The following is a 125,854-nucleotide window of genomic DNA, read 5'->3' as shown; positions in this document are numbered from 1 at the left end:
ACTGGAGTTGAGAAGAATGAGAGGGGATCTCACAGAAACATGTAAACTTCTGACGGGATTGGACAGGTTAGATGCGGGAAGAATGTTCCCAATGTTGGGGAAGTCCAGAACCAGGGGTCACAGTCCAAGGATAAGGGGTAGGCCATTTATGTCTGAGATGAGGAGAAACTTCTTCACTCAGAGAGTTGTTAACCTGTGGAGTTGTTGAGGCCAGTTCATTGGATATATTCAAGAGGGAGTTAGATATGGCCCTTACGGCTAAAGAAATCAGGGGGGTATGGAGAGAAAGCAGGAAAGGGGTACTGAGGGAATGATCAGACATGATCTTATTGAATGGTGGTGCAGGCTCGATAGGGCAGAATGGCCTGCTCCTGCACCTATTTTATATGTTTCTCTCTCTGTCTCCCTCTCTCTCTCTCGCTCTCTCTTTCATTCTCCATGTCTCTCTCCCTCTTTGTACCTCTGTCCCTTTCTCTCTCTCGCTCTCTGTCAGTCTCTCTGTCTCCCTCTCTCCGTCTTGCTCCCTAACTCTCTCCCTCGCTCCCAATTTCTATCCATCGATCTCTCTTTCACTTTTTCCTCTGTCTCTGCTACTATCCATTTCCGATCTCTCTCTTTCTTTATCTTTTCTGCCAACACGCTCTCTCTATCCCTAATTCTCTCGCTGCTTCTCCCTGTCCACCTCTCTTTTTCTCTCTCCCTGTCTCTCATTCCCATTCTGAGGTTTCCTTGATTTAAAAGTACCCTGACATATTGCAGTCTGACTGTTTAAACCCACGGCTAGAAATCACATTTCTGGGACATTTTTGATTTGCTAACCATCCAATTGTGGGTTGGAATGTGTTGGGTAAATCTAGTTTCTCCATCTGAAAGCGTTGAGTGTTTCAGATTGATCAGTATCTGGGATCAAAGTCTGATTCAGACAATGCTGCATTGTGGAACGGTGGGATATCTTCACAGGGCAGGAAATGGAGAAGCACGTTTTGTTGGTTTGAATAAGGTGTAAATTCGATTGTGTCGCCCCCTCACAGATGCACAGGATTGAAGCTGTTTACCATCAATGCCCTGAAAGAATGAAATGGTTCAACATGGTGTGACTGACTTCAAACACTTCAAACACACGAAGGGCCCAGAGATTGCGACCAACACACAAAGCCCCGAGCCCAGACAGGCAAACCAGGTTTGTTCACAGATCACCCAGACACGTGTCCTGGTGTAAAATGGTCACCACGCATCTCATGTAAAATTGCTGCTCAATCTCACCCAAACTAATCCCACTTCCCCGCTCTCTCCCCATAGTCCTGTATCAATCCCAAACTAATCCCACTGCCCCGCTCTCTCCCCATAGTCCTGTATCAAATCCAAACTAATCCCACTGCCCCGCTCTCTCCCCATAGTCCTGTATCAATCCCCAAACTAATCCCACTGCTCCACTCACTCCCCATAGTCCTGTATCAATCCGCACACTAATCCCACCGCCCCAGTCTCTCCCCATAGACCTGCATGAATCATGAAACTAATCCCACTGCTCCGCTCTCTCCCCATAGCCCTGTATCAATCCCCAAACTAATCTCACTGCCCCACTCTCTCCTCATAGCCCTGAATCAATCGCCAAACTAATCCCACCGCCCCAGTCTCTCCCCATAGTCCTGCATCAATCCCCAAACTAATCCCACTGCCCCGCTCTCTCCCCATAGCCCTGTTTCAATCCCCAAACTAATCCCACTGCCCCGCTCTCTCCCCATAGCCGTGTATCAATCCCCAAAGTAATCCCACTGCCCCAGTCTTTCCCCACAGCCCTGTATGAATCCCCAAACTAATCCCACTGCCCCGCTCTCTCCCGATAGCCCGATATCAATCCCCAAACTAATCCTACTGCCCCGCTCTCTCCCCATAGCCCTGTATCAATCCCCAAACGAATCCCACTGCCCCGCTCTCTCACCACAGTGCTGTGTCAATTCCAAAACTAATCCCCCAGACATGCTCTCTCCCCATCGTCCTATATCAATCCCCAAACTAATCCCACTGCCCCGCTCTCTCCCCATAGCCCTGTATCAATCCCAAGACTAATCCCAGAGCCCCGCTCTCTCTCCATAGCCCTGTATCAATCCCCAAACTAATCCCACTGCCCCACTCTCTCCCCATAGCCCTGCATCAATCCCCAAACTAATCCCACTGCCTTGCTCTCTCCTCATAGCCCTGAATTAAACCGAGAATCTATACAGAGAGAGACACACACGCACTCACTCTGTCGCTCTCTATCTCTCTGTTTCTCTCTCTCTGTCTCCAGCTCTCTGTCTCTCTCCTTTACTGTCACTCTCGACCTCTCTGTCTCTCTCTCTCTATGTCTCTCACTCTCTGTCTCGCTCTCTGTCTATCTCTCTCTCTGTCTCTCTCTCCCTCTCTCTGTCTGTCTCTCTCTCTGTGTCTGTCTCTCTCTCTCTGTCTTTCTGCCTCTTTGTCTCTCTCTCTCTCGCTCTCCCTCTATCTGTCTCTCTCGCTCTCTGTGTCGATCTCTATCTCTCTTTCTTTGTCTATCTGTCTCTTTTCTCTCTCTCTCTCTCTCTCTCTCTCTCTCTGCCTCTATATCTGTCTTTCCCTCTGTCTCTCTCTCTCTCTGTCTCACTCGCTCTGTCTCTCACTCTCTCTCTGTCTGTCTCTGCCTCACTTTCTTGTCCTCTGTCTCTCTCTCTCTATCTGTCACTCTCTCTCACTCTGTCTCTCTCTCTGTCCCTTTCTCTCTGAGTCTCCCGCTCTAGCTCTCTCTCTCTGCCGATCTCTGTCTCTCTCTCTCTCCATCACTCTATCTCTCTGTTTCTCTCTCTGTATCTCTCTATAAGTTTGCCTCTCTCTCTCTCTCTCGCTCTCTCTGTCTCTCTGTTTCCCTCTCTCTGAGTCTCTCTCTCTGCCTCTCTCTATCTGTCTGCCTCACTCTCCCTCTCGCTCTGTATATTTTGTGTCTCTCTCTCTGACTCTCTCTCTCTCCATCTTGCTCTGTATCTCTCTATCTTTCTCTCTCTCTCTGTCTCTGTCTCTCTCTTTCTCTCTTTGTTTCTCTGTCTAACTGTGTCTCTGTTTATTTCTCTCTCTCTGACTCTCACTCTCAGTCTCTCCCTGTCTTTCTCACTCTCTCGCTCTCTCTCTCTCTGGCTCTATCTGTCTCTCTCCCTCTGACTCTTTCTCTATGTCTCTCTCTTTCTCTCCCTCTCTATTTCTGTCACTCTCACTGTCTTGTCTCTCTCTCTCTCTCTCTCTCTCTCTATGACTATCTTCTCTCTCTCTCTCTGTCTGTCTCTCCCTCTCTCTTTCTCTGTAGCACATTTCCTGGTGTAAAATGGTCACCACACATCTCATGTAAAATGGCTGCACACACGCACGCATGCACGCGCACACACTCTCTCTGTCTCGCTCTCACACTTTCTCTGTGTCCCTCTGTATGTCTGTCTCCCTCGCTGTCTCTCTTTCTCGCTCGCTCTCTCTCTCTTTCTCTCTCTCTGTCTCTCTCTCTCTTGCTTTGTCTATCTGTGTCTCTGTTTTTCTCTATCTGTATTTCCCTCTCTCTCTCTCTCTCTCTATCGCTCTCTCTGTCTCTATTTATTCTCTAACGCAGAGAGATGTTGATGCCAGTTCATTGGATATATTCAAAAGGCAGTCGGATATGTCCCTTACACCCAAAGGGATCAAGGGGTATGGAGCGAATGCAGGAAAGGGGTACTGAGGGAATGATCAGACATGATCTTATTGAATGGTGGTGCAGGCTCGAAGGGCAAAATGGCCTACTCCAGCACCTAATTTCTATGTTTCTACCTTTCTATGTCTATCTGTCTCTCTCTGTTTTACTCTCTCTCTGAATCTCTCTCTCAGATTTATTCGCTCTCTCTGTCTGTCTTTCATTCTCTCTTTCCCTCTGTCTCTCTCTATCTGTCTCTCTCTCTGTCACTCTCTCTATGTCTCTCTCTCTCTCCTCTGCCTCTCTATATATCTCTGTCTCTCTATCTCTCTATCTCTCTCTCTCAGTCTCTCTCTGTCTCCCACCCTCTCTCTCTCTCGCTCTCTCTTTCAGTCTCCCTGTCTCTCTCTCCTATCTCTGCCCCTCTCTCTCTCTCGCTCTCTGTCTCCCTCTCTCCGTCTTGCTCCCTCACTCTCTCCCTCGCTCCCAATTTCTATCTCTCCATCTATCTGTTTCACTTTTTCCTCTGTCTTTGCTGCTGTCCATTTGCGATCTCTTTCTTTCTCTTTTCTGCCAACACGCTCTCTCTATCCCTAATTCTCTCAATGCTTCTCCCTGTCCACCTCTCTTTTTTTATCTCCCTGTGACTCATTCCATTCTGATGTTTCCTTGATTGAAAAGTACCCTGACATATTGCAGTCTGGCTGTTTAAACCCACAGCAAAAAATCACATTTCTGGGACATTTTTGATTTGCTAACCATACAATTGTGGTTTGGAATGTGTGGGGTAAATCTGGTTTCTCCATCTGAAAGCTTTGAATGTTTCAGATTGACCAGTATATGGGATCAAAGGCTGATTCAGACAATGTTGCATTGTGGAACAGTGTGATATCTTCGCAGGGCAGGAAATGGAGAAGTAAGTCTTGTTGGTTTGAATAAGCTGTAAATTCGTTTGTGTCGCCCCCTCACAGATACACAGGATTGAAGCTGTTTACCATCAATGCCCTGAAAGAAGGAAATGCTTCAACAAGGTGTGACTGACTTCAAACTCTTCAAACATATTAAGGACCCAGAGACTGGGACCAATACACAAATCCCCGAGCCCAGACAGGCAAACCAGGTTTGTTCACAGATCATCCAGACACGTGTCCTGGTGTAAAATGGTCACTACGCATCTCATGTAAAATGGCTGCTCAATTTCTCCCAAAATAATCCCACTGCCCCGCGCTCTCCCCATAGTCCTGCATCAATCCCCAAAGTAATCCCACTGCCCCGCTCTCTCCCCATAGTCCTGTATCAATCCCCAAACCAATCCCACTGCCCCGCTCTCGGTCCATAGCCCTGTATCAATCCCCAAACTAAACCCACTGTCCCGCTCTCTCCCCATAGTCCTGTATAAATCCCCAAACTAATCCCACTGCCCCGCTCTCTCCCCACAGCCCTGTATCAATCCCCAAACTAATTCCACTGCCCCGCTCTCTCCCCATAGCCCTGTATCAATCCCCAAACTAATCCCACTGCCCCATTCTCTCCCCATAGCACTGTATCAATCCCAAAATTAATCCCACTGCCCCGCTCTCTCCCCATAGCCCTGCATTAATCCCAAACTAATCCCACTGCCCCGGTGTCTCCCCATAGCCCTGTATCAATCCTCAAACTAATCCCACTCCACCGCTCTCTCCCCATAGCCCTGTATCAATCCACAAACTAATCCCACTGCTCCGCTCTCTCCCCATAGCCCTGTATCAATCCCAGAATCTTTTCAGAGAGAGAGAGATACACACACACTCATTCTGTCACTCTCTACCTCTCTCTCTCTATGTCTCCCACTCTCTGTCTCGCTCTCTGTCTTTCTGCCTATCTCTCTCTCTCACTCTCCCTCTATCTGTCTCTCTCGCTCCCTGTGTCTATCTCCTCTCTCTCTCTTTGTCTATCTGTCTCTTTTTTATCTCTCTCTCTCTCTGCCTCTATATCTGTCTTTCCCTCTGTCTCTCCCTCTCTCTGTCTCACTCGCTCTGTCTCTCACTCTCTATCTGTCTGTCTCTGCCTCACTCTCTTACCCTCTGTCTCTCTCTCTCCATCACTCTCTCTCTATTGCTCTCTCTATCTCTCTGTCTCTCTGTTTCTCTCTATAAGTTTGTCTTTCGCTCTCTCTCTCTGTCCCCGTCTCTCTGAGTCTCTCGCTCTATCTCTCTCTACCTGTCTGTCGATATATCTCTCTCGCTCTGTATTTTTTGTGACTCTCTCTCTGACTCTCTCTCTCTCTCCAACTCGCTCTGTATCTCTCTCTCTTTCTCTCTCTCTCTGTCACTCTCGCTCTCTCTTTGTTTCTCTTTGTCTCTCTCCCTGTTTCTGCCTTGCTCTATCCCACTCTATCGCTCTCTCTATCTGTCTCTCTCTTTTTCTCTCTCTCTGACTCTCACTATCAGTCTCTACCTGTCTTTCTTTCTCTCTCTCTCTCTCTCTCTCTCTGTCTCTATCTGTCTCTCTCCCTCTGTCTCTTTCTCCATGTCTCCATCTCTCTCTCTCTGTGCCTCTCTCCCTCTCGATTTCTGTCACTCTCACTCTCTTGTCTCTCTCTCTCTCTCTTCTCACTCTCTCTCTCTCTCTCCTCTCTCTCTCTCTCTCTCTCTCTCTCTCTCCCGTTCTCTGTAACACGTGTCCTGGTGTAAAATGGTCACCACATCTCTCATGTAAAATGGCTGCTCAATCTCACCCAAACTAATCCCACTGCCCCGCTCTCTCCCCATAGCCCTGTATCAAACCCAGAATCTATACAGAAAGAGGGAAAGAGTAGGAACACACACACTCTCTCTCTCTCTCGCTTTCTGTCTCTCTCTCTCTATGTCCCTCACTCTTTGTCTCGCTCTCTGTCTCTCTCTATGTCTGTCTCTTTCCTCTCTCTCTCCCTCTCTGTTTCTCTCTCACTCTATGTCACTCTCCCTCCCTCTCTGTCTTTCCCATTCTCTATCTTTCCCTCTCTCTGTCTGTCTCTCTCTCCCTCTCTCGGCCTGTATTATCCGTGACCTCACAATAACTTGACCCCGCGCGGATAGGGTCAGGAGCAGAGGTCAGAGGTTGGAGTTAGAAAATGTAATACAAATGACACATTGTAAATCCCAGTGAGACTGTAAATATACCGATACAAATATAAAATGTGAGAAGACTTTAATAAAAAGTAAACACCGACAGCAGATCCATCCCCGCCCTTTCACCTCACTGCCCCGCTCCTTTGTATTAAAAACCAGCAATAAGTTATGCTCTGAAAGTGAATACATTGCTCAGGTATCAGCACCACGCACTATTGGTGGTGGGAAATATACTATCTATCTCTCTTCACAGAGACACGGAGTTTGTAAAACTTCGCTTTAAAGAGCTGAATGTTCATATTTCCTCCGTGCGGGCTGTAAACCTGGAGCCGATCCGCTCACACCCGAGTTGTGGGAGGTAAGAGTGAGAATTCACCCCAGAATGTTTAACCTTCCCTTGTAGCCCATTGTAGACCACTGACAGCCAGGATATGGGGATGGTGAGCTGGGCAAAGGTCAGTAAAGTTTTGCAGTACAATATCACCAGCTGCTGATGTACATCAGTACTGCAGTAATACCAACATTGGAGAAACATTCGCTTCATTTCACAATTCAGGCAAGGTCTTTCTTCAGAACTGAGTCATAATTGGATCAGAGAGAAGATAAAAGAAACAGGGGCCTGGAAAGCTGACACTAAATCCCCTCACCTTTCAGAATACAAAACTCACTCAGAGAATTGTGAACCTGCGGAATTCTCTGCCTGACTCCAATGACTGAGTGAATCCCTTCCCACACTCAGAGAGGTGAACGGTCCCTCCCCAGTGTGAACTCGCTGGTGTATCAGCAGGTGGGATAACTGAGTGAATCCCTTCCCACAATCACAGAGGTGAACAGTCTCTCCCCAGTGTGAACTCGCTGGTGTATCAGCAGGTGGGATAACTGAGTGAATCCCTTCCCACAATCACAGAGGTGAACAGTCTCTCCCCAGTGTGAACTCACTGGTGTATCAGCAGGTGGGATAACTGAGTGAATCCCTTCCCACATTCAGAGAGATGAACGGCCTCTCCCCAGTGTGAACGCGCTGGTGTATCAGCAGGTGGGATAACTGACTGAATCCCTTCCCACAATCACAGAGGTGAACGGTCTCTCCCCAGTGTGAACTCACTGGTGCATCAGCAGGTGGGATAACTGAGTGAATCCCTTCCCACACTCAGAGAGGTGAACGGCCTCTCCCCAGTGTGAACTCGCCGATGTGTTACCAGCTGGGACGGGTAGTTGAAACATTTCCCACAATCTCCACATTTACAGGGTTTTTCTCCAGTGTGACTGAGCTTGTGTCTCTCCAGGTTGGATGATCGGCTGAATCCTTGCCCACACATACAGCACGTGTATAGTTTCTCCCCGCTGTGAACAGTGTTTTTTGCTTCGATGGTCAAAGGCCGAAGATATTCAGGTCTCGGTGTATCGTGTGACTCCATCAGATCTGAATTTGAAGTTTGGATCGAGTCACTGGTCGACAAATCCTCCCCATTTAATACCCTGTAAAGTGAACTTCTGTAACCTAAAGTGAAAGAAGAACATTAGAACAAAAACGATAGGAGCAGGAGTAGGCCATACGGCCCCTGGAGCCTGCTCCACCATTCAATAAGATCGTGACTGATCTGATCATGGACTCAGCTCCACTTCGCTGCCCGCTCCCCATAAACCTTTACTCCCAGAATCGGTCCAAAATCTGTCTATCCCCGCTTTAAATATATTCAATGTCCCGTCTTCCACAACTCTCTGGGACAGAGAATTCCACATATTTATAACCCTCAAGAGAAGAAATTCCTCCTCATCTCCGTTTTAAATGGGCGACTCCTTACTCTGAAACTATGCCCCCTGGTTTTAGTTTCCCCTATGAGTGGGAACATCCTCTCTGCATCCACCTTGTCAAGCCCCCTCAGTAACTTTTATGTTTCAATAAGATCACCTCATTCTTCTTAACTCCAATGTGTAGAGGCCCAAACTACTCAAACCTTTCTTCATAAGACAAACCCCTCACCTCAGGAATCAACCTCGTGAACCTTCTGTGAACTGCCTCCAATGCAAGTATAATCTTCATTAAATAAAAGACCAAAACTGAACGCAGTACTGCAGGTATGGCCTCATCAATACCCTGTACAGTTGTAGCAGGACTTCTCTGCTTTTATACTCTATCCCTTTTGCAATCCCAACTTTTCCAATCTATCCAGGTAACTGAAGTTCCTCATGAATGGAATCTTTCTCGTAAATCTTTTCGGCACCCTCTACAACGCCTTCATAATCTTCCTAAACTGCGTTGCCCACAGCTGGGCCTGGATCACTGGACCCTGAGGCTGGTCCCTCACATACTGAGCCTCACATTCACACACACTTCAGCTGGGTCTGGATCACTGGACCCTGAGGCTGGTCCCTCACACACTGAGCCTCACATTCACACAAACTTCAGCTGGGTCTGGATCACTTGACCCTGAGGCTGGTCCCTCACACACTGAACCCTTACATTCACACAAACTTCAGCTGGGTCTGGATCACTGGACCCTGAGACTGGTCCCTCACACACTGAGCCTCACATTCAAACAAACTTCAGCTGGGTCTGGATTACTGGACCCTAAGACTGGTCCCTCACACACTGACCCTCACATTCACACACACTTCAGCTGGGTCTGGATCACGGACCCTGAGCCTGGTTCCTCACACACTGCGTCTCACATTCACACACACATCAGCTGGGTCTGGATCACTGGACCCTGAGACTGGTCCCTCAAACACTGAGCCTCACATTCTCACAAACCTCAGCTGGGTCTGGATCACTGGACCCTGAGGCTGGTCCCTCACACACTGAGCCTCACATTCACACAAACTTCAGCTGGGTCTGGATCACTTGACCCTGAGGCTGGTCCCTCACACACTGAACCCTTACATTCACACACACTTCAGCTGGGTCTGGATCACTGGACCCTGAGACTGGTCCCTCACACACTGAGCCTCACATTCAAACAAACTTCAGCTGGGTCTGGATTACTGGACTCTGAGACTGGTCCCTCACACACTGAGCCTCACATCCACACACACTTCAGCTGGGTCTAGATCACTGGACCCTGAGGCTGGTCCCTCACACGCTGAACCCTCACATTCACACACACTTCAGCTGGGTCTGGATCACGGACCCTGAGCCTGGTTCCTCAGACACTGCGTCTCACATTCACACACACATCAGCTGGGTCTGGATCACTGGACCCTGAGGCTGGTCCCTCACACACTGAGCCTCACATTCACACACACTTCAGCTGGGTCTGGATCACTGGACCCTGAGACTGGTCCCTCACACAGTGATACTCACATTCACACACACATCAGCTGGGTCTGGATCACTGGACCCTGAGACTGGTCCCTCACACACTGAGCCACACATTCACACACACTTCAGCTGGGTCTGGATCACTGGACCCTGAGGCTGGTCCCTCATACACTGAGCCTCACAGTCACACACACTTCAGCTGGGTCTGGATCAGTGGACCCTGAGGCTGGTCCCTCACACACTGAGCCTCACATTCACACACACTTCTGCTGGGTCTGGATCACTGGTCCCTGTTCCTGGATATGCAGCGAATGAGTTAGGACAATGGCGGGGTTTTCCTGCAGAAAGTGAGCTTCAGTATGTTTTCGGTGAACTAGAGCTCGATGAAAGCGACACTATTTTGCTGCTCACAAGGTTAGAATCACATTGCTGTCACAGTGCCCAATCTGACCTGCGGTCACAGATATCTGACAGCAGGCAATGGCCACCTGGGTCATTTCTTCCTGAGAAGAGTCTGCAGATGTCCACACACCGTGCTAGTGGTTCTCATTGCCAGTGGTGTTGTTACTCTGCAAACACCATTGTACATAGACAGTGGGAAAGGGGCCTCGTGCTGGAAACACCACAGTTCACAGACACCAGGACAATGGACTCACGTCCGCAATCAACATCACTTAATTTCCAATAAATTCCACAGAGCCGCAGGTGATGGAGAATCTGTTCGTGAACTGGAGAATGTAAAATTTCAAAGACAATACATGCTGATTGATATAATGATCTGTTTATTATTCTCCAGGCATTTCCACACACAAAAAACCAACACAGTTATCATTCACTTCCTGACTGGGATAACCCACGTGTTCTGATGTTCATCCGGCAATGAACATTCCATGGTCACAACATCCTAAACCTCAATGCTGGGACTTGTGTCTCTTTGTGTCCAGGAGCATGATTTCATCCAATTAAACCGCCACCGCTGTTATAACCCACTGTCTACATAATGTTCTTCTACCTTGTTCACAGACACTTACATAGGAAACCGCAGGTATTGTCAGATATTGCCCAGTGTTATGTCTGAAGAAGCCTGGGCCTGAGTTGTAGCCTGCTGAGGTTCAGGTAAAATATAACTCAGGGTACGATATGTGATGTAATGCAGATCTAATGTTGGGAATTGCTCTGAACTTTTCTTTCCTGAACTAAATTAAATATTATTCTCAGAGGATACTTCAACCCATTTTTCAGCTCATCTCTGAATTTAGTCTGGGTTACTGCATAAATACACGTATTTGTACAGCAACTCAAAAGCAGCAGCATGTAGCTGGTATAGTCTGCAATATACATCGGGTCATTGTAACCTGTAGAATAATAGTGGTTTGTAATTCGCATTAATAAGAAAAATATCACATACGCCATCCAGAGCAGTATGAAGTTAGCGGATATAGCGAAGAGTAAGGTGATGGATTTTCTTCGCTTCTCCATCTCCGGATCATTGTGATTCACATCATTCCTGCTGCCCCTCAGCCTCCTGCGGACTCTGCTGGCCGCCAAAATGTATCCTACAGTCAGAGCATTGAGCAGCAGTATCAGGAATATTGGGAGCAGTGGTGTAAAACAGCGGTGAATCCAGCTAAATGCTACCCAAGCAGTTACAGTGTAATACTCGAGTTTTGCATTACACAACCAGGATACATTGTCGATTGTATAGTAGGGTTCATATATAAAGAACCAGGGGATGTTTTTTATACAGAACACCAGGCACACGGTTCCTATAACCAAGGATGCAGTTTTCTCAGTGCAATATTTAGTCCTCAGCTTCTGGCAACAAATGGTAACAAAACGATCGAAAGTGAAAGCGATTGTTAACCAGACAGAAATATCGGTGACTGCACGCATAAGCGCTGCACGGAAAGAACACACAGGCGTGATGTACAGGAAGGTAGTTGGGAAAAAATAATCATTAATCCGAAACAGTATCACATCAGTGACAATGACCAGTAGATCCGCCGCTGCCATGGTCACCAGGTAGCGAGTGATACATCTGGAAAGACCGCACTTTCCCCGGGACAGGATTACAATCGTCACCACATTAGCTGTAAAAGGGAAACACACAGGAACAGGGAATCAGCCGTCAGGTTACAGCAAGGGAGTCAGTTACACAGGATTTGGTGTGAAATGTACTTTACTGCAGGATCTGGGGACTGGAACTGAACTCTTTACCGCTGCTAGAATTGTGTAACTGAACAGGATTTTAACATACAATTGCAATGTTAAATATCTGTGACTGTTGTGTACAAACGCGAAAATAAACGACTTCACAAAGTTTATTTAAGATGCAAATAGACTCTGGAAATTTCCTCGGAGCTGTTACCCTTCTGCCACTGCAACTTCTTAAAAAGTGGGGTAGAAATCCACCGGAGATCCGAGTAAACTACTGGCCATTTAAATGTATGAATAAATGGACAGTGTGAGAATGAGTTATGGATAATTGCGAAAAGTAGCAGTTCAGTGACGGAAGAAGAAATGAACAGAAAACGAATTGAAAATAAGTCATGAATGGTCAATTCTAAATTGGGAGATGGTTGAGGAGCGGTGAGAATGACGCCTGTTGAAAGGCCGTGAATGCTAAAGGGGAACAAACGAGGCTGAGATAAAGTGCGGGGTTTGGGTCCGTGGGCAGGAAAGGGGAGCGGATACAAGGTATTGGTACGAAATTGCTCAGAGTTCTCATGTAGTTTTCGCATACTGGAGGCAATGAGTAAAGACCTTTGGAGAAACTACTGTCAAACACCACGATAATAGGGAAGTTGTTATTTTTGAACTCAACCAAGTTGCAACAGTTACGTTTATAATCCACAAGATAAACATTTAATCTGATCAACTGACTTTTGGCCGAAAGTCGCAGGTCTTTACATTGGGGTCTTGTACAGTGCAACCCCCATCTGGACAAACTCTAACAATAACCACAAGGGGGATAAGTTCAGATGTGATCATGAACAAAGAATCTTATCTTACACCTTCTTCTGTAATTCTAGGAAAAATATACATTGCACAGTACACAATGGCACAAGGGGCATAATCTTCACCTCGCTTTTGACGACTCTAATAATGCAGCAAACTTCAGAGGGAGTTGTGGGTGGCGATCTCTAGACCGAAGCAAAGATACAGTACAAGTGACAATAGAGCCTGCAGTCCAGCCCAGGAGATACCTGCCGAGATTCAGTTTCAGAAAGGCTCCGTGGTAAGGTCTTAGCTCTGAATTGGCAGAATCCATCTTTAATATTAATCTGGCACATAGCAACATGGAGAATCTGTCTCTCTGGTGAGAAAGACTAGCGGGAAGTACATCCCAGCGGATGTGGGACATTATATGTACCTGAGCTTCCAGCGCAATCTATCAACAATGTAAGATATGCTCAGAAGTGTTTGATTCGGATTCCTTTGGTGTGCAGGATAGTGCGACATATAGCAGTTGTTCCAACTTGATATACGTAATGAGCTCCACGTGTTCATTTGTAAAGAAATAGAGACAGGCAGAGAGCGAGAGAGAGATTATATATACAAAAGAAACATCGGCACTGAAAAGATATCCTGAGCAAGATAAGTCGACTGGTGCAGAAATAATTAACTGCATTCTCATTCAACTGTTTTTAGACAATATAGTCTTAGCTGGAAATTTAATCACATGGGTATGTATGATTAATATAGTTAAGTATGAGTGTGTGGTATGTGGGGTGGGGGGGGCGTGTGGTTACCATGGATACAGAAGTATAATGGAAATCTACAGAGAAAAATGGACAAAGTAACTCTGAATCAAACACAAGAAATGGGCCGTCCTGTGCTGTTTACAAGACGGAGATGGGCCTCCTTGAACCGCTGCAGTCCGTGTGGTGACGGTGCTCCACAGAGTTGTTAACTGGTGAGTTGCATGAAGTAATGGCGAAGATATGAGGAGATAATATTTCAGATTGGGCTTTGCAAATGGCCAAATCAGTGAGTAATTTATGTATCTGACGTAAAGAGCCTCATAAAAGTTGCTAAAATCATGTCCCCTGTTCAGTATTTGTCAAATCACTTAATTAATTCAACAATTGTAACATTATTACAAAAACAACAATAATTCCTAATTATATAGCGCCTTTATAAAACTTCCCGAGGCGCTTCACAGGAGTGTTATAAGATAAAACAAATAAATTTTGCACCGAGCCACATAAGAATAAATTACGACCGATGACCAAAAGTTTGGTCAGAGGGAGGTTATAAGCACTGTCTTCCAGGAACAAAGGGAGGTTTAGAGGCGGTGAGGATTTAGGAAGGCTGTTCCAGAGCTCAGGGCTCGGACAGCTGAAGGCACGGCCACCAATGGTTGAGCAGTTATAATCAGGGATGCACAAGAGGGTAGAATTTGAGGAGCGCAGACATATTGGGTGGTTGCGATGGTAAAGCAGATTACAGAGATAGGGAGGGACGAGGCCATGGAGGGATTTGTACACAGAATGAGAATTTTGGAATCGAGGTATTGTTGAACCGGGATCAATGTAGCTCAGCGAGCACAGGTGGGATCTCGTGCGAGATTGGACATGCACTGGCGAGTTTTGAATGACCTCAAGTTTACATAGGGTGGAATGTAGCATGTCACCCAGGAGTATGTTGGAGCTGTGTAAACTAAAGGTAATTAAGGCATGGATGGAGGTTTCAGCAGCAGAGGAACTGAGGCAGGGGCGGAGACGGACAATGTTATGGAGGTGGAAACAGGTGGATTTAGTTATGCTGCAGATATATGGCCAGATGATTATTTCCAGTTCTAATAGGATAGCGAGATTGCGAACTGTCTGGCTCAGTCACAGACAGAAGCACGGGAGAGGAATCGAGTCGTTGGTTAGTGAACACAGTTTGTGGCGGGACCCAAAGAAAATGTCATCGATATTCCCAATATTGGACAACATTTCTGCTCATAATGTACTGAATGTCGGACAAGCAGTCTGCCAATTTAGAGACATTGGAGGCCTCGAGAGAAGTGGGGTGAGGTAGAGCTAGGTATCAGCAGCCTACATGTGGAAACTGAAGCTGTGTTTTCGGATGATGTCGGCATATAATGGAGAACAGGAGGGGGCCAATGATAAATTCCCGGGGAACACGATATGCAACGATTTATCGTGAGAATAGAATCGAATACAATTGATTTTCTGGCTACGATTAGGGAGATATGGATGGAACCAGGCAGGTGCACTCCCACCCATTTGGAGAGGCATTGGTGGAAAATGGAGTACTGAACAATATCAAAGGCTGGGACTGGTCGAGAATGATGTGGAGGGAATGTTTATCTTTGGCAATGTCACAAAGGATGTCATTTGTGACTTTGATAAGAGCAGTTTCGGTAGTCTGGCATGGTGGATACCAGACTGAAGAGATTCAAATATGGATTTCCGGGAGGCGACAACATGTTCAAGGACTTTGGAGTGGAAATTAAGGTTGGAGAGGGGGCTGTAGCTTTCAAGCCCAGTGTGGTGAAGCGTTGTTTTTTGAGGAGAGGGGTGATAACGATAGATTTGAAGGAGAGGAGAGGACCTGGGCTGAGAGCACCATTAACAATGTCCGCGAACACGGGAGCCAGAAAAGGAAGTTGGCTGGTCAGCAGCTTGGTGGGAATAGGGTCAAGATCAATTGAGCAGGAAGTGGGTCTCATGGATAAGATGAGCATGGAGAGGTCAAGAGGGGCAGATCAGGGAGAGACTTGAGAGAGATGGGACTTCATGGATAGGGCATGCTGGAAACTTAGAGGACGTTTGACACGTAGCGCTCGAGGAAGGAAGAGAAGTGGCAGAGGCAGCTGATTGGGTGGTCTCAATCTTTGAGACAAATAATTCCATGATCTACTCACACTTGTTGTTGAAGGTGAATGTGGTGGAGACTGGTTTCTACAACTTCGTAACATACCTTGTAATGTAACTAAATGTATATATATGCTGCAGCAATGTCCACAAAAACAACATCTGGTTGGTAAAGTTGGCTAAGATTTGCGTTATTCGTAAAAACTGCCATGGGAAAGTCATACGAATGTCAGACTAGATTTTCGACAGGGTATTAAACCCAAAAACTTCTGATTCAGATGGGAGCCCCGGCTGTTACATTTAAAGGCCAGGTAGATAAGTTCCCCAGAGCATGCAAAGAGGAGAACATTAGCGAGGTGTTCCTGACGCTGCCAACGATTAACTGAAACAATTGCACACTCCAAAGACATCCCTCTGTGATAATACTGCGCTCATTCTCACTTAGAACCGCATTACTCCGAGACATTCCATGTAAAACAATGTTAGATTTTGAGTTGGAGATTGAAAAATATTGTAATATCAATAAACATCTCGCAAAGTCTGGAGGAAATGGAGGAGAGATATTCTCGGAATTACCGATAGTGACCCAAATCTGACAAATAATCATCTCAGGACCGACAGAGCAATGACCAGGCCCTCCAGCTAACACAGCGAGACACGGATATATGCAATCGGTAACCTGTTAAAATGAGTGCTAGAAACTCTATGGGCTGCAATAATATCATCGGACATGTGTTCGTGTAGAACTTTCAGATACACGGAAATTGGACCTGTGATTACCGGAAATCTCATTGGAGAAATGACGTCTCTGGCGCTTGACATATCGGAACGCAGGATTAGATCATTCTTCCCCACACGCCTTTTCCACCATTCCAGTAGTCCATGGGTGATCGGCACAGTAACTCCAATTACCGTCTTGGTTCAATACTCCTTGATACCCTGACCTTAACAAATTTATCGATCAGATTCTGCAAATTGACAATTGACCATTAATTGACAGGCTTTTGGGAGAACGAGTGCAAGATTTCGACTAAACTTTGTGTGAGAAGGTGTTTAGTGATTTCACTCCTAAATGGCCGAGCTCCAATTTTCGGATAATGCCTTCTGGTTTAGATTAAACCGCCATCGGAAACAGTTTCTGTGCCTCTACACGATCGAACACCTTTATCTATTTAAATAGCTCGGTTATATCACGTTTCACCCTTCTCAACACAATGGAATACAAGGCAAGGTTATGAAACCTTTTCTCATATTTGAATACTTTAAATCGTGGTATCAGTCTGGTTAACTTGTGCAGAAAACCGTCGAAGGCCAATTCATCTATCCTGCGATATGCTGCCCAAAACTGAAAGTATATATTCCAAATGAGATCTGACCAAATCTCTGTACAGCGAGAACAGCACTTTCTCAGTTGTAAATATCTTCCCCCTTGTGATAAAAGCCAAAATTCGCTCAACATTTATCCCTATTCTGTGGTTCCTTCCGTGCAACCAACTATCGATCCAAGTCGTAAGATTACCGCTAATTACGTGGGTTCGCATTTTTACGAATAATGACTGAAAAACATTATCAAAGCAGGGACTTAACTGACAATGTAATACAATTTGAGACGATGGGAAGAGACATTCCAATGCACCGAGTACTGATCATATTTATTGTTAAAATTACCTCAGCTGACACAATATTGAATGGAAATAACAATTTGGCGCTTTTGCTTCACAAACTAAGCACGTTACCGGGAGCACCAATTACCACGCCGAGAACTGGAACACGGCAAATTGTAATACAATAAATCAAACTGTATTGATCTCTGAGAAATGATGGGGACTCTTGGTGCGGCACATGTTACAACGGACCATGTGAGCTGATATAATGAGAGATACTCTTAATAATACAGGGGCGAATCTTGCAGTCGGAGCATTAGGCTGCATTGACGCTGAGATTTGTGAGAGTCAGCGGGACAGTGAGACAGCTCACCTCAATCTGTACTCATTGAGTAACCTCTTCAAACAGAGTCTGCAGAGTGTTAAAAACAACAGCCGTATTATTGGACTTTAATGCTGATCATATTTCTTCAAACACAAACATGCAAGGCAATGTATTAGTACAGGGTGGTGGGAACTCAGGAGACATAGTGTGAGATTTAAGTTTCCCAACTGAAGTGGGAATGTTAGTCAGTGGTACAATGGATGATAATACAAACTGGTTCGATACCCTGGGCTCTGCCACATAACCTGTAAATGTGAGGTAGAGGAATGTAATACAGACACAGATTACAGGGCGATATGACAGATGTGTTTAAAATTATTGACAGGATGGAAGAAGGTAGATGGAAGCAGACTGATTCCAGTAGATGTGTATTGCAGAACGAGGCGCTGTAGAAACTAGATGAAATAGAAGACAATGGATAAGAGAGAAGAGAGAGTGGGAGAAGTTTTTTATACTGGGATTGGGGAGGCGGTGGAGTTCAGTTACATGGATAGAGGTTGAGGCAGAAACGGTGTCAGAATTCAAAGTAGATTGGGTCCGTGGCTAGAGGAAGAGGCGCTAAAGGGATATGGAGACCGGGTGGGTAAATGTGACTAGACATTCCTCTATCTCTCAGTATCTGAAGCGAAATTAAAGTGAATGTGTGTGGATCACCGAGCGGACAGTTTTACTGAGGGTACAGTCGATGTTCTATCACCCTGCAAGCGTTTGGTCTGAACAATAAATGTGTCCGATTAGTATAAAGGGACCATGACCCGGCATGGAGACGGTGCTTTGGTTAAAATGCAGGTATTGAATCTAAAACGGGTTTTTAAATGTGGACAAACCCAGGACAGCTGCATAGAGCGCCGCTGCCTTGTTTCAATCGCGCTCTCACAGCACGGATTGCCGGTCTGACCTGTACCGCTGCAGGAATGGATGTGACAGAAACCAGCTGCCTCCCAGCGGCTGAAGGCAGAACAATCTCCGCTGGGAGGGTGAAGGCGAGTCTGCGAACAGGCTGGTCACCGGTCAGTGGAGAAGATGTGGGAGAGAGTCTGTGTTGCTGCATGGAGCACAATCCCACACTCGGCATGGATTGTGATCAACAGGAATAATATCCGGCACTTTGCTGGAACCAGACCGAGAACAGCGGGTAGATTGTGATTAACGGGACTGAACAAATCCTGGTCTTGACTATCCGAATTCCCAGGTATATATCCATGATCGGCTGTCATTGTCTATCTCCACAGCGGGAGTCAATGGAGCATTTTACATCAAGCTGAGTGTTGAGTAAAATATAATCTGTCAGATATTACCGAGTATTACGGGAAAGGAGCGCAGGCATGGAAAAACGGAATTAAAATAATCCATTGAATCACTCATTACACGATTCTCAGATAAAACGGAACCAGTTTGAAAGACATTACAGGGGGAAAATAATTGCGGGTTTTATGGGGGTTAAAGAAAATTGAAAGTCACCAAATGATCAGTCAATGAACAAGGTTGAGCGAGAAATATTGTCACTGAATTTCTGCATCTGAATTGAATTGTGAAGGATCGTTTCAAAAAGGCAATTCGTGAGATGGGAGCTAAAGCAGTTAATCCCAAATTTATTCACAATTTTAGTAACGGAATTTAATCACTTACCGGGGATTCCAATGGCTGCTATAATCGGATAGTAAATCATTACTGCCTGTAGAATTGGTGGTAACACGGAAAATGGATAGGCAATGTACGGAACTCTCATTCTGTCTGAGAAATGATGATGACTATTGGCACTGGAAACAGAGATCCATCGAATTGTGAGAATAGAGCTAAAGAGAAAACATCATTTATAATTGTGGGACATTTCTCGTGGGACCATGAAAGATCAGGTGCATTGATATTACTTCCAGTCATTTGGCAGCGGGTCAACTCCCTTCACAGTAATGTTGTGCTACACTGATTATATCCAAAATAATAATACAATGTTTGACGTGAAACTGACCAAATCCCTGGCCTAATATATTGCTCACATTTCTAACTAACAATATACAGAAAGCCGGGCTCTGCCAGCATGGCCGCATCTTAAACACAAACAGCTTCAGTTTTCCTCCTGTTATGTGACGCGGTTCATTCCTGTCGATGCACGAAGTGATTTCCCCGAATTCCCAATCAAATTTCAAATTTTACCCCACTCCCGGTGTTTGACAATCATCCCTTTCAATCTCGAAGTTGATGCTTGCAATTGAATGGGCAATGTATATCTTTAGAACGGATGAATTCGGGATTTGCACCAACACCTAGAATAAAAGTAATCTAAAAACTAGGGTAGAAAAATGTAAGCATAGAAAAGGGCTCGAAATAAGCTTCGTTTCACTCCAATTAACATTTTCAAACGTTAGAGATGATGTTGAAACCGTTTCCAGAGGGCTAACTGTGACAAGGGAGCTGTACAGTATTAGAATAGCTTCTCACACGTGAGAAGGAGAATCTCTCTGCGTATCTACCTCCCCATGGATTTTGTGGGCTGCAGTGGGGATTCACGACGCTGCTCTATTCATTATCTTCTAGTATTATCCATTGCCGTAGTTTCACTTTGATATGTTCTGTGATATTATAGAGGCTGAGGAATGCAGGGACAGGACTCGGCCATTTCGTCGCTCGGACATGCTCCACCGTTCAATTACTCCCCAACTCAATATTTCCCGCATTTACAGAAACACTTGAATTTACATAGCGTCTTTCACAACCAACGGATGTCGCAAATGGCTTTACAGCCAATTACATAATTTTTGACTTTTCGTCACTGTAGTTTTGTAGCAAATGCTGCGTGTAATTTGTACACAGCCGGGTCACATAAACAGCAATGTTGCAATAACAAGATCATCTCCGTTCTTCAAGAATTTGATTGCGGGATAAATATAGGTTTGTGCAGCTGGATAACTCCCCTGCTCTTTTTAGAAATGGTGCCATAGGACCGCTACGCCCTCCTCGGAGAACATGACACTCATCTGAAAGATGGCACCGCCGACAGTGCAACATTCCCTCTATATTTCACTGGATTTTCAGCCCAGATATGTGTGAGGAAATGTCTGGAGTGGGAGTTTCTTGCTCCAGTCTGCACTATTTACTGCAGCACTACTTATCACAGGCACATTTGTGAAATAACATTCCATTATATGTTAAATCTGGATTGGATATGTATTTTTTGAATCTCCTTTGCATTAGCCAGAGATGTACTTAATGACTACGAACTGATTGTCCACCTTTCTTATAAACTTATAAATGCGTTTAGATTCAACGTACCACATGCATTTTTGAAATAGACCTTTTTTTTTTTTTATATGTTCATCCTTTTCATGTTAATCGAACACGTATACAATAGTCCTAAAGTCTAAAATGTGTCAAGCTATGAAAAACTGAGAAAAAGAAGCATTCTGATTTCATGCAATTAATACAATGTGAGAATCAACTAACTGGTCTTGAGACGACATAAGGCACTGTCTTTACAATTGGTTCTTGGAAGTACGAAGCCTGAGACAGGATAATATTTGTAGAATAGGAGATCACATGTTCGAAAGTTGCTGGTTAAGGCCTTGAGAAAAAGCAAGACCCAGATAAAATGGAAGAACAACCGTCTTCCCCTCTTGTAGGCCGATAATTGTTCAGCCGTAAATATACGGCATCTTGAGCACTCGTCAATCACCCCTTGTCCATCAAAGTTATGGATATGGTGAGGGACGGCTCTTTTTTCCTTCGACTGAAATAAACTCGACGCCCTATTGGCCATCCCACCATTTGGAAAGATCCCAATTTTGGTACCTGTGTAAATATTGACTCATCGTACCGCCTGGAAAAATAGTATAAAAGGGCCACTTATGAGAGTTAGGCTGTAGAGTACTAGGAGCAAGGAATGTCCCTGGAGAGGGACCAGGCAGTAGTGGCCCACGCGAGGAGGATCCGAATCCAAACAGACAAGATAAGGGCCAATGAACATAGAATAGCCCAAGATGCTTGATTCCAAGGCAAAAGCCAGCGAACAGAGAACACCTCGAGTGGGATGAGTCGAACCCATGGGCCAATGAACAGAAGATACTCCAGGCGGGGTGAGGTGGAAGAGAACCTTGGTGCGTTGGACTGTTTCTTTCAGAGTCCTTTCAAAAGGAAACTAAGATTTACAGAAAGGCAGCACGGGTAATATCATTGTCTTTCTATACTGTAAACTACTGATAAATGCTCACCTTTGTGTAATACATAATAAAATAACATTGTGCCATATTGAAATCACGTCAAACAATTGGGAAAGCATGCAGAAACCCTAGCAAAATCTGGTGTGAACAAACGGTGGTGTTCATTTGGGTTTAAAAAACATTCGAAGGCTGACCCATTTTGCTGGTACATCGTTCTAGGAAGGACAACCATTGGGGAGTGCAGGGATATTTGTACACATGCCTGTTTTCATAATGACGCAGAATTTCTGACTGTAAAACTGACATACAGATTGCCTTAGAGAAACACTTGGGTAAGTTGAGTGGGACGGATTTACTCAAGGCGATTTTGTCCTGTAATTATAAAGCTAATTTGCAGCGGTTCATCCAAAAGAAGGTGCATGACAATGCAATCAGATTGGAAAAGAGCAGATCGTGGTTCGGATTAGCTGCATTCGTTTGCAAGAAATGAGTGACCAGCTAATCATTGATCTAGAAAACAGCTGGGCCTGGAAAAATTGCAATTCCTTGAAGTGGACAAGTAACTTAGCCAAACAATGCAGACTTTCAAGGCACACCTCATAAGGGCTCAGGACCTGTTATGTATTCTGCAGCACCTGCAAACTCAGGTGTATGTATCAGCTGTACTCGCAGTCGGATCACGAGTGATGAATGATAGATATACAGAATTAGAAAACGAGTTTGAAGTTTGGACCCAAAAGTTGGAAGAAGCGATAAGAACTTTATTGGGAAATAATGATCAAACCAGCGAGGGAGGCTGATCATACCCAATGTGAACATACGGCCTACGAGCTGTGGGACAAATTGGGACCCCGGAATGTGGTGATTTCATCAGTTACAATGTTTCAGGGTATAATCCGATATAAACTAGGGTGGAACTGGTTGGAAGGACAAGTTATCCCTCATTATTACACGGACAGAAGCAAAGACAGAAAGAGAAAGAAAAAATCAATGGAAAAAGTGATCCATCCGTGGCTAACTAAGCAAGTTAAGCATAGCATTACATTGAAATATGCTTATAATCGTGCGAAGAATGGTCGTAAGCCTGCGGATTGCGAGAATTTCAGAAACCAGCAAAGAATGACACACAAATTGATAAAATGTGGAAAAATATAATATGAGAGAAAACTAGCAAGAAATATAAAGACAGATTGTAATAGCTTCTGCGAGAATGTAAAAAGGAACAGAGTAGCACAAGTGATCTTTGGTCCTTAGAGGCTGAGACAGGAGAAAACATTCTGAGGTATAAGGAAATGGCAGAAACGGTAAACAACTATTTTGTACTAGTCTTCACATTTGAATACACAAAAAGCAGACCAAAAATTTTGGGGAAACAAGGGTCTAATGAGGGCGAGGAACTTAATACAATGAATAGAAGTAGAAAAAGTTCAAGGCAATGAATAGGACGAAAGCCGACAACCCCAATACATCTGACGGGCTACATGTTGGTTTATAAAAGGGCTGGATGCAGAGATAATGGATGCATTGGGTTTGATCTTCCAAAATTCAGTAGATTACTGATGCTGTTCTGGGATGGAATTGAGCAAATATAACACTGCTACTCAAGAAAGGTAGGGGAGAGAAAATAGAGACCTACTGGCCAGTTAGACTGATATCAATGTTGGGGGAAAATGCTGGAATCCATTGTTGAACAAGTTGAATCAGGACACGTAGAAAATCATATCACGCAGAGCAAATCTGGTTTTATGAAAGGGAAATCGTTTTGACAAATTTATTATAATGCTTTTAGGATGTAACGAGCAACATTTCTAAAGGGGAGCCGAAGGATCCAGAAGGCATTCCAAAAAATGCCAAATAGACAGTTATTGCACAAGATAAGGGCTCAGGTATTGCGGTAATATATCAGCATGGATAAAGGTTTTCTTAATGGAAAGGAACAAAGAATACGATTAATTTAATCTTTTTCAGGTTAGTAGCTGGTAACGAGTGTGGACCCTCAATGATCAGGGCTGCGGACTCAGCTATTTACAAACTATATTAAATCAGATGAACTCGGCTCTGTGTTTCATTGGACAACCTAAACCCGTGCTTGGTTCCGGCCAATAATTGATCAATATATCTTCATTTCTGCATGTATGCGTTCACCTCCATTGGGATAAGCATACATTCAGCGTCAATCTGCACTTCAAAGTGAAACATACTCTGCCCTGAATATGAGTGCGTCCTGTTTCTCTGGCGCCGAAAAGATGTGAGAAGGTGGCTTTTGAATTAGTCCCTTGGCTGCCGAATTCAAACCGTACAGGAAATCAATCCGGGGTGGGCAAGCTGCATTGTCTGATTAAAAGGCGTTCACACCCTATATTTCAGGCATGTTATAGTCTTCTGGCCTCAACATTCGGTTCAACGTACCGGATCATAATCACCACTCCCATTGTCTGGTAATGGTTCTGCTGTTATCACTAACACCTTCTCTGGACCATTCTTTGTTACTTTATTGCCCGCTTACCACCCACGTTGCCTTTTCGCATTGTGCCATTTATTATTTAATGACTCCTAAGCTGCACTTTATCTCAGACATTCCCTTTTGTCCCTCCTCGCTGCCTATTTTTTTCCAGGTGCTATTTTTGTAGAAAAAATCTGTAAACTTTAAATTTTTCCTGAAATATCGGAATGATCATCTGACTGAACGTGAACCAGGGATCTTCGTCCACAGAATCTGCCCGATCTGCTGAGTTTTATACTATTCTCTGTATTTGTTCATTCTGTTTCCGTATCCCTTTTAAGGTGATGCCCTGATCGCCGGGGTCATTCTCTGTCTCTCTAAAATTGTGTGCTATCAGTCCCGGTTCATTCTCTGTCTGTTTAAAAGGGATGTGCTGTCTGTCACTGATTTCAATTTCAAATTTCAAAAACTGCCTTTGGAGGGTGCAGGAATTTTAGTTTGTTTGTGTTTGTGGAAGCGAGTGAGTGCGTGCAAACATGCTGCGCGATCTTACTGTGCATTTCATGTCATGTGAGAAAAAATGTTTTACATGCAACTTGAAGCCATACTGATTCGAGGACTGCCTGACAGGAGAAGAAACTGCTGTTGGATTTTGCTATTCCATATCTGAAAGAAGGCAAATTACATAAGGGAGAAACATAGCGATTTTAGCGAAGCTTGCGTATGGGCTGTGTGACATGATGACCTCCTTCCCCCTTATTTTCAAATACAAATGCAAAGTGACGGGGAGCGAGAGATGGAGAGAGAGACAGAGAGGGAGCGAGAGACGGAGAGAGAGAGGGGAAGTGACAGACGGAGAGAGAGAGGGAGTGCGAGACAGAGAGAGAGAGAGAGAGAGGGGGAGCGAGAGACGCAGAGAGAGAGGGAGAGTGAGAGACAGAGCGAGAGAGGGGCAGCAAGAGGCGGAGAGAGGGAGCGAGAGAGGGGGAGCGAGAGAGGTGTAGTGAGAGACGGAGAGAGAGGGGTGTGTGAGAGACGGAGAGAACGAGGGGGAGCGTGAGATGGAGAGAGAAAGCAGGGGAGCGAGAGATGGAAAGAGAGAGATGGAGAGGGGAAGTGAGAGACGGAGAGGGGGAGTGAGGGACGGAGAGGGGGAGTGAGAGACGGAGAGGGGGAGTGATAGATAGAGAGGTGGAGTGAGCGACGGAGAGGGGGAGTGAGCGATGGAGAGGGGGAGTGAGAGACGGAGAGGGGAAGTGAGAGATGGAGAGGTGGAGTGAGAGACGGAGAAGAGAATGAGAGACGGAGAGGGGGAGTGAGAGACGGATAGGGTGAGTGAGAGACCGAGAGAGCAAGAGTGAGCGGGGGAGCGAGAAACGAAGAGAGAAGGGGGGAGCGAGAGACGGAGAGAGAGGGGGGGAGCGAGAGACGGAGAGAGAGCGAGAGATAGAGAGAGAGAGTGAGAGCGAGAGACGGAGAGAGGAAGCCGGAAAGAGAGAGCGGGGGAACGAGAGACGGAGAGAGAGATTAGGTGAGGGTTGGAGCGAGAGACGGAGGGAGAGAGGGGGAGCTAGAGAAGGAGAGGGAGAGAGAGGGAGCGAGAGACGGCGAGTGAGAGGGGGAGCGAGAGACGGAGAGACAGAGGGTGAGCGAGAGAAGGAGAGAGAGAGGGGTAGCGAGAGGCGGTGAGAGGGGGAGTGAGAGACAGAGGGAGAGAGAGAGGGAGCGAGAGACTGGGAGAGAGAGAGAGAGGGAGCGAGAGACGGAGAGAGCGAGAGAGGGGGAGCGAGAGAAGGAGAGAGAGAGAGAGGGGAGCGAGAGATGGAGAGAGAGAGTGGGGTAGCGAGAGACGGAGAGAGAGAGAGAGAGGGGGAGCGAGAGACGGAGAGAGAGGGAGCGAGAGATGGAGAGAGCGAGAGAGGGGGATTGAGCGCCGGAGAGAGAGGGGGGGAGCGAGAGACGGAGAGAGAGCGAGAGATAGAGAGAGAGAGTGAGAGCGAGAGACGGAGAGAGGAAGCCGGAAAGAGAGAGCGGGGGAACGAGAGACGGAGAGAGAGATCAGGTGAGGGGGGGAGCGAGAGACGGAGGGAGAGAGGGGGAGCTAGAGACGGAGAGGGAGAGAGAGGGAGCGAGAGACGGCGAGTGAGAGGGGGAGCGAGAGACGGAGAGACAGAGGGTGAGCGAGAGAAGGAGAGAGAGAGGGGTACCGAGAGGCGGTGAGAGGGGGAGTGAGAGACAGAGGGAGAGAGAGAGGGAGCGAGAGACTGGGAGAGAGAGAGAGAGGGAGCGAGAGACGGAGAGAGCGAGAGAGGGGGAGCGAGAGAAGGAGATAGAGAGAGAGGGGGAGCGAGAGATGGAGAGAGAGAGTGGGGTAGCGAGAGACGGAGAGAGAGAGAGAGAGGGGGAGCGAGAGATGGAGAGAGAGGGAGCGAGAGATGGAGAGAGCGAGAGAGGGGGATTGAGTGCCGGAGAGAGAGAGGGGGAGTGAGAGACGGAGAGAGAGAGGGGGAGCGAGAGACGGAGAGAGAGGGGGTAGAGAGAGGGGGAGGGAAAGGAGGAGAGAGAGAGAGAGAGAGACAGAGAGAGCGAGAGACGGAGAGAGAGAGAGAGGGAGCAAGAGACTTTGAGAGAGGGAGCGAGAGACGGAGAGTGAGGGGGAGCGAGAGACAGAGAGAGAGAGAGAGGGGCAGCGAGAGACGGAGAGTGAGAGATGGAGTGAGAGAGGGGGTGAGAGAGAAGGGGAGCGAGGGATGGAGATAGAGCGGGTGCGAGAGACGCAGAGTGCGAGAGAGGGGAAGCGAGACACGGAGAGAGAGGGGGAGCGAGAGACAGAGATAGAGAGAGAGCGAGAGACACAGAAAGAGAGGGGGAGCAAGAGACGGAGAGTGAGAGAGTGGTAGCGAGAGACAGAGAGAGAGAGAGAGGGGGTGCGAGAGAGAGAGAGAGAGACGTGGAGAGAGAGGGGGAGCGAGAGACGGAGAGTGAGAGAGGGGAGCAAGACACAGAGAGAGGGGGGAGCGAGAGATGGAGAGAGTTGGGGGAGCGAGAGACGGGGAGAGAGTGGCGGAGAGAGAGAGAGGTGGGAGAGAGAGAGAGAGAGAGACGGTGAGAGTGAAGGGGGAGCAAGAGACGGAGAGAGAGAGAGGGTGAGCAAGAGACCGTGAGATGGGAAGCGAGAGACAGAGATTGAGAGATGGAGAGAGAGAGGGCTTGCGAGAGACGGAGAGAGAGAGGGGCAGCGAGAGACAGAGAGAGAGAGACGTGGAGAGAGAGGGTGGGAGCGAGAGACGGGGGGACCGAGAGAGGTGGTGAGAGAGAGAGAGGGGCAATGAGAGACAGGGAGCGAGAGATGGAGGGAGAGAAGGGGAGCGAGAGATGGAGAGACGGAGAGAGAGAGAGGGAGCGAGAGATGGAGAGAGCGAGGGGGATTGAAAGACGGAGAGGGGAAGTGAGAGACGGGGAGAGAGAGAGGGGGAGTGATAGATGCCGAGAGAGAGGGAGAGAGAATGGAGAGAGAGATAGCGTGAGCGAGAGACGGAGAGTGAGGGGGAAGCGAGAAACGGAGAGAGAGAGGCGGAGTGAGAGATGGAGAGGGTAAGTGAGAGATGGGAAAAGAGAGGGGGGAGCGAGAGTGGGGGAGCGAGAGGGGGAGTGAGAGAGGGAGAGAGAGAGGGAGAGAGAGAGGGAGAGAGAGAGGGAGAGAGAGAGTGAGAGAGAGGAGGCGAGAAAGGGGGAGAGAGAGAGGGAGAGAGAGAGGAAGAGAGAGAGCGCGAGCGAGAGACGGAGATTGAGGGGGAAGCGAGAGTCGGAGAGAGAGAGCGAGAGACGCAGATGGAGAGGGGGAGCGAGAGACAGAGAGAGAGAGAGGGAGAGCGAGTGATGGAGAGAGAGAGCCAGAAAGGGAGAGCAGGGGAACGTGAGACGTAGAGAGAGAGTGGGTGAGAGAGGAGGGAGCGAGAGACGGAGAGAGAGAAGGGGAGCGAGTTAGGGAGCGAGAGATGGAGAGAAAGATGGGTAGAGTGAGAGAGGCAGCAAGAGACGGAGAGAGTGAGGGTGGGCGAGAGACGCAGAGAGAAGGGATTGCGAGAGACGGAGAGAGAGGGGGAGCGAGAGACGGAGACAGAGAGCGGGGTATTTTGAGACAGAGATAGAGAGAGGGGTAGCGAGAGATGGAGAGAGAGGTGGTGCGAGAGACGGAGAGAGAGAGAGGGGGTGCGAGAGACGGAGAGAGAGGGGGGGAGCGAGAGACGGTGAGAGAGGCGGAGAGCTAGAGAGGGGGGAGCGGGAGATGGAGAGAGGGAGAGAGGAGGAGCCAGAGATGGAGAGAGAGACCGGGAACGAGAGATGGAGAGAGAGAGGGGGAACGAGAGACGGAGAGAGAGAGAGGGAGCGCGAGACGGAGAGAGGGAGTGGGAGCGAGAGACGGAGAGAGAGAGAGGAGTTGCGAGAGATGGAGAGAGAGAGAGGGAGCGCGAGACGGAGAGAAAAAGTGGGAGCGAGAGACGGAGACAGAGAGAGGAGTTGCGAGAGACGGAGATGGAGAGAGGGAGTGGGAGCGAGAGATGGAGAGAGAGAGATGAGTTGCGAGAGACGGAGAGAGAGAGGAGTTGTGAGAGACAAAGAGAGAGGGGGAGCAAGAGATAGAGAGAAATGTAGGGAGCGAAAGACGGAGAGAGAGTGTGACGGAGAGAGAGAGAGGGGTTGCGAGAGATGGAGAGAGAGAGGGGGAGCGAGAGACGGAGAGATAGAGCGAGAGAAGCAGAGGGAGAGGGGGAGTGAGAGACGGAGAAAGAGAGAGGGGGAGCGAGAGACGAAGAGAGAGAAGGGGAGCGAGAGACAGAGATGGGGGGAGCGAGAGACGGATAGAGAGAGAGAGAGAGAGGGGTAGCGAGAGACGGAGACAGAGAGGGGGAGAGAGAGACAGAGAGAGGGGGAGCGAGAGACGGAGAGTGAGAAAGAGGCAGCAAGAGATGGAGAAAGAGGGGGGTGCGAGTGATGGAGAGAGCGAACGAGAGCGAGAGACGGAGAGAGTGAGAGGGGGAGCGAGAGATGGAGAGTGAGAGGGGGAGCGAGAGACGGAGAGAGAGAGCGAGAGACGCAGATGGAGAGGGGGAGCGCGAGACGTAGAGAGAGAGCCGGAAAGAGAGAGCGGGGAACGAGAGACGGAGAGAGAGAGTGGGTGAGAGAGGGGAGAGCGAGAGACGGAGAGAGAGGAGGGGAGCGAGGGACGGAGAGAGAGAGAGGGAGCGAGAGATGGAGAGAGAGAGGTGTAGGGAGAGAGGGGGAGCTAGAGACGGAGAGAGAGAGGGAGCGACAGACGGAGAGTGAGAGGCGGAGCGAGAGATGGAGAGAGAGAGGGTGAGTGAGAAGGGGGCAAGAGTCAGAGAGAGAGAGAGGCGTAGCGAGAGACGGTGAAGAGGGGGAGCGAGAGACGGAGAGAGAGAGGGGGAGCGAGAGACGGAGAGAGAGGGAGCGAGAGACTGGGAGAGAGAGAGAGAATGAGCGAGAGACACAGAGGGAGTGAGAGATGGAGAGTGAGAGGCGGAGCGAGAGATGGACAGTGAGAGGGTGAGTGAGAGGGGGAGCAAGAAACAGAGAGAGAGAGAGGGGCAGCGAGAGACGGTGAGAGGGGGAGCGAGAGACGGAGAGAGAGAGGGGGAGCGAGAAACTGGGAGAGAGAGAGAGAAGGAGCGAGAGACACAGAGGGAGTGAGAGATGGAGAGTGAGAGATGGAGAGTGAGAGATGGAGAGTGAGAGATGGCGAGTGAGAGATGGAGAGTGAGATAGCGGGGGAGAGAGAGTGGGGAAGCGAGTGACGGAGCGAGAGAGGGGGGCAAGAGACGGGATGAGGGAGCGAGAGATGGGGTTAGAGCGAGTGAGGGGGGGCGAAGGAGGGAGAGGGGAAGCGAGAGACGGAGACAGAGAGAGAGAGGGGGAGCGAGTGACAGTGAGAGAGAGTTGTAGTGAGAGATGGAGAGAGAGGGGGTGCGAGAGACGGAGAGAACGAGGGGGAGCGAGAGATGGATAGAGAGAGAGATAGTGTGCGGGAGAGAGAGAGAGAGAGAGGGAGCGAGAGAGGGGAAGCGAGAGAGCGGAAGCGACAGACGGAGAGAGAGAGGGGGAGTGAGAGAGCGGGTGCAAGAGACGGAGTGAGGTGGGTGCGAGAGATGGAGAGAGAGAGTAAGCGACAGAGAGAGAGAGGGGGAGCGAGAGAAAGAGAGAGAGAGATTAGATGAGAGAGGGGGGAACGAGAGAAGGAGAGAGAGAGAGAGAGGGAGCGAGAGATGGAGGGAGAGAGGGGGAGCTAGAGACGGAGAGAGAGAGAGAGAGAGAGGGAGCGAAGACGGAGAGTGAGAGGGGAAGCGAGAGACGGAGAGAGAGAGGGGGAGCGAGAGATGGAGAGAGAGGGGTAGCGAGAGACAGAGGTAGAGAGAGGGAGCGAGAGACTGGGAGAGAGAGAGAGTGAGCGAGAGATGGAGAGATGGAGTGAGCGAGAGAGGGGGAGCGAGAGAGGGGGAGCGCGAGACGGACAGAGAGACGGGGAGCGAGAGACGGAGAGAGAGAGAGGGAGGGAAAGGAGGAGAGAGAGAGAGAGCGAGAGAAGGAGAGAGAGAGAGAGGGTGCGAGAGACGGTGAGAGAGGGGGAGCGATATACGGGGAGAGAGAGGGAGAGCGAGATACGGAGAGAGAGAGGGGGAGCGAGATACAGAGAGAGAGAGAGGGAGAGAGAGTGGGAACGAGAGACGGAGAGAGAGAGAGAGAGAGGGAGGGCGAGAGACGGAGAGAGAGAGAGAAAGAGAGGGGGCGCGAGAGACGGAGAGAGGGAGAGAGTGAGTGGGGGATCGAGAGACAGAGAGAGAGGGGGGAGTTAGAGACCGAGAGAGTGATGAAGAGAATGAGCGAGAGAGAGAGGGGGAGTGAGAGATGGAGAGAGAGAGGGGGAGTGAGAGTCGGAGAGAGAGAGGGGGAGTGAGGGACGGAGAGAGACGGTGAGCGAGGGACACAGAGAGAGAGGATGAGCGAGAGACGGAGAGAGAGAGAGGCGGAGCGAGAGACGGAGAGAGAGGGGGAGCGAGAGACGCAGAGAGAGAGGTGGAGCGAGCGACAGAGAGAGTGGGGGGTAGATAGAGTGGGAGGTACAGACGGAGAGAGGGAGAGAGAGAGGGGTAGTGAGAGAAGGTGAGAGAGACAGAGAGCGAGAGAGGGGGAGCGAGAGACGGAGATTGAGAGGGGAAGCGACAGATGGAGAGAGAGAGGGGGAGCAAGAGACGGGGAGTGCGAGAGGGGGAGCGAGAGACGGAGAGAGAGAAGGGGAGCGAGAGAGAGACGGGGAGCGAGAGACGGAGATAGGGAGAGGAAGAGCGAGAGACGGAGAGAGAGAGGGGGAGTGAGAGACGGAGAGAGAGAGGGGGAGCGAGAGACAGTGAGAGAGAGGTGAAGTGAGAGACGGAGAGAGAGGGAGGTGCGAGAGATGGAGAGAACGAGGGGGAGAGAGCGATGGGGAGCGAGAGATGGAGAGAGAGAGAGAGGGAGCGAGAGACGAAGAGAGAGAGGGAGAGCGAGAGACGGAGCGAGAGAGGTGGGGCGAGAGACGGAGAGAGAGAGGGGGAGTGAGAGACAGGGAGGGGAAGTGAGAGACGGAGAGAGAGAGGGGGAGCGAGAAACGGAGAGAGAGAGGGGGAGCGAGAGACGCAGAGAGAGAGGGGGGAGCGAGATTTGGAGAGAGAGAGAGAGGGGCACTGAGAGACGGGGAGCGAGAGATGGAGAGAGAGACGGGGAGCGAGAGACGGAGAGAGAGAGAGGGAGCACGAGACGGAGAGAGGGAGTGGGAGCGAGAGACGGAGAGAGAGAGAGGGGGAGCGAGAGACGGAGCGAGAGAGCGAGAGACGCAGAGGCAGAGGGGGAGTGAGAGACGGAGAAAGAGAGAGGGGGAGCGTGAGACGAAGAGAGAGAAGGGGAGCGAGAGACAGAGATGGGGGGGAGCGAGAGACGGAGAGAGAGAGAGAGAGAGAGGGGTAGCGAGAGACGGAGAGAGAGAGGGGGAGAGAGAGACAGAGAGAGGGGCAGCGAGAGAAGGAGAGAGAAAGAGAGAGAGCGAGAGATGGAAAAAGAGGCGGGTGTGAGTGATGGAGAGAGCGAGCGGGAGCGAGAGACGGAGAGAGTGAGGTGTACGGAGAGAGGGGGAGCTAGAGCCGGAGAGAGAGAGGGAGCGACAGACGGAGAGTGAGAGGCGGAGCGAGAGATGGAGAGAGAGAGGGTGAGTGAGAAGGGGGCAAGAGTCAGAGAGAGAGAGAGGTGTAGCGAGAGACGGTGAGAGGGGGTGCGAGAGACGGAGAGTGAGAGGGGGAGCGAGAGACGGAGAGAGAGGGAGCGAGAGACTGGGAGAGAGAGCGAGAAGGAGCGAGAGATACAGAGGGAGTGAGAGACGGAGAGTGAGAGGCGTAGCGAGAGATGGAGAGTGAAAGGGTGAGTGAGAGGGGGAGCAAGTAACAGAGAGAGAGAGAGGGGTAGCGAGAGACGGTGAGAGGGGGAGCGAGAGACGGAGAGAGAGAGGGGGAGCGAGAGACGGAGAGAGAGGGAGCGAGAAACTGGGAGAGAGAGAGAGAAGGAGCGAGAGACACAGAGGGAGTGAGAGATGGAGAGTGAGAGATGGAGAGTGAGAGATGGAGAGTGAGAGATGGCGAGTGAGAGATGGAGAGTGAGATAGCGGGGGAGAGAGAGTAGGGAAGCTAGTGACGGAGCGAGAGAGGGGGGCGAGAGACGCAGAGAGAGAGGTGGAGCGAGAGAAGGAGAGAGAGAGAGGCGGAGCGAGAGACGGAGAGAGAGAGAGGGGAAGCGAGAGACGGAGAGAGAAGGGGAGCGAGAGACAGAGAGAGTGGGGGGTAGATACAGTGGGAGGTAGAGACGGAGAGAGGGAGCGAGAGAGGGGTAGCGAGAGATGCTGAGAGAGACAGAGAGCGAGAGAGGGGGAGCGAGAGACGGAGATTGAGAGGGGAAGCGACAGGCGGAGAGAGTAAGGGGGAGCAAGAGACGGGGAGAGCGAGAGGGGGAGCGAGAGACGGAGAGAGAGAAGCGGAGCGAGAGAGAGAGGGGGAGCGAGAGACGGAGAGAGGGAGAGGAAGAGCGAGAGACGGAGAGAGAGAGGGGGAGTGAGAGACTGAGAGAGAGAGGGGAGCGAGAGACGGAGAGAGAGGGGGGGAGCGAGAGACGGAGAGAGAGGGGGTGCGAGAGACGGATAGAGAATGACGGGGAGCGAGAGACGGAGAGAGAGAGAGAGAGGTAGAGGGAGAGAGGGTGAGCGAGAGACTGAGAGAGGGGGAGCGAGAGATGGGGAGAGAGAGAGGGGCAGCGAGAAATCAGGAGAGAGACAGAGGGAGAGAGAGAGAGCGGGAGCGAGAGAAGGAGAGAGGGAGAGACGGAGAGAGAGAGGGGGAGCGAGAGACGGAGAGAGAGAGAGGGGGGGAGTGAGAGACGGAGAGAGAGGGGGGAGCGAGAGACGGAGAGATAGAGGGGGCGAGAGATGGAGAGAGAGGGGTAGCGAGAGACGGAGAGGGGGTGCGAGAGACGGAGAGAGAGGGGAGCAAGAGAGAGAGAGAGGGGGAGCAAGAGACAGAGAGAGAGAGGGTGGGGCGAGAGACGGAGAGAGAGGGGTAGCGAGAGACGGAGAGGGGGTGCGAGTGACGGAAAGAACAGAAGAACATAAGAATTAGGAACAAGAGTAGGCCATCACGCCCCTCAAGCCTGCTCCGCCATTCAACAAGATCATGGCTGATCTGGCCGTGGACTCAGCTCCACTCTACCCGCCCGCTCCCCATAACCCTTAATTCCCTTATTGGTTAAAAATCTATCTATCTGCGACTTGAATACATTCAATGAGCTAGCCTCAACTGCTTCCCTGGGCAGAGAATTCCACAGATTCACAACCCTCTGGGAGAAGAAATTCCTTCTCAACTCGGTTTTAAATTGGCTCCCCCGTATTTTGTGGCTGTAACCCTAGTTCTCGTCTCCCCGACCAGTGGAAACAACCTCTCTGCCTCGATCTTGTCTGTCCCTTACATTAATTTAAATGTTTCTATAAGATCACCCCTCATTCTTCTGAACTCCAACGAGTAAAGACCCAGTCTACTCAATCTATCATCATAAGGTAACCCCCTCATCTCCGGAATCAGCCTATTGAATCGTCTCTGTACTCCTTCCAAAGCCCTTATATCTTTCCTTAAGTAAGGTGACCAAAACTGCACGCAGTACTCCAGGTGCGGCCTCACCAATATCCTGTACAGTTGCAGCAGGGCCTCCCTGCTTTTGTACTCCATCCCTCTCGCAATGAAGGCCAACATCCCATTCACCATCCTGATCACCTGCTTCACCTGCAAACTAACTTTTTGTGATTCATGCACAGGACCCCCAGGTCCCTCTGCACCGCAGCATGTTGTAATTTCTCCCCATTCAAATAATATTCCCTTTTACTGTTTTTTTTCCCAAGGTGGATGAACTCACATTTTCCGACATTGTATTCCACTTGCCAAACCTTAGCCCATTCGCTTATCCTATCTAAATCTCTTTGCAGCCTCTTTCTGTCCCCTACAGAACCCGCTTTCCCACTAATCTTTGTGTCATCTGCAAATTTTGTTACACTACTCTCTGTCCGCTCCCCAGGTCATCTATGTATATTGTAAATAGTTGTGGTCCCAGCACTGATCCCTGTGGCACACCACTAACCACCGATTTCCAACCCGAAAAGGACCCATTTATCCCGACTCTCTGCTAACTGTTCGCCAGCCAATTCTCTATCCATGCTAATACATTTCCTCTGACTCCGTGTACCTTTAGCTTCTGCAGTAACCTTTTGTGTGGCACCTTATCGAATGCCTTTTGGAAATCTAAATACACCACATCCGTCGGTATACCTCCATCCACCATGCTCGTTATATCCGCAAAGAATTCCAGTAAATTAGTTAAACATGATTTCCCCTTCATTAATCCATGTTGAATCTGCTTGATTGCACTATTCCTATCTAGATGTGCCGCGATTTCTTCCTTAATGATAGTTTCAAGCATTTTCCCCACTTCAGATGGTAAACTAACCGGCCTATAGGTACCTGCCTTTTGTCTGCCCCCTTTTTTAAACAGAGGCGTTACATTAGCTGCTTTCCAATCCGCTGGTACCTCCCCAGAGTCCAGAGAATTTTGGTAGATTAAAACGAATGCATCTGCTATAACTTCCGCATTCTCTTTTAATACCCTGGGATGCATTTCATCAGGTCCAGGGGACTTGTCTACCTTGAGTCCCATTAGCTTGTCCAGCACTATCCCACTAGTGACAGTGATTGTCTCAAGGTCCTCCCTTCCCACATTCCCGTGACCAGGAATTTTTGCCATGGTTTTTGTGTCTTCCATAGTGAAGACCGAAGCAAAATAATTGTTTAATGTCTCAGCCATTTCCACATTTCCCATTATTAAATCCCCCTTTTCATCTTCTAAGGGACCAACATTTACTTTTGTCACTCTCTTCCGTTTTATATATCGGTAAATCTTTTATTATCTCTTTTTATGTTTTGCGCAAGTTTACTTTCGTAATCTATCTTTCCTTTCTCTATTGCTTTCTTCGTCATTCTTTGCTGTCGTTTAAAACTTTCCCAATATTCTAGTTTCCCACGAACCTTTGCCACCTTATACGCATTGGTTTTTAATTTGATACTCTCCTTTATTTCCTTGATTATCCACGGCTGGTTATTCCTTCTCTTACCGCCCTTCTTTTTCACTGGAATATATTTTTGTTGAGCACTATGAAAGAGCTCCTTAAAAGTCCCCCCACTGTTCCTCAATTGTGCTACCGTTTAGTCTGTGCTCCCAGTCTACTTTAGCCAACTCTACCCTCATTCCACTATATTCCCCTTTGTTTAAGCATAGTGCGCTTGTTTGAGACACTACTTCTTCACCCTCAATCTGTATTACAAATTCAATCATACTGTGGTCACTCATTCTGAGAGGATCTTTTACGAGGAGATCGTTTATTATTCCTGTCTCATTACACAGGACCAGATCTAAGACAGCTTGCTCCCTTGTAGGTTCTGTAACACACTGTTCTGAGAAACAATCCCATATGCATTCTATGTATTCTTCCTCCAGGCTACCCCTTGCGATTTGATTTGACCAATCGATATGTAGGTTAATCCCACTGCCCCACTCTCTCCCCATAGCCCTGTATCAATCCCAAACTAACCCCACTGCCCTGCTCTCTCCTCACAGCCCTGTATCAATCTCCAAACTAATCCCACTGCCCCGCTCTCTCCCCATAGCCCTGTATCAATCTCCAAACTAATCCCACTGCCCCGCTCTCTCCCCATAGCCCTGTATCAATCCCAGAATCTATACAGAATGAGAGACAGATAGAGAGAGACACACACACTCTCTCTGTCTCTCTCTCTCTCTCTCTCTGTCTCACTCTAACTCTCTGTCTATCTCTCTCTCACTCTCTGTCCGTCTCCCTCTCTCTGTCTCTGCCTCTCTCTGTCTCACTCTATCTCTCTGTCTACCTGTCTCGCTCTCTGTCTCGCTCTATCTCTCTGTCACATTCTATCTCTCTGTCTCTCTCTATCTCTCTCTGTCTCTCACTCTCTTGCTCTCTCTGTTTCTCTCTCCCTCTGTCTCTCTCTCGCTTTTTCTATCTGCCTCTCTGTTTTTCTCTCTATCTGTCTTTCCCTCTCTCTGTCTCGCTCCTCTTTCTCATTCCTCTGTCTCGCTCGTCGGTCTCGCTCCTCGGTCCCTCTCCTCAGTCTCGCTCCTCTGTCTCGCTCCTCTGTCTCGCTCCTCTGTCTCGCTCCTCTGTCTCTCTCTCTCTGTCTCTCTCTCTCTATCTCTATCTCTCTCTCTGTCTCTCGCTCCCTGTCTCTCGCTCCCTCTCTCTCGCTCCCTGTCTCTCTCTCCCTCTCTCTCTCTCCGTCTCTCTCCCTCTCTCTCTCTCCCTCTCACTCTCTCTCTCTCCCTCTCTCCCTCTCTCTCTGTCTCTCTCTCTCTCTCTCTCTCTCTGTCTCTCTGTCTCTCTCTCTCTGTCTCTCTGTCTCTCTCTCACTCTCTCTCGGTCTGTCTTTCTCTCTCTGTCTCTCTCTGTCTGCCTATTTCTGAGTCTCTCTCCGTCTCTCGCTCTTTCTCGCTCTCTGTCTCACTGTCTGTTCTCTCTCTCTCTCTCTTTCTGTCTCTCTCTCTCTCTCTCTCTCTCTCTCTCTCTCTCTCTCTCTCTCTCTCTCTCTCTGTCTCTCTCTGTCTTTATCTCTCTCACTCTCTCTCTCTCTCTCTTTGTCTGTTGGCCTTCATAGCTAGAGGAATTGAGTACATAGCAGGGAGGTCTTACTGCAGTTGTACAGGGCCTTGGTGAGGACTCCTCTGGAGTATTGTGTTTAGTTTTGTTCTCCTAATCTTAGGAAGGACGTCCTTGCTATTGAGACAGTACAGCGAAGGTTCACCAGACTGATTCCCGGGATGGCAGGACTAACATATGAGGAGAGACTGGATCAACTGGGCCTTTATACACTGGAGTTTAGAAGAATGAGAGGGGATCTCACAGAAACATGTAAACTTCTGACGGGACTGGACAGGTTAGATGCGGGAAGAATGTTCCCAATGTTGGGGAAGTCCAGAACCAGGGGTCACAGTCCAAGGATAAGAGGTAGGCCATTTAGCTCTGAGATGAGGAGAAACTTCTTCACTCAGAGACTTGTTAACCTGTGGAATTCCCTATCGCAGAGAGTTGTTGAGGCCAGTTCATTGAATATATTCAAGAGGGCGTTAGATATGGCCCTTACGGCTAAAGAGATCAGGGGGGTATGGAGAGAAAGCAGGAAAGGGGTACTGAGGGAATGATTAGACATGATCTTATTGAATGGTGGTGCAGGCTCGATAGGGTAGAATGACCTGCTCCTGTACCTATTTTCTATGTTTCTCTCTCTGTCTCCCTCTCTCTCTCTCTCTCGCTCTCTCTTTCATTCTCCATGTCTCTCTCACTCTCTGTATCTCTGTCGCTCTCTCTCTCTCTCTCTGTCCCTTTCTCTGTATCGCTCTGTGTCAGTCTCCCTGCCTCTCTCCCTCTTTGTATCTCTGTCCCTTTCTCTTTCTCGCTCTCTCTTCCAGTCTCCCTTTCTCTCTCCCTCTCTGTATCTCTGTTCCTCTCTCTCTCTCGCTCTCTATCAATTTCTCTGTCTTCCTCACTCCGTCTTGCTCCCTAACTCTCTCCCTCGCTCCCAATTTCTATCCATCTATCTCTCTTTCACCTTTTCCTCTGTCTCTGCTACTGTCCATTTCCGATCTCTCTCTTTCTTTCCATTTTCTGCCAACACGCTCTCTCTATCCCTAATTCTCTCACTGCTTCTCCCTGTCCACCTCTCTGTTTCTCTCTCCCTGTCTCTCATTCCCATTCTGATGTTTCCTTGATTGAAAAGTACCCTGACATATTGCAGTCTGACTGTTTAAACCCACAGTAAGAAATCACATTTCTGGGATATCTTTGATTTGATAACCATCCAATTGTGGGTTGGAATGTGTGGGGTAAATCGAGTTTCTCCATCTGAAAGCTTTGAGTGTTTCAGATTGATCAGTATATGGGATCAAAGATTGGTTCAGACAATGCTGCATTGTGGAACGGTGGGATATCTTCACAGGGCAGGAAATGGAGAAGCAAGTTTTGTTGGTTTGAATAAGGTGTAAATTCGATTGTGTCGCCCCCTCACAGATACACAGGATTGAAGCTGTTTACCATCAATGCCCTGAAAGAATGAAATGGTTCAACAAGGTGTGACTGAATTCAAACTCTTCAAACACATGAAGGACCCAGAGACTGGGACTAATACACAAAGCCCCGAGCCCAGACAGGCAAACCAGGTTTGTTCACAGATCATCCAGACACGTGTCCTGTTGTTAAATGGTCAGCACGCATCTCATGTAAAATGGCTTCTCAATCTCACCCAAACTAATCCCACTGCCCCGCTCTCTCCCCCTAGCCCTGTATCAATCTCCAAACTAATCCCACTGCCCCATTCTCTCCCCATAGCCCTGTATCAATCGCCACACAAATCCCACCGCCCCAGTCTCTCCCCATAGTCATGTATCAATCCCCAAACTAATCCCACTGCCCCAGTCTCTCACAATAGCCCTGCATGAATCCCGAAACTAATCCCACTGCCCTGCTCTCTCCCCATAGCCCTGTATCAATCCCCAAACTATCCCACTGCCCCAGTCTCTCCTCACAGCTCTGTATGAATCCCCAAACTAATCCCACTGCCCCGCTCATCCCGATAGCCCGATATCAATCCCCAAACTAATCCTACTGCCCCGCTCTCTCCCCATAGCCCTGTATCAATCCCCAAACTAATCCCACCACCCCGCTCTCTCCCCATAGCCCTGTATCAATCCCAAAACTAATCCCAGTGCCCCGCTCTTTCCCCATAGCCCTGTATCAATCCCCAAACTAATCCCACTGCCCCGCTCTCTCCCCCTAGCCCTGCATCAATCCCCAAACTAATCCCACTGCTTTGCTCTCTCCTCATAGCCCTGTAACAAACCCAGAATCTATAGAGAGAGAGACAAATATGCACTCACTCTATCTCCCTCTATCTCTCTGTTTCTCTCTCTCTGTCTCTCGCACTCTGTCTCTCTCTATTACTGTCACTCTCTACCTCTCCGTCTCTCTCTCTCTATGTCTCTCACACTCTGTCTTGCTCTCTGTCTATCTCTTTCTCTGTCTCTCTCTCCCTCTATCTATCTGTCTCTCTCTCTGTGTCTGTCACTCTCTCTCTCTGTCATTCTGCCTCTTTGTCTCTCTCTCTCTCGCTCTCCCTCTATCTGTCTCTCTCGCTCCCTGTGTCTATCTCTATCTCTCTTTCTTTGTCTATCTATCTCTTTTCTCTCTCTCTCACTCTCTCTCTCTCTCTCTCTCTCTCTCTGCCTCTATATCTGTCTTTCCCTCTGTGTCTCTCTCTCTCTCTCTGTCTCACTCGCTCTGTCTCTCACTCTCTCTGTCTGTCTCTGCCTCACTCTCTTACCCTCTGTCTCTCTCTCTCTATATCTGTCACTCTCTCTCTCTCTGTCTCTCTCTTTGTTCCTTTCTCTCTGAGTCTCTCTCTCTAGCTCTCTCTGTCTGCCGATCTCTGTCTCTCTCTCTCTCCATCACTCTATCTCTCTGTCTCTCTCTCTGTATCTCTCTATCAGTTTGCCTCTCTCTCTCTCTCGCTCTCTCTGTCTCTCTGTTCCCCTCTCTCTGAGTCTCTCTTTCTGCCTCTCTCTATCTGTCGGTCTCACTCTCTCTCTCGCTCTGTATATTTTGTGTCTCTCTCTCTGACTCTCTCTCTCTCCATCTTGCTCTGTATCTCTCTCTCTGTCTCTCTGTCTCTGTCTCTCTGTCTCTCTCTTTCTGTCTCTCTCTCTCTCTCACTCTCACTCTCTCTCTGTCTGTCTTTCTCTCTCTGTCTCTCTCTGTCTGCCTATTTCTGAGTCTATCTCCGTCTCTCGCTCTTTCTCGCTCTCAGTCTCACTGTCTGCCTCTCTATCTCTCTCTCTCTCTTTCTGTCTCTCTCTCTCTCTCTCTCTCTCTCTCTCTCTGTCTCTCTCTGTCTTTATCTCTCTCACTTTCTCTCTCTCTCTCTTTGTCTGTTGACCTTCATAGCTAGAGGATTTGAGTATAGGAGCAGGGAGGTCTTACTGCAATTGTACAGGGCCTTGGTGAGGACTCATCTGGAATATTGTGTTTAGTTTTGTTCTCCTAATCTTAGGAAGGACGTCCTTGCTATTGAGGGAGTACAGCGAAGGTTCACCAGACTGATTCCCGGGATGGCAGGACTAACATATGAGGAGAGACTGGATCAACTGGGCCTTTATACACTGGAGTTTAGAAGAATGAGAGGGGATCTCACAGAAACATATAAACTTCTGACGGGACTGGAAAGGTTAGATGCGGGAAGAATGTTCCCAATGTTGGGGAAGTCCAGAACCAGGGGTCACAGTCCAAGGATAAGAGGTAGGCCATTTAGCTCTGAGATGAGGAGAATCTTCTTCACTCAGAGACTTGTTAACCTGTGGAATTCCCTTCGCAGAGAGTTGTTGAGGCCAGTTCATTGGATATATTCAAGAGGGAGTTAGATATGGCCCTTACGGCTAAAGGGATCAGGGGGGTATGGAGAGAAAGCAGGAAAGGGGTACTGAGGGAATGATCAGAGATGATCTTATTGAATGGTGGTGCAGGCTCGATATGGTAGAATGGCCTGCTCCTACACCTATTTTCTATGTTTGTCTCTCCGTCTCCCTCTCTCTCTCTCTCGCTCTCTCTTTCATTCTCCATTTCTCTCTCACTCTCTGTATCTCTGTCGCTCTCTCTCTCTCTCTCTCTCTGTCCCTTTCTCTGTCTCGCTCTGTGTCAGTCTTCCTGCCTCTCTCCCTCTTTGTATCTCTGTCCCTTTCTCTTTCTCGCTCTCTCTTCCCGTCTCCCTGTCTCTCTCCCTCTCTGCATCTCTGTTCCTCTCTCTCTCTCGCTCTCTATCAGTCTCTCTGTCTTCCTCACACCGTCTTGCTCCCTAACTCTCTCCCTCGCTCCCAATTTCTATCCATCTATCTCTCTTTCACCTTTTCCTCTGTCTCTGCTACTATCCATTTCCGATCTCTCTCTTTCTTTCCCTTTTCTGCCAACACGCTCTCTCTCTCCCTAATTCTCTCACTGCTTCTCCCTGTCCACCTCTCTGTTTCTCTCTCCCTGTCTCTCATTCCCATTCTGATGTTTCCTTGATTGAAAAGTACCCTGACATTTTGAAGTCTGACTGTTTAAACCCACAGCAAGAAATCACATTTCTGGGACATTTTTGATTTGCTAACCATCCAATTGTGGGTTGGAATGTGTGGGGTAAATCGAGTTTCTCCATCTGAAAGCTTTGAGGGTTTCAGATTGATCAGTATATGGGATCAAAGACTGGTTCAGACAATGCTGCATTGTGGAACGGTGGGATATCTTAACAGGGCACGAAATGGAGAAGCAAGTTTTGTTGGTTTGAATAAGGTGTAAATTCGATTGTGTCGCCCCGTCACAGATAAACAGGATTGAAGCTGTTTACCATCAATGCCCTGAAAGAATGAAATGGTTCAACAAGGTGTGACTGACTTCAAACTCTTCAAACACATGAAGGACCCAGAGACTGGTACCAATACACAAAGCCCCGAGCCCAGACAGGCAAACCAGGTTTGTTCACAGATCATCCAGACACGTGTCCTGGTGTAAAATGGTCAGCACGCATCTCATGTAAAATGGCTGCTCAATCTCACCCAAACTAATCCCACTGCCCCGCTCTCTCCCCCGAGCCCTGTATCAATCTCCAAACTAATCCCACTGCCCCAGTCTCTCACCATAGCCCTGCATGAATCCCGAAACTAATCCCACTGCCCAACTCTCTCCCCATAGCGCTGTATCAATCCCCAAACTATCCCACTGCCCCAGTCTCTCCCCACAGCTCTGTTTGAATCCCCAAACTAATCCCACTGGCCCGCTCTCTCCCGATAGCCCGATATCAATCCCCAAACTAATCCTGCTGCCCCGCTCTCTCCCCATAGCCCTGTATCAATCCCCAAACTAATCCCACCACTCCGCTCTCTTCCCATAGCCCTGTATCAATCCCAAAACTAATCCCAGTGCCCCGCTCTCTCCCCATAGCCCTGTATCAATCCCCAAACTAATCCCACTGCCCCGCTCTCTCCCCCTAGCCCTGCATCAATCCCCAAACTAATCCCACTGCTTTGCTCTCTCCTCATAGCCCTGTATCAAACACAGAATCTATACAGAGAGAGACAAACACGCACTCACTCTGTCTCTCTCTATCTCTCTGTTTCTCTCTCTCTGTCTTTCGCACTCTGTCTCTCTCTATTACTGTCACTCTCTACCTCTCTGTCTCTCTCTCTCTCTATGTCTCTCACACTCTGTCTCGCTCTCTGCCTATCTCTCTCTCTGTCTCTCTCTCCCTCTCTCTATCTGTCTCTCTCTCTGTGTCTGTCACTCTCTCTCTCTGTCATTCTGCCTCTTTGTCCCTCTCTCTCTCGCTCTCCCTCTATCTGTCTCTCTCGCTCCCTGTTTCTATCTCTATCTCTCGTTCTTTGTCTATCTGTCTCTTTTCTCTCTCTCTCTCTCTCTCTCTCTCTCTCTCTCTCTCTCTCTCTCTCTCTCTCTCTCTCTCTCTCTCTCTCTCTCTCTCTGCCTCTATATCTGTCTTTCCCTCTGTGTGTCTCTCTCTCTGTCTCACTCGATCTGTCTCTCACTCTCTCTGTCTGTCTCTGCCTCACTCTCTTACCCTCTGTCTCTCTCTCTCTATCTGTCACTCTCTCTCTCTCTCTGTCTCTCACTCTGTCCCTTTCTCTCTGAGTCTCTCTCTCTAGCTCTCTCTGTCTGCCGATCTCTGTCTCTCTCTCTCTCCATCACTCTATCTCTCTGTCTCTCTCTCTGTATCTCTCTATCAGTTTGCCTCTCTCTCTCTCTCGCTCTCTCTGTCTCTCTGTTCCACTCTCTCTGAGTCTCTATCTCTGCTTCTCTCTATCTGTCTGTCTCACTCTCTCTCTCGCTCTGTATATTTTGTGTCTCTCTCTCTGACTCTCTCTCTCTCCATCTTGCTCTGTATCTCTCTCTCTTTCTCGCTCTCACTGTCTCTGTCTCTCTCTTTCTCTCTTTGTTTCACTGTCTATCTCTGTCTCTGTTTTTTTCTCTCTCTCTGACTCTCACTCTCAGTCTCTCCCTGTCTTTCTCACTCTCTCTCTCTCTCTCTGGCTCTATCTGTCTCTCTCCCTTTGTCTCTTTCTCTATGTCTCTCTCTTCCTCTCCCTCTCTATTTCTGTCACTCTCACTGTCTTGTCTCTCTCTCTCTCTCTCTCTCTCTCTCTATGACTGTCTTCTCTCTCTCTCTGTGTCTGCCACTCCCTCTCTCTTTCTCTGTAACACATGTCCTGGTGTAAAATGTTCAGCTCACATCTCATGTAAAATGGCTGCTCAATTTCACCCAAAATAATCCCACTGCCCCGCGCACTCCCCATAGTTCTGTATCAATCCCCAAACTAATCCCACTGCCCCATTCTCTCCCCATAGCAATGTATCAATCCCCAAACTAATCCCACTGCACCGCTCTCTCAACATAGCGCTGTATCAATCCACAAACTAATCCCACTGCACCGCTCTCTCCCCATAGCCCTGTATCAATCCCCAAACTAATCCCGCTGCCCCGCTCTCTCCCCATAGCCCTGTATCAATCCCCAAACTAATCCCACTGCCCCATTCTCTCCCTATAGCACTGTATCAATCCCCAAACTAATCCCACTGCCCCATTCTCTCCCCATAGCCCTGTATCAATCTCCAAACTAATCCTACTGCACCGCTCTCTCCCCATAGCCCGGTATCAATCCCCAAACTAATCCCACTGCCCCGCTCTCTCCCCATAGCCCTGTATCAATCCCAAACTAATCCCACTGCCCTGCTCTCTCCTCATAGCCCTGTATCAAACCCAGAATCTGTACAGAGAGAGAAACACACGCACTCACTCTATCACTCTCTACCTCTCACTCTCCATGACTCTCACTCTTAGTCTCGCTCTCTGTCTTTCTGCCTGTCTCTCTCTCTCACTCTCCCTCTATCTGTCTCTCTCGCTCCCTGTGTCTATATCCTCTCTCTCTCTTTGTCTATCTGTCTCTTCTCTCTCTCTCTCACTCTCTGCCTCTATATCTGTCTTTCCCTCTGTCTCTCTCTCTCTCTCTCATTCTCTGTCCCACTCGCTCTGTCTCTCACTCTCTCTCTCTCTGTCTCTGCCTCACTCTCTTACCCTCTGTCTCTCTCTCTCCATCACTCTCCCTCTATTGTTCTCTCTTTATCGCTCTGTCTCTCTGTTTCTCTCTATAAGTTTGTCTTTCTGTCTCTCTCTCTCTGTCCCCCTCTCTCTGTCCCCCTCTCTCTCAGTCTCTCTCTCTATCTCTCTCTACCTGTCTGACGATCTCTCTCTCTCGCTCTGTATTTTTGTGACTCTCTCTCTGACTCTCTCTCTCTCTACAACTCGCTCTGTATCTCTCTCTCTCTCTTTGTTTCTCTGTGTCTCTCTCCCTGTTTCTGCCTTGCTCTATCTCTCTCTATCTCTGTCTATCTGTCTCTCTCTTTTTCTCTCTCTCTGACTCTGACTCTCAGTCTCTCCCTCTCTTTCTTTCTCTCTCTCTCTCTCTCCTCTCTCTCTCTCTCCCGTTCTCTGTAACACGTGTCCTGGTGCAAAATGGTCACCACACATCTCATGTAAAATGGCTGCTCAATCTCACCCAAACTAACCCCACTGCCCCGCTCTCTCCCCATAGCCCTATATCAATCCCAAATTAATCCCACTGCTCCGCTCTCTCCCCATAGCCCTGTATCAATCCCCAAACTAATCCCACTGCCCCGCTCTCTCCCCATATTCCTATCGCAATCCCCAAACTAATCCCACTGCCCCGCCCTCTCCCCATAGTCCTGTATCAATCCCCAAACTAATCCCACTGCCCCGCTCTCTCCCCAGAGTGTTGTAGCAATCCCCAAACTAATCCCACTGCCCCACTCTCTCCCCATGGTACTGTATCAATCCGCAAACTAATCCCACTGCTCCGCTCTCACCCCATAGCCCTGTATCAATCCCCAAACTAATCCCACTGCCCCACTCTCTGCCCATAGTCCTGTATCAATCCCCAAACTAATCTCACTGCCCCGCTCTCTCCCCATAGTCCTGTATCAATCCCCAAACTAATCCCACTGCCCCGCTCTCTCCCCATAGCCCTGTATCAATCCCAGAATCTATACAGAAAGAGGGAAAGAGTAGGGACACACACACTCCCTCTCTCTCGCTTTCTCTCTCTCTCTCTCTATGTCTCTCACTCTTTGTCTCGTTCTCTGTCTCTCTCTATGTCTGTCTCTCTCCTCTCTCTCTCTCCTTCTCTGTCTCCCTCTCACTCTATGTCTCTCGCCCTCCCTCTCTCTCCCTCTCTGTCTCTCTCTCTCTCTATCTTTCCCTCTCTCTGTCTCTCTCTCTCTCCCTCTCAGTCGCTCTCTCTCTCGGCCTGTATTATCCGTGACCTCACAATAACTTGTCCCCGCGCGGATAGGGTCAGGAGCAGAGGTCAGAGGACGGGAGTTAGAAAATGTAATACAAATGACACATTGTAAATCCCAGTGAGACTGTAAATAAACCGATACAAATATAAAATGTGAGAAGACTTTACTAAAAAGTAAACACCGACAGCAGATCCATCCCCGCACTTTCTCATCACTGGCCCGCTCCTTTGTATTAAAAAGCAGCAATAAGTTGTGCTCTGAAAGTGAACAGATTGCTCAGGTATCAGCACCACGCACCATTGGTGGTGGGAAATATACAAACTATCTCTCTTCACAGAGACACGGAGTTTGTAAACCTTCGCTTTAAAGGGCTGAATGTTCATATTTCCTCCGTGCGGGCTGTAAACCTGGAGCCGATCCGCTCACACCCGAGTTTTTGGAGGTAAAATTGAGAATTCACCCCAGAGTGTTTAACCTTCCCTTGTAGCCCATTGTAGACCACTGACAGCCAGGAGATGGGGATGGTGAGCTGGGCAAAGGTCAGTAAAGTTTTACAGTACAACATCACCAGCTGCTGTTGTACATCAGTACTGCAGTAATACCAACATTGGAGAAACATTCGCTTCATTTCACAATTCAGGCAAGGTCTTTCTTCAGAACTGAGAGATAATTGGATCAGAGAGAAGGCCGTAAAATAAACATGGGCCTGGAAAGCTGACACTAAATCCCCTCACCTTTCTGAAAACATAATTCACTCAGAGAATTGTGAACCTGCGGAATTCTCTGCCTGACTCCACTGACTGAGTGACTCCCTTCCCACACTCAGAGAGGTGAACAGTCTCTCCCCAGTGTGAACTCGCTGGTGTGTCAGCAGGTGGGAGAACTGAGTGACTCCCTTCCCACACTCAGAGCAGGTGGACGGCCTCTCCCCAGTGTGAACTCGCTGGTGTATCAGCAGCTGGGATAACTGAGTGAATCCCTTCCTACACTCAGAGAGGTGAACGGTCTCTCCCCAGTGTGAACGCACTGGTGTATCAGCAGGTGGGATAACTGAGTGAATCCCTTCCCACACTCAGAGTAGTGAACGGCCTCTCCCCAGTGTGAACTCGCCGATGTGTTACCAGCTGGGACGGGTAGTTGAAACATTTCCCACAATCTCCACATTTACAGGGTTTTTCTCCAGTGTGACTGATCTTGTGTCTCTCCAGGTTGGATGATCGGCTGAATCCTTGCCCACACACACAGCATGTGTATAGTTTCTCCCCGCTGTGGACAGTGTTTTTTGCTTCGATGGTCAAAGGCCGAAGATATTCAGGTCCCGATGTATCGAGTGACTCCATCTGATCTGAATGTGATGTTTGGTTCGAGCCACTGGTCGACAAATCCTCCCCATTTAATACCCTGTAAAGTGAACTTCTGTAAACTAAAGTGAAAGAAGAACATTAGAACAAAAAAGATAGGAGCAGGCGTAGGCCATACGGCCCCGTGGAGCCTGCTCCACCATTCAATAAGATCGTGGCTGATCTGATCATGGACTCAGCTCCACTTCGCTGCCCGCTCCCCATAAACCTTTACTCCCAGAATCGCTCAATAATCTGTCTATCCCCGCTTTAAATATATTCAATGTCCCGTCTTCCACAGCTCTCTGGGACAGAGAATTCCACATATTTATAACCCTCAAGAGAAGAAATTCCTCCTCATCTCCGTTTTAAATGGGCGACTCCTTACTCTGAAACTATGCCCCCTGGTTTTAGTTTCCCCTATGAGTGGGAACATCCTCTCTGCATCCACCTTGTCAAGCCCCCTCAGTAACTTTTATGTTTCAATAAGATCACCTCATTCTTCTTAACTCCAATGTGTAGAGGCCCAAACTACTCAAACCTTTCTTCATAATACAAACCCCTCACCTCAGGAATCAACCTCGTGAACCTTCTGTGAACTGCCTCCAATGCAAGTATATCCTTCATTAAATAAGAGACCAAAACTGAACGCAGTACTCCAGGTATGGCCTCATCAATACCCTGTACAGTTGTAGCAGGACTTCTCTGCTTTTGTACTCTATCCCATTTGCAATCCCAACTTTTCCAATCTCTCCAGGTAACTGAAGTCCCTCATCAATGGAATCATTCTCGTAAGTCTTTTCGGCACCCTCTACAAAGCCTTCATATTCTTCCTAAACTGCGTTGCCCACAGCTGGGTCTGGATTACTGGACCCTGAGGCTGGTCGCTCACATACTGACCCTCACATTCACACTCTTCAGCTGGGTCTGGGTCACTGGACCCTGAGCCTGGTCCCTCACACACTGCGCCTCACATTCACACACACTTCAGCTGGGTCTGGATCACTGGACCCTGAGGCTGGTCCCTCACACACTGAGCCTCACATTCACACACACTTCAGCTGGGTCTGGATCACTGGACCCTGAGGCTGGTCCCTCACACACTGAGCCTCACATTCAAACACACTTCAGCTGGGTCTGGATCACTGGAACCTGACACTGGTCCCTCACACACTGAGCCTCACATTCGCACACAATTCAGCTGGGTCTGGATCACTGGACCCTGAGACTGGTCCCTCACGCACTGAGCCTCACATTCACACACACTTCAGCTGGGTCTGGATCACTGGACCCTGAGGCTGGTCCCTCACACACTGAACCCTTACATTCACACACACTTCAGCTGGGTCTGGATCACTGGACCCTGAGACTGGTCCCTCCCACACTGAGCCTCACATTCACACACACATCAGCTGGGTCTGGATCACTGGACCCTGAGGCTGGACCCTCACACACTGAGCCTCACATTCACACAAACTTCCGTTGGGACTGGATCACTGGACCCTGAGGCTGGTCCCTCACACACTGAGCCTCACTTTCACACACACTTCAGCTGGGACTGGATGACTGGACCCTGAGACTGCTGGTCCCTCACACACTGAGCCTCACATTCACACACACTTCAGCTGGGTCTGGATCACTGGACCCTGAGACTGGTCCATCACACACTGAGCCTCACAGTCACACACACTTCAGCTGGGTCTGGATCACTGGACCCTGAGAGTAGTCCCTCACACACTGAGCCTCACATTCACACACACTTCAGCTGGGTCTGGATCACTGGACCCTGAGACTGGTCCATCACAAACTGAGCCTCACATTCACACACACTTCAGCTGGGTCTGGATCACTGGTCACTGATACTGGATATGCAGCGAATGAATTAGGACAATGGCGGGGTTTTCCTGCAGAAAGTGAGCTTCAGTATTTTTTCGGTGAAGTAGAGCTCGATGAAAGCGACACTATTTTGCTGCTCACAAGGTTAGAATCACATTGCTGTCACGGTGCCCAATCTGACCTGCGGTCACAGATATCATACAGCAGGCAATGGCCATCTGGGTCATTTCTTCCTGAGAAGAGTCTGCAGCTGTCCACACACCGTGCTAGTGGTTCTCATTGCCAGTGGTGTTGTTACTCTGCAAACACCATTGTACATAGACAGTGGGAAAGGGGACTCGCGGCTGGAAACACCACCGTTCACAGACACCAGGACAATGGACTCACGTCCGCAATCAACATCACTTCATTTCCAATAAATTCCACAGAGCCGCAGGTGATGGAGATGCTTTTCGTGAACTGGGGAATGTAAAATTTCAAAGACAATACATGCTGATTGATATAATGATCTGTTTATTATTCTCCAGGCATTTCCACACAAAAAAAACCAACACAGTTATCATTGACTTTCTGATATTCTTCAGCTAATAAATCAAAAGGCGTATTCTCCTTTTACACTCCCCTGGGATAACCCACGTGTTCTGATGTTCATCCGGCAATAAACATTCCATGGTCACAACATCCTAAACCGCAATGCTGGGACTTGTATCTCTTTGTGTCCAGGAGCATGATTTCATCCAATTAAACCGCCACCGCTGTTATAACCCACTGTCTACATAATGCTCTTCTACCTTGTTCACAGAAACTTACATAGGAAACCGCAGGCCTTGTCAGATATTGCCCAGTGTTAAGTCTGAAGAAGCCTGGGCCTGAGTTGTAGCCTGCTGAGGTTCAGGTAAAATATAACTCAGGATACGATATGTGATGTAATGCAGATCTAATTTTGCGAATTGCTCTGAAATTTTCTTTCCTGAATTAAATTAAATATTATTCTCAGAGGATACTTCAACCCATTTTTCAGCTCATCTCTGAATTTAGTCTGGGTTACTGCATAAATACACGTATTTGTACATAAACTAAAAAGCAGCAGCATGTAGCTGGTATAGTCTGCAATATACATCGGGTTATTGTAACCTGTAGAATAATAGTTGTTTGTAATTCGCATTAATAAGAAAAATATCACATAGGTTGCCAGAGCAGTATGAAGTTACCGGATATAGCGAAGAGTAAGGTGATGGATTTCCTTCGGTTCTCCATCTCCGGATCATTGTGATTCACATCATGCTTGCTGCCCCTCAGCCTCCTGCGGACTCTGCTGGCCGCCAAAATGTAGCCTACAGTCAGAGCATTGAGCAGCAGTATCAGGAATATTGGGAGTAGTGGGTAAAATAGCGGTGAATCCAGCTAAATGTTACCCAAGCAGTTACAGTGTAATACTCGAGTTTTACATTACACAACCAGGGTACATTGTCGATTGTGTACCAGGGTTCATATATAAAGAACCAGGGGATGTTTTTTATACAGAACACCAGGCACACGGTTCCTATAACGAGGGATGCAGTTTTCTCGGTGCAATATTTAGTCCTCAGCTTCTGGCAACAAATGGTAACAAAACGATCGAAAGTGAAAGCGATTGTTAACAAGACAGAAATATCGGTGACTGCACGTATCAGCGCTGCACGGAAAGAACACACAGGTGTGATGAGCAGGAAGGTAGTCGGGAAATAATAATCATTAATCCGAAACAGTATCACATCAGTGATAATGACCAGTAGATCCGCCGCTGCCATGGTCACCAGGTAGCGAGTGATACATCTGGAGAGACCGCACTTTCCCCGGGACAGGATCACAATCGTCACCACATTAGCTGTAATAGGGAAACACACAGGAACAGGGAATCAGCCGTCAGGTTGCAGCAAGGGAGCCAGTTACACAGGATTTGGTGTGAAATGTACTTTACTGCAGGATCTGGGGACTGGAACTGAACTCTTTACCGCTGCTAGGATTGTGTAACGAAACAGGATTTTAACATAAAATTGCAATGTTAAATATCTGTGACTGTGGGCTAAAAACGCGAAAATAAACGACTTCACAAAGTTTATTTAAGATGCAAATAGACTCTGGAAATTTCCTCGGAGCTGTTACCCTTCTGCCACTGCAACTTCGTAGAAAGTGGGGTAGAAATCCACCGGAGATCCGAGTAAACTACTGGCCATTTAAATGTATGAATAAATGGACAGTGTGAGAATGAGTTATGGATAATTGCGAAAAGTAGCAGTTCAGTGACGGAAGAAGAAATGAACAGAAAACGAATTGAAAATAAGTCATGAATGGTCAATTCTAAATTGGGAGATGGTTGAGGAGCGGTGAAATGACGCCTGATCGAAACGCAGTGAATCCTAAAGGGGAACAAACGAGGCTGAGACAAAGTGCGGGGTTTCGATCCGTGGGCAGGAAAGGGGAGCGGATACAAGGTATGGGTACGAAATTGCTCAGAGTTCTCATGTTGTATTCGCAGACTGGAGGCTATGAGTAAAGACCTTTGGACAAACTACTGTCAAACACCACGATAATAGGGAAGTTGGTATTTTTGAACTCAACCAACTTGCAACATTTACGTTTATAATCCACTAGATAAACATTTAATCTGATCAACTGACTTTTGGCCAGAAGTCGCAGGTCTTTACATTGGTGTCTTGTACAGTGCAACCCCCATCTGGACAAACTCTAACAATAACCACAACGGGGATAAGTTCAGATGTGATCATGAACAAACAACCTTATCTTACACCTTCTTCTGTAATTCTAGGAAAAATATACATTGCAAAGTACACAATGCCACAAGGGGCATAATCTTCTCCTCGCCTTTGACGCCTCTAATAATGCAGCAAACTTCAGAGGTAGTTGTGGGTGGCGATCTCTAGACCGAAGCAAAGATACAGTACAAGTGACAATAGAGCCTGCAGTCCAGCCCAGGAGATACCTGCCGAGATTCAGCTTCAGAACGGCTCCGTGGTAAGGTCTTAGCTCTGAATTGGCAGAATCCATCTTTAATATTAATTCGGCACATAGCAATATGGAGAATTTGTCTCTCTGGTGAGAAAGACTGGCGGGAAGTACATCCCAGGGGATGTGGGACATTATATGTACCTGAGCTTCCAGCGCAATCTATCAACAATGTAAGATATGCTCAGAAGTGTTTGATTCGGATTCCTTTGGTGTGCAGAATAGAGCGACATATAGCAGTTGTTCCAACTTGATATACGTAAAGAGCTCCACGTGTTCATTTGTAAAGAAATAGAGACAGACAGAGAGCGAGAGAGAGACTACATATACAAAAGAAACGGCACTGAAAAGATATCCTGAGCAAGGTAAGGCGGCTGGTGTAGAAAAATTAACTGCATTCCCATTTAACTGTGTTTAGACAATACAGTCTTATCTGGAAATTAAATCACATGGGTATGTATGATTAATATAGTTAAGTATGAGTGTGTGGTATGTGGGGGGGGGGGGCGTGTGGTTACCATGGATACAGAAGTATAATGGAAATCTACAGAGAAAAATGGACAAAGTAACTCTGAATCAAACACAAGAAATGCGCCGTCCTGTGCTGTTTACAAGACGGAGGTGGGCCTACTTGAACCGCTGCAGTCCGTGTGGTGACGGTGCTCCAGAGAGCTATTAACTGGTGAGCTGCATGAAATAATGGCGAAGATATGAGGAGATAATATTTCCGACTGGGCTTTGCAAATGGCCAAATCAGTCAGTAATTTATGTATCTGACGTAAAGAGCCTCATAAAAGTTGGTAAAATCATGTCCCCTGTTCAGTATTTGTCAAATCGCTTAATTAATTCAACAATTGTAACATTATTACAACAACAACAATAATTTCTACTTAAATAGCGCCTTTATACAACTTCCCGAGGCGCTTCACAGGAGTGTTACAAGATAAAACAAATAAATTTGACACCGAGCCATATAAGAATAAATTACGACAAATGACCAAAAGTTTGGTCAGAGGGAGGTTATAAGCACGGTCTTCAAGGAACAAAGGGAGGTATAGAGGCGGTGAGGATTTAGGAAGGCTGTTCCAGAGCTCAGGGCTCGGACAGCTGAAGGCACGGCCACCAATGGTTGAGCAGTTATTATCAGGGATGCACAAGAGGGTAGAATTTGAGAGCGCAGACATATTGGGTGGTTGCGATGGTAAAGCAGATTACAGAGATAGGGAGGGACGAGGCCATGGAGGGATTTGTAAAGAGAATGATAATTTTGGAATCGAGGTATTGTTGAACCGGGATCAATGTCACTCAGCGAGCACAGGTGTGATTTCGTGCGAGATTGGACATGCACTGGCGAGTTTTGAATGACCTCAAGTTTACATAGGGTAGAATTTAGGAGGTCACCCAGGAGTGTGTTGGAGCTGTGCAAACTAGAGGTAATTAAGGCATGGATGGAGGTTTCAGCAGCAGAGGAACTGAGGCAGGAGCGGAGATGGACAATGTCATTGAGGTGGAAACTGGTGGATTCAGTTATGCTGCAGATATATGGCCAGATGATTATTTCCAGTTCTAATAGGATAGCTAGATTGCGAACTGTCTTGTTCAGTCACAGACAGAGCACGGGAGAGGAATAGAGTCGTTGGTTAGTGAACACAGTTTGTGGTGGGACCCAAAGAAAATGTCATCGATTTTCCCAAAATTGGACAACATTTCTGCTCAACATGTACTGAATGTCGGACAAGCAGTCTGCCAATTTAGAGACATTGGAGGCCTCGAGATAAGTGGGGGTGAGGTAGAGCTTGGTATCAGCAGCCAACATGTGGAAACTGAAGCTCTGTTTTCGGATGATGTCGGCAAGAGGCATCATATAGTGGAGAACAGTAGAGGGCCAATGATAATTTCCCGGGGAACACGATATGCAACGATTTATCGTGAGAATAGAAGCGAATACAATTGATTTTCTGGCTACGATTAGGGAGATATGGATGGAACCAGGCATGTGCACTCCCACCCAGTGGGAGAGGCATTGGTGGAAAATGGAGTACTGAACCATATCAAAGGCTGGGACTGGTCGAGAATGATGAGGAGGGAAAGTTTATCTTTGTCAATGTCACAAAGGATGCCATTTGTGACTTTGATAAGAGCAGTTTCGATAGTGTGGCATGGTGGATACCAGATTGAAGGGATTCAAATATGGATTTCCGGGAGGTGACAACATGTTCAAGGGCTTTAAGGTTGGAGAGGGGGCGGAAATTAAGGTTGAGAGGGGGCGGTAGCTTGCAAGGCCAGTGTGGTGAAAGGTGTTTTTTTGAGGAGAGGGGTGATAACGATAGATTTGAAGGAGAGGAGAGGACCTGAGCAGAGAGCACCATTAACAATGTCCACTTACACGGGAGTCAGAAAAGGAAGTTGGCTGGTCAGCAGCTTGGTGGGAATAGGGTAAAGATCAAGTGAGCAGGAAGTGGGTTTCATGGATAAGATGAGCATGGAGAGGTCAAGAGGGGCAGATCAGGGAGAGACAAGAGAGAGATGCGATTTCATGGATAGGGCAGGGTGGAAAGTTAGGGGATGTTTGACCCGTTGGGCTAGAGGAAGGAAGAGAAGTGGCAGAGGCAGCTGATTGGGTGGTCTCAATCTTTGAGACAAATAATTACATGAGCTACTCATACTTGTTGTTGAAGGTGAATGTGGTGGAGACTGGGGAGAGGAGTTTAACAAGAAGGTTCATAGTCGAGAATAGTAGACGTGGGTTATTTTCCATTCTAGAATGATGTTGGAATAGTGAGCAGTTTTAGCAGACATGAGTAGGGCCCGATAATACTTTATGCAGTCTAGCCAAATCTGGCGTTGAAAGGTTAAACCAGTTGTCCGACACATCCGTACAAGTCTGCGGCCCTTGGACCTGAGTGAGCGAGAATGAGGGCCGTAACAGGGGAAAGGCCAGAGTGAGAGAGATTAATTGTTTTAATAGGAAATAGGGCATCAAAGGTGATGGTGAGGCATATTTGGGGAGATTGGTGGCTGCAGAAAACATCATTGTCAATTAATTCATTATCTTCTCGGTTTAAGCAGAGTCACAATTGAAACATTGGTGATACCTGATTCACAAATATTCTAGTAACAAAACGATTTGTCATTTAATCTTGTTCCTATTGCAGCTGCTATATAATGACAGGACAAAAAGGAAAAACAATATACTTTTCTCACAGAATCCAACCACCACTGTTGCCAGTTACAATCAATATATCATTATTACTGTGTCTTAATGTTTCTATTTTCCAAGCTCTCCATCCCTTCAGTCTCCGGTTCCACTGCCTGTGCAATGTCCCAAATATAATCATCACATGTGTGTATAACTGACTGCAAATATTTGAAAATGAAATTTGCGGCCACGGACCATAATTGTGCTTGGTGCACGAATTCAGCTCTGAATAAATACATCACCACTGTGGTTTCAGGATTTGCTTGAAAACACAACCATATTTGTCAGAAATGGCGTGAAATAAAACACGTGTATTTTACAATCCAGCAATGTTAATATGGGCTTTCACTGTTTGTCAGAAAATGGTTTCTACAACTTCGTAACATACCTTGTAATGTAACTAAATATATATATATGCTACAGCAATGTCCACAAAAACAACATCTGGTTGGTAAAGTTGGTTAAGATTTGCATTATTCGTAAAAACTGCCATGGGAAAGTCATACGAATGTCAGACTAGATTTTCGACAGGGTATTAAACCCAAAAACTTCTGATTCAGATGGGAGCCCCGGCTGTTACATTTAAAGGCCAGGTAGATAAGTTACCCAGAGCATGCAAAGAGGAGAGCATTAGCCAGGGGTTCCTGACGCTGCTAACGATTAACTGAAACAATTTCACACTCCAACGACATCCCTCTGTGATAATACTGCGCTCATTCTCACTTAGAACCGCATTGCTCCGAGACATTGCATGTAAAACAATGTTAGATTTTGAGTTGGAGAATCAAAAACATTGTAATATCAATAAACATCTCGCAAAGTTTGGAGGAAATGGAGGAGAGATATTCTCGGAATTACCGATAGTGATCCAAATCTGACAGATAATCACCTCAGGACCGACAGAGCAATGACCAGGCCCTCCAGCTAACACAATGAGACACGGATTTATGCAATCGGTAACCCGTTAAAATGAGTGCTGGAAACTCTATGGGCTGCAATAATATCATCGGACATTTGTTCGTGTAGAACATTCAGATACACTGAAATTGGACCTGCGATTACCGGAAATCTCATTGCAGTAATGATGACTCTGGTGCTTGACATATCGGAACGCAGGATTAGATCATTCTTCACCACACGCCTTTTCCACCATTCCAGTAGACCATGTGTCATCGGCACCCTAACTGCAATTACCGTCTTGGTTCAATATCCCTTGATACCCTGACCTTAACAAATCTATCGATCAGAGTCTGTAAATTTACAATTGACCATTAATTGACAGGATTTTGGGTGAACGAGTGCAAGATTTCGACTAAACTTTGTGTGAGAAGGTGTTTAGTGATTGCACTCGTAAATGGCCGAGCTCCAATTTTAGGATAATGCCTTCTGGTTTAGATTAAACCGCCATCGGAAACAGTTTCTGGCCTACACTATCGAACACCTTTATCTATTTAAATAGCTCGGTTATATCACGTTTCACCCTTCTAACCACAATGGAATACAAGGCAAGGTTATGTAAACATTCCTCATATTTGAATATTTAAATCGTGGTATCAGTCTGGTTAACTTGTGCAGAAAACCATCGAAGGCCAATCCATCTATCATGCGATATGCTGCCCAAAACTGTACGTATATATTCCAAATGAGATCTGACCAAATCTCTGTACAGCGAGAACAGCACTTCCTCAGTTGTAAATATCTTCCCCCTTGTGATAAAAGCCAAAATTCGCTCAACATTTATCCCTATTCTGTCGTTCCTTCCGTGCAACCAACTATCGATCCAAGTCGTAAGATTACCGCTTATTACGTGGGTTCCCATTTTTACGAATAATGACTGAAAAACATTATCAAAGCAGGGACTTAACTGACAATGTAATACAATTTGAGACGATGGGAAGAGACATTCCAATGCACCGAGTACTGATCATATTTATTGTTAAAATTACCGCAGCTGACACAATATTGAATGGAAATAACAATTTGGCGCTTTTGCTTCACAAACTAAGCACGTTACCGGGAGCACCAATTACCACGCCGAGAACTGGAACACGGCAAATGGTAATACAATAAATCAAACTGTATTGATCTCTGAGAAATGATGGGGACTCTTGATGCGGCACATGTTACAACGGACCATGTGAGCTGATATAATGAGAGATACTCTTTATAATACAGGGGCGAATCTTGCAGTCGGAGCATTAGGCTGCATTGATCCTGAGATTTGTGAGAGTCAGCGGGACAGTGAGGCAGCTCACTTCAATCTGTTCTCATTGAGTAACCTCTTCAAACAGACTCTGCAGAGTTTTAAAAACAACAGCCGTAATATTGGACTTTAATGCTGATCATATTTCTTCAAACACAAACATGCAAGGCAATGTATTAGTACAGGGTGGTGGGAACTCAGGAGACATAGTGTGAGATTTCAGTTTCCCAACTGAAGTGGGAAGGTTAGTCAGTGGTACAATGGATGATAATACACACTGGTTCGATACCCTGGGCTCTGCCACATAAACTGCAAATGTGAGGTAGAGGAATGTAATACAGACACAGATTACAGGGCGATATGACAGATGTGTTTAAAATTATTGACAGGATGGAAGAAGGTGGATAGAAGCAGACTGATTCCAGTAGATGTGTATTGCAGAACGAGGCGCTGTAGAAACTAGATGAAATAGAAGACAATGGAACAGGGAGAAGAGAGAGCGGGTGAAGTTTTTTATACAGGGATTGGGGAGGCGGTGGAGTTCAGTTACACGGATAGAGGTTGAGGCAGAAACGTTGTCAGAATTCAAAGTAGATTGGGTCCGTGGCTCGAGGAAGAGGCGCTAAAGGGATATGGAGACCGGTGGGTAAATGTGACTAGAAATTCCTCTATCTCTCCGTATCGGAAGCGAAATTAAAGTGAATGTGTGTGGATCACCGAGCGGACAGGCTTACTGAGGGTACAGTCGATGTTCTATCACCCTGCAAGCGTTTGGTCTGAACAATAAATGTGTCCGATTAGTATAAAGGGACCATGACCGGCATGGAGACGGTGCTTTGGTTAAAATGCAGGTATTGAATCTAAAACGGGTTTTTAAATGTGGACAAACCCAGGACAGCTGCATAGAGCGCCGCTGCCTTGTTTCAATCGCGCTCTCACAGCACGGATTCCCGGTCTGACCTGTACCGCTGCATGAATGGATGTGACAGAAACCAGCTGCATCCCAACGGCTGAAGGCAGAACAATCTCCGCCGGGAGGGTGAAGGCGAATCTGCGAACAGGCTGGTCACCGGTCAGTGGAGAAGATGAGGGAGAGAGTCTGTGTTCCTGCATGGAGCACAATCCCACACTCGGCATGGATTGTGATCACCAGGAATATTATCCGGCACTTTGCTGGAACCAGACCGAGAACAGCGGGTAGATTGTGATTAACGGGACTGAACAAACCCCGGTCCTGACTGTACGAATTCCCAGGTATATGTCCATGATCGGCTGTCAGTGTCTATCTCCACAGCGGGAGTCAATGGAGCATTTTACAACAAGCTGAATGTTGAGTAAATATAATCTGTCAGATATTACCGAGTATTACGGGAAAGGAGTGCAGGCATGGAAAAATGGAATTAAAATAATCCATTGAATCACTCATTGCACGATTCTCAGATAAAACGGAACCAGTTTGAAAGACATTACAGGGGGGAAATAATCTGCGGGTTTTTTGGGGGTTGAAGAAAATTGAATGTCACCAAATGATCAGTCAATGAACAAGGTTGAGCGAGAAATACTGTCACTGAATTTCTGCATCTGAATTGAATTGGGAAGGATCGTTACAAAAAGACAATTAGTCAGATGGGAGCTAATGCAGTTAATCCCAAATTAATTCACAACTTTCGTAACGGAATTTAATCACTTACCGGGGTTTCCAATGGCTGCTATAATCGGGTAGTAAATGATTACTGCCTGTAGAATTGGTGGTAACACGGAAAATGGATAGGCAATGTACGGAACTCTCATTCTGTCCTAGAAATGATGATGACTATTGGCACTGGAAGCAGAGATCCATCGAATTGTGAGAAGAGAGCTAAAGAGAAAACATCATTTGTAATTGTGGGACATTTCCCGTGGGACCATGAAAGATCAGGTGCATTGATATTACTTCCAGTCATTTGGCAGCGGTAATGTTTCTGCTGCACTGATTATATCCAAAATAATAATACAATGTTTGACGTGAAACTGCCCAAATCCCTGGCCTAATATATTGCTCACATTTCTAACTAACAATATACAGAAAGCCGGGCTCTGCCAGCATGGCCGCATCTTAAACAGAAACAGCTTCAGTTTTCCTCCTGTTACGTGACGCGGTTCATTCCTGTCGATGCACGAAGTGAATTCCCCGAATTCCCAATCAAATTTCAAATTTTACCCCACTCCCGGTGTTTGACAATCATCCCTTTCAATCTCGAAGTTGAGGCTTGCAATTGAATGAGCAATGTATATCTTTAGAACGGCATGAATTCGGAATTTGCACCAACACCTAGAATAAAAGTAATCTAAAAACTAGGGTAGAAAAATGTAACCATAGAAAAGGGCGCGAAATAAGCCTCGGTTCACTCCAATTAACATTTTTCAAACGTTACAGATGATGTTGAAACCGTTTCCAGAGGGCTAATTGTGACAAGGGACCGTTACAGTATTAGAATACCTTCTGACAGGTGAGAAGCAGAATCTCTCTGCGTATCTACCTCCCCATGGATTTTGTGGGCTGCAGTGGGAATTCACGACGCTGCTCTATTCATTATCTTCTAGTATTATCCATTGCCGTAGTTTCACGTTGATATGTTATGTGATATTATAGAGTCTGAGGAATGCAGGGACAGTACTTGGCCATTTAGTCACTCGGACATGCTCCACCGTTCAATTACTCCCCAAGTCAATATTTCCCGCATTTACAGAACACTTGAAATTACATAGCGCCTTTCACAACCAACGGATGTCGCAAAATGCTTTTACAGCCAATTACATTATTGTTGACCTTTAGTCATTGTATTTTTGACGCAAATGCGGCAGCTAATTTGTACACAGCAGGGTCCCAGAAACAGCAATGTTGCAATAACAAGATCATCTCCGTTAGTCATGAATTTGATTGCGGGATAAATATAGGTTTGTGCAGCTGGATAACTGCCCTGCTCTTCTTAGAAATGGTGCCATAGGACCGCTACGCCCTCCTCGGAGAACAGAACACTCATCTGAAAGATAGCACCGCCGACAGTGCAGCATTCCCTCTATATTTCACTGGATTTTCAGCCCAGATATGTGTGATGAAGTGTCTGGAGTGGGAGTTTCTTGCTCCAGTCTGCACTATTTACTGCAGCACTACTTATCACAGGCACATTTGTGAAACAACATTCCACTATATGTTAAATCTGGATTGGATATGTATTTTTTTAATCTTCTTTGTATCAGCCAGAGATGTACTTAATGATTACGAACTGATTGTCGACCGTTCTTATAAACTTACACACGTGTTTAGATTCAATGTACCACATGCATTTTTGAAATAGAACGTTTTCTTTTTTTTATATGTTCATCGTTTTCATGTTAATCGAACACTTATACAATAGTCCTAATGTCTAAAATGTGTCAAGCATTGAAAAACTGAGAAAAAGTAGCATTCTGACTTCATGCAATTAATACAATGTGAGAATCAACTAACTGTTCTTGAGACGACATAAGGCACTGTCTTTACAATTGGTTCTTGGAAGTACGAAGCCTGGGATAGGATAATATTTGTAGAATAGGAGATTACATGTTCGAAAGTTGCTGGTTAAGGCCTTGAATAAAAGCATGACCCAGATAAAATGGAAGAACAACCGTCTTCCTCTCTTGGAGGCCGATAATTGTTCAGCCACAAATATACAGCATCTTGAGGACTCGTCAGTCACCACTTGTCCATCAAAGTTATGGATATGGTGAGGGTCGACTCTTCTTTCCTTCGTCTGAAATAAACTCGACGCCCTATTGGCCATCCCACCATTTGGAAAGACCCCAAATTGGGTACCTGTGTCAATATTGACTCATCGTACCGCCTCGAAAAGTAGTATAAAAGGGCCACTTATGAGAGTTCGGCTGTAGAGTACCAGGAGCAAGGGAAGACCCTGGAGAGGCACCAGGCAGTAGTGGCCCACGGGAGGAGGATCCGGATCCAAACAGACAAGATAAGGGCCAATGAACATAGAATAGCCCAAGCGGCTTGAGACCAAGGCAAAGGCCAACGAAAAGAGATCACCTCGAGTGGGATGAGTCCAAACCAAGGGCCAATGAACAGAAGGTACTCCAGGCGGGGAGAGGTGGAAGAGAGCCTTGGTGCGGTGGACTGTTTCTTTCAGACTCCTATCAAAAGGAAACTAAATATACCTGAGTCAGCACGGGTGATATCATTTTCTTTCTATACTGTAAACTATTGATAAATGCTCACCTTTGTGTAATACCTCATAAAATAACATTGTGTCATATTGAAATCACATCATACAATTGGGAAAGCATGCAGAAACCCTAACAAAATCTGGTGTGACCAAACGGTGGTGTTTATTTGGGTTTAAAAAACATTCTAAGGCCGACCCATTTTGCTGCTACATCGTTCTAGGAATGATCGCCATTGGGGAGTGCAGGGATATTTGGACACTTGCCAGTTTTCATAATGACGCTGAATATCTGACTGAACAACTGACATAGAGATAGCCTTAGAGAAACACTTGGATAAGTTGAGTGGGACGGATTTAGTCAAGACGATTTTGCCCAGTAATTATAAAGCTAATTTGCAGCGGTTCATCCAAACGAAGGTGGATGACAATGCAATCAGATTGTGAAAGGGCTGACCGTGGTTGGAATTTGCTGCATTCGTTTGCAACAAATGAGTGAGCAGCTATTCATTGAACTAGAAAGCAGCTAAGCCTGAAAAAATTACAATTCCTTAATCAAGAAAAGTAACTTAGCCAAACAATGCAGACTTCAAGGCACAACTCATCAGGGTCCAGGACCTGTTATGTATGCTACAGCACCTGCAAACTCAGGCGTATGTAGCAGCTGTACTCGCAGTCGGGTCACGAGCGATGACCTCAATATTAGGTCCTACATATCGGATCATAAGCAACGCTCCCATTGTCTGGTAATGGTTCTGCTGTTCCCGCTAACACCTCCTCTGGACCATCCGTTGTTACTTTATTGCCCGCTTACCACTCACTTTGCCTTTTCGCATTCTGCCATAAGAAACATAAGAAACATAAGAATTAGGAACAGGAGTAGGCCATCTCGCGCCTCGAGCTTTCTCCGCCATTCAACCAGATCATGGCTGATCTGGCCGTGGACTCAGCTCCACTTTCCCGCCCGCTCCACGTAACCCTTAATTCCTTATTAGTTAAAAAGAACGACCAGAGGGGTACAATGCTTTACAGAGCACCATGTAATGCAGCACATCGCCTTAAACACTCGGCCACATCGTGCCATTTATTAGTTAACTACTCCGCAGCTCCACTGTATCACAGACATTCCCTTTTGTCCTTCTTCGGTGCCTATTTTTTTCTGGGCGCTATTTTTGTTGAAAAAATATTTAAACTTTACACTTTTTCTAAAATATCAGAATGATCATCAGCCTGAACGTGAACCCGGGATCTTCACCACTGAATCTTCACGACCTGCTGAGTTTTAGGTCATTCTCATCGATCATAATAAATTACCCCCAACTCCGGGAACATTTATCTTGTGCAGTAACCCTGCTCTGTGTCAGTCTCAGTATCACACTGGGTGAGATAGAGTAACATACCACAGGTGTGGATAGAGTCTGGAATTTCCCTGCTCTGTGTGGGTCTCAGGACCACACTGGGTGAGATAGAGTAACATACCACAGGTGGGGATGGAGCCTGGGCTTTCGCTGCTCTGTGTGGGTCTCAGTACCACACTGGGTGATAGATTAACATACCACAGGTGGGCATCGAATCTGGCCTTTCCCTGCTCTGTGTGGGTCTCAGTAAAACACTGGGTGATAGAGTAACATTCCACAGGTAGTGAAGGATTCTGGGTTTTCCGTGCTCTGTGTGAGTCTCAGTACCACACTGGGTGATAGAGTAAAGTAGCACAGGTGGAGATGTAATCTGGGCGTTAACGGCTCTGTGTGGGTCTCAGTACAGCACTGGGTGATACAGTAACTTACCACTGGTGGGGCTGGAGTCTGGGCGTTCCCTGTTCTGTGTGGTGCTCAGTACCACACTGGGTGTGATCCAGTAACATACCACAGGTGGGGATGGAGCTTGGGCTTTCCCTGCTCTGTGTGGGTCTCAGCACCACACTGTGTGATACAATAACATACCACAGGTGGGGATGGAGTCTGGGCTTTCCCTGCTCTGTGTGGGTCTCAGTACCTCACTGGGCAGTGGAGTAACATACCACAGGTGTGGATGGAGTCTGGGCTTTCCCTGCTCTGTGTGGGTCTCAGTACCACACTGGGCGAGAGAGATAAACATACCACAGCTGTAGATGGAGTCTGGCCTTTCCCTGCTCTGTGTGGGACTCAGTACCACACTGTGTGATTGAGTAACATACAACAAGTGTGGATGGAGTCTGGGCTTTAACCGCTCTGTGTGGGGCTCAGTACCACACTGGGTGATAGAGTAACATATCACAGGTGGGGATGGAGACTGGGCCTTCTCTGCACATACTGGGTCTCAGTACCACACTGGGTGATAGAGTAACATACCACAGGTGGGGATGGAATCTGGACTTTCCCTGCTCTGTGTGGGTCTCAGTACCACACTGGGTGAGATAGAGTAATACAATACAGGTGGGATGGTGTCTGGGCTTTAACTGCTCTGTGTCGGTCTCAGTACCACACTGGGTGAGATAGAGTAATACAACACAGGTGGGTTGGTGTCTGGGCTTTAACTGCTCTGATTGGCTATCAGTACCACAATGGGTGATAGAGTCACATACCACAGGTGGGGATGCACTCTGGGCTTTCCCTGCTCTGTGTGGGTCTCAGTACCACACTATGTGATAGAGGAACATACCACAGGTGGGGATGGAGTCTGGGCTTGCACTGCTCTGTGTGGGTCTCAGTACCACACTGGGCGAGAGAGAGTAACATACCACAGGTGCGGATGGATTCTGGGCTTTCCCTGCTCTGTGTGGGTCTCAGTACCACACTGGGTGATAGAGTAAAATACCACAGGTGGGTATGGAGTCTGGGCTTTAACTGATCTGTGTTTGTCTCAGTACCACACTGGGTGATACAGTAACATACCACAGGTGGGGAGTGTGTCTGGGCTGTCCCTGCTCTGTGTGGTTCTCATTACCACACTGGGTGATAGATTAACATACCACAGGTGTAGATGGAGTCTGGCCTTTCCCTGCTCTGTGTGGGGCTCAGTACCACACTGGGTGATACAGTAACATACCACAGGTGTTGAGTGAGTCTGGGGTTTTTCTGCTCTGTATGGGTCTCAGTACCACACTGGGTGATAGAGTAACATAACACAGGTGTGGATGGAGTCTGGGCTTTAACTGCTCTGTGTGGGTCTCAGTAACACACTGGGTGATAGAGTAACATACAACAGGTGTGGTTGGAGTCTGGGCTTTAACTGCTCTGTGTGGGGCTCAGTACCACACTGGGTGATAGAGTAACATACCACAGGTGTGGATGGAATCTGGACATTCCCTGCTCTGTGTAGTACTCAGTACCACACTGGGTGAGATAGAGTAATACAACACAGGTGGGTTGGAGTCTGGGCAATAACTGCTCTGTGTGGGTCTCAGTACCACTCTGGGTGAGATAGAGTAATACAACACAGGTGGGTTGGTGTCTGGGCTTTAACTGCTCTGATTGGCTATCAGTACCACAATGGGTGATAGAGTAACATACCAAAGGTGGTGATGCACTCTAGGCTTTCCCTGCTCTGTGTGGGTCTCAGTACCACACTGGGCGAGAGAGAGTTTAATACCACAGGTGTGGATGGATTCTGGTCTTTCCCTGCTCTGTGTGGGTCTCAGTACCACACTGGGTAATAGAATAACATACAACAGGTGTGGATGGAGTCTGGGCTTTCCCTGATCTGTGTGTCTCAGTACCACACTGGTTGATACAATCACATATCACAGGCGGGGATGGATACTGGGCTTTAACTGCTCTGTGTGGGGCTCGGTACCACTCTGGGTGACAGAGTAACATATCACAGGTGGGGATGGAGACTGGGCTTTCCCTGCACATTCTGGGTCTCAGTACCACACTGTGTGATACATTAACATACCACAGGTGGGGATGGAGTCTGGGTTTTCCCTGCTCTGTGTGGGTCTCAGTAACACACTGGGCGAGAGAGAGTAACATACCACAGGTGTGGATGGATTCTGGGCTTTCCCTGATCTGTGTGGGTCTCAGTACCACACTGGGTGATACAGTAACATACCACAGGTGTTGAGTGAGTCTGGGCTTTTCCTGCTCTGTATGGATCTCAGTACCACACTGGGTGAGATTGAGTAATACAACACAGGTGGGTTGGTGTCTGGGCTTTAACTACTCTGTGTGGGTCTCAGTACCACTCTGGGTTAGATAGATTAATACAACACAGGTGGGTTGGTGTCTGGGCTTTAACTGCTCTGATTGGCTATCAGTACCACAATGGGTGATAGAGTCACATACCACAGGTGGGGATGCACTCTGGGCTTTCCCTGCTCTGTGTGGGTCTCAGTACCATACTGTGTGATACAGTAACATACCACAGGTGGGGATGGAGTCTGGGCTTTCCCTGCTCTGTGTGGGTCTCAGTACCACACTGGGCGAGAGAGAGTAACATACCACAGGTGTGGATGGATTCTGGGCTTTCCCTGCTCTGTGTGGGTCTCAGTATCACACTGGGTAATAGAGTAACATACCACAGGTGTAGATGGAGTCTGGCCTTTCCCTGCTCTGTGTGGGTCTCAGTACCAAACTGAGTGATAGAGTAACCTACCACAGGTGTAGATGGAGTCTGGCCTTTCCCTGCTCTGTGTGGGGCTCAGTACCACACTGGGTGATAGAGTAACATACCACAGGTGTAGATGGAGTCTGGGCTTTAACTGCTCTGTGTTGGTCTCAGTACCACACTGGGTGATAGATTAACATACAACAGGTGTGGTTGGAGTCTGGGCTTTAACTGCTCTGTGTGGGGCTCAGTACCACACTGGGTGATAGAGTAACATACCACAGGTGTGGATGGAACTGGACTTTCCCTGCTCTGTGTGGGACTCAATACCACACTGGGTGAGATAGAGTAATACAACACAGGTGGGTTGGTGTCTGGCCTTTAACTGCTCTGTGTGGGTCTCAGTACCACTCTGGGAGAGATAGAGTAATACAACACAGGTCGGTTGGTGTCTGGGCTTTAACTGCTCTGATTGGCTATCAGTACCACAATGGGTGATAGAGTCACATACCACAGGTGGGGATGCACTCTGGGCTTTCCCTGCTCTGTGTGGGTCTCAGTACCACAATGTGTGATACAGTAACATATCACAGGCGGGGATGGATACTGGGCTTTCCCTGCACATTCTGCGTCTCAGTACCACACTGGTTGATAGAGTAACATACCACAGGTGGAGATGGATTCTGGGCTTTCCCTGCTCTGTGTGGTGCTCAGTACCACACTGGGTGATAGAGTAACATACCACAGGTGTGCATGGATTATGGGCTTTCCCTGCTCTGTGTGGGTATCAGTATCACACTGGTAATAGAGTAACATACAACAGGTGTGGATGGAGTCTTGGCTTTCCCTGATCTGTGTGGGTCTCAGTACCACATTGGGTGATACAGTAACATACCACAGTTGTTGAGTGAGTCTGGGGTTTTCCTGCTCTGTATGGGTCTCAGTACCACACTGGGTGATAGAGTAACATACAACAGCTGTGGTTGGAATCTGGGCTTTAACTGCTCGGTGTGGGGCTCAGTACCACACTGGGTGATAGAGTAACATACCACAGGTGTGGATGGAATCTGGACATTCCCTGCTCTGTGTAGTACTCAGTACCACACTGGGTGAGATAGAGTAATACAACACAGGTGGGTTGGTGTCTGGGCTTTAACTGCTCTGTGTGGGTCTCAGTACCACTCTGGGTGAGATAGAGTAATACAACACAGGTGGGTTGGTGTCTGGGATTTAACTGATCTAGTTGGCTATCAGTACCACAATGGGTGATAGAGTCACATACCACAGGTGGGGATGCACTCGAGGCTTTCCCTGCTCTGTGTGGGTCTCAGTACCACACTGGGCGAGAGAGAGTAACATACCACAGGTGTCGATGGATTCTGGTCCTTCCCTGCTCTGTGTGGGTCTCAGTACCACACTGGGTAATAGAGTAACATACAACAGGTGTGGATGGAGTCTGGGCTTTCCCTGATCTGTGTGGGTCTCAGCACCACACTGGGTGATACAGTAACATATCACAGGCGGGGATGGATACTGGGCTTTCCCTGCACATTCTGCGTCTCAGTACCATACTGGGTGATAGAGTAACATACCACAGGTGGAGATGGAGTCTGGGCTTTCACTGCACTGTGTGGGGCTCAGTACCACACTGGGTGATAGAGTAATATACAACAGGTGTGGATGGAGTCTGGGCTTTAACTGCTCTGTGTTGGGGCTCAGTACCACTCTGGGTGACAGAGTAACATATCACAGGTGGGGATGGAGACTGGGCTTTCCCTGCACATTTTGGGTCTCAGTAGCACACTGGGTGATCGAGTAACATGCCACAGGTGGGAATGGAGACTGGGCTTTCCCTGCTCTGTGTGGGTCTCATTACCACACTGGGTGATAGAGTAACATACCACAGGTGTGGATGGAATCTGGACTTTCCCTGCTCTCTGTGGGTCTCAGTACCACTCTGGGTTAGATAGATTAATACAACACACTTGGGTTGGTGTCTGGGCTTTACCTGCTCTGATTGGCTATCAGTACCACAATGGGTGATAGAGTCACATACCACAGGTGGGGATGCACTCTGGGCTTTCCCTGCTCTGTGTGGGTCTCAGTACCACACTGTGTGATACAATAACATACTACAGGTGGGGATGGAGTCTGGGCTTTCACTGCTCTGTATGGGTCTCAGTACCACACTGGGCGAGAGAGAGTAACATACCACAGGTGTAGATGGAGTCTGGCCTTTCCCTGCTCTATGTGGGTCTCAGTACCAAACTGAGTGATAGAGTAACCTAACACAGGTGTAGATGGAGTCTGGCCTTTCCCTGCTCTGTGTGTGTCTCAGTACCACACTGGGTGATAGAGTAACATACCACAGGTGTGGATGGAGTCTGGGCTTTAACTGCTCTGTGTTGGTCTCAGTACCATCTGGGTGATAGATTAACATACAACAGGTGTGGTTGGAGTCTGGGCTTTAACTGCTCTGTGTGGGGCTCAGTACCACACTGGGTGATAGAGTAACATACCACAGGTGTGGATGGAATCTGGACTTTCCCTGCTCTGTGTGGGACTCAATACCACACTGGGTGAGATAGAATAGTACAACACAGGTGGGTTGGTGTCTGGGTTTTAACTGCTCTGTGTGGGTCTGAGTACCACTCTGGGTGAGATAGAGTAATACAACACAGGTGGGTTGGTGTCTGGGCTTTAACTGCTCTGATTGGCTATCAGTACCACAATGGGTGATAGAGTCACATACTATAGGTGGGGATGCACTCTGGGCTTTCCCTGCTCTGTGTGGGTCTCAGTACCACAATGTGTGATACAATAACATACCACAGGTGGGGACGTAGTCTGGGCTTCCCCTGTGCTGTGTGGTTCTCAGTACCACACTGGGCGAGAGAGAGTAACATACCACAGTTGTGGATGGATTCTGGTCTTTCCCTGCTCTGTGTGGGTCTCAGTACCACACTGGGTAATAGAGTAACATACAACAGGTGTGGATGGAGTCTGGGCTTTCCCTGATCTGTGTGGGTCTCAGTACCACACTGGGTGATACAGTAACATATCACAGGCGGGGATGGATACTGGGCTTTCCCTGCACATTCTGCGTCTCAGTACCACACTGGGTGATAGAGTAACATACCACAGGTGGAGATGGAGTCTGGGCTTTCCCTGCTCTGTGTGGGTCTCAGTACCACACTGGGTGATAGAGTAACATACCACAGGTGTGGATGGATTCTGGGCTTTCCCTGCTCTGTGTGGGTCTCAGTATCACACTGGGTAATAGAGTAACATACAAGAGGTGTGGATGGAGTCTTGGCTTTCCCTGATCTGTGTGGGTCTCAGTACCACACTGGGTGATACAGTAACATACCACAGGTGTTGAGTGAGTCTGGGGTTTTCCTGCTCTGTATGGGTCTCAGTACCACACTGGGTGATAGAGTAACATACCACAGGTGTGGATGGAGTCTGGGCTTTAACTGCTCTGTGTGGGTCTCAGTACCACACTGGGGGTGATAGAGTAATACAACACAGGTGCGTTGGTGTCTGGGCTTTAACTGCTCTGATTGGCTATCAGTACCACAATCGGTGATAGAGTCACATACCACAGGTGGGGATGGAGTCTGGGCTTTCCCTGCTCTGTGTGGGTCTCAGTACCACACTGGGTGATACAGTAACATACCACAGGTGTTGAGTGAGTCTGGGCTTTTCCTGCTCTGTATGGGTCTCAGTACCATACTGGGTGATCGAGTAACATACCACAGGTGTAGATGGATTCTGGCCTTTCCCTGCTCTGTATGGGTCTCAGTACCACACTGAGTGATACAGTACCATACCACAGGTGTGGATGGAGTCTGGGCTTTAACTGCTCTGTGTGGGTCTCAGTACCATACTGGGTGATCGAGTAACATACAACAGGTGTGGTTGGAGTCTGGGCTTTAACTGCTCTGTGTGGGGCTGAGTACCACACTGGGTGATAGAGTAACATTCCACAGGTGTGGTTGGATTCTGGGCTTTAACTGCTCTGTGTGGGGCTCAGTACCACACTGGGTGATAGATTAACATACCACAGGTGTGGATGGAATCTGGACTTTCCCTGCTCTGTGTGGGACTCAGTACCACACTGGGTGAGGTAGAGTAATACAACACAGGTGGGTTGGTGTCTGGGCTTTAACTGCTCTGTGTGGGTCTCAGTACCACTCTGGGTGAGATAGAGTAACACAACACAGGTGGGTTAGTATCTGGGCTTTAACTGCTCTGATTGGCTATCAGTACCACAATGGGTGATAGAGTCACATACCACAGGTGGGGATGCACTCTGGGCTTTCCCTGCTCTGTGTGGGTCTCAGTACCACAATGTGTGATACAGTAACATACCACAGGTGTGGATGGATTCTGGTCTTTCCCTGCTCTGTGTGGGTCTCAGTACCACACTGGGTAATAGAATAACATACATCAGGTGTGGATGGAGTCTGGGCTTTCCCTGATCTGTGTGGGTCTCAGTACCACCCTGGGTGATACAGTAACATATCACAGGCGGAGATGGATACTGGGCTTTCCCTGCACATTCTGCGTCTCAGTACCACACTGGGTGATAGAGTAACATACCACAGGTGGGGATGGAGTCTGGGCTTTAACTGGTCTGTGTTTGTCTCAGTACCACACTGGGTGATACAGTAACATACCACAGGTGTGGATGAAGTCTGTGCTTTAACTGCTCTGTGTGGGTCTCAGTACCACACTGGGTGATAGAGTAACATAAAACAGGTGTGGTTGGAGTCTGGGCTTTAACTGCTCTGTGTGGGGCTCAGCACCACACTTGGTGATAGAATAACATACCACAGGTGTGGTTGGAGTCTGGGCTTTAACTGCTCTGTGTGGGGCTCAGTACCACACTGGGTGATGGAGTAACATACTACAGGTGTGGATGGAATCTGGACTTTCCCTGCTCTGTGTGGGACTCAGTACCACACTGGGTGAGGGAGAGTAATACAACACAGGTGGGTTGGTGTCTGGGCTTTAACTGCTCTGTGTTGGTCTCAGTACCACTCTGGGTGAGATAGAGTAATACAACACAGGTGGGTTGGTGTCTGGGCTTTAACTGCTCTGATTGGCTATCAGTACCACAATGGGTGATAGAGTCACATACCACAGTTGGGGATGCACTCTGGGCTTTCCCTGCTCTGTGTGGGTCTCAGTACCACAATGTGTGATACAGTAACATACCACAGGTGGGGATGGAGTCTGGGCTTTCCCTGCTCTGTGTGGTTCTCAGTACCACACTGGGTGATACAGTAACATATCACAGGCGGGGATAGATTCTGGGCTTTCTCTGCTCTGTGTGGGTCTCAGTATCACACTGGGTAATAGAGTAACATACAAGAGGTGTGGATGGAGTCTTGGCTTTCACTGATCTGTGTGGGTCTCAGTACCACACTAAGTGATGCAGTAACATACCACAGGTGTTGAGTGAGTCTGGGGTTTTCCTGCTCTGTATGGGTCTCAGTACCACACTGGGTGATAGAGTAACATACCACAGGTGGGGATGCACTCTGGGCTTTAACTGCTCTGATTGGCTATCAGTACCACAATCGGTGATAGAGTCACATACCACAGGTGAGGATGCACTCTGGGCTTTCCCTGCTCTGTTTGGGTCTCAGTACCACACTGGGCGAGAGAGAGTAACATACCACAGGTGTGGATGGAGTCTGGGCTTTCCCTGATCTGTGTGGGTCTCAGTAGCACACTGGGTTCTACAGTAACATACCACAGGTGTTGAGTGAGTCTGGGCTTTTCCTGCTCTGTATGGGTCTCAGTACCACACTGGGTGATAGAGTAACATACCACAGGTGTAGATGGAGTCTGGCCTTTCCCTGCTCTGTGTGGGTCTCAGTACCACACTGAGTGATACAGTACCATACCACAGGTGTGGATGGAGTCTGGGCTTTAACTGCTCTGTGTGGGTCTCAGTACCACACTGGGAGATAGAGTAACATACAACAGGTGTGGTTGGAGTCTGGGCTTTAACTGCTCTGTGTGGGGCTCAGTACCACACTGGGTGATAGAATAACATACCACAGGTGTGGTTGGAGTCTGGGCTTTAACTACTCTGTGTGGGGCTCAGTACCACACTGGGTGATGGAGTAACATACCACAGGTGTGGATGGAATCTGGACTTTCCCTGCTCTGTGTGGGACTCAGTACCACACTGGGTGAGGTAGAGTAATACAACACAGGTGGGTTGGTGTCTGTGCTTTAACTGCTCTGTGTGGGTCTCAGTACCACTCTGGGTGAGATAGAGTGATACAACACAGGTGGGTTGGTGTCTCGGCTTTAACTGCTCTGATTGGCTATCATTACCACAATGGGTGATAGAGTCACATACCACAGGTGGGGATGCACTCTGGGCTTTCCCTGCTCTGTGTGGGTCTCAGTACCACAATGTGTGATACAGTAACATACCACAGGTGGGGATGGAGTCTGGGCTTTCCCTGCTCTGTGTGGTTCTCAGTACCACACTGGGCGAGAGAGAGTAACATACCACAGGTGTGGATGGATTCTGGTCTTTCCCTGCTCTGTGTGGGTCTCAGTACCACACTGGGTAATAGAATAACATACATCAGGTGTGGATGGAGTCTGGGCTTTCCCTGATCTGTGCGGGTCTCAGTACCACACTGGGTGATACAGTAACATATCACAGGCGGGGATGGATACTGGGCTTTCCCTGCACATTCTGCGTCTCAGTACCACACTGGGTGATAGAGTAACATACCACAGGTGGGATGGAGTCTGGGCTTTAACTGGTCTGTGTTTGTCTCAGTACCACACGAGGTGATACAGTAACATACCACAGGTGTGGATGGAGTCTGGGCTTTAACTGCTCTGTGTGGGTCTCAGCACCACGCTGGGTGATAGAGTAACATAAAACAGGTGTGGTTGGAGTCTGGGCTTTAACTGCTCTGTGTGGGGCTCAGTACCACACTGGGTGATAGAATAACATACCACAGGTGTGGTTGGAGTCTGGGCTTTAACTGCTCTGTGTGGGGCTCAGTACCACACTGGGTGATGGAGTAACATACCACAGGTGTGGATGGAATCTGGACTTTCCGTGCTCTGTGTGGGAATCAGTACCACACTGGGTGAGATAGAGTAATACAACACAGGTGGGTTGGTGTCAGGGCTTTAACTGCTCTGTGTGGGTCTCAGTACCACTCTGGGTGAGATAGAGTAATACAACACAGGTGGGTTGGTGTCTGGGCTTTAACTGCTCTGATTGTCTATCAGTACCACAATGGGTGATAGAGTCACATACCACAGGTGGGGATGCACTCTGGGCTTTCCGTGCTCTGTGTGGGTCTCAGTACCACAATGTGTGATACAGAAACATAACACAGGTGGGGATGGAGTCTGGGCTTTCCCTGCTCTGTATGGTTCTCAGTACCACACTGGGCGAGAGAGAATAACATACCACAGGTGTGGATGGAGTCTGGGCTTTCCCTGATCTGTGTGGGTCTCAATACCACCCTGGGTGATACAGTAACATATCACAGGTGGGGATGGATACTTGGCTTTCCCTGCACATTCTGCGTCTCAGTACCACACTGGGTGATAGAGTAACATACCACAGGTGGGGATGGATTCTGGGCTTTAACTGGTCTGTGTTTGTCTCAGTACCACACTGGGTGATACAGTAACATACCACAGGTGGTGAGTGAGTCTGGGCTTTCTCTGCTCTGTGTGGGTCTCAGTACCACACTGGGTGATAGAGTAACATACCACAGGTGTGGATGGAGTCTGGGCTTTAACTGCTCTGTGTGTCTCTCTGTACCACACTGGGTGATAGATTAACATACCACAGGTGGAGATGGAGTCTGGGCTTTCCCTGCTCTGTGTGGGGCTCAGTACCACACTGGGTGATAGAGTAACATACCACAGGTGTGGATGGATTCTGGGCTTTCCCTGCTCTGTGTGGGTCTCAGTATCACACTGGGTACTAGAGTAACCTACAAGAGGTGTGGATGGAGTCTTGGCTTTCCCTGATCTGTGTGGGTCTCAGTACCACACTGGGTGATACAGTAACATACCACAGGTGTTGAGTGAGTCTGGGGTTTTCCTGCTCTGTATGGGTCTCAGTACCACACTGGGTGATAGAGTAATACAACACAGGTGGGTTGGTGTCTGGGCTTTAACTGCTCTGATTGGCTATCAGTACCACAATGGGTGATAGAGTCACATACCACAGGTGGGGATGCACTCTGGGCTTTCCCTGCTCTGTGTGGGTCTCAGTACCACACTGTGTGATACATTAACATACCACAGGTGGGGATGGAGTCTGGGCTTCCCCTGCGCTGTGTGGTTCTCAGTACCACACTGGGCGAGAGAGAGTAACTTACCACAGTTGTGGATGGATTCTGGTTTTTCCCTGCTCTGTGTGGGTCTCAGTAAAACACTGGGTAATAGAGTAACATACAACAGTTGTGGATGGAGTCTGGACTTTCCCTGATCTGTGTGGGTCTCAGTACCACACTGGGTGATACAGTAACATATCACAGGCGGGGATGGATACTGGGCTTTCCCTGCACATTCTGCGTCTCAGTACCACACTGGGTGATAGAGTAACATACCACAGGTGGAGATGGAGTCTGGGCTTTCCCTGCTCTGTGTGGGGCTCAGTACCACACTGGGTGATAGAGTAACATACCACAGGTGTGGATGGATTCTGGGCTTTCCCTGCTCTGTGTGGGTCTCAGTACCACACTGGGTAATAGAGTAACCTACAAGAGGTGTGGATGGAGTCTTGGCTTTCCCTGATCTGTGTGGGTCTCAGTACCACACTGGGTGATACAGTAACATACCACAGGTGTTGAGTGAGTCTGGGGTTTTCCTGCTCTGCATGGGTCTCAGTACCACACTGGGTGATAGAGTAACATACCACAGGTGTGAATGGAGTCTGTGCTTTAACTGCTCTGTGTGGGTCTAAGTACCACACTGGGTGATAGAGTAATACAACACAGGTGGGTTGGTGTCTGGGCTTTAACTGCTCTAATTGGCTATCAGTACCACAATGGGTGATAGAGTCACATACCACAGGTGGGGATGCACTCTGGGCTTTCCCTGCTCTGTGTGGGTCTCAGTACCACACTGTGTGATACATTAACATACCACAGGTGGGGATGGAGTCTGGGCTTTCCCTGCTCTGTGTGGGTCTCAGTACCACACTGGTCGAGAGAGAGTAACATACCACAGGTGTGGATGGAGTCTGGGCTTTCCCTGATCTGTGTGGGTCTCAGTACCACACTGGGTGATACAGTAACATACCACAGGTGTTGAGTGAGTCTGGGCTTTTCCTGCTCTGTATGGGTCTCAGTACCACACTGGGTGATAGAATAACATACCACAGGTATAGATGGAGTCTGGCCTTTCCCTGCTCTGTGTGGGTCTCAGTACCACACTCAGTGATACAGTAACACACCACAGGTGTGGATGGAGTCTGGGCATTAACTGCTCTGTGTGGGTCTCAGTACCACACTGGGTGATAGAGTAACATACGACAGGTGTGGTTGGAGTCTGGGCTTTATCTGCTCTGTGTGGGGCTCAGTACCACACTGGGTGATAGAGTAACATTCTACAGGTGTGGTTGGATTCTGGGCTTTAACTGCTCTGTGTGAGGCTCAGAACCACACTGGGTGATAGAGTAACATACCACAGGTGTGGATGGAATCTGGTCTTTCCCTGCTCTGTGTGGGACTCAGTACCACACTGGGTGAGGTAGAGTAATACAACACAGGTGGGTTGGTGTCTGGGCTTTAACTGCTCTGTGTGGGTCTCAGTACCACTCTGGGTGATACAGTAACATACCACAGGTGTTGAGTGAGTCTGGGGTTTTCCTGCTCTCTATGGGTCTCAGTGCCACACTGGGTGATAGAGTAACATACCACAGTTGTGGATGGAGTCTGGGCTTTAACTGCTCTGTGTGGGTCGCAGTACCACACTGGGTGATAGAGTAATACAACACAGGTGGGTTGGTGTCTGGGCTTTAACTGCTCTGATTGACTATCAGTACCACAATGGGTGATAGAGTCACATACCACAGGTGGGGATGCACTCTGGGCTTTCCCTGCTCTGTGTGGGTCTCAGTACCACACTGTGTGATACATTAACATACCACAGGTGGGGATGGAGTCTGGGCTTTCCCTGCTCTGTGTGGGTCTCAGTACCACACTGGGCGAGAGAGAGTAACATACCACAGGTGTGGATGGAGTCTGGGCTTTCCCTGATCTGTGTGGGTCCCAGTACCACACTGGGTGATACAGTAACATACCACAGGTGTTGAGTGAGTCTGGGCTTTTCCTGCTCTGTATGGGTCTCAGTACCACACTGGGTGATAGAGTAACATACAACAGGTATGGTTGGAGTCTGGGCTTTAACTGCTCTGTGTGGGGCTCAGTACCACACTGGCTGATAGAGTAACATTCCACAGGTGCGGTTGTATTCTGGGCTTTAACTGCTCTGTGTGGGGCTCAGTACCACACTGGGTGATAGAGTAACATACCACAGGTGTGGATGGAGTCTGGGCTTTAACTGCTCTGATTGGCTATCAGTACCACAATCGGTGATAGAGTCACATACCACAGGTGAGGATGCACTCTGGTCTTTCCCTGCTCTGTGTGGGTCTCAGTACCACACTGGGCGAGAGAGAGTAACGTACCACAGGTGTGGATGGAGTCTGGGCTTTCCCTGATCTGTGTGGGTCTCAGTAGCACACTGGGTGATACAGTAACATACCACAGGTGTTGAGTGAGTCTGGGCTTTTCCTGCTCTGTGTGGGTCTCAGTACCACACTGGGTGATAGAGTAACATACCACAGGTGTAGATGGAGTCTGGCCTTTTCCTGCTCTGTGTGGGACTCAGTACCACACTGGGTGAGGTAGAGTAATACAACACAGGTGGGTTGGTGTCTGGGTTTTAACTGCTCTGTGTGGGTCTCAGTACCACTCTGGGTGAGATAGAGTAATACAACACAGGTGGGTTGGTGTCTGGGCTTTAACTGCTCTGATTGGCTATCAGTACCACAATGGGTGATAGAGTCACATACCACAGGTGGGGATGCACTCTGGGCTTTCCCTGCTCTGTGTGGGTCTCAGTACCACAATGTGTGATACAGTAACATACCACAGGTGGGGATGGAGTCTGGGCTTTCCCTGCTCTGTGTGGTTCTCAGTACCACACTGGGTGATACAGTAACATATCACAGGCGGGGATGGATACTGGGCTTTCCCTGCACATTCTGCGTCTCAGTACCACACTGGGTGATAGAGTAACATACCACAGGTGGAGATGGAGTCTGGGCTTTCCCTGCTCTGTGTGGGGCTCAGTAGCACACTGGGTGATAGAGTAACATACCACAGGTGTGGATGGATTCTGGGCTTTCCCTGCTCTGTGTGGGTCTCAGTATCACACTGGGTAATAGAGTAACATACAAGAGGTGTGGATGGAGTCTTGGCTTTCCCTGATCTGTGTGGGTCTCAGTACCACACTAAGTGATAAAGTAACATACCACAGGTGTTGTGTGAGTCTGGGGTTTTCCTGCTCTGTATGGGTCTCAGTACCACACTGGGTGATAGAGTAACATACCACAGGTGTGGATGGAGTCTGGGCTTTAACTGCTCTGATTGGCTATCAGTACCACAATCGGTGATAGAGTCACATACCACAGGTGAGGATGCACTCTGGGCTTTCCCTGCTCTGTGTGGGTCTCAGTACCACACTGGGCGAGAGAGAGTAACATACCACAGGTGTGGATGGAGTCTGGGCTTTCCCTGATCTGTGTGGGTCTCAGTAGCACACTGGGTGATACAGTAACATACCACAGGTGTTGAGTGAGTCTGGGCTTTTCCTGCTCTGTATGGGTCTCAGTACCACACTGGGTGATAGAGTAACATACCACAGGTGTAGATGGAGTCTGGCCTTACCCTGCTCTGTGTGGGTCTCAGTACCACACTGAGTGATACAGTACCATACCACAGGTGTGGATGGAGTCTGGGCTTTAACTGCTCTGTGTGGGTCTCAGTACCACACTGGGAGATAGAGTAACATACAACAGGTGTGGTTGCAGTCTGGGCTTTAACTGCTCTGTGTGGGGCTCAGTACCACACTGAGTGATACAGTACCATACCAAAGGTGTGGATGGAATCTGGACTTTCCCTGCTCTGTGTGGGACTCAGTACCACACTGGGTGAGGTAGAGTAATACAACACAGGTGGGTTGGTGTCTGGGCTTTAACTGCTCTGTGTGGGTCTCAGTACCAATCTGGGTGAGATAGAGTGATACAACACAGGTGGGTTGGTGTCTCGGCTTTAACTGCTCTGATTGGCTATCAGTACCACAATGGGTGATAGAGTCACATACCACAGGTGGGGATGCACTCTGGGCTTTCCCTGCTCTGTGTGGGTCTCAGTACCACAATGTGTGATACAGTAACATACCACAGGTGGGGATGGAGTCTGGGCTTTCCCTGCTCTGTGTGGTTCTCAGTACCACACTGGGCGAGAGACAGTAACATACCACAGGTGTGGATGGATTCTGGTCTTTCCCTGCTCTGTGTGGGTCTCAGTACCACACTGGGTAATAGAATAACATACATCAGGTGTGGATGGAGTCTGGGCTTTCCCTGATCTGTGCGGGTCTCAGTACCACCCTGGGTGATACAGTAACATATCACAGGCGGGGATGGATACTGGGCTTTCCCTGCACATTCTGCGTCTCAGTACCACACTGGGTGATAGAGTAACATACCACAGGTGGGATGGAGTCTGGGCTTTAACTGGTCTGTGTTTGTCTCAGTACCACACTGGGTGATACTGTAACATACCACAGGTGTGGATTGAGTCTGGGCTTTAACTGCTCTGTGTGGGTCTCAGCACCACACTGGGTGATAGAGTAACATAAAACAGGTGTGGTTGGAGTCTGGGCTTTAACTGCTCTGTGTGGGGCTCAGTACCACACTGGGTGATAGAATAACATACCACAGGTGTGGTTGGAGTCTGGGCTTTAACTGCTCTGTGTGGGGCTCAGTACCACACTGGGTGATGGAGTAACATACCACAGGTGTGGATGGAATCTGGACTTTCCCTGCTCTGTGTGGGACTCAGTACCACACTGGGTGAGATAGAGTAATACAACACAGGTGGGTTGGTGTCTGGGCTTTAACTGCTCTGTGTGGGTCTCAGTACCACTCTGGGTGAGATAGAGTAATACAACACAGGTGGTTTGGTGTCTGGGCTTTAACTGCTCTGATTGTCTATCAGTACCACAATGGGTGATAGAGTCACATACCACAGGTGGGGATGCACTCTGGGCTTTCCGTGCTCTGTGTGGGTCTCAGTACCACAATGTGTGATACAGAAACAAAGCACAGGTGGGGATGGAGTCTGGGCTTTCCCTGCTCTGTATGGTTCTCAGTACCACACTGGGCGAGAGAGAGTAACACACCACAGGTGTGGATGGATTCTGGTCTTTCCCTGATCTGTGTGGGTCTCAGTACCACACTGGGTAATAGAATAACATACAACAGGTGTGGATGGAGTCTGGGCTTTTCCTGATCTGTGTGGGTCTCAATACTATCCTGGGTGATACAGTAACATATCACAGGTGGGGATGGATACTTGGCTTTCCCTGCACATTCCGCGTCTCAGTACCACACTGGGTGATAGAGTAACATACCACATGTGGGGATGGAGTCTGGGCTTTAACTGGTCTGTGTTTGTCTCAGTACCACACTGGGTGATACAGTAACATACCACAGGTGGTGAGTGAGTCTGGGCTTTCTCTGCTCTGTGTGGGTCTCAGTACCACACTGGGTGATAGAGTAACATACCACAGGTGTGGATGGAGTCTGGGATTTAACTGCTCTGTGTGTCTCTCTGTACCACACTGGGTGATACAGTAACATATCACAGGCGGGGATGGATACTGGGCTTTCCCTGCATATTCTGCGTCTCAGTACCACACTGGGTGATAGATTAACATACCACAGGTGGAAATGGAGTCTGGGCTTTCCCTGCTCTGTGTGGGGCTCAGTACCACACTGGGTGATAGAGTAACATACCACAGGTGTGGATGGATTCTGGGCTTTCCCTGCTCTGTGTGGGTCTCAGGATCACACTGGGTAATAGAGTAACCTACAAGAGGTGTGGATGGAGTCTTGGCTTTCCCTGATCTGTGTGGGTCTCAGTACCACACTGAGTGATACAGTACCATACCACAGGTGTGGATGGAGTCTGGGCTTTAACTGCTCTGTGTGGGTCTCAGTACCACACTGGGAGATAGAGTAACATACAACAGGTGTGGTTGCAGTCTGGGCTTTAACTGATCTGTGTGGGGCTCAGTACCACACTGGGTGATAGAATAACATACCACAGGTTTGGTTGGAGTCTGGGCTTTAACTGCTCTGTGTGGGGCTCAGTACCACACTGGGTGATGGAGTAACATACCACAGGTGTGGATGGAATCTGGACTTTCCCTGCTCTGTGTGGGACTCAGTACCACACTGGGTGAGGTAGAGTAATACAACACAGGTGGGTTGGTGTCTGGGCTTTAACTGCTCTGTGTGGGTCTCAGTACCAATCTGGGTGAGATAGAGTGATACAACACAGGTGGGTTGGTGTCTCGGCTTTAACTGCTCTGATTGGCTATCAGTACCACAATGGGTGATAGAGTCACATACCACAGGTGGGGATGCACTCTGGGCTTTCCCTGCTCTGTGTGGGTCTCAGTACCACAATGTGTGATACAGTAACATACCACAGGTGGGGATGGAGTCTGGGCTTTCCCTGCTCTGTGTGGTTCTCAGTACCACACTGGGCGAGAGACAGTAACATACCACAGGTGTGGATGGATTCTGGTCTTTCCCTGCTCTGTGTGGGTCTCAGTACCACACTGGGTAATAGAATAACATACATCAGGTGTGGATGGAGTCTGGGCTTTCCCTGATCTGTGCGGGTCTCAGTACCACCCTGGGTGATACAGTAACATATCACAGGCGGAGATGGATACTGGGCTTTCCCTGCACATTCTGCGTCTCAGTACCACACTGGGTGATAGAGTAACATACCACAGGTGGGATGGAGTCTGGGCTTTAACTGGTCTGTGTTTGTCTCAGTACCACACTGGGTGATACTGTAACATACCACAGGTGTGGATTGAGTCTGGGCTTTAACTGCTCTGTGTGGGTCTCAGCACCACACTGGGTGATAGAGTAACATAAAACAGGTGTGGTTGGAGTCTGGGCTTTAACTGCTCTGTGTGGGGCTCAGTACCACACTGGGTGATAGAATAACATACCACAGGTGTGGTTGGAGTCTGGGCTTTAACTGCTCTGTGTGGGGCTCAGTACCACACTGGGTGATGGAGTAACATACCACAGGTGTGGATGGAATCTGGACTTTCCCTGCTCTGTGTGGGACTCAGTACCACACTGGGTGAGATAGAGTAATACAACACAGGTGGGTTTGTGTCTGGGCTTTAACTGCTCTGTGTGGGTCTCAGTACCACTCTGGGTGAGATAGAGTAATACAACACAGGTGGTTTGGTGTCTGGGCTTTAACTGCTCTGATTGTCTATCAGTACCACAATGGGTGATAGAGTCACATACCACAGGTGGGGATGCACTCTGGGCTTTCCGTGCTCTGTGTGGGTCTCAGTACCACAATGTGTGATACAGAAACATAACACAGGTGGGGATGGAGTCTGGGCTTTCCCTGCTCTGTATGGTTCTCAGTACCACACTGGGCGAGAGAGAGTAACACACCACAGGTGTGGATGGATTCTGGTCTTTCCCTGATCTGTGTGGGTCTCAGTACCACACTGGGTAATAGAATAACATACAACAGGTGTGGATGGAGTCTGGGCTTTCCCTGATCTGTGTGGGTCTCAATACCATCCTGGGTGATACAGTAACATATCACAGGTGGGGATGGATACTTGGCTTTCCCTGCACATTCCGCGTCTCAGTACCACACTGGGTGATAGAGTAACATACCACAGGTGGGGATGGAGTCTGGGCTTTAACTGGTCTGTGTTTGTCTCAGTACCACACTGGGTGATACAGTAACATACCACAGGTGGTGAGTGAGTCTGGGCTTTCTCTGCTCTGTGTGGGTCTCAGTACCACACTGGGTGATAGAGTAACATACCACAGGTGTGGATGGAGTCTGGGATTTAACTGCTCTGTGTGTCTCTCTGTACCACACTGGGTGATACAGTAACATATCACAGGCGGGGATGGATACTGGGCTTTCCCTGCATATTCTGCGTCTCAGTACCTAACTGGGTGATAGATTAACATACCACAGGTGGAAATGGAGTCTGGGCTTTCCCTGCTCTGTGTGGGGCTCAGTACCACACTGGGTGATAGAGTAACATACCACAGGTGTGGATGGATTCTGGGCTTTCCCTGCTCTGTGTGGGTCTCAGGATCACACTGGGTAATAGAGTAACCTACAAGAGGTGTGGATGGAGTCTTGGCTTTCCCTGATCTGTGTGGGTCTCAGTACCACACTGGGTGATAGAGTAACATACCACAGGTGGGATGGAGTCTGGGCTTTAACTGGTCTGTGTTTGTCTCAGTATCACACTGGGTGATACACTAACATACCACAGCTGTGGATGGAGTCTAGGCTTTTACTGCTCTGTGTGGGTCTCAGCACCACACTGGGTGATAGAGTAACATAAAACAGGTGTGGTTGGAGTCTGGGCTTTAACTGCTCTGTGTAGGGCTCAGTACCACACTGGGTGATAGAATAACATACCACAGGTGTGGTTGGAGTCTGGGCTTTAACTGCTCTGTGTGGGGCTCAGTACCACACTGGGTGATGGAGTTACATACCACAGGTGTGGATGGAATCTGGACTTTCCCTGCTCTGTGTGGGACTCAGTACCACACTGGGTGAGATAGAGTAATACAACACAGGTGGGTTGGTGTCTGGGCTTTAACTGCTCTGTGTGGGTCTCAGTACCACTCTGGGTGAGATAGAGTAATACAACACAGGTGGGTTGGTGTCTGGGCTTTAACTGCTCTGATTGTCTATCAGTACCACAATGGGTGATAGAGTCACATACCACAGGTGGGGATGCACTCTGGGCTTTCCGTGCTCTGTGTGGGTCTCAGTACCACAATGTGTGATACAGAAACATAACACAGGTGGGGATGGAGTCTGGGCTTTCCCTGCTCTGTATGGTTCTCAGTACCACACTGGGCGAGAGAGAGTAACACACCACAGGTGTGGATGGATTCTGGTCTTTCCCTGATCTGTGTGGGTCTCAGTACCACACTGGGTAATAGAATAACATACAACAGGTGTGGATGGAGTCTGGGCTTTCCCTGATCTGTGTGGGTCTCAATACCACCCTGGGTGATACAGTAACATATCACAGGTGGGGATGGATACTTGGCTTTCCCTGCACATTCCGCGTCTCAGTACCACACTGGGTGATAGAGTAACATACCACAGGTGGGGATGGAGTCTGGGCTTTAACTGCTCTGTGTTTGTCTCAGTACCACACTGGGTGATACAGTAACATACCACAGGTGGTGAGTGAGTCTGGGCTTTCTCTGCTCTGTGTGGGTCTCAGTACCACACTGGGTGATAGAGTAACATACCACAGGTGTGGATGGAGTCTGGGATTTAACTGCTCTGTGTGTCTCTCTGTACCACACTGGGTGATACAGTAACATATCACAGGCGGGGATGGATACTGGGCTTTCCCTGCACATTCTGCGTCTCAGTACCACACTGGGTGATAGATTAACATACCACAGGTGGAGATGGAGTCTGGGCTTTCCCTGCTCTGTGTGGGGCTCAGTACCACACTGGGTGATAGAGTAACATACCACAGGTGTGGATGGATTCTGGGCTTTCCCTGCTCTGTGTGGGTCTCAGTATCACACTGGGTAATAGAGTAACCTACAAGAGGTGTGGATGGAGTCTTGGCTTTCCCTGATCTGTGTGGGTCTCAGTACCACACTGGGTGATACAGTAACATACCACAGGTGTTGAGTGAGTCTGGGGTTTTCCTGCTCTGTATGGGTCTCAGTACCACACTGGGTGATAAAGTAACATACCTCAGGTGTGGTTGGAGTCTGGGCTTTAACTGCTCTGATTGGCTATCAGTACCACAATGGGTGATAGAGTCACATACCACAGGTGGGGATGCACTCTGGGCATTCCCTGCTCTGTGTGGGTCTCAGTACCACACTGTGTGATACATTAACATACCACAGGTGGGGATGGAGTCTGGGCTTCCCCTGCGCTGTGTGGTTCTCAGTACCACACTGGGCGAGAGAGAGTAACTTACCACAGTTGTGGATGGATTCTGGTTTTTCCCTGCTCTGTGTGGGTCTCAGTAAAACACTGGGTAATAGAGTAACATACAACAGTTATGGATGGAGTCTGGACTTTCCCTGATCTGTGTGGGTCTCAGTACCACACTGGGTGATACAGTAACATATCACAGGCGGGGATGGATACTGGGCTTTCCCTGCACATTCTGCGTCTCAGTACCACACTGGGTGATAGAGTAACATACCACAGGTGGAGATGGAGTCTGGGCTTTCCCTGCTCTGTGTGGGGCTCAGTACCACACTGGGTGATAGAGTAACATACCACAGGTGTGGATGGATTCTGGGCTTTCCCTGCTCTGTGTGGGTCTCAGTACCACACTGGGTAATAGAGTAACCTACAAGAGGTGTGGATGGAGTCTTGGCTTTCCCTGATCTGTGTGGGTCTCAGTACCACACTGGGTGATACAGTAACATACCACAGGTGTTGAGTGAGTCTGGGGTTTTCCTGCTCTGCATGGGTCTCAGTACCACACTGGGTGATAGAGTAACATACCACAGGTGTGAATGGAGTCTGTGCTTTAACTGCTCTGTGTGGGTCTAAGTACCGCACTGGGTGATAGAGTAATACAACACAGGTGGGTTGGTGTCTGGGCTTTAACTGCTCTAATTGGCTATCAGTACCACAATGGGTGATAGAGTCACATACCACAGGTGGGGATGCACTCTGGGCTTTCCCTGCTCTGTGTGGGTCTCAGTACCACACTGTGTGATACATTAACATACCACAGGTGGGGATGGAGTCTGGGCTTTCCCTGCTCTGTGTGGGTCTCAGTACCACACTGGTCGAGAGAGAGTAACATACCACAGGTGTGGATGGAGTCTGGGCTTTCCCTGATCTGTGTGGGTCTCAGTACCACACTGGGTGATACAGTAACATACCACAGGTGTTGAGTGAGTCTGGGCTTTTCCTGCTCTGTATGGGTCTCAGTACCACACTGGGTGATAGAATAACATACCACAGGTATAGATGGAGTCTGGCCTTTCCCTGCTCTGTGTGGGTCTCAGTACCACACTCAGTGATACAGTAACACACCACAGGTGTGGATGGAGTCTGGGCTTTAACTGCTCTGTGTGGGTCTCAGTACCACACTGGGTGATAGAGTAACATACGACAGGTGTGGTTGGAGTCTGGGCTTTAACTGCTCTGTGTGGGGCTCAGTACCACACTGGGTGATAGAGTAACATTCTACAGGTGTGGTTGGATTCTGGGCTTTAACTGCTCTGTGTGAGGCTCAGAACCACACTGGGTGATAGAGTAACATACCACAGGTGTGGATGGAATCTGGTCTTTCCCTGCTCTGTGTGGGACTCAGTACCACACTGGGTGAGGTAGAGTAATACAACACAGGTGGGTTGGTGTCTGGGCTTTAACTGCTCTCTGTGGGTCTCAGTACCACTCTGGGTGATACAGTAACATACCACAGGTGTTGAGTGAGTCTGGGGTTTTCCTGCTCTCTATGGGTCTCAGTGCCACACTGGGTGATAGAGTAACATACCACAGTTGTGGATGGAGTCTGGGCTTTAACTGCTCTGTGTGGGTCGCAGTACCACACTGGGTGATAGAGTAATACAACACAGGTGGGTTGGTGTCTGGGCTTTAACTGCTCTGATTGGCTATCAGTACCACAATGGGTGATAGAGTCACATACCACAGGTGGGGATGCACTCTGGGCTTTCCCTGCTCTGTGTGGGTCTCAGTACCACACTGTGTGATACATTAACATACCACAGGTGGGGATGGAGTCTGGGCTTTCCCTGCTCTGTGTGGGTCTCAGTACCACACTGGGCGAGAGAGAGTAACATACCACAGGTGTGGATGGAGTCTGGGCTTTCCCTGATCTGTGTGGGTCTCAGTACCACACTGGGTGATACAGTAACATACCACAGGTGTTGAGTGAGTCTGGGCTTTTCCTGCTCTGTATGGGTCTCAGTACCACACTGGGTGATAGAGTAACATACAACAGGTATGGTTGGAGTCTGGGCTTTAACTGCTCTGTGTGGGGCTCAGTACCACACTGGCTGATAGAGTAACATTCCACAGGTGCGGTTGTATTCTGGGCTTTAACTGCTCTGTGTGGGGCTCAGTACCACACTGGGTGATAGAGTAACATACCACAGGTGTGGATGGAGTCTGGGCTTTAACTGCTCTGATTGGCTATCAGTACCACAATCGGTGATAGAGTCACATACCACAGGTGAGGATGCACTCTGGGCTTTCCCTGCTCTGTGTGGGTCTCAGTACCACACTGGGCGAGAGAGAGAGTAACGTACCACAGGTGTGGATGGAGTCTGGGCTTTCCCTGATCTGTGTGGGTCTCAGTAGCACACTGGGTGATACAGTAACATACCACAGGTGTTGAGTGAGTCTGGGCTTTTCCTGCTGTGTGTGGGTCTCAGTACCACACTGGGTGATAGAGTAACATACCACAGGTGTAGATGGAGTCTGGCCTTTTCCTGCTCTGTGTGGGACTCAGTACCACACTGGGTGAGGTAGAGTAATACAACACAGGTGGGTTGGTGTCTGGGTTTTAACTGCTCTGTGTGGGTCTCAGTACCACTCTGGGTGAGATAGAGTAATACAACACAGGTGGGTTGGTGTCTGGGCTTTAACTGCTCTGATTGGCTATCAGTACCACAATGGGTGATAGAGTCACATACCACAGGTGGGGATGCACTCTGGGCTTTCCCTGCTCTGTGTGGGTCTCAGTACCACAATGTGTGATACAGTAACATACCACAGGTGGGGATGGAGTCTGGGCTTTCCCTGCTCTGTGTGGTTCTCAGTACCACACTGGGTGATACAGTAACATATCACAGGCGGGGATGGATACTGGGCTTTCCCTGCACATTCTGCGTCTCAGTACCACACTGGGTGATAGAGTAACATACCACAGGTGGAGATGGAGTCTGGGCTTTCCCTGCTCTGTGTGGGGCTCAGTAGCACACTGGGTGATAGAGTAACATACCACAGGTGTGGATGGATTCTGGGCTTTCCCTGCTCTGTGTGGGTCTCAGTATCACACTGGGTAATAGAGTAACATACAAGAGGTGTGGATGGAGTCTTGGCTTTCCCTGATCTGTGTGGGTCTCAGTACCACACTAAGTGATAAAGTAACATACCACAGGTGTTGTGTGAGTCTGGGGTTTTCCTGCTCTGTATGGGTCTCAGTACCACACTGGGTGATAGAGTAACATACCACAGGTGTGGATGGAGTCTGGGCTTTAACTGCTCTGATTGGCTATCAGTACCACAATCGGTGATAGAGTCACATACCACAGGTGAGGATGCACTCTGGGCTTTCCCTGCTCTGTGTGGGTCTCAGTACCACACTGGGCGAGAGAGAGTAACATACCACAGGTGTGGATGGAGTCTGGGCTTTCCCTGATCTGTGTGGGTCTCAGTAGCACACTGGGTGATACAGTAACATACCACAGGTGTTGAGTGAGTCTGGGCTTTTCCTGCTCTGTCTGGGTCTCAGTACCACACTGGGTGATAGAGTAACATACCACAGGTGTAGATGGAGTCTGGCCTTACCCTGCTCTGTGTGGGTCTCAGTACCACACTGAGTGATACAGTACCATACCACAGGTGTGGATGGAGTCTGGGCTTTAACTGCTCTGTGTGGGTCTCAGTACCACACTGGGAGATAGAGTAACATACAACAGGTGTGGTTGCAGTCTGGGCTTTAACTGCTCTGTGTGGGGCTCAGTACCACACTGGGTGATAGAATAACATACCACAGGTTTGGTTGGAGTCTGGGCTTTAACTGCTCTGTGTGGGGCTCAGTACCACACTGGGTGATGGAGTAACATACCACAGGTGTGGATGGAATCTGGACTTTCCCTGCTCTGTGTGGGACTCAGTACCACACTGGGTGAGGTAGAGTAATACAACACAGGTGGGTTGGTGTCTGGGCTTTAACTGCTCTGTGTGGGTCTCAGTACCAATCTGGGTGAGATAGAGTGATACAACACAGGTGGGTTGGTGTCTCGGCTTTAACTGCTCTGATTGGCTATCAGTACCACAATGGGTGATAGAGTCACATACCACAGGTGGGGATGCACTCTGGGCTTTCCCTGCTCTGTGTGGGTCTCAGTACCACAATGTGTGATACAGTAACATACCACAGGTGGGGATGGAGTCTGGGCTTTCCCTGCTCTGTGTGGTTCTCAGTACCACACTGGGCGAGAGACAGTAACATACCACAGGTGTGGATGGATTCTGGTCTTTCCCTGCTCTGTGTGGGTCTCAGTACCACACTGGGTAATAGAATAACATACATCAGGTGTGGATGGAGTCTGGGCTTTCCCTGATCTGTGCGGGTCTCAGTACCACCCTGGGTGATACAGTAACATATCACAGGCGGGGATGGATACTGGGTTTTCCCTGCACATTCTGCGTCTCAGTACCACACTGGGTGATAGAGTAACATACCACAGGTGGGATGGAGTCTGGGCTTTAACTGGTCTGTGTTTGTCTCAGTACCACACTGGGTGATACTGTAACATACCACAGGTGTGGATTGAGTCTGGGCTTTAACTGCTCTGTGTGGGTCTCAGCACCACACTGGGTGATAGAGTAACATAAAACAGGTGTGGTTGGAGTCTGGGCTTTAACTGCTCTGTGTGGGGCTCAGTACCACACTGGGTGATAGAATAACATACCACAGGTGTGGTTGGAGTCTGGGCTTTAACTGCTCTGTGTGGGGCTCAGTACCACACTGGGTGATGGAGTAACATACCACAGGTGTGGATGGAATCTGGACTTTCCCTGCTCTGTGTGGGACTCAGTACCACACTGGGTGAGATAGAGTAATACAACACAGGTGGGTTGGTGTCTGGGCTTTAACTGCTCTGTGTGGGTCTCAGTACCACTCTGGGTGAGATAGAGTAATACAACACAGGTGGTTTGGTGTCTGGGCTTTAACTGCTCTGATTGTCTATCAGTACCACAATGGGTGATAGAGTCACATACCACAGGTGGGGATGCACTCTGGGCTTTCCGTGCTCTGTGTGGGTCTCAGTACCACAATGTGTGATACAGAAACAAAGCACAGGTGGGGATGGAGTCTGGGCTTTCCCTGCTCTGTATGGTTCTCAGTACCACACTGGGCGAGAGAGAGTAACACACCACAGGTGTGGATGGATTCTGGTCTTTCCCTGATCTGTGTGGGTCTCAGTACCACACTGGGTAATAGAATAACATACAACAGGTGTGGATGGAGTCTGGGCTTTTCCTGATCTGTGTGGGTCTCAATACTATCCTGGGTGATACAGTAACATATCACAGGTGGGGATGGATACTTGGCTTTCCCTGCACATTCCGCGTCTCAGTACCACACTGGGTGATAGAGTAACATACCACAGGTGGGGATGGAGTCTGGGCTTTAACTGGTCTGTGTTTGTCTCAGTACCACACTGGGTGATACAGTAACATACCACAGGTGGTGAGTGAGTCTGGGCTTTCTCTGCTCTGTGTGGGTCTCAGTACCACACTGGGTGATAGAGTAACATACCACAGGTGTGGATGGAGTCTGGGATTTAACTGCTCTGTGTGTCTCTCTGTACCACACTGGGTGATACAGTAACATATCACAGGCGGGGATGGATACTGGGCTTTCCCTGCATATTCTGCGTCTCAGTACCACACTGGGTGATAGATTAACATACCACAGGTGGAAATGGAGTCTGGGCTTTCCCTGCTCTGTGTGGGGCTCAGTACCACACTGGGTGATAGAGTAACATACCACAGGTGTGGATGGATTCTGGGCTTTCCCTGCTCTGTGTGGGTCTCAGGATCACACTGGGTAATAGAGTAACCTACAAGAGGTGTGGATGGAGTCTTGGCTTTCCCTGATCTGTGTGGGTCTCAGTACCACACTGAGTGATACAGTACCATACCACAGGTGTGGATGGAGTCTGGGCTTTAACTGCTCTGTGTGGGTCTCAGTACCACACTGGGAGATAGAGTAACATACAACAGGTGTGGTTGCAGTCTGGGCTTTAACTGATCTGTGTGGGGCTCAGTACCACACTGGGTGATAGAATAACATACCACAGGTTTGGTTGGAGTCTGGGCTTTAACTGCTCTGTGTGGGGCTCAGTACCACACTGGGTGATGGAGTAACATACCACAGGTGTGGATGGAATCTGGACTTTCCCTGCTCTGTGTGGGACTCAGTACCACACTGGGTGAGGTAGAGTAATACAACACAGGTGGGTTGGTGTCTGGGCTTTAACTGCTCTGTGTGGGTCTCAGTACCAATCTGGGTTTTATAGAGTGATACAACACAGGTGGGTTGGTGTCTCGGCTTTAACTGCTCTGATTGGCTATCAGTACCACAATGGGTGATAGAGTCACATACCACAGGTGGGGATGCACTCTGGGCTTTCCCTGCTCTGTGTGGGTCTCAGTACCACAATGTGTGATACAGTAACATACCACAGGTGGGGATGGAGTCTGGGCTTTCCCTGCTCTGTGTGGTTCTCAGTACCACACTGGGCGAGAGACAGTAACATACCACAGGTGTGGATGGATTCTGGTCTTTCCCTGCTCTGTGTGGGTCTCAGTACCACACTGGGTAATAGAATAACATACATCAGGTGTGGATGGAGTCTGGGCTTTCCCTGATCTGTGCGGGTCTCAGTACCACCCTGGGTGATACAGTAACATATCACAGGCGGAGATGGATACTGGGCTTTCCCTGCACATTCTGCGTCTCAGTACCACACTGGGTGATAGAGTAACATACCACAGGTGGGATGGAGTCTGGGCTTTAACTGGTCTGTGTTTGTCTCAGTACCACACTGGGTGATACTGTAACATACCACAGGTGTGGATTGAGTCTGGGCTTTAACTGCTCTGTGTGGGTCTCAGCACCACACTGGGTGATAGAGTAACATAAAACAGGTGTGGTTGGAGTCTGGGCTTTAACTGCTCTGTGTGGGGCTCAGTACCACACTGGGTGATAGAATAACATACCACAGGTGTGGTTGGAGTCTGGGCTTTAACTGCTCTGTGTGGGGCTCAGTACCACACTGGGTGATGGAGTAACATACCACAGGTGTGGATGGAATCTGGACTTTCCCTGCTCTGTGTGGGACTCAGTAGCACACTGGGTGAGATAGAGTAATACAACACAGGTGGGTTTGTGTCTGGGCTTTAACTGCTCTGTGTGGGTCTCAGTACCACTCTGGGTGAGATAGAGTAATACAACACAGGTGGTTTGGTGTCTGGGCTTTAACTGCTCTGATTGTCTATCAGTACCACAATGGGTGATAGAGTCACATACCACAGGTGGGGATGCACTCTGGGCTTTCCGTGCTCTGTGTGGGTCTCAGTACCACAATGTGTGATACAGAAACATAACACAGGTGGGGATGGAGTCTGGGCTTTCCCTGCTCTGTATGGTTCTCAGTACCACACTGGGCGAGAGAGAGTAACACACCACAGGTGTGGATGGATTCTGGTCTTTCCCTGATCTGTGTGGGTCTCAGTACCACACTGGGTAATAGAATAACATACAACAGGTGTGGATGGAGTCTGGGCTTTCCCTGATCTGTGTGGGTCTCAATACCATCCTGGGTGATACAGTAACATATCACAGGTGGGGATGGATACTTGGCTTTCCCTGCACATTCCGCGTCTCAGTACCACACTGGGTGATAGAGTAACATACCACAGGTGGGGATGGAGTCTGGGCTTTAACTGGTCTGTGTTTGTCTCAGTACCACACTGGGTGATACAGTAACATACCACAGGTGGTGAGTGAGTCTGGGCTTTCTCTGCTCTGTGTGGGTCTCAGTACCACACTGGGTGATAGAGTAACATACCACAGGTGTGGATGGAGTCTGGGATTTAACTGCTCTGTGTGTCTCTCTGTACCACACTGGGTGATACAGTAACATATCACAGGCGGGGATGGATACTGGGCTTTCCCTGCATATTCTGCGTCTCAGTACCACACTGGGTGATAGATTAACATACCACAGGTGGAAATGGAGTCTGGGCTTTCCCTGCTCTGTGTGGGGCTCAGTACCACACTGGGTGATAGAGTAACATACCACAGGTGTGGATGGATTCTGGGCTTTCCCTGCTCTGTGTGGGTCTCAGGATCACACTGGGTAATAGAGTAACCTACAAGAGGTGTGGATGGAGACTTGGCTTTCCCTGATCTGTGTGGGTCTCAGTACCACACTGGGTGATAGAGTAACATACCACAGGTGGGATGGAGTCTGGGCTTTAACTGGTCTGTGTTTGTCTCAGTACCACACTGGGTGATACACTAACATACCACAGCTGTGGATGGAGTCTGGGCTTTTACTGCTCTGTGTGGGTCTCAGCACCACACTGGGTGATAGAGTAACATAAAACAGGTGTGGTTGGAGTCTGGGCTTTAACTGCTCTGTGTAGGGCTCAGTACCACACTGGGTGATAGAATAACATACCACAGGTGTGGTTGGAGTCTGGGCTTTAACTGCTCTGTGTGGGGCTCAGTACCACACTGGGTGATGGAGTTACATACCACAGGTGTGGATGGAATCTGGACTTTCCCTGCTCTGTGTGGGACTCAGTACCACACTGGGTGAGATAGAGTAATACAACACAGGTGGGTTGGTGTCTGGGCTTTAACTCCTCTGTGTGGGTCTCAGTACCACTCTGGGTGAGATAGAGTAATACAACACAGGTGGGTTGGTGTCTGGGCTTTAACTGCTCTGATTGTCTATCAGTACCACAATGGGTGATAGAGTCACATACCACAGGTGGGGATGCACTCTGGGCTTTCCGTGCTCTGTGTGGGTCTCAGTACCACAATGTGTGATACAGAAACATAACACAGGTGGGGATGGAGTCTGGGCTTTCCCTGCTCTGTATGGTTCTCAGTACCACACTGGGCGAGAGAGAGTAACACACCACAGGTGTGGATGGATTCTGGTCTTTCCCTGATCTGTGTGGGTCTCAGTACCACACTGGGTAATAGAATAACATACAACAGGTGTGGATGGAGTCTGGGCTTTCCCTGATCTGTGTGGGTCTCAATACCACCCTGGGTGATACAGTAACATATCACAGGTGGGGATGGATACTTGGCTTTCCCTGCACATTCCGCGTCTCAGTACCACACTGGGTGATAGAGTAACATACCACAGGTGGGGATGGAGTCTGGGCTTTAACTGCTCTGTGTTTGTCTCAGTACCACACTGGGTGATACAGTAACATACCACAGGTGGTGAGTGAGTCTGGGCTTTCTCTGCTCTGTGTGGGTCTCAGTACCACACTGGGTGATAGAGTAACATACCACAGGTGTGGATGGAGTCTGGGATTTAACTGCTCTGTGTGTCTCTCTGTACCACACTGGGTGATACAGTAACATATCACAGGCGGGGATGGATACTGGGCTTTCCCTGCACATTCTGCGTCTCAGTACCACACTGGGTGATAGATTAACATACCACAGGTGGAGATGGAGTCTGGGCTTTCCCTGCTCTGTGTGGGGCTCAGTACCACACTGGGTGATAGAGTAACATACCACAGGTGTGGATGGATTCTGGGCTTTCCCTGCTCTGTGTGGGTCTCAGTATCACACTGGGTAATAGAGTAACCTACAAGAGGTGTGGATGGAGTCTTGGCTTTCCCTGATCTGTGTGGGTCTCAGTACCACACTGGGTGATACAGTAACATACCACAGGTGTTGAGTGAGTCTGGGGTTTTCCTGCTCTGTATGGGTCTCAGTACCACACTGGGTGATAGAGTAACATACCACAGGTGTGGTTGGAGTCTGGGCTTTAACTGCTCTGTGTGGGGCTCAGTACCACACTGGGTGATGGAGTAACATACCACAGGTGTGGATGGAATCTGGACTTACCCTGCTCTGTGTGGGACTCAGTACCACACTGGGTGAGATAGAGTAATACAACACAGGTGGGTTGGTGTCTGGGCTTTAACTGCTCTGTGTGGGTCTCAGTACCACTCTGGGTGAGATAGAGTAATACAACACAGGTGGGTTGGTGTCTGGGCGTTAACTGCTCTGATTGTCTATCAGTACCACAATGGGTGATAGAGTCACATACCACAGGTGGGGATGCACTCTGGTCTTTCCGTGCTCTGTGTGGGTCTCAGTACCACAATGTGTGATACAGAAACATAACACAGGTGGGGATGGAGTCTGGGCTTTCCCTGCTCTGTATGGTTCTCAGTACCACACTGGGCGAGAGAGAGTAACATACCACAGGTGTGGATGGATTCTGGTCTTTCCCTGATCTGTGTGGGTCTCAGTACCACACTGGGTAATAGAATAACATACAACAGGTGTGGATGGAGTCTGGGCTTTCCCTGATCTGTGTGGGTCTCAATACCACCCTGGGTGATACAGTAACATATCACAGGTGGGGATGGATACTTGGCTTTCCCTGCACATTCTGCGTCTCAGTACCACACTGGGTGATAGAGTAACATACCACTGGTGGGGATGGTGTCTGGGCTTTAACTGGTCTTTGTTTGTCTCAGTACCACACTGGGTGATACAGTAACATACCACAGGTGGTGAGTGAGTCTGGGCTTTCTCTGCTCTGTGTGGGTCTCAGTACCACACTGGGTGATAGAGTAACATACCACAGGTGTGGATGGAGTCTGGGCTTTAACTGCTCTGTGTGTCTCTCTGTACCACACTGGGTGATACAGTAACATATCACAGGCGTGGATGGATACTGGGCTTTCCCTGCACATTCTGCGTCTCAGTACCACACTGGGTGATAGATTAACATACCACAGGTGGAGATGGAGTCTGGGCTTTCCCTGCTCTGTGTGGGGCTCAGGACCACACTGGGTGATAGAGTAACATACCACAGGTGTGGATGGATTCTGGGCTTTCCCTGCTCTGTGTGGGTCTCAGTATCACACTGGGTAATAGAGTAACCTACAAGAGGTGTGGATGGAGTCTTGGCTTTCCCTGATCTGTGTGGGTCTCAGTACCACACTGGGTGATACAGTAACATACCACAGGTGTTGAGTGAGTCTGGGGTTTTCCTGCTCTGTATGGGTCTCAGTACCACACTGGGTGATAAAGTAACATACCACAGGTGTGGATGGAGTCTGGGCTTTAACTGCTCTGTGTGGGTCTCAGCACCACACTGGGTGATAGAGTAATACAACACAGGTGGGTTGTTGTCTGGGCTTTAACTGCTCTGATTGGCTATCAGTACCACAATGGGTGATAGAGTCACATACCACAGGTGGGGATGCACTCTGGGCTTTCCCTGCTCTGTGTGGGTCTCAGTACCACACTGTGTGATACATTAACATACTACAGGTGGGGATGGAGTCTGGGCTTCCCCTGCGCTGTGTGGTTCTCAGTACCACACTGGGCGAGAGAGAGTAACTTAGCACAGTTGTGGATGGATTCTGGTCTTTCCCTGCTCTGTGTGGGTCTCAGTAAAACACTGGGTAATAGAGGAACATACAACAGGTGTGGATGGAGTCTGGGCTTTCCCTGATCTGTGTGGGTCTCAGTACCACACTGGGTGATACAGTAACATATCACAGGCGGGGATGGATACTGGGCTTTCCCTGCACATTCTGCGTCTCAGTACCACACTGGGTGATAGAGTAACATACCACAGGTGGAGATGGAGTCTGGGCTTTCCCTGCTCTGTGTGGGGCTCATTACCACACTGGGTGATAGAGTAAAATACCACAGGTGTGGATGGATTCTGGGCTTTCCCTGCTCTGTATGGGTCTCAGTACCACACTGGGTAATAGAGTAACCTACAAGAGGTGTGGATGGAGTCTTGGCTTTCCCTGATCTGTGTGGGTCTAAGTACCACACTGGGTGATAGAGTAATACAACACAGGTGGGTTGGTGTCTGAGCTTTAACTGCTCTGATTGGCTATCAGTACCACAATGGGTGATAGAGTCATATACCACAGGTGGGGATGCACTCTGGGCTTTCCCTGCTCTGTGTGGGCCTCAGTACCACACTGTGTGATACATTAACATACCACAGGTGGGGATGGAGTCTGGGCTTTCCCTGCTCTGTGTGGGTCTCAGTACCACACTGGGCGAGAGAGAGTAACATACCACAGGTGTGGATGGAGTCTGGGCATTCCCTGATCTGTGTGGGTCTCAGTACCACACTGGGTGATAGAGTAACATACAACAGGTGTGGTTGGAGTCTGGTCTTTAACTGCTCTATGTGGGGCTCAGTACCACACTGGGTGATAGAGTAACATTCCACAGGTGTGGTTGGATTCTGGGCTTTAACTGCTCTGTGTGAGGCTCAGAACCACACTTGGTGATAGAGTAACATACCACAGGTGTGGATGGAATCTGGACTTTCCCTGCAAACTCTCCACACAAGCTGAGCCCCTGATGCAGAGCCAGTATCTGCCTTCCTGCAATGACAGTCAGGAAGCAGAGAGTGAGGTTATAGTTTCACATGTGTAAGCTGCTTTATTAGGCGATTCCTCAGCTGTGAATCCCCCACCAAAGACTTCATGGAGTTTATGATATAAATGAGATTCAACATCGGCATCAGAAAATCTCTCCTTGATTCGCGACTCTTATCTCTATGCAGTTTCTCGCTGCTAATGAGTGAACTTAATATTATTTCAACTTGTCTCGGGGTCAGTGCGGCTCAGGGTATTTTGGGCTGTTTGAAATACAAGGTAATTGGCTGCTCCTAAAATCAATTCACAGCGCACCACACTGCTGTTGCCCCAGCCATGAGCAGTGCATCATTCGTTGCCGTGATACAAAATACACTTCTATGCCTGTTGTTTTAAACTCAGCAGTAAATTACTCGGCTTCTCTCAACTTATTAACTGGAACTGCCGATTGACACTGTAAATGTTGCAAAGATTTAAATGCAAGAGTCAGATCAAACATGGTTATCATTCGGCATTCATGTCCCTTTATGCACCCTCGCTTATCACAGCATGGCTATCAGTCACTGCACTGCCAGTGGGAAAAAATGCAACATTTTAAACTTAGCAACGTGTGCAAGACTGTAATCAGAGAGCGCTTGGGCCATGGGCACTAATAACTTATCCTGAGCATTAAGATATTCATCAGGCCTGCGCCCCTCCTGTATTTCGCATTGGCTCACTGTGTGCCGATGTTGAGGTTTCGCAGGCGATTTCCCAGATCTGAATTCATGGAGTATTTGGTGTAATTCACTGTGTCTTCAACACAGTGAGATCTAGCCTGGTGTGCAAGCTTTGTATCTTTCTGAACACATCATAACACTCGCCTGGTGTGCAACCTTTGTATCTTTGTGAACATTTCAGCAGAACATTGAATCAACAGATGGAACTAGAATTGCTGATTGACACTGTAAGTTTTGCCAACATTTAACTGCAGTGTGAGAACAATCACAATTATCTTTCTGCTTCCATGTATGTTCTGGCGCTGCATCACCCTAACAAATCGAGATCATCACAGCACAGATATCAGGCAATTCATTGCCAGTTTGCAAACATGCACATTTTGAACTTAGCAACGTAGGCAAGACTGGAATCAGAAATGCCTGGTCCGTGGGCAGTGATAACTTAATTTGACCGTTAAGATTTCCATTATCATTATACATTGCATTAACACAATCTGATCTCCGAGATGTGTTTGGGACCCATTGCCCCGAACTGTGGACTGCGTGGGCGAGACAATTCCTTCCGGGCTTAGGTTTTCTTTCAAAAAGGTGTGAGAAAGTTCTGGCTCACTTTCTGGTGGGGTGATCTAGCTCAGTTTGGAGAGCGTTCGCCTTGAGACTCAAAAAGTACCGAGTTCAATTCTGGGTTTTGGCAATTTTTCATTATTTTGTTTAAGGGGAGAGGCTGGTTTTGTATGGGGACAGTGCTTGTGGGATGGGCTGTTCAGCCGGATCCATGATAATTTTCAAAATGAATTTTGTTAGATGCAGCGCTCTTTTTCTGTTACTTTCTATTTACACTCTGCCCAGTTTTGAATATGGACAGTGAAAAATGTTTAAGCGATGTGATGTGTTCAATGTTTGTGTCGCAACTGTCACCCAGTGTCGAGCCAGGAACACAAACCTTCTCTGCACTTTGTGGTCAGTTAGCGTTGGTGTTCAGAGCATGATCGTCATAACGTGAAGGTCGTTGGTTCGATTCCTGTACGGGACATTTGAATGCAATTGATTCTGTTTTTCGTAACATTTAAAATCCAATCTTAATAATGTATCAAATCTATACAGTATCCCAAGGGTTTTGAATTATTTGGAATAACATCCATTGCTTCCTTGCCGCCGGGGTGGAGAGGCACATCTTTCTGTTTATTTGTGTTTCTTGGTCGGCTGATAAACAATAAACTGGCGGCCTGTTCCCGTAAATGGTCATAAGCAGGAATGGACAGACAGAAAGGTTCTGTCCCCTGAGATGAGCAAAAGGCTTCATTTCAGGACAAATACACCAAATGCAATGTTCACCCGGCACCGAGAGTGAAAAACTCGGTGAAAAGGACAGAATGAAACAGATTTCAGTGGATGCCTACCTGCACTTAATGCTGTGGTTGCAGAGTCATGCCTTTCGTGTTCTCAGCAAAAATGCCATTCGCTACGAACGGTTTTACCTGACACGAATGTGATGTGAATTTCGAAGGAGCAAGGAGGAAAGACTGCGATGGTCTGCTTGCTGGCAAAGTCACTTGCAGCAGCTTCCCTGGTGGTCGAGTGGCTAGGATTTGTTCTTTCACTGTTCGCGCTCAGGGTTTGCTTCCCGGTCAGGGAACAGTGTATTTGGGCTGTTTGAACAGCAAGGTAAATGGCTGCTCCTGAACAAATTTGAAGGCCAACCTTCAGCAGCGCATCATTCGTTGCAACGATTCAAAATACTTCTGTGCTAACAATTTCAAAGTCAGCACTAAATGATTAGATCTCTCTAAACAAATGGAACTAGAATTGCTGATCGACGCTGTAAATGTTTCTAATCATGTCCATCATTAGACTTTCATGTACCATTTTGCGCACATCACCCTCGCATATCACAGCACGGCTATTAATTATTGCATAGCCAGTGTGGAAAAATTCTATATTTTAATCTTATTAACTTGTGCAACACCGTAATCAGCGAATGCCTGGGCCATGGGCAGTGATAACTTATCCTGAACATTACGATATTCATTTGGCCTCTATTACACATTGGCTCACTGTATGTCTATGTTTAGGTTTCACAGGCGATTTCCCAGCTCTGAATTCCCCGGCTGAGTGGAGTGTTTGATCTAACTGTCGTTAACTCTCTCCTTGCTTGACGACTTTAATCTCTCTTCAGCTTCTCACTGCTAAAGACTGAACCTGTTATAATTTCACCTTGGCTCGAATTCAGTGCAGCTCAGTGAGACATCGGCTAATCTCCCTTTCACAACCCATCAGTGCCGACAAAAGAACGGGGAATCTTACTGACATTTTATGATCTGAAATTTGAATAAACACACCAGCATATTTCACTGGGTATTCAACACTGTGAGATGTCGCATGGTGAGCTTTGCATTTTTATGAACACTTCAGCAGAACATTAAATCAAGATATGGAACTAGAATTACTGACTAACACTGTATGTTTTGCCAACATTTAACTGCAGTGTGAGAACAATCACAATTATCATTAGGCTTCCATGTACGTTCTGGCGCAGCATCACCCGAACAAACCTAGCTGCTCACAGCACGGCGATCAGTCAATTAATTGCCAGTGTGGAAAAATACACATTTTGAACTTAGCAACGTGTGCAAGACTGGCATCAGAGAATGCCTGGGCCGTGGGCAATGATAACTTAACCTGAACGTTAAGATTTTCATTATCAATATACATTACATTTACACAACCTGAGCTCCGAGATCGGTTTGGGACCCATTGCCCCCAAGTGAGGCCTGAGTGGGCGGGGCAATTCCTTGTGGGTTAGGTTTTCTTTCCAAAAATGTGAAAAAGTTTTGCTTTATTTGCTTTCGGGCTAAAAAGCTCAGTTGGGAGAGCGTTAGGCTGAAAAACTAAAGTTCCCTGGCAGGACCCAATTATTGGGTTTTGGCAATTTCTGGTTATTTTGTGTTCTCTTCAAATTTAAGGGGAGAGGCTGGTGTTATATCTGGAAAATGCTTGAGGGACAGGATGTTCAGCGGTTGTGTGATAATTTTCAGAATGAATTATGTTAGATGCAGCGCTCTTTTTCTGTTACTTTCTATTTACACTCCACCCAGTTTTGTCTATGAACGGTGAACAATGTGTACGCGATGGGATGTGTTCAATGTTTGTGCAGTAGTAATAGCCCCCAGTGTGAACCGGGCACACATTCGTGTGGCCAGTGAACTCAGTTGGTTTGAGCGTGGGGCTATTAGCGCCGAGCTAGCGGGTTTGGTCCCTGTTCGAATGCTATTCATAATTTTTTTCGATTTTTCATAACATTTCATCCAACATTTATAATAAAACAAATCCATACAGAATCCCAAGGGTTGCGAATTATTTGGAATAACATCCATTGCTTCTTTGCCGCCGTGGCGGTGAGGCACATCTTTCTGCTTATTTCTGTTTCTTGGTCTGCTGATAAACGATGAACTGGCGGCCAGTTCCCGTTAATGGTCATAAGCTGGAACGGTTAGACAGAACGCTTCTATCCCACAGAGATGGGCAAATGGCTTCAGGTCAGGACAAGTCCATCAAATGAAATGTTCACCCGGCACCGAGAGTGAACAAACCAGAGAAAAGAACAGGCAGAAATAGATTTAAGTGGATGCCTACCCGCACTTAATACTCTGGTTGTGTGGATATGTCTTTCGTTGTCTCAACAAAAATTCTATTTGCTACAAACAGTTGTACGTGTCACGAATGTGATGTGAATTTCGAAGGAGCAAGGAGGAAAGACTGCGTTTGTCTGTATTGTATGTAGGTACTGACTCCACGAGGCAGGGGTATGGTACTGAAACTGTGAAGACTGTTGTCCTTTATTGCAGCTCCTAGAGTGAAGACGCCAAAAGGTGAGCTCCCTTTCATACTAGGTAACCTGCAGTGTGCAGGTGACCCTTAGCTCTCCAGCAGCAGCACCCTCTGGTGTACAGGTAAGGTCTGTCAAGGGTGGAGGTGGTGCTGTGATCAGTAGTGGGCTGTGGGAGCTTTTGGTGAGGGCTGTGTTGGTGCCAGGTGTGATTCCTGTGCATGAATCTGGTCTCATACATTTCCCCCCTCACTCACAGACCATGTGGGTGTCACTTTTGTGGGATCCCTCAGTGGATGTGCCAGTGCAGCAGTGGGTAGGGTACATACTCTGTACAGTGGGTAAGTGTGTGATGGTGTGTAGGGATAAGCAGCGAGCGTGCATGTTGTGCGGACTGTAATGCATTAATGCAGGCTGAGCGGTCCCCGGCCTGAGAGCACCTTCGGAGCAGTCCGGGGAGCGGAAGGAGCAGTGTGGCGGCCTGGCCCAGTTGGCTGAGCGGACCGCAGCCTGCAAGCACCAGCGGGGAAGGCCGTGGAGCGGAAGGAGCAGCGTGACGTCGTGGCTCAGTAGGCTGAGCTGGCCCCCGACCTGCGAGCACCAGCGGAGCAGGCCAGGGAGTGGAAGGAGCAGCACGTTCTGGATCAAGCGAGCAACGCAGTGAGGGTGACGTCACCAATCCCCAGGTCGGTGTTTGGAGCTTGGGCAGTTACTGCAGGACCGGCGAGGTCGGGGCGAAGGAGTGGTGACAGATTGCAGAGGGACATGATCGGGCCCCAGGAGAGGCGCGAGTTCGAGGTCCAGAAGAGGCGAGGTCCCAGGGGCAGCACGGGCCAGCCCACACTGCGATATGTGAGCGCAATAGGTCCGAGCAGCAGAGCTGGTCTCCAGTTAGTCTTGGTTAATCCGTGCCACTGGACCAAGACTGAGCTCTGTCAAGCCCGTGTGTTGGCTGGTGTTAAAAAAATCCACGCACAAGCATCGTCCAACATTCAAGGATTTGTTTGGACGTGGAACTTTCGGTGCTTCATTGAAACACCTGTGAACGTTCTGGCGTGGAAGCAAGTCATCCTGGATTGGAGGGACTGCCTATGATGTTGGATGATGATGCTGGTGGGCAGGCACACAGGGCTGTGTGAGCTCCTTGTCCTCCGTTTGTAATAAAAGTCTGGTCATTCCAGGGTCCAGCAGGAAAGCTGGAGAGTACGGGCCTCTCGCTCCTGGTGTTGGCCCTGGTGACCAGGGGGTATCGGGCCGATCTGGGGCAGGTTGCCAGTATTGGTGGCTGTGCTGCCCATTGACCGCTGTCCCTGTCCTGGCAGTGGGTCTGTACCCACTGTGTGTGTGTAAGCCCTTCCTGGGCATCACATTTGTCCCAAAAGTCCAGGCTCCATGGTCAGGTCGCCCGCTGGACCAGGTGGTGTCCTACTGGGGGATTCCTCTTGGCATAAACTTTGTTCCTGTTGAACCCGGTGTCGTTTAACAATATACTTCTTATATACATGACACATTGGCTCCAATTATACAGAGTCCAATCTACACTGCTTTCTCTCTTTACATTGTCACTTACAGTATTTACATCAATTTCTTGTATCTTGGTCTCTCCACACATGGTTGCATTTGGTATTTTAAAATTTCTTTCATCGCCATTAAGCATTACAAACTTATTCTCAACATCACTTACACAAGCATTCATTACATTTTTCTCATCAGTTACTCCGGCATCACAATTCACCGGTACATTATCAGACCTGCATTTGCTAACTGCATTTTTAACTTTAAAGTCCTTGTCATCTTTACAGTGAAACTGGCCCTTTAAATTCTTTTGGTTACCGGTCTCCTTTAAGGGGGCCTTCCAATCCACTACACCGCTCATTGCCACGTGTCGCTCCTCTAAAGCTGCCCCTCGTGGTCTGGCCGTGGCCATTCTGATTTTAGATTCTTCGCCTCGTGGTGCGGCCGCCGTCTTCTCGCTCTCCTCCAGTTCGGCTGTTGTGATCTTTTCTCCTCAGGTACAGCCACAGACTCCGGGAATCCACTCTTCTCGACAATTTGCTTCACTTGCAGTTCCGCCACAGCCTGGAAGGTGAAGTCTGGATCTTTGGTTCTGGTGATCTCGCCATGGTGTTGTGAAGTTGTCGCCGTGCAGTAGAGCTGGACGGTAGGATTTGTAGGTGCAGCCATGGATCCATGTTCTGGACTGAATGGGATGTGGATTGCTGGAGCCCGGATGCCGTCATCACTTCGACTGTCTTGGACCTGCTTCATCCAACTTCTTCCCAGCAGTGTTGGACCATCGGCAGCAATGATCACCAGTGGGCGTTTGTTAATCACACCGCCCTGGGAGACCTGGACATCCCCGCTGCCTTTGGTGTAGATGAGCAGCTTCGCTTGGACAGGAGACAGTTTTGCTAATTTGGCGGGATTGATCCAAAGTTTTTCAAAGGTCGGCTGGCTCACCAAAGAATGGCTCGCCCCTGTTTCGATCTCCATCGAAACTGGAACTCCTATGATATCTACTTCCATCTTCCATGGGGAACTTTCAGTGCAGCGGGGATAAATTCCACACACTTCTTCTCGGGGTTGAGCAGCTTCGTCTTCATCTATTTCGGAGCCCAGGTGATCAGACAATTCTTCAGCAACGTGGTGAGTCAAGCTTTTTCTGTACATTCTCTGAAGGTACCCTTTCGCTTTGCAGCCTCTGCATCTATAGTCTTTGTAGCGGCATTGCTGGGCCTGTGGTTTCCTCCACAGCGCCTGCATGGGACAAGCCTATTTGCCCCATGTGGTGGACTCAGGGTTGCGGGTCTCGGGCAGCATTTCTGCCTTTCGAAGTTGCCATTCGGTTCACTGCATTCGTTAGTTTAGAGATCTGGGTGTGGGTCATTATTCGCTTGGAGTCGACTGTAATCACGTACGCCTGGCTCAACTTAATTGCATTCTGCTGGGTGACTCTGATGTCCGCAGAGAGCAGTGTGTGGAGCATGCCCTTCTGGCCGATTCCGATAACAAATATGTCCCTTACTGCTTCGTTAAGGTGGTCGCCAAAATCACATGGTGATCTTCTTAAATCTGCAGCATACTTCGCAATTTCTTGGCCTTCGGGTCGCCGGTGAGTGTAGAACCGGTGCCTGGCTGTGAGGCTGCTGTCTTTGGCTTTTAGTTACTCCTGTATTAAATTTACAAGTTCCCCACAGCTCTTGGTTGTTGTCTTCGCTGGGGCTAGCAAGGCCATGGATAGTGGGCCCACAACAGGACGGCCCTGCGCTTGTTCGGTAGTGTAGCCGGTGTGTTCCCCATCCAGGACGTTGACTATGAAGAAGTGCTATAACCTTTCCACGAAGGTGTCCATATCTTCCCCATCGGTGAATAGTTGAAAGTTGCTGAAAGTCGAAATGTTGTGCGTGTAGTTCGTGACCTCGTCGCCAGTTATTAGTAGGTAGGCATTCTGTTAATGATTCCACGAGGCAGGGGTATGATACTTAAACTGTGAAGACTGCAGTCCTTTATTGCAGCACCTAGTGTGATGACACCAAGAGGTGAGCTCCCTTTTATACAGCGCTACCAACAGTGTGGACCCTTAGGTCTCCAGCAGCAGCAGCCTCTGGTGTACAGGTAAGGTGTGTACAGGGTGAAGGTACATCATAACATTACATCATAACATTGTAGGCGTGCATACATAACAGACTGTTTGCTGGCAAAGATATTTGCAGTAGCTTCCCCGGTGGATTATTGATGAGGATTTGGTGCTTTTACCGCTGCAGCCTGCCTTTGATTCCCGGTCAGTGAACAGTGTATTTTCGGCTCTTTACAGTTGAACTCCTGAACAAATTGACAGCTCAACAAACTGCAGCTGCTCCAACCATCAGCTGCGCATCATTTGTTGCAGTTATATAACATTCACTTCTGTGCCTGCTGTTTTGAAGTCAGCAGTCAATGACTAGACCTCTCTCAACAACTGAAACTAGAATTGCTGATTGACGCTGTAAATGTTGCCAGTCATGTCCATCATTAGTATTCAATGTACCTTTTTGCACCACATCACCCTTGCTTATCACAGCACGGCTATCGGTCAATGCACTGGCAGTGTGGAAAATTCAACATTGTAAACTTAGCAACGTGTGCAAGATTGGAATCAAATTATGCCTGGCCTATGGGCACTGATAACTTAACCTGAGCATTAAGATTTTCATTATCATTATATATTACATTAGCACAACCTGAACTCCGAGATTTGTTTGGGACCCATTGCCCCGAAGTGAGAACTCAGTGGGTGGGGCAATTCCTCCCGGGGTTAGCTTTTCTTTCAAAAAGCTGTGAGAAACTTTTGCTTCATTTGCTGTCGGGCAGAAAAAGCTCAGTTGGGAGAGCATTAGACTCAAGATTTAAAGCTCCCGGGTTACGGCAATTGCTGGTTATTTTGTGTTCCTTTCCTTTTATGGGGAAAAGCTGATTTTATATCTGGACAGTGGTTGAGAGATGGGTTGCTCAGCGCTTGCATGATAATAATTTCTGCAATGAATTTTTAGATTCATGCGCTGTTTTTCTGTTACTTCTGATTTACACCCTGCCCAGATTTATATATGAACAGTGAACACTGTTTAAGCGATGTCATGTGTTCAATGTTTTTGCAGTAAATCGGTCCGCCAGTGTGAACCGGAAACACAATCCCCTCAGGCTGGGCTGGCACCTATCTTTAACGCACTTTGTGGCTGGTTCGCTCAGTTGGTGCGAATGACGCCGATATCCCCTGACGCATTCAAATATTTCTCATAATTTTTTCGGTTATTCCGAACATTTAAAATCCAATCTTTCAAAAGAAACACATCCACACAGAATCCCAAGGGTTGGGAATTATTTGGAATAACATACATTTCTTATTTGCCGCTGGGGCTGATATGCAAACCTTCTGTTTATTTGTGTTGCTGGGATGCTGATAAAAGGTGAAGCAGCGGCCTGGTCCCGTAAATGATCATTAGCAGGAATAGACTGACAGAACAGCTCTGTCCCCAAGACGGGCAAACCGAGTCAAATGTTCGCCGGCTCCAAGAGTGAAAAATCCAGAAAACAAGACAGCATGAAATAGATTTCAGTGGATGCCGAGCAGCACTGTGGCTGCTCCTGAACAATCTTGCAGCTCACCACACTGCTGCTGCCCCTAACATCAGCAGCGCATCATTCGTTGCAGCGATACAAAATACTTCCCCCACTATTGTTTTAAGTTGAGCAGTAAACAACTCAAACTCTTTCAACATTGCTGATTGACATTGTAAGTTTTACCAATCACAATTATCATTCGTCTTCCATGTACGTTCTGGCGCTGCATCACCCTAAAAAAACCTAGCTCATCACAGCACGGCTATCAGGTAATTCAGTGCCAGTGTGGACACATACATCATTTTGAACTTAGCAACGTGTACAAGACTGTAATCAGAGAGTTCCTGCGCCATAGGCAATGATAACTTAACCCGAACATAGAGATTTTCATTATCATTTTACATTACAGTAACACAACCTGAGCTCCAAGATTTCTTTGGGACACAATGCCCCGAAGTGAGGATTGTGTGTGCGGGGCAATTCCTCCCAGGGTTAGATTTTCTTGCAGAAATGTGTGAAAAAGTTTTCGTATGGTTGTTGTCGGGTAGTAATAACTAAGTTGGAGAGCAGTAGACTGGAAATTTCACAGTCCATGGTACAATCCTGGGTTTCGGCAATTTCTCGTTATTTTGTGTTCCCTTCATTTTAAAGGGAGAGGCTGGATTTACATCCGAACAGTGCTCATCTCTGTTTTAAATGGGTGGCCCCATATTCTGAGATCATGCCCTGTAGTTCGAGTCTCTCCCATCAGTGGAAATATCCTCTCTGCATTCACTTTGTCAACCTCCCTCATAATCTTATACTTTTCAATAAGATTACCTCTCATTCTTCTTAATTCCAAAGAGTAGAGGCCCAGCCAGCTCAACATTTCCTCATACGTCAACCCCCTCATTCCCACAATCAACCCAGTGAAGCTTCTCTGAACTGCCTCCAAAGCAAGTATATCCTTTCGTTAATATGGAAAACAAAATTGCGCGCAGTATTCCTGGTGTGGCCTCACCCATAACTTATATAGCTGCAGCAAGACTTCCCTGCTTTTATACTCCATCCCCTTTGCAATAAAGACCAAGATACCATTGGCCTACCTGATCAATTGCTGCACCTGCATACTATCCTTTTGTGATTCATACAAGTACCCTCAGGTCCCACTGTATTGCATCACTTTGCAATCTTTCTCCATTTAAATAACAATTTGCTCTTGAATTTTCTGCAGAAGTGGATGATCTCACACTTTCAAACATTGTACTCTATCTGCCAACTTTTTGCCCACTCACTTAGCCTGTCTATGTAGTTTAGCAGATTATTTGTGTCCTCCTCATACATTGCTTTTCCTCCCATCTTTGTATCGTCAGCAAACTTGGCTACGTTATGTAATTTGCCTTCTTTCAGATGTGGAATTGCAAAATCTCACAGCAGATTCTTGTCCTGTAAGGCAGTCCTCCAATGCGTGTTCAATGAAATCAGTATGGCTTCAAGTTGCATGCAAAGCCTTTTATCTCACATGACATGAAATGCACAGTAGGCTCGCGCGGCACGTTTTCACGCATTCTCTCGCTTAAACAAACACACAAACAAACTAAAATTCCTGCACCCTCCAACAGCAGTTTTTGAAATTTGAAATTTGAAATCCGGGACAGACAGCACATCCCTGTTAAACAGACACAGAATGACCCGCGACTGATAGCACACCATTTTATAGATACAGATTATGACCCCGGCCATCAGCACATCACCTTAAAAGGGAGACGGAAACAGAATTAACAAAAACAAAGAATTCTGTAAAACTCAGCAAGTCGTGCACATTCTGTGGATGAAGATCCCGGGTTCACGTTCAGTCAGATGATCATTCCGATATTTTATGAAAAATGTAAAGTTTACAGATTTTGTCAACCAAAATAGCGCCTGTTAAAAATTAGCAGCGAGGAAGGACAAAAGGGAATGTCTGTGATACAGTGAAGCTTAGGACTGATTGAATAATAAATGGCACAATGCGAAAAGGCAAAGTGGGTGGTAAGCGGTCAATAAAGTAACAAAGGATGCACCAGAGGAGGTACTAGTGGGAACAGCAGAACCATTACCAGACAATGGGAGCGGTGCTTATGATCCGATAACGTTGAACCTAATGTTGAGGCCAGAAGACTATAACATGCCTGAAACATAGGATGCGAACTCCTTTTAATCAGACCAGGCAGCTTGGCCATCACGGATTGATTTCCTGTACGGTTTGAATTCGGCAGCCAAGGGACTAATTCAAAAGCAAGATTCTCACATCTTTTCGGCGCTAAAGAAACAGGACGCACTCATATTCAGGGCAGAGAATGTTTCACGTTGAAGTGGAGATTGATGCTGAATATCTGCTGATCCCAATGGAGGTGAGCTCATGCGTGCAGAAATGAAGATGTACCAATCAAGTATTTGCTGGAAGCAAACACGGGTTTAGGTTGTCCAATGAGACACAGAGCCGAGTACATCTGGGATGCTTTCACGTGACTCAGTTAGGTGAGTTTCACTTTGCTCCTGGGAATCTCGAGGATTTAGACGCTGTGGGAACAACGGAGCGAAATCACACGTTTTAATTTGAAATATGTCTGTTTTCTTACATGTCCACCGGCTGAGAAGTGGTTCTTTGACTAAAAGTTGGCAGGGCTCGGCCGGGATTTGAACCCGGGACCTCTGGCATTTGAATAATAAAAATTTCTAAGCGAGAAACATACCCCTAGACCAACAGGCCGCCTACAATAGAAAGCGTAGCTCTCATATTCTGACGGTAGTTTGCTATTCGGCCCATCGTGACTGTAGTAACTCTCAGAGAACTATCGAATGAATCCCCCTCTCCATAGTCCTGCTAATATTTTCCCTTTGATGAATATATTATTAATTTGAGACATTACTTTACCAAAGAGCTGCATCCTTGTCGGTAAAAGGTGAATTTGGCAATGAGATTAAATGTGATTAACAAAAAAAACAGAGGGATCAATAGTTTAACACAATAACGACGAGGGTGGGAGCACACTGGATCAGCAGTCCATCGCCTGAACCTCTCGGCCACCTCGTCTCCTATTTACAGCAACGAGTGACATCCATCCCCTACTTTTTGCATTCAAACAGAAATAATGTGCAAGAAAGTCAACTACACCGCCTGTTCTGCCCGTGCAAGCCGATCGGCAGTGAAGAAAATGTGCCATCAGCTTCTTAAAGCAAACAGCCTTCCTTTACTTCAGGTGAGTGACTGTACGAGATGGTTGGTTTTGAGGCAGAATCAAAACAGAGGATATAACATTTTTTACAGCAAGTTATTTGACCACGGCAGAACTCGAACCTGCAATCTTCTATTAATATCGGAGTTATAATCGAAGTCAGACGCCTTATCGATTAGGTCACGCGGCGGTTCCGTGGGTGCAACATTTGTTGTTTTTTATATTGAGAGCAAATTTGGGACAAGCGTTATATCAAGGAGTGGATGTTGGAAAACATGATCATTTTTCGAGTAATGAATATATGATTTGCGATCGGGATGCACACGGGCACAGGCAACGTCAATGTAGCTTGAACACAACAGTTGAACAATTCTGTCAGCGCAGCTGAAATCACACTCCTTTTAAAACTGTACAGGATGATCCGGATTATGAGAAAAAACGTCATAAAGGGGCAAATTATGAACCGGAACTGACAACCATCCCGTTTAAAAAGACACCTAATATTCCTGCACTGCAAGCACAACCCTCTTACACAGATGCAGAATGACACTTGACTGACAGTAGTTCCGTTTTAAAAGAATTAAGTAGACTTTCTATATTCTTGAAGGCAATTGTGCTGTGCGTGAGTGTGTGTGGGGCTCAGGACAACGCGGGGCTGGCACGGTTGTTGAAGCCAAAGGTGCTAGACAGGCAGGAAGGAGGGAGGGAAGTAAAACCACCCCAGACAGAAAGCCAATTTAAAATATATATATATATATTTATCATAATAAGAAAATAAATAATTTTACAATTTTATTGCAAAAAATTGAATTTCATTTGGTTTAAATAACTAAATAATTGTATCATAATCTATATATTTTTGATTGAACGAAGGCTGTGTGACTGCATGAATTCTACTGGAAATCAGGGGGTGCAGTCAGTAAATACCCAAATACAGTAAGCCCATGGTGGAAGACAAGCCATGAGGGAAGATGTGGGCAACAAATGTGATCTTTTAAAGTCGCGAGTGCATTTCTGCTGGATCTGACAGCAACTGCGTGTGCTGTGAAAGAGGTCAAATGTAATATAACCCAGTGCAGGCAGAAGGGAAAAAGCAGATTTATTGTGAACGTTAAAAAGTAGGAAATGTTTCTAAATATATGTATATATAAATATTTATCGATATACAAAGTCAGTCAGTCTTGTCTTGTCTTCTCTTTCTTGATTTGTATTTGAAAATAAGGGGGAAGGAACTAATCATGTCACACAGCCCACACACAAGCTCTCGGTAAAATCGCTATGTTTCTAACTTAATGTAATTTAACTTCTTTCAGATGTGGAATAGCAAAATCCCACAGCAGATTCTTCTCCTGTCAGGCAGTCCTCCAATGCGTGTTCAATCAAATCAGTGTGGCTTCAAGTTGCATGTGAAGCCTTTTATCTCACATGACATGAAATGCACAGTAAGATCGCGCAGCACGTTTGCACGCACTCTCTTGCTGACACAAATACACAAACAAAATAAATTCCTGCACCCGCCAAAGGCAATTTTTGAAATTTGAAATTGAAATCCGGGACAGACAGCACATCCCTGTTAAACAGATACAGAATGACCCGGGACTGATCGCACATATTTTAGAAAGACAGAGAATGACCCCGGCGATCAGCGCATCACCTTAAAAGGCATACGGAAAAAGAATGAACAAAAATAGAGAATTCTGTAAAACTCGGCAGGTCGTGCAGATTCTGTGGATGAAGACCCTGGGTTCACGTTCAATCAGATGATCATTCCGATATTTTAAGAAAAATGTAAAGTTTACAGATTTTTTCAACGAAAATAGCGCCTGGAAAAAAAGAGGCAGCGAGGAAGGACAAAAGGGAATGCCTGTGATACAGTGGAGCTTAGGAGTGATTAAATAATAAATGGCACAATGCGAAAAGGCAAGGTGGGTGGTAAGCGGGCAATAAAGTAACAAAGGTTGGTCCAGAGGAGGTGTTAGTGGGAACAGCAGAACCATTACCAGACAATGGAAGCGGTGCTTCTGATCCGATACGTTGAACCGAATGTTGAGGCCAGAAGACTATAACATGCCTGAAATATAGGGTGTGAACGCCTTTTAATCAGACCAGGCAGCTTGGCCACCCCGGATTGATTTCCTGTACGGTTTAAATTCGGCAGCCAAGGGACTAATTCAAAAGCCACCTTCTCACATCTTTTCGGCGCTGGAGAAACAGCACACACTCATATTCAGGGCAGAGTCTGTTTCACCTTGAAGTGGAGATTGACGCTGAATGTATGCTTATCCCAATGGACGTGAGCTCATGAGTGCAGAAAGGAAGATAGACTGATCAAGTATTGGCAGGAACCAAACACGGGTTTAGGTTGTCCAATGAGGCACAGAGCTGAGTCCATCTGAGATACTTTAACTTTACTCGGTTAGGTGAGTTTCACTTTGTTCCTGGGAATCTCTTGGATTTGGACGCTGTGGGAACAACGGAGCGAAATCACGTTTTAATATCAAATATATCTGTTTTCTCACATGTCGACAGGCTGAGAAGCGGTTCTTTGACTGAAAGTTGATAGTGATGCGCTGCGATATGGATGCGCACGGCACAGGCACCGTCAATGTAGCTTGAAACGCAACTGTATAACAATCCGTTCATCGCAGCTGGAATCACACTGCTTTTAAAACTACACAGGATGATCCGGATTATGAGAAAATCGTAATTAACGGGGCAAACTATGAACCACAACTGACAACCATTCCGTTTAAACAGACACTGAATAATCCGGGACTGCAAGCACATCACTCTTACATAGATGCAGAATGACTCTTGACTGACAGCAGTTCCCTTTTAAAATAATAAAGTGGGATTTCTATCATCCCTGAAGGCAATTGTACAGTGAGTGAGTGAGTGTGGGGCTCAGCACTGCGCGGGGCTGGGAAGTTGATAGAAGCCACAGGTGATAGACAGGCAGGAAGGAGTGAGGGATGTAAAACCACCCCAGAAAAAAAGCCAATTTAATAAAATTTACAATACTAATTTTTTCAGAAATGTATACATATGAATTGTATTTGACAAATATTGAATTTCATTTGTTTTAAATAAATAATGTATTTATTTTTTGATCGAACGAAGGCTGTGTGTGTCTGGATGTTTACCATTGGAGATAAGATTGTGCACGCAGTAAATACCAACAGGCACCTTCAGCCCATGGTGGAAGAGAAGCCACGGGGGAAGTTGTGGGAGGCGTGTGTCTGTCCACTGTTTTTCAGATGTGCAATGGCAGGATCCGACAGCAGCTGCTTGTGTACTGAATGTGGACAAAAGCATTAGAGTCCAAAGCAGGCAGAACAGAAAAAGTACATTTATTGTGAAAGTTAAAAAGCAAAGATGTGTGCATTGTATATAAATACATACACACACACACACACACACACACCTGTATCAAAGTCAGTCAGTCAGTCATGTCTTGTCTTGTCCTGTTTTGATTTGATTTGAATTTGAAAATAAGGCGCTTATGGTCATAATGTCACAAAGCCCACACGCAAGCCCTGGCTGAAATCTGTATGTTTCTAACTTGTGTTTTTTGCATTTTTTCAGATGTGGAATGGCATTATCCCACAGCAGATTCTTCTCCTGTAAGATATTCCGCGAAGGAGTGTTCAAGCAAATTGGCATTATTTCAAGTTCCATGTGATGCCTTTTTTCACACATGATATGAAATGCCAAGCACGATCGCGCAGCACGTTTGCACTCCCTCCCTCTCTCTTACACAAACTCACAAACAAACTTAAATTCCTGCACCTTCCAAAGGCAGTTCTTGAAATTTGAAATCTGGCACATACAGCACTTCCCTTTTAAACAGGCACAGAATGATCCTGGACTGAAAGCTCATCCCTTTTAAACAGACACAGACATTTGCGGGACTGAAAGCAAATACTTCTAAAGAAGATATAGAATGATTTTGGACTGAGAGTTCATTAATTTTAAACCGGCCCAGAATGACCCGGGAATGAGAGCAAATCCCTTTGAAAACAGACACATATTGATCCTGGACTGACAGCAAAGCGGTTTAGACAGACACAAAATGATCCGTGACCTCTCGCATTTCCACTGTAAATATCCCAATGAGAGAACCATACCCATCGACCAAGGAGCAGCCGACAGTAAAGTGCGCAACCCATTCTTTTTTTAAAACGTCATATTCTGACGGTTCTGAAGATAGCTTTTCGTCCAACGTGACTGTGCTGTGTCTCTGAGAGAGCGATCAAATTAGTCCCCCTCTCCATAGTCCTGCGAATAAGAACATAAGAACATAGATTTTCCCTTTGATGAATATATTGAGCCTGAATTCAGCCTGCTCGGCATCCCCCAGGCGCTCGGCTGAAAATAGTGACAACGTTCCACACCTACCTTTCGCTCATGCACCCTCGCCGTCTGAGGCCTTCTCTTCCCGCGCTGCTTCACAGCGCATTCAGGTCTTGGAGCTGCGGAGGGAGAAGCTGGATTCACCTGGCTCTGGTCAGCCAATGAAGGTACAGTATTATCATTCGTTTTAATATCTCCGGAAGCAGGGGTTTTCAGTATTACGAATGGGAACGCCCCCATCACCTAAACACACATAAAAAGTAAAAAGAAACACCTCACGTATTTAATATTAATTTAAATTTAAGTTAACAAATGTGTTAGAAAAAATATTATTCGGATTTTAAAAAAGTTTGCTATTGAGTTTTAAATTAAACCTTCCTTCGTGGACAGAGTTTTTAAACATAAAAATGTTATTACATTTTATTTGTATATGTTTTTAAATTTTTTACATGTTTTTAGACTCTTATGATGATAAAAGTAGGCTATGCACCTGCTTTTCCCAGAGGCAAGAAATTTAAGCACATTCGCTGAGCAATTGATGGGCGAATAGCGCATACTCAGTAAAGCGAATGTCCTTCTCCTGAAGAAGCTTTGGGTCTGTCAAGCAAGAATTTGACATTAGAAAAGCTGGTTTTCAATGCATGCGCCTCGCACGCCAAAAAAGGTCTTTTGTGGTTCCTTGCCGGTTGCGTATATATTCCGTACAGACCTTGTGAGGTCGGAATTACAGGCCCTATATTAATTTGAGACATGACATGACCAAAGTAAAGCATCCTTGACAGTAAAAGGCAAATTTGGGCATGAGGTTTTATGTGATTGACAAAACAGCACGAGGCTACAAACGTTTAACACAGTAAGGACGTGTATCGGATTCGGACCCACGCATGCAGATCACAGTGGATTAGCCGTTATTCGCCTTAAACTCTGGGCCACCTGCTTTCCCGTTAGGTATTCAATTTCCTGTTTTTTGCATCAAAACAGAAATATTCTGCAAGAATGTCCACTTCACCGGTTGTCCTGCCTATGCAAGCAGATCGACAATGTTGAAAATGTGCCATCAGCTTTTTGAAGCAAACGGTTTTCATTACTTCTGTTGGTGTACACACGTGGAATTAAATGTACCAGATACAGCTGAAGTAGGAGCTGCTGAAACAGCGGAGTTGGGATATTCATACAAAGATTGAATTGGGATGGGGCAGCAGAAACAGGGGAATTAGGAGCTCCGGAAACAGGGGAATTAAGAGCTGCGCAAATATGGGAATTAGGAGCTCCAGAAACAGGGGAATTAGGAGCTCCTGAAACATCAGCATTGGTTGATCTCCCGAAACAATGGAATGGGAGTGCCCTAGATTGAAAGGAAATAGGATCAAGAAAATTTGAATTAGGATCTCCAGAAACACGGAGAATGAAGATCAACAGAAATAGGGGAATTAGGACCTCCAGGTACGGGGGAATTATGAAGGGCCACAAGAAACAGGCGAATTAGGAGACCGTTACAGAAACTTGAAAATTATTAGAGAGCTTCATAAACAGGGAAAAGACTAGACAGCTACAGTTACAGTGGAATTCTTAGCTCCAAATACTGGGCAGTTAGAAGAGGGCATCATATTCAGGGAAAGTAGAAGCGCCAGAATTGGGATAATTAGGAAGAGGAAAGTTAAGAGCTCCAGCACTTTACCTTGTAAAGCAGAGGAATTAGGAGCAGCAGAAAAGGAGAGTTAGAAGTTAAAGAAAGAATTGAATGAGGATCACCTGATACAGGGGAATTATGAGCTCCAGTGACAGGGGTATTAGTTACTCCAAAGCAGGGGACAAAGAAGCGAGTGAAATTGTAGAACGAGGACCTGCAGAAATGGAGCGCCAGAAATAGGGTAATCTGGAGTTCCTGACACAAGGAAATGAGGAGCACCTGAAACTGGGAAAATAGAAGCTGCTGAAATAGAGAAATGAGTAGTGCAAGAAAATGGAGAATTAGGAGCTAGTGAAACAGAGGGATAAGAAGCTCCTGAAATAGAGGACTAAGGAGCTCCAAAAATAGCTGAATTAGGAGCTCCAGAAACAGTGGGATAAGGAGCTCCTGAAACAGAGTAAGTAGGAGCCCCTGAAACAAAGGGATAAGGAACTCCTGAAACAGAGGAATTAAGAGCTGCTGAAACCGAGGAATAAGGAGCTCCAGAAACAGAGGAATTAAGAGCTCCTGAAGCAGAGGGATAAGGAGCTCCTGAAACAGAGCGATAAGGAGCTCCTAAAACAGAGGAATTAGGAGCTCCTGAAACAGAGGGATAAGGAGCTCCTGAAACAGGGGAATTAGGAGTTCTTGAAACAGAGGGATAAGGAGCTCCTGAAACAGGGGAATTAGGAGCTTGTGAAACAGAGGGATAAGGAGTTCCTGAAACAGAGGAATAAGGAGCTCCTGAAACAGAGGAATTCGGAACTTCTGAAATAGAGGGATAAGGAGCTCCTGAAACAGAAGAATTAGAAGCTCTTGAAACATGGGGAATTCAGAGCTCCAGGTACAGGGAAATTAGGAGTTTCAGAAACAGGGGCAAGTGGTGTTCAAAAGACAGGTGAATTATGACCACCAAAAAGGGGGTTTGGTAGACATTTCAGTACTTGCACCCTAAATATCATTGTCAGGCACAGTTTCTAAGTATAATGCACTCTGAACTATCATTCTTCGGTTCAATATGAAATAATTTACACTTCGCCACTGGGGCCTATATCTGCATAGCTTTTTCCCAAACACTTAATAAGCGTCACTTTGGATCGTTATGTTCCACGACACTATTTACAGTGCCAGTTACATTTTTATTCACTAAAATTGGACGAGAGAGCGGGACGGAAACGAGTTTACCCGTTTGTTTTTCTTTCTCTGTCTCCTCACATCTGTCTTTCTTTTTGTCTCCCCATCTGTTTCCACAGTCTCTTGCCCAACCTATCATTCCGCCGTCTTTCTCACCAATTGTGTAACCCACGTCTGTCTTTCTCTGTGCCCATCCCACCTGTCTCTCTGTTTGACTCCCACTTTCAATTTCTTTCCTCTGCTGCTATCTCTATTTCTGTCTCCCCGTCTGTGCCCATCAGTCTCTTCCCCTCCAAACCTCTCCCGTCTGTCTCTCGAGTCTGTCCCTTGCATTTCTCGGTCCGTTTGGTCCCGCAGTCTGTCAACCTATCTCTCTCACTGTTTGTCTCTTTGGTTACCCCCCTGTCTCCCTCCTGTTTAACTCCCCCATTTCTCACCCTCTCTGTCTCCCCAGTCTGGCTCTCTCTCTCCCTAACATTTCTGTTTCTGTCTGATTCGTCTGTTCCATTACTGTCTCCCCCGTTTCCCTCTGCTGTACCTCTCACCCCTTCTACATCCTCCCGTCTGTCTACAACCATCAGTCGCACCCACTGTGTCTCCTTCTTTTACATTTCCAGTCGTACTATCTCCACCACACGGTCTGGCGCTCTCTCTCTATCACCTCCTGTAGGTCTCTCTCTCTCTCTCTGCCCTCCCCCCCCCGCGCCCCTCTCTATCTCCTTTCTATCTCTCACCTGTCTTCCTCTCACTCTCTCTGCTGCCCCTCTGCCTCAGCAGTTTTCCTGTTCCCGTCTAGCAGCGTCTCTGCCTTTGGCTTTGTAAAATATCATCTCTCTACTGCAACCTGTCGCAATGCACCATTCTTCCTGTCAATCTCTATCCCACTACACCCAATTTGTTGCTCTCTCTCTCTCTGTCTCTCGCTCCCCCAGCTCTTTTTCTTTGTCCACCACGTTGTTTTCTCCCTGTCTTTCCGGGTCTGTTTTCTGCCCATTTCTCTACCACCTCTGTCCCACTCTAACCCTCCGCACATGTACTCACTTCTGTATCAAACCCGTCTGTCTCTGTCTATCCACAGCTGTCTCGCCACCTCGCACTCTCTCTGCCACCCCCAAATGTTTATCTCTCTTTGCCTCGCCTATCTGTCTATCTGACTCCGCCTTCTCGTCCTGTCCCTCTTTCTCCCCACGTCTGTCTCCCTGCCGTCTCTTCATCTCTCTCACTCTGTTTGACCCATCCATTACACCGCCGTCTGCCTCTCTCTCTGTATCTCTCTCTGTTGGCCTCTTTCTCTGTCTCCAATGTTATAAAAAAATTATTTCAGAAATGTGGGCGTCGCTACCAAGGCCTTCCTTCCTTTATTGCCCTTCTGAAACTGCCGCGGAGAAGGTGGTAGTGAGCCGACTATTTGAACCGCTGCAGTCCGTGTGGTGAAGGAACTCCCACAGTGCCGACTTTGTCACAGCAGTTTGATTCAACTGAGTGTCTCGCTGGACCATTGTAGAGGGCATTAAATTGTTAACGACATTGCTCTGCGTCTGGAGTCAGGTATAGCCCAGATCAGGAAAGGACGGCATACTTCATCCCCTGAAGGACATTAGTGAACCAGATGGATTATTACGACAATCCAGTATTATCATGGTCATTTCTGATACTAGCTCTTTAAATCCAGATTTATGCAATGAACTCAATTTAAATTCTTCAGTTTCCGTGGCAGGATTTTAACTTTCATCTCGGGATCTTTAGACCAAGCCTCTGGATTAGTCGTTCAGGAACATTCCCTCTCTGCTACCGTACGGTTTCTCTCGCTCTCTTTCTCTGTGTTTTCCCGGACTGTCTACTCCTTCTTTCTCCCTAACCTGCCTCTCTCTGCATTGCCATCTTACTTTTTCCACCGCCTGTCTCGATCACTCTATCTCTCTCCCCACTCTTCGAACCGTGTCTGTCTCTCGCTTTGATCCGCCGTATGTCTCTCTCATTCTGCCTCCTCGTATTTCTTTCTGGTCCTATCTCTCCTGTATGCATCTGTCTGTCTCTGTCTCCTCACCTGTCTGCCGTTGCTGTCTCCCCCATCTTTATCTCTCGCCGTCTCCCCATGTCTGCCCCGATTGTTTCATCAAACTCTCTATTTATCTGTCTGTTACACGTCTGTTTCACCGCCTCTCTCTCACTCTCACTGCCTCACTCCACCATCTGTCCCTCTCTCTCATTATCTCTATCTCAGCCCAGTGTGTTATCTTTCGGGCTAACCCCCGTCTGCCTCCACGGTCTGTCAATTACTGTCCCCTTCCACAATTCAACCCCATCTGTCCCTGTCTGTCGCTCTCTATCTGCCTTCCATCAATCTTCCCCGTCTGCCGCCCCTGTCTGTCATGCACTGCCTCCCTTCCATCATTCTCCGCCGTCTGCCTCCTCACTTCTGCCTTCCACATCTATCTCTCTCTTTATCACCCAGCATATCGACCCCCTTCCCAGTTTGTCTCCATCCGTTTCTCATCTGTCGGTCAGTCTTGCCGGCCCCTCCCCTCAGTATTGTTGTTCTCTATATCCCCCACCATAATTACCTCACTCTGTCTCCCCTCCACCTAGGCTGTCGCTCTCTCTCTCTCTCTCTCTCTCTGTCAAAATCTGTCTGTCTCGCTTTCTCTCTCTCCGGACTGTCTCCTCTCCATCACAAACACCTGTCTGTCTGCCTCTCTCTGCAACATGCACAGAACTGTCTCCCCCTGCCTGTCTATCTCTCTGTCACCTTTACCAGGCGTAAGATTTTGAAGGAGATGTTCTAGGCAGGAGTTGGGAGAATTGCGCAATGCTCCGACCGCAAATACCCTTCTCTCGGGGAAGCTTTGGAAAGGTCAAAAGCCATTTTGACTGTTCAAGTGTCGGTTCTTCGACAAGCGCACTTGAGGGGCCTCGACGGGTGCGTGCTGACATCGTACGTGCCCTTAGAGACCGTAATTGTTGGCCCATTATTTGAAACGTGCCCCAGATATAGCTCGAGGGTTTAGTTTCTTCCCTACTGTGAAAAGTGAGCGACACTCGGCCCTTCCTATTAAATTTAAAAATGGCTGCTCCAGATTCTTGCTGTAATAAACACTGAACATTTATTAACCAGAGTCTTAAAATATACTCTGTGAAATGAGAACGGCTGAAATTTCATCACACGGAAAGCACAAAATCTGATTCAAGTTTGGCAGGCTATCTGTTGCCATGTATTTCCGTCAGTTTCAAACAGAATGTGACAAGTTGTCAACTGCGATTGCAATAATTGTTAATCTTTCACAGAATGTTATGAAATTAATTTAATAAGCTTAATTTTAATTTAATAAATCCCGGAATGACATCGAACCTATGCCGACGATGAGAGAGCGCTGCATCCTAATCACTAGTTGGCGGTCACAGGGGTGAGTAAATTTTGATGTCGAGAACTCGTGAACCAGTCAGGCGGCCTCTGTGAGAATGTTTCAAGGAAGAATGTTCAAAGTAAACTCGTCGCAACAGCAGTGAACTGCAATAAAAAAAAACAGCCAGAGCATGTGTTTTCCCCCGGCAGACATGGCGGAAATTAAACGGCGGAAGTTAACCGTTTTGAAGTTTGAATGTCTTTTGGAACTGGCTCGTTTTACTAATTGTAAAACAGATGATTTATCTTAAAGACTTGGATATTTTATTGCAGTCCTCTGCTATTGCGACTTTACAAGAACAACAACAATTTAGCTCCCAGATTGATGCGTGATATCCGCATTGGTGTCAATACTCACAAACTGTCGCTTTGGGATTATATTATCGGACCGTATCTGGATTGAATTGTTGATGTTTCATTTCAATGACATTTAATCACAACCCCGTCATCAGAAATATTTCCAGAGATGCTGCCTGACTGGCTGAGTATATCCAACATTATCTGATTTCATTTCAGATTTACAGGATTCTCAGTCCTTTGATTTTGAAACTAAAAGTAGCATAAGTTGACGTCATTAGTGATTCGAAAGTCAGTAGCTTTCTGCAACGGCAAACGTGAGTCATGAGTGGTGTGTATCCTCTCTTCTGCCAGGGAAAGAATATCATTGAGTGGGTGCAGAGCATTCTGACAGGTGAAGGGGAGCAGCAGTGATCTATGTGCTAACCAATGACATAAGGAAAAAGGGGATGAGTTCCTTTATACGCAGTTTCAGGTGCAATTGAGGAAATTAATGAGCAGGACCACAAAGTTTTTCTATGGATTATTCGCAGTGCCCCGCGCTATTGAGTTTAGAAATAGCAACGTGTGTCTTGATAAACGGTGCACGAAGTTAGGCTACAGAATCCGGGGACATTGGGACCAGTTCTGGCGCAAGAGGGTCCTGTTACAGTAGGTCGGGTTGTACATCAATAGATCTTGGACCAATGTCCTCGCGGGAAGCTTAACTAGTGGGGCGGGTGAGGGGTTGAACTAATTTGGCAGTGGATTTGTGTACCAGGATGAAACATCTGTAGATGTTATAATTATGCCTTTATACACATGTCCAAATGATTAATATATATCAACTGTAGCAGTGAACGTGGCCTCAGACAGCGCATTTCAGCCGATCCTTGGGAAACGATATATCACGGCTCGGCCAAACCTTCCCTTACATCGAGCACCAGCACAGGAAACACACGCACAGAAGAATTTGCTGAGGATCGTAGAGAGTAAAATGTTATTTGATCAGTGATAGATCGAAATATATTTTGGTGTCTGTGTTCAGTTGCAATTTGTTCTGTGGGAGATAAATATATTTTGTATATTTGTGTTAGTATTTATGTATTTGAATGCACAACGTTATTTATAATAGTATTGTGGAGTATCAGTGTTTGTTATAAATGTATTTGCTGTGTATATCTGTGTAGCTGTGTTACTTGTAAACACCTCGCAAATAAACATAAATACAATTATAGCACAGATATACTTAGAGATTAATTCATAAAGAAAACAGATAAAGACAAATACACTTATAATAACACAGATATTAACACAACATAAGAACATAAGAATTAGGAACAGGAGTAGGCCATCTAGCACCTCGAGCCTGCTCCGCCATTCAATAAGATCATGGCTGATCTGGCCGTGGACTCAGCTCCAATTACCCGCCCGCTCCCCATAACCCTTAATTATCTTATTGGTTAAAGATCTATCTATCTGCGACTTGAATACATTCAATGAGCTAGCCTCAACTGCTTCCTTGGGCAAAGAATTCCACAGATTCACAACCCTCTGGGAGAAGAAATTCCTTCTCAACTCGGTTTTGAATTGGCTCCCCCGTATTTTGAGGCTGTGCCCCCTATTTCTAGTCTCCCCGACCAGTGGAAACAATCTCTCTGCCTCTATCTTGTCTATCCCTTTCATTATTTTAAATGTTTCTATAAGCTCAACCCTCATCCTTCTGAACTCCAACGAGTAAAGACATAGTCTACTCAATCTATCATCATAAGGTAACCCCCTCATCTTCGGAATCAGCCGAGTGAATCGTCTCATGTACGCCCCCCAAATCTAGTATATCCTTCCTTAAGAAAGGTGACCAAAACTGCACGCAGTACTCCAGGTGCGGCCTCACCAATACCGTATACAGTTGCAGCCTGACCTCCCTGCTTCTATACTCCATCCCTCTCGAAATGAAGGCCAACATTCCATTCGCCTTCCTGATTATCCATTGCATCTGCAAACTAACTTTTTGAGATTCATGCACAAGGAACCCCAGGTCCCTCTGCACCGCAGCATGTTGTAATTTCTCCCCATTCAAATAATATTCCCTTTCACTGTTTTCTTTTACAAGGTGGATGACCTCACACTTTCCGAGATTGTATTCCATCTGCCAAACCTTAGACCATTCGCTTAACCTATCCAAATCGCTTTGCAGCCTCTCTGTGTCCTCAACACAACCCGCTTTCCCACTAATCTTTGTGTCTTTCACATAAATAATTTGATTATCAAGGTTCCACACAATTTAATTTACAAATCACAGATAGATGCACAAATATATTTATAAATTTCCCGCACGGATATCCAAATTCATTACAAATAACAAAATATTACACACAAAAATAAAACACGTCTATGGCGAAAATCTATGGAGTCTCAATAACTGAAGGCTTCTTGCAGAGAGCCGGCACAGACACGATGGGATGAATAGCTTCCTTCTGTGTTGAATGATTCGATGATTCTTTGTCTTCTTGCTTGTAAGACTGCTGGAACAGGCAGTTGTATGATGGGAGCACTAATATCGCAGGATATGGAGCTCTACTGGCGCAATTGTTTAGTGTGCGGTAATTATATGATAGTACAGGCCCGGGAAATTCCGAGGTTGTGAGTTCGAGACTCATCTAGCATAGGCGATGCTTTTGTATGTGATGTTTGTACTTTTCAGAGTCTGAGGCCTTTTTCTATTTATCCATCTCTCTTGTCTATTCCGCCATGTAACACGGTGCTGTCTGCCTCTCTCGCTGTGGTTATCTCAGTGTCAAGATGTGGGTTGTACCTGAATGAATACTCGTGCCTGTTCCCCACATGGAATAAATGAGTGGATCAAACAATTCCTCATCTGACACGAGGGAAGTAATCAGTCAACATTTATAAGACGATATCGTTTGTTGTAAATATAACATGAGTGATATAGGTTCAATTCTGTACAAAACCAAACTATGATCAGAACGTGTTTCTAATAAACCGCTTTTTACTGTATTGTCGCAAGCGCTACCATTGTTGCTCAAGGAGTTTCATAATTAATAAACATAGAAATCCAACAATGAAACGGTAGAGAGTGTTCTAAGACTGTGGAATGCCCTCGCCCTGAGCAACATTTAAAACAAAGTTTAAAATCTGGCTGCTTGGAGGAGCAAGGGATGAGAGGAAAGAGAGCCACAGAAAAGCCACGAGTGTTTCGGAAGCTTAGGGCGATTTTCTCCGACCACAGCATAGTTGCGCACGGCACGGATATTGTTGCTGCTAATTATGAATAAAATGCAATGTTTGTTTGCAGCTGTTTCTGTTTCTGTCCCTTTTAACTAATTCTTAATTCCATTTGCCTCCGATCATTCCATAAATCTTCGTATCCTTGCCTAACAAAAATCGATCAATGTGAAACTTGAAAATGTCAATTGCCCCCAAACTCGACAGATTTTTAGGGGAGGAATTATAAGATAGGTGGAATAGGCAGCTGTATGATGGGAGCACGAATAATTCACAGCATCCGCACACAATGCTAGCGACGGAATCGGATAGCACGCAGTACTTATATGATAGTGTAAGCCCCAGAGCCTCGCCTCGAACAACTTGTGACATTTCGACAGTAATCGAATGCACAATTGATGTATCCCCAAACCTTGTGTATATATTCACTGCTGTATTCCGGCACACAATATTGCAACAGAGGATGAGAGTTGTACGTATTTGTGGGATGGAGTGGAGACGTTTTGACATTTAATCAGTAAAGAATAATGTGCCAGAAACACACTCGATTTCAAAGAGTAGATATGTGAACGCATTGCTTATCTCCATATAATTCCTGCACCATATTGAACAGAAACAAGGATTTTCCTGAACATTTCGCTAAAAATGTTGTGCTCCGTGTTGCAATGCTCGCACATTGGACTTCTCGCTGATTCTGTTCTATTGAAACATTCAAGCTTGTCGATTCGAGTCCCATCAAAGTCCAATTGTAAATTAATAGAATGGTTACCGCACATCAGGAGGCCATTCGTCCCATCGAGAGCGTGTCAGTTCTCAGCTAGTCCCACTCCCCTGTCCTTTCCCCATAGCCCTGCAGGAAACGGTCGGCTTGTTCCGAGGTTGGAAAGTAACTGTCTGCGATAGGCGGAAGGTTTAAAGTTTTTTGGTCTGGAATCCACTCAGGTTTACCTGCTCGCTGCTACACTGTTTAAATCTCCGTTCAGTGATCGAATAACTAAGAGCTGTAGCAGCCGGTCTGCATTTCCCTCTCGCAGAGCCTGAGAGATATGCCAGGGAGGGAGGCACGTTTAAACTATCGCCCAATTATCTTTTACGCATTTACAACATTTCAAGAAAGCAAAAGGATTTCCCCTTAAGCTGCAATGATCTTTTCTGTTATTGTCTTCGCAAGCATCTTTCTATCTCTCCCTGTCTCTGCCTCTTGTATTTCTCTGGTTTTCGCTGATTGACTTCTCAGGTTTCAATCGACGGCCTGGGCTGATCTAACCTGCAACAAGGACAGCAATGGGTAAAGAAAGCCTGGCCTATAGGACAGGAATGGTGCAAATTCGGGGCAAATAT

General features: G+C 47.5%; 1 protein-coding gene across 1 annotated transcript; it reads right to left on the bottom strand.

Moving 5' to 3' along the window:
* Positions 1-8,205: 8,205 nt before the first annotated feature.
* Positions 8,206-104,014, bottom strand: LOC139241863 (probable G-protein coupled receptor 139). The gene is made up of 5 exons (XM_070870104.1): positions 103,709-104,014; positions 98,313-98,434; positions 19,468-19,598; positions 11,247-12,111; positions 8,206-8,260 (listed from the first exon to the last, which is right to left on the bottom strand). The coding sequence occupies exons 1-5, from the start codon at positions 104,012-104,014 to the stop codon at positions 8,206-8,208; spliced, it is 1,479 nt and encodes a 492-aa protein (XP_070726205.1).
* Positions 104,015-125,854: the final 21,840 nt, after the last annotated feature.

Source organism: Pristiophorus japonicus, unplaced genomic scaffold (genome assembly GCF_044704955.1).
Source record: "Pristiophorus japonicus isolate sPriJap1 unplaced genomic scaffold, sPriJap1.hap1 HAP1_SCAFFOLD_114, whole genome shotgun sequence".
Classification (NCBI taxonomy): Eukaryota; Metazoa; Chordata; class Chondrichthyes; family Pristiophoridae; genus Pristiophorus; species Pristiophorus japonicus.
Note: the sequence above shows the minus strand (reverse complement) of the source record. Positions and strands in the feature narration are given on the sequence as shown.

What these genes read in the sequence shown, in the direction of transcription:
- LOC139241863 (XM_070870104.1), bottom strand. Translation starts at nt 104,014, where the DNA reads ATGAGCGGTGTAGTGGATTGGAAGGCCCCCTTAAAGGAGACCGGTAAC. An exon ending in AACCTCAACATCGGCACACA is followed by an intron (nt 19,599 to 98,312) that starts GTGAGCCAATGC and finishes CTCTGTTTCCAG; the next exon opens with TGCCAATAGTCATCATCATT. An exon ending in AGCAGCCATTGGAATCCCCG is followed by an intron (nt 12,112 to 19,467) that starts GTAAGTGATTAA and finishes TCCCTTTTACAG; the next exon opens with CTAATGTGGTGACGATTGTA.